Raw genomic sequence first — 144179 nt, 5'->3', positions numbered from 1 at the left:
GTGCTCAAGTACTCTGTAAATAAATGCGGCCATACGGTGATTTGGTTTACATCAAGAACAGCTGACCTGAACGGAATAGGACTATAACAGGCAACTTTTCATTAAAGCATCAGAGCATTACAAGGACAGTGGGGTTTGTCACAGTCCTTAGAACTCAACAGAGCCCACTGTGCGTGAGCTTTTCTCAAGGATAGGGGAAATGGATTGGATCTAAGTCTGGCTCCCTAAGGTCTCCTCTTGGCTCTGTTGTCATCCTTGGTAGCTGCTGCTCACTCAGATCAATGTTTCTGTGAAGTAAAGTATTCTTGCCATTGAAAGAAGTCTAATTTAGATGCAGCCTAATTTAATTTGCTCTGTTTGGACATGCTGCGTAATCTGGTGCTGAAAACTGTATCTTAGAACAGCTTTTCTTGACTCTACTGACAATTACACACATTAAGTGGTTTTGCCTTTTGGGACAGCGTGTTCACATCTTTGTGGCAGGTTTATATTTGTTTTATTTAGGTGCTATTTCAAGTCAGGGTTTATGTGATAACCACTTGGGCAGACAAATTAGCTGTTTCTCTTCTAATTAATATCTAATAACTTTTATTGGAGGCCTTCAAGAATATTACTAATGAAAATATTTGAGATAGATTACTCATAAACAAATAGTTACGTCTTCATTCCTAAAACATCATTTAAATCTGAAAATATTATCACACAATTTCAGAAAGTTGTGGGTTGCATCCAGTGTAAATGTAATGATTACATTAGCATTGCATTCACAAGCTGTCAGCTGTCAGATTTTACTGGTAAATATATTGAAGTAAATAGCAAAGCAACATTGCAATTTCTTATGTTAATGTGGTTCTGTAGCTATTAAACAGGCTAAATACAAACAGAAAATAAAGCTTGACACTATAAAATTCTGACATAGGAGTGATGTCTCCCAGCCGCTCGTGGCATGAACGGAGATGTGGGGCCAGGGCTGCAGCTACGATCGGCTGTCTCTGGGCATGGCAGGCACTGCCCTAGGGTCTGCCTTGCTGACTTAGAGACATGACATCATGTTTGAATGGGATTTGCCTTATGCTGGGCCGTTGGAGGGTGTGAGTTTCTCTCTTATTGAATTTTTAGGCAGATGGCAGAGAAGAAAAGTTTGCATTGTAGGGATGGCAGAACTTTGAGGCAGTTGGAGATGTGCTCTAAGAGAGAGGTGAAAGGCTATGGAGTGTTCGGATGAACAAAAATTCTGGGCTCCTTCTTTCTGTATGTCAGGAAAATGACTCTTCCTCCCCACCAAAAGCAGACCCTTTCCCTGCTGCAGGCTGAGCGTAACACTGGAGCAAGCAGTAAAATATAAAGTGCACCATCTTACAGCGTGACATATCATTTTTCCTTGACGTCTCATAACTTACCCTTTTCTACAGCTTTTTGTTCTGAGCCAAATGTCACAAGTTAATGCATGAATAAATGAGGACGGTTCTCACCACTTTCATGATATGTTGCAAAATATACACAGGTGGTGCTTTAAAGCTTGCCATTTGCCTCAATAACTAAATACCGTTTGCATTTTACTGGCTTCTATGTGTGTCAGATCCCACACCTGTTCAAGACCTATTTCAGTAGACATTATACCAGATCCTATATTTTACCTCTTTCCAGTGGTAAATAGGTCAGTATTTCATGACAGAAATCTATTAAAGAGAAAGAAAGTGTTCTGTCTGAAAGGAAATACGGCACGTATGAGATTAAATTAAAAATAAATTGAGTAATAATCAGTCAAAAATAATAGAAGTGCTGAAGAAATCCACCCAAACAGGAGGAGTGAAAAGCAAACCAAAGCACACAAAGAAACCCCGAGCTCAAATTCTTGTGGCTTAAATTCATGTTTCCATGAAGCTGTGAAGTATGTATTTAATTTAAAACCATGACTTGCCCAGCTGTAATCAGGTTGAAGCACATATGCTTGAAGTTATACATGTTCTTATGTACCTGGCTGAAGCGGTCCACCTTACTGAGCATCTCTAGACAATGTCTGATTACACATGGTCAGTAAACACTGTTATGTTCACAGTTTTTCTTACACTGGATATTCTTTAAAGCACGGCATATTTGAGCACGCTCACAGGCCGTGTGACACCAGATGTTGTGACTCGTGATGAATGCTACCAAGATTTACATGAGGCTTATTCTGAATGCATACACGATGCAAACGATTGGTGGCTTGGGGAAGAGGTGATTTTTACTGTTTCTGTTAATGCAGATGTTGCATGTAAGAAGAACTCCTTGCACCATTGAGGAGTTAGGGCCTAACTGGAATGGCTGCTGCTGCTGTTCAGCTTGCTGTTCTTTGGTAAGGTGCTCAGAGTAGTTCCAGTGCAAATTTGAGCAGGCCCTGCCTAAAGCCATCCATCATCGTCTGCAGACGTTTCATCTTGTGCCTCTTGGCCCTAGCTAAGGACTTTGACTCGCTCTGAATGAGAGTGTTCGTGATGTTTACAGTTTACATTAAGTGGCTTTTAGAAAGGAAGAAAAGCTTTTACTTCATGAATTAATCGTTCTGTATATATTATTATGATGGTACTAATAGGAGCTAGTATACACAATAAAAGCAGAATCAAAACACATCAGCTCTGGTTGTCAGGAAAATCAGAGTTTTTAAGAGTTGCACGTACGCAAATTAAATTGTGTTAAGAAATTTGTAATGCTATTAGACGGCATTTAAAGGCTTTAGATTTATAAACCAGGCACTAGGTTTTCCCATTTCCCATTGTCAGTTAGTGTGAGCATGCACTGACAGCCAAACTGGAGAAAACCAGAGCCCAAAATGTAGGCAAGCCCATGAACATCTCTTGGTGCAAAGCTAGTGAAATGAGCAGCCACGGGCTCAGATGGAGAGGTGCTTATTGCTCACGTATCCAGAATGAATGCTTAGCACTTCCCATAGTGTTCAGAACCCTAGCTGTCCTGTTCCCAAGGGGGTTCTGCTCCCAAATGGAGCAGTTTGCTGAGGACAGGATGGAGCTGGTCTCAGTGGAGCTGTGGGAGGGCACGGCAGGGCTGCTTAACCTCATCCTCAACAGAATATTTGGCTGATGTGCTAGCATTTGGTATGACTTATTTTGTATCTTCCTCTAGTTATTTTGGGGGTAGAAAACCAGGCTAGGCTGGGTCTCTGTTGATGCAGCTCTTGGGGGGGTCACAAGTGCAAAGAACTCAGGTCCTCGTAGCACAAACCCTAGTGCAGATGTGGTCATTTACCCAAGCTTCAGGGCTTTCCTGAAGTAGCTTGCTCGGTGTTTGCTGGGAGAGTCTGCCTCTGCTGATACCTTTACTGCTACACCATAGTCAGGTTTCCCCAGAGTCTGCTCGCATATGGATGCTGGGATGGCCAGAGGACCCTTAAGGCAGTGTCAGAATACAAATAGCACAGAAAGGAATTGGTCATACTCTGACCATGGAAAAACAGCTATTAACCTTGCAACCGAGATGGACTGCTTTGAGACCAGTCCTCACTGCCACCAATGGCTTCGTAGCAGATGTCCAGGAGAGTCCTCAGGGACATCTGAGCCACGGCACTCTAACCTTCTAATGTATTTGTTCGGATAAAAAGAGAAACGCAATTTTCACTCAGATGTTTCTTGTTTGTTCTTCATCAGTTCCTAACTATGGCATTTACCAGTCCGAACCATGCGCTGCTTCATCTCCTTGCAGTGCTGTGCTGCACTGTGTCTTCTTGGAGCTCTGCAGGAGCTCGGCTCTGGCTTCTGATAGCAGGAGGTGGAAACTGCACAACAGAAGGACCAGACACTGCCAAAAGTTTACCTTACAGTGAGCTATTGATTTTCTTTAGGCTAGCTTTGGATTCCAGAGCTTTAGCCATCATTTTCAAACCTGGTGCTGCAAAGTGTTTCTTGTGTCTGTTGACCATAAAATAGGATATTGCCATTTTTAGCTGCTGGTAAAAGCTGAATGATAGATTTCTCTTTGCAAAGTTTGAATTTCGATGACTTTCCATTATCCAAATAAAACCCTTTTTGACTCTTCCTCCCATGACACAGATTAAGGGGTATTTTTTCCTCGAGTATAACAACTGTTTATGGCACTGTGTGCATCTCTCTGTGTGCAACGCTTGTTTGCACCATCGTGTGCCTAACCCTGCTACTGAGAGTGCTGCCATAGGAACACACCTGTTTTCACAAAGACCCAAATAAATCAATCTGGATGTTTACCTATCCTTGTATGTATGAAAGTTCTACTGGTCTTGCAAGATTTCTTATGCATTTCTTTGCTTTGAACAGCAGCTATTGCTTTACAAACGCTGACTGCCATATTGTAAAGTATCGGCATGATCTCTCTAGGAATTAGGTTGTATTTTTCCAGCTGAGGTTTATTTATCTACATTTCTGCATTGGATTGGGAATAAACCCTTTTAGATTGGCTGTTCCAGACGGAGTGTGGTGGAATGTGGAACGAGCTTTCTACATGCCATCAGCTGAGGACTTCTGCAGAACCTGAGGCGAGTGCATGGCTGGCGGCTCTGCTGCTCGTGCTCAGACAGTGCTCTCCTGCTCCAGCCACGCGCTTGGCTTCTAGACTTGTGTTTGTTTGAGTTGTGTGCTGCAGGAGCACACAGAGACATGGGCATTGTTCTGCTGGCACGGAAGCTAGCTGGACATGTTACTGTTTATTTTTCTGAAGCTATGGGATCAAGTACTTGATATGGTTAATTTATTATGAGACATAAATTGAGTAACATGGTAAAGAACTTACTGCAAAATGATGGACAACTTGCATTAGAATTCCTCTAATAATGCTGTACAATGTTCATTTATTATTATTATACATCCAAAAGTGCTTTTGGCACAGTTTTGACATACTCTACTAACAGACATCCAGACCAAATTTATTGCCCAAGATAGATCCCTGTAGGAATGGCAAACTATCCACGTGTTCCTGGACTGTCAGATACACGCTCTGCCAGCTATCCAAACAACTGCAGGCAGGCAGCCAGAGAAAACATATTATAACTTGTTATAAAACTCTATTTTGACTTGCACCTTTGTTAAGAAAATAGGGGGCTGAATTTTTAAGTAACAATAATAGAAGAGAACCTTTTGAATTTGGGAACCAGTAATCTGAAGGCAATTCAGTGACCCATCAGACTAATCACATATAAAGTCTAGGCACAAGCATTCAGGAAGGTTCTGAAGCCAGTGTGGGGAAGTGAAAAGCCAACTCCTGTGTCTCCCCATTCTTTTTTTTTCTTCTCCTTATGATTTAGTATTGAACAACGATGAAATATGTCATCCATAATGGGAGAATTGGCTGAAGCGATTTTCCATTAATTAAAAAAATGTATGGAATCTGGGTCAGTCTCCCAGCAAAATACCCAATATAAATTGATTCAGAGAGCCTAATCCATGAAATATATGATTTCAGTTCATTATCTGATTTCTGAAACACTGCAGTACCTGAGGATCTTGTTTTCATTATCTGGGCGGATGGTGAGTAATCCAAAGTTCCTCTAAAATCAAAGGGTGCTTTGTAGCTTCCCCAAGATGGAAAGTGTACTGGACATGTCTGAAGTGCATTCAATATGGAGAAAGCATGCCAGGTCTCCTTCCCTTCATCGTGCAGTTGCTGTGCTATGCCTGAGGTCGCTCCAGAAGCAATGGGCCAAATCACGCTTGCTGGAACTGTACGTTTAGTTTGCTTGAAAACAAAAGAATTACAATTCTGAGAAAGGAAAACAGTCTTTAGTTGCATATCCAAAAATCTTCCACTGATTTCAGGGAGCATAGAGCTATATGAATCTATGAATTTGTAGATTATTCCAGTTCCCATTTTTTTGTAATGGTAAACTCCTCTTGGCTTCTGATATGCTCTTCTCTCAGGAAGCCTGCAAGAACATCCAGCCTGCACAGGCAGTAGGATGTTGGTACATTTCTCTGTGCGTGTGTGGCATCAAGAATGATAATCTTGTTTGAGGCCAGACTGTTCCATCTTCAATAACTTCAGCAAAGTAGATTTTGAGATTTTGTTGTTTTAAAATCAGAATCTTTTTATTCCTATTTAATTAGAAGTAGTTCAACAGATTTGTAATAAAGGATTTGAAATCACTCTAATTTAATGGAAGCTCTTTCCTAATATGAATGATAGAACTGGTACATGACTAATCAAATATATTAGTGCACAGAATGGAGATTGCATAGACTCATTTGTCTTTTTGGTCATGTTTTATATTGTCCATTTTTTTACTTTTTTTTTTCCAGTTTCCCTTTACTTTTTCTCTGAGTTTCAACTGGACAAATTCACTTACAGTTGATTGCAGTATGGTCCTGGAGTAGATTACCTAGTTCTTAATGGATTGTATTTCTGCAAGACCATTTATTAGGGAGTTCAGGTTTACAGAAAATTAATACAAGTATCAAAAGATTTGTAATATTAAATATGTTTCTGTGTACCATGATTTTAACTGTTCCATATATTTATATGAAGTTGTATCATTTTTGTAGACCTAGTAAGTGATATCTCAAAGAAACACATTTGCATCTTTCCATAGGGTTTTGGTATTACACTCCATTCACTTAAGATATTTTAAGAATCAAGAAGTCTTATAAAAGTTAATTAGGTCTTTAAAAATGTGAAGAGTAATCAAAGAGTTTTGCTTCATGTCTGAATCTTGGTGCTAGACTATTGGCATCATATTGCATGATTAAGAGTCACTCTCCTAATTTAGCTATTAGACAATCATTAGCCTGATTACTACGTATTGACTACTGTACTTAGCTCACAGATCATACTACAGGAGGGAAAAAATACACCGGGAGTGAGGAATAATTTACCAGTGACAGCTTTGCCTAACAGTTCCCAGAGCTGTTTTGGTTTTTGAAATGTTTCCCCTTTCAAAGTAAATTCTCACCTTGGCATTTAGAGACGTAAAGGCCTGTCAGGTTGGTTTAGCAGTTTGTGGCTGGGGCCAAATTTGTGCTCTGTGTGAGGCCAAGTGCTCCCTATGTGCCTGAAGATCCCTCCAAAGCCAGACTGGATTTTCATAGTCAGAGGTAGAATTTAAATTCAGTGACTTTTTTTTTCCCCTTTTCCCTTGGCCCCAAACACCCTCCATCCCTAGGCTCCAGGCATCCTCCAGGCTGTTCCCACCTTGCTGTAGCCCTCTCTGGTGTGGGACACCTCACCTGGCCCTAAGGCTGTTCTGGGTGTGCATAGCTCTGCCATTCTTCACCCCCCCAAACGCTCATGGAAATGGGCCATAGCTGAGCCTAGGGATGGACGACCAGTCCAGGACCGACATTACTGCTAAAGTGCATTCCGATCTAATCAATGCCTTGATTTCTTCCTTCTGAGCTCCTTTTGTCATAATCAGGCTTTTGGAAGACAAAGTCCTTAAAACATTGCTCTGTATCATCTGCACTCTGCAGCGGGATGAATGCCATCCATAGCAAGTAGATAATTTAGCACCTATCTCAAAATGTAGTAGTGGATAATCAGTGAACACTTAAACGATCAGGAACTTAGCTACGGTTTGAGAGACTAAAAGATGGAACTCAGATCTGCTGTTGCAATGTTCTGTATGCACTATATAACGCTAAGTACCCATACAGACATTTATATTAAAAGATAACGCTAAAGTTGTTGGGCCTTAAACCCATGTAATGCATTTTTATGCTCTCACCAAGTAATCTTAAATTGTTTCCCTTGTCAGTATGATTGACTGATCCTGATTGAAGAATCTTTCATTGTCAGCGAATACCTTTTTGTTTTACAATGTCCCTAGTTAGCTGTAAACCCTGCCACTGCTCGCTGCAAGGAGCTGAGCCTGCCAGCAGTGACTGCCCACAGAAATGCAGGCCCTTTGAATGTCGCCTCACAAAAGTTTATTTTCCATATCAAAAGACGTATGTGCCACACAAAAAGGCTAGATTGTTTTAGCTGGAAAAATGGAGTTAAGCACAGAAATAGAGACCCAGAGGAAATACCTGACCCAGAGCTGCTGGGGAGCCCTGACGTGCCACAGCCAGGCTGCAGGTGGGCACTGGGATGCAGCACCCGGCAGGATGCCAGCCCTGCTGGGCTCTCAGGGCTGTGGAGATGAGGAGCCCTCCTCCCACATCTCTGCAGCGTTCTGCAGCACTCCTGAAGGCCTTTTCCTTTTAGGATCATGGTTCAAGCTCTGCAGAAGGTGCACACAGCCCCCAGAGGCCATGGCCATTGCACGGCCCATGTGTCCCAACTTCCCCGCTCTGGGCTGTTTCCCCAGTTAGGGCAGCTCTCCTGATGGGAGGTGACCGGCCTGGAAAACAGGACCAGGCTCGGTTCTCTGAGGCTTTCAGCTGTATAAAGGGTTTAGATCAGCTTTGGACAAGTTTCTGAGCTGAAGCTTTTGTGGGGCATGAATCTTTTTTCTACTCACGTCAATGTGTTTTGAATCAGGCCCCTTGTTGGGACAGGCTGACTCTTTTGATATATTAGCCTGTTGCTGATTAAATGTATATTTTGCTTTTTAATTTTCGCTTTTTGGGGGTAGCCATTGCTCTAATGGAGACCCATTTAGCCATTGCTATAGATCAAAAAAGCCAAGCTTCCTCTGTGCCACTATGGATTTTCCATGGAGCTGCCCATAAGAGCCTTGAAGTTATTAAATCCTTTTGTTTTGCTGTCAATTAAAGACGGGTAAACATCAGTCAAGGAAATTTTTTTTTTCCTTAGTAATTAATCAGTGAGCCCCTTCTCTCACTCTTCTCTGCTCTCCCTTTTCATTCTGTGCTTCGTTTTATGTCTGTCCTCGTTTCTAATAGTAGCAGGCAGCTGTACAGCGTGGACCTAAGTGCTTTGGTAGCAGAACTCTTCCTAGATCAGCCATAGCCTTATAAATGATGACAAACACTGTTACACATGTCAAAACATGAAAGAGAATGCTCCCTATTTTATTTTATTTTATTTTACTTTACAGGACTGCTTTGCACACAGCACACACAGTGTTCTTTTACATTAAGAAATTAGTTACATTTCCTTGATGGCTCACTTTCTTATTAGGTCACATTTGGCATAACTATTCAGGACTACTTCTAATTATTCATGTAATATCATCTTACACATGAAGATGGCTCATTTTCCACTAATTTCTCAACCCTGTTTTTCTTTCTGTAATGGCATATGACCAGCTCCTAACGTAAAATGAAAGAAAGGAGGGTGAATAAAAGGATAGGAAAAGAAAAAGAGCTCTGCTGTACAACCGAAACGGGTAATTATGCTCCTCTAAGCACATCGCTAGAGCCCAGCTGGCACAATTAAAGAAATAGCTGATCAGTTCCAGTTATTGATTCTGCTAACATGTTTGTTCATGGTTGCTTCTTGTCTAATTAGTTTTTTCTGCTTTCTTAGTCTGAAAGCATACCTTTTCAGTCAAATCTGTTTTCAGGCATCAGATAGCAATGCTTTATTTAGAACACTCACTAGCCAGTTTCTTTAATGCAACAGTACTTCACTTTTTTTTTTAACCCCAACGTGGGTCTGATCCTTTGGAATTGTACCGAACTTTGTAGTGCAGTTGGACACCATTGGAAATGTGAGGGAGTTCATCCTTGCAGGGAGATAACTGCACCTGCTGTGAACGTCAGGGCAGAGCCACCTCTCACATCTTGCAAGAAGTTAGAGGCTGTGCTTGCCAGCTCGGGAAGAGAGAGTGCTGAGGCCCTGTACTGCATGTTGGCTGGGTAGGCAGACGGTTTTAATGCTCACTGGTTCTCCCTGTGCATGTGAATCTGCTCGGATATTTTCCCCCTTTTGACAAAACAGCTCCTATGTAGAAAGCTGCTCTTTAGCAAAATGAGACCTGGCAAAGAAAAGTGAATCGCGACTTTAATGGGAATCCAAGGGTACTCTTTTTTGACGTTTTTGAAGTGCAAATGTGTAACTGTCCATTTTACATAAAAATAAAGGGGACTGACTATCAAAAACAAGAAATAACTTCCCTACCCTAGAATCACACCCTGTGAAAACATTCAGAAATACAGCTTTTCACACTTCTTCAGAACAGCAGCAACAACGGAGAAGAACTCCTGAACTGATCTGCACAACAGAAAATCTCTTTCCCAGCCCGTGCTGGTGCTGGTGTTTGTGTTCCTTTGTGCTGATAAGCAGCTCTTGCACTGCACCTCAAACATGACTGCATTTCAGTGGCAGGTAAAGCTTTATATATTTCAATAAAGAATAAACACAGCATTGCTCTCTGAATAACTTTTATCTCATATTTAAAAAACACCAAAGAGGAAAGAATGTGCTGCAGCCTTCATGACACAATGCGTGTGTCTGCACACACGGATGAGCACAATATGTATAAAATGGATAGCAGTAGTCTGACAGATTTAAAGGTGCAGAACATTGAAAAGACATCATAATTCTGCAACTTAAATACGTTGTTCAGGCAATGATTTCTTCAGAAAAGAGAATTGCTTATTGCTTTGTGCAAAGAGATTTGAGAAGTGCATTATCTGGTCTGAGAGAGTAAAAATGACTTTTATGTCTGCTTGAATCATGCTGTTTTTAAGATTTCTTTTTGGGTTATTAGATCTGTGTAAGTAAAGGTTGCTATTAGCTGCCTTCAGTGCTCAAAGATGTACACATCTCTGAGATACTGCAATATTTTTGTTTGCAGTAGTCACCTTGTCTTTGTGGCTGATGCTGCTGTTTGCTGGTCGTCCATTTTCCACTGATGGCAGCTGTAAGCAGAGGAAAGATCCACCTGCCACTGGCTGTCATTCCAGGAGCATCCAGCACAAACATCCGTGAGGTTCTGGTGCACAGGGCTCTGTCACCTCTGCCCAGCTCAATCCTGGCCCCTCCTGCCCTCCCTCCTTCTGCACTCTGGAACCATGTGCCCAAGTGTCTTTCTGCGGTCTCTCCCCGCAGCCCCGTGGCTCTCCACATGCAGAGGAGCTGTGGGAGCAGAGATAGAGGCAGCCTTCCAAGTGCCTCCCCTGCCCCAGGCCATTGGAGAGGCCATGGGGACATGGCGGCCGCGTGCTGTGGAGGTGAGAAGGCTGGGCACTTGGCTGGGCTCGGTGCCTTGCTGGCCCTTGCGGTGGCTGCTGCTCGTCGTGGGAAGTTTTCCCTCTTCCTGCCATAAAAAAAGATGTAAATTGCAAAAGCACAGCACTCCTAATAAAAACACTGTGCATTTATATTTAAACACTGAAGTCACACCGCTCTCTATTGAAAACCACTCGGCTCTGTTGTTGCACATGACTGGAGCAGAAAGAGGCCATTATACTCGGCAAAAATGTATTTTCCTTGCTCATTTTCCTGGAAACAAAACCTTCGAGCCCGGGTGGCACAAACCTCACCAAATGGTGCTGATGAAGAGGGAGAAATTGCACATGGCACCAAGTCACCATCCCCGTCCGAGGGGATGGAATAAAGCCCCAAACTGGGGCAGCAGATGCCTGCGTGACGCGGCGAGCCCGCCTTTGTGGGGCACGGAGCAGCGTACCAATAAAGCTCTCTCTGGCTGTTATAGTTGTGTTCAATAGCAATGACAGCTGTCAGGGAGCTCAGGGACTCGCTGTGATGCCTTCGACATTTTAATCACTCCAGGAAAGGCACGGGAAAACTGTTTGTGTTTGGAGCACGGTTATTGCCATATGATATTTAAAAGGAGTCGGTAATTGTTATTTACCTCAAAATTAGAAGGAGCTTTTGCTTGTTGTGGTACAGCTCTCATTACTGTAAGCACAAAGGACAGGTCCTCCTGCATTCTAATTCCGTGCGGTTAATTGGTGATCTGCATAGCCCCTTCACCACCACACACTCGGTCCTCAGACGAGGAACTATTTTTCCCTGAGAAGCTCTACTGACAGATTTTAATATTCCATTAACTTTGCAGTTTTGCTGTAACACTGCATCCCGAGACACCGGGGCACTTTGATTCAAACTACAGGAAATTAATTTTCTCTCTTTTATTATACCACCAGTAACTACCTTAAAAAAGAAAAAAAAGGAAGAAACTTTAAAACTACTGAAGACATGAGTATAATATGTAAAAATGACAGGAAGAATTATGAATTTTATTTCCAGAAGAGGAAGAAGAGGGGGGTAATTATAGTGCTGAACCATTGTATTCAATCTGAAATTAAGATACTTTTCTAAGACATGAAATTCTCAGAGTGAAGAAATGATGGGAAGTAAATCTTTGTCATTGAAAGGCATTAACAGTTGTTAACCCCTTTTGCTGCAGCCAAAATGTTTTGACTGAATATTCCTGCAAAAATCACAAAAATTGATATTGAGGAGATTGAACTTCATCCTATCTGAAATGACCACTACTGAGAGGAGGCAGAAAATATTGCTCCTTCCCTTTCATTGTCACCTTCATATTTGGATTGGGTTCAGCTTCTTGGTAATAGTCTGTTATGGCAAAGGCTGAGTTATTTGCAAGTTATGAGAGTGTTCTACATGTGGATGTAACACATATAGATGAATTTAGATGACAGACTCATCTATATTATACAGGCAGATATTTTGATTTCTATGAGTAATCTCAGTATTCCCTGAGCAGAAACAGTGGTTTAAGTAAAAACACGTTCAAATTGAAGAACATCTTGCTGTTCACATGCACACACACAGACACAACGGAAAACAAAGAAACACATAGATATGATTATATAATATGTGTTTTCTTTAAGTGCCCAGATGGAGCTGAGAGGTGCGCTGCTCCATCTGCCTGTGAGAGGAGATGTGGAAGAGGGGATGGATGTGGGAAGTCGAGCCCACCACATGGGCAGGGAAGAGGGAATGGCAGGGAATGGTTCGCTTAGTGCTGTGCTGGGGTGATGCACCACTCCCTGAGGGTAGCAGATGTCTGTCAGGAGTGCAGTCCCACTGTGGGACAGGGGTCTCAATTAACCTCTCAAGTTCCTTTTTTCCACTTTACTTTTAGCGATTTAGTGATTAAAGAGGGACAAGAGGATGGATCTGGGGAAACCTCTCTGATCAAGCAGTGAGTAGGAAGATACAGTAGTTTCTGAAAGGTGATTGTGTTGCCCATATTACTGGCATCACGGAGTCACATTTGGGAGGATTTAAACTTCTTTGTTCTATTTGATTTGTAATTTTAAGTCAAACAAAGATTTACAAGCTCCCATGCACGGATTCTCTAATAGATGCCATTACTCGCACAGAGGCTTCTTTTTGTTAATCTTAAACTGTAGAAGAAGGGATTTTCCCACTGAGTATTGTGTTGGGCTGAAAAAGACCTGAGATGTCTGCACATCTTCAAAATAGTGGGTGATATAATTGCCACACAAATTGCAGCTTAGGATGAGGAGGCATGGCAATAGCAAGGGGAGAGATCCTGCAGGCAGAGAGGCGGTTGCAAAGTGCTCACCAGATCTGCTTCAAAGCAGATGAGAATAGCCTGGAAGCTCTCAGCCTCAGCAAGAAAGGGAGATTTCTGAGGCATGTTTGGGTCGCGAGGGAAATGGGAGTCCTGCTTCTGAGGACAGGATGGGTTCCAGCACAAAGCAAACATGCTCTCTCTGTGCTGCTGGAACTGAGGCAGTCAGACAGAGACAGAAATTACTCAAAGCTTCTGCCTTCTGTCTTTCAAAATAGTAATATTCTCATAGTAGTGCTATCTTCAGTCTATCCTTATGGATTTTTGTACTCCATCTTTACCTGTTAACGAAGATCTATCCTTCTTTTTCTTTTTTTTTTTCTTCTTTTTTTTCTGTTTAAACATATGTAAAAAGCTGAAAAGCAGATTTTTGCTCGTATTTCTGTGCCACCTGTGTCAGATTAGGGCTGACCTGGGAGCTGCACTCGCTGCCTGCTGTTTTCACAGGGCTTCTGACAACCAAGACCTGCACTTCTATAGCATGGGTGAAGGATTAGTCACATGGAGAAGAACCTGCACACAGTAAGTGATGTGACACTATTTCCCGCTGAGATAATAACTCCACTTTCCTGACAGGACAAGTACAGAGGTAATTGAGATCTCAGAGAGATTAATTACATGTACATGGCAGGGACTATGGCACTAGTAGCTTTGTTACCATAGCTTTATGCTGTGTGCTCCGAGGGAAACCAAGCAGGGATTTATGAGCTTTTCAGTAACAGAGCATGCAATGGACACATGTGACTGCTGGAGAACTGTACTAAGATCTGGTAGTTAAACTCCAGAATTCAGAAACTTTTTCAATGAACTCTTTTGCCCCTCAGCCACATAATTTCTGTAGCCTGAAAAATTCTAGCTCAGAAGTGTTGATTAATCTATATAAAATCCCACATGGAAACTGACATCCATCCTTAACCAGCCCTGTAGATTCGTGAGACAAATCTGTATTTATTATTGATATAAGATTTTGTCTGTGAGGTGATAAAGGAGAGTGGAGCATACCTGTCATGTTTCTGTCACTTAGATTGGGTCTGTCAGGCCTCTGTGGTTTTAGCCCTGCCAACACAGTGGAGAGGAATGATAAATGCCAACTGTTTTGCAGTAAAGAAGTGAGTTTTGACTGAATTTGGGGTTAGAGACACTTGTCTTAGGTAGCTTTTGCTTATCCATACTTGTTTTCCTCACAACTGAAGATCCATGTGGTTTTTCAGCTTAATTCCATGAAACGCTATAATAAATTTAGGTCATCTTACTATAGTGATTTCTGAGCCTTGGAAATTTTACTTCTCTGTTCTGCTTTGATGCCTTGTGGAGAACCAGCTATAGCAAAACAGTATTACATTTTTATCTCAATCATAAATCCGTATCCCCTTGGCTTCAAGTGCTGGAGCTGGCACATGCTGTGCTCTGGAGCCAGTGCCGCGTGGGCTGGCAGCGGCCAGGCACAGCAGCTGTCTTGCTGTTGGTGTTCATCATACCAGCACTGAGCAGTCACAAAGATTTCCTCCTTCTTCCAATTTATTCGTAAATGCTTGCTGTGGGACAAATCTACTGAAAGGGCACTTTGGAGGCTGAGGCTTTCCATCACTGGCACAGCTACAAAGCCTGGCTGGGAAGCTGGGCTCCCTGCAGCGGGTGCTGCCTGGGCTGGGAGCTGCCTGTACTGAGTGATGCCTGCAGTGGTTGCTGCGTGTGCAAGGGAGCTTCCTGCCTGCCTGCAACGGGAGCTGCCTGCAACGGGAGATGCTTGCAGTGAGCGCTGCCTGCAGTGGCTGCCACTTGCAATGGGAGCTGTTTGTGGTGGGTGCTGCCTGCAATGGGAGCTGCCTGCAGTCTCTCCCCCCCCCCTCCCCTCCTGTTGCCATGGAGAGCAGATTTTGTCATGCACACTAGTGGGTCCCATGTCTCCTCTCTTCCAGGGTAATCTGCTGTCACTGCAGTCATCACAATAACTGGGCTTTTTTTTATTTTTTCAATATACTCTTCTCAGTACCACGTATCACTTTCAGCTGCCTGGGTGCATTCCTGACATTAGCACTGTGATGTGCTGTGCTCATTTGAACTGGGAGACAAAAGCCAGATGAACTGCGCTCAAAAAATTGCTCAGTACTACTGTATGCTGCGAGGTTACTTGGGATACATGCACTAGTGTTTCACCTTTTGTCTTTAAAGTGATGTAGGATGAATGTCTTTCAAATGAAAAGACAGGCAACTGAAAAAAAAGGGGGGGGGGAACAAGTAACAAGATCAAAGACGTAAATAGAACAAAATATGCACAAGAGATCTCATCTGAGATCAAAGATGTGAGCATAATTACCATGAATAAGACGTGCAGAGCTCACCAGAACAGAATGTTTTGTGTGCCTGGAGAATTCTGCAGAAATGAACCATTCTGTGGGAAATCGAATGCTCCACAAAGTGAGGAAGGGACATTTGTTCTGCAATGAAGGGGGAAAAGTGGAAAGCCCACTGTTACTGCAGTGCTGCGCGGAGTTGGCTGACCCAGGGCAGGGTGACAGCCAGCGAAGTAGCTCAGAAAAAAACTCCTAATGTTTGATCATAAAAAGGCTCTGATTTGGGTGGGGAAGAAGCCACAGATGCAGTTCTTAATCCTTGGGAGATGCACATCTCTCAGGCAGGCATTTCCAAGATTAAATGCAGTGATTGTCTTACAGGTGCAGCTGGAAAAAAACAATCGTTCTGTTAAAGTAACAATGCAGAGAGGAGTTGTACAGAACAAGAAGGATTTCTTTTCCCTAACGCTGTTCTGTCAGAGATTGTGAGTGCATCTGTGATTCTTAGGGCTGTTACACACATATGCCCAGAGAAATCGCCTATAAATTCAATAAATAAATAAGTTGCCTAGGAGAGTACATAAAGACATTTACAGTGACTGAACTGAGATTGAAAAATGCTGGTTGTTCCCAGGAAAAGATCTCATGAGCTTTATCCTGGTCCTGTATAACAGAATGCTGACTGATTCCCAGTGGAACCAGTGTAGATTTGTTCTTTTCTTGAGAACACACTCTGGCTGCTGCTCAGTCCTCGCTGTGTTCCAGGTGTACCTTCTCCATGACTATCTCAGGCATGGGGGAAGCGTGGAAACCTGTGGAGCTTTGAGAGTATTTATTATTAATTTTCATACCTCTCTTTCTATTGTTGTGAACCAGAGATTCAGACTCAGGTCCACATGTCAGTCTTGTTTGCACTTGGAAGAGAGGAAAAAGTGGAAAGTGTGTATGCTGAGCCTGCTGCCAGTGCTTATTTTCTCAGAAACATTACTGGAACTGTTTAGCATAGAGATTTGTATGGTTTTTGTGTTGTTGTTGCTGTTTTGTCAGGTGTAGACTGATCCTGCTACATATGAGCATTACCAAATGCTGTAGAATTTTTATGATATAATAATACATTTTAAAAGGTATCATTTTACCAGGCAACAAGTATAGCTTACTTGGGTGAGAAGTTGCACAGCTTCTTCTATTCTTGTTAGCACAACAGACTGAATTCTATCTTCCATCATGTCCCCACGTCGTTCTAAAATAGAGGTATAGAGATTCAATTGAGACAATATTTTGTGCTTTTGCAGGAGATGGAGCACTGTTCAGTCTTTAGTCCAGGATGATTTATGATTTATCATCTTAAGGTCACCAGGTGCTGTCAGATCAGAGACAGGGGACAGTTAATTCTGCAATGTGTACTACTGTTTCTGTTCTCCCGAGAGCTTTGGATTGGGCTTCCATGCTATACCAAGTCAGTAAACTCACTCAGAAAATGAATAATGTATATATGTGTATACGTATATATATATATTAGCTTGATGGTCTCAGTCATATTCACAAATCCTTTTGAAATAACAAGTATACCCATGTTTCTGGGCAGCCCACTTGCGATGTCCTGTGGGAGCTGGAGCATTGCTCAGGATGAGCTCCGCAGGTCTCTTCCAACTTCAGCCCTTCTATGGTTCTATATTTGGAGCTCCTCAGTCTCTTTATTTTGATTCAGATGATATAACAATAGAAACTCCTGTCTCATTTTATTCTATAAATGGGATCCATTCTAGAAAATGGACTCAACAGGAATGGTGATCACAAATTTCGTACTTGTCTAATATATTTAGTTATTTTCATTAGATAATGTTATGGGCTCTGGTTCAACTAAGTACTTAAATGCCAAAGACAGGCACACGAATAATCCTGAGGAAGTCAAGAGAGGTGCTTTTATAGTGAATACTTAAGCTTAAGTGCTTGGCTGAATAACAGCCATACTCTTGATTTTCATTAAAACTGTACTGAGAAGAGCATGTACATAGTTTGTGCGGCAGAGAGAAGAAGGCCATTAATTGCATGTGAGTCTCTACCTTCTACAATAGTTTTTGATGTTGACACTTGGCCTCAAGTAATGCAGAAAGACATAGCCTTGTCTCTGAAAATGTAATTCACAATTGCTGAGCAATGAAGTAAGCTGGACATGGCATTTAAAAAGTATTTTGGTCCACCTTCTTCCTAGGACTAGAGCCTTCCTTGTGATTCCAGCAGTGAAAGAGTTTTAGGGTGGGCATAAAGACCATGCAAAGCCTAGTTTATGTGGGAATCAGGCCCAGAGTGTGTATATCAAGGACTATTTGAATTACATTCAGTGCTGCTCACGACTTCTGCACATTATGGAGTATGTTAGAAATAAAATACTGCTTACAAAAGGGACTTATGTTTTCCATTCCTCTGAAAAAGAAATAAGGAAGAAAACATATCTGTGTCTGTTCAAAGGCTGCCCAAGGACAGCTTTCATTCTCTGTGACCCACTTATATAAACTGTTTCCACGAGAATTCCTCAGACAGTTATATTATAAAAAAAAAAGGAAAGAAAAAGCCTGATCAGTGCGTCCAATCTTCAGCCTGAGAACAGATCCAGGCTTGTAGCCATTGATAAATATTTTGCATCTCCTGCTACCCTTGCAAAAATTAAACAAGGAGGTGAGCAGTACTGGAAATGAGAAATTAACTCTATCCATGTAAATATCACATAGAGCAGTTAAAGATCCTTTTGTTTTTAAGAACTAGGTCACTGAGTTTTAGTTTCAGCTAGCACAGGTTGACATATTGCTCTCACATTATCTTTCTCCAGCCCCGTTCTTTTTGTGAGTACTTTTTGTGGGTGTTCTGTTGGTAGTGCCAGCCCTCCCAGAGCCCACCTGGAAGCAGTGCTCCCACTGGATTTGATGCCCACACCAGAGGCACCGCCCTGGCACACACATGAGGAAGGTGATGCTCACTGGAGGCTTATCAGATAGGAACCCCATCTCCTTTGATAGCTCACTGTGGGGCAGGTGGGCAGCACCGAGGGGCCTCAGCCTGCTCTGCACTGAAAATCTTCACCAGATCCAATCTCTCTGCCTTTCTCAGAACAGAGAGAAAGGAAACCTGTTAGGTTGTGGTATCATACCCAAGAACCAAATTAGTATGTGCTCTTTAGAAAAATAACAAAGCTTTTTCTTGCAGTTTTTAGTATTGCTTTTCAGCAGCATTCAACACTATTTGAGGAACATGCAGTGGGCAAGATCTGGGGGCTTATAGTATATGTTTACATCTCCCAGAACTTCCAGAAAGGAAAGAGAAAGTGCACAAAGCTCTAGTGAGCTCCAGGCAGTAGCACTGCATATTCGCAGAGAGGTCCTATGCAACAGAATAAGCTTGTTGTGGAAACTGGAGAAATGTGGAGATCCAGAGTTAGGTGTAGTAAAATACAGCAAAATGTAAATCCTTTGGGGCTTCTTGTTCTCAGTGACTAAACTAGCATCAAATATGCTGGGTGGTGTTGTTCCTAAGGAAGAAGAAAATAAAAACTAATAAAGTTTGTTGTTGATCACGATTTGAAGAAGTTAAGATAGTCACCATCTGCTGTACTAATGCCCTGGATACTATGTCATGTTAGGTCTACCAAAATGAAAAATAGATGAAAAAAAAAAAAAGAACAGTTTTATCTTGATACAAGCCCTGAATTCTTGTTGTTCCCATCATATGAATATTGAGTCATTGATATTTCATGTCACAAAGAATGGTTGAGATATCAGAGAAGCGGTTGATTTGCATAAGCATCCCAGAGGCATTTTTGGATGTCTAGCATGCAGAAGATTTAGCCTGTTGCCTTCACCCGGAGTCTGCTGTAATACTGCATGCCAGAGATGATAATTCATTTTGAGAAACATGATCAGAAGAACCCTTATGGAGGTGTGACAGATGCAGCTGTAGCCATCACATAAAGTACTTTCCCATAACCTGAAAAATGTATCTCCTGATTTTCTTTCTTGATGACTTTTTTAGGCATTGTTGAATTGTAGCTGTTGCACACAATGAAATACCTAAAAGAGCAAGGGGATAAAAAGGTTAAAGTGCTCACAGTCATGGTTTCATGACTTAATTGGACACTAGCTACTCAACTAGGAGCATTCCTCCAAAGAATGCTGGAGTTCTTGTAGGCTTCAAACAATGGAGATGCGTGGGCTGATGCCATCTGCAGCCTAGGGCTCGTGGAACAAAAAGATGTTTGAAGAAGAAGGAAATTCTCAGAGATATGGTAGAATGGGAATGATCTGAAAGTAATCAATCATTACGGTGACATAAATCACAACACACAACAGCCCACAGCCAGAAGATGTCAAATACCGCCTGCGGCGCGTCAGTCTCTCTGGCATCATCACTTTTGTGTGCCGTGCCACTGCTTTTTTGTGGGCCATCAATTTTGTTGGGTGATGAAATGCGAGAATGCTGCTAGTCCTCCTTCCTCACTAATGCAAGCTTTATGATTGCGCACCCTAACGTGCACTTAAGGCGCATTCATCCTTTGACCCGAACTAACAATCAATTGTGAACTGGGTGCCAAATCCACCAGATGTTGCTTGATCTCATAATTACGTTAGTGCCATTGCTCCAGCGCAACAGCATCAAAACAATACCAGCCAATCTGGGGCACAAAGAGACTCTGCAACTCTCATGTGGTCATCTGGTTCACGCCTGACGTTTTTGCCTAAAGCTCTCAGATGTTAAACTTAATTTTCCTTCCTTGATTATAAGCAAAATGATCTGTGCACAATATTAAAAAAACATTTATCAGCTGGAAAACAGTAAAAGGCATGGCATAAACTCATATAAATGTTAATGAAAGGCAGGCAAAATTAAGCAATATTATTGTGTTCTTCAAGCTCTTACACTCTTTAACTTAAAAGAAGATCTGGTAGGGGAAATTAGAACAGTTTGAGGATAAGCACAGAAAGCACTGTTTTGAAATTTACTCTCATTCTTGTTGTGGTTCAGAACACCGTCTCAAGTCCTGCTAAATGGAGCAGGCATAGCTCTCCTTTAACTTATTCCGATATTGATGAACGGGTCAACAAATAATCAGGAATCCCTTAATTCTGATAGAGTGGCTCTATCTTCCTGCTGTTGCCTATAAAAAGAAGCTTGACCTAGCAGCTGCATAGCTCCTACCAAGAAACTCTACGGAGTGCTAAAGCAACGACTGTGGCAGTTGTGTAATGGGATTTATTCCTCCAGGTTGAGTGGTGCCCTGCTGAAGGTCTGTAGGGCATTAAGAGTGTAAGGCTCCAAATCTCAGCACAAACGTATTTGAATGCAAATGGCTCAAACTGTTATTCTTTGTCTTGTGAAACTGAGCTGTGTAAGTGAAGCTGAAATATAACAGGGACGTTCTCATCCCATTTTTTTCTAGCTCTCTCACACCCCAAATCACTGGTGGGCCTGGTGCCCCTCTCATTCACTGGCTTCCCATTTTCTGGAGCTCTGACCCCACAGCTCAGCCGTGAGCACTGGGGGCAAATGTGGGTGCAGAACGGCACGTGGGACCAGAAATGCAGGGGCCCTGGCTGCTGCGCTGCCCTCAGGAAATTTCTGCTTTTTTAAAAAGCGTGAGTTCTCATCAGCAGTGATGGTGAAATTGCAGCGTTTTCCTTCTCTCTTGATTGTGGACTATAACGTCTCAAACATGACGCAAGGAAAATTGAAGTACCGGACAGCAACTGTCAGCTAAAAAAAGGATTTCTAAACAATACAATTTGGCTTCGGTGTGTCCTTCTAATGTTCTCCATTTTACACGATTTTCACTTCAAATAGAATATAAAGTCACATATAAGAGAAATTCTACTTCCTGCACTACTACAGTTTTAACCATAATGGCCCATGTAGACCAGTAGGCAAATTTTATACCCTAAAAGTTTCAAATAATTGCAGTTCTTTATGCTTCATATTCTTCATCTTTAATAAATGTTGTTTTACACAGTGCAATTATATTATGGGATGTAAAACTCAGAATAATCCTGAACCTTTTAGCAGAGCTGGGTATTTTCAGGGCGCACACACGTCTTGGCTCCGATCTAACTAACGGCACAAATCTGAAGCAATTTCCTTGAAATCAGTACAATTACATCAGCACAAACCCTATAAAAGTGGGATGAGAGTCAGACCCTTATTTCTTTTCCAGTCAGTTCTAGAGATATAGTATTTTCCATTTGGTCAAATGAAAAGAACTGTAAAGGGATAGAAAGAAATGATAGAACTAGATTTTATTATGTAACATATGGGAAACTTGGTTATTTTTTTACCATAAGCATATGAAGGAAAAGGAGCTGAAGTAAAGTGGAAAAAATTCATCTCAGGTGTTGTGTCATGAAATCCAAGGAAGTGACATCAAAGATTAAGTCTGGTCCATTTATTTTTAAGCTATGGTCTTTAAGTATCAGATTTTATGCCTGGATTTTAATGTGAATTTTAAAAATATCTTTTTTTCTTTTGGTAAACATAAAACCGAATAAGGATCCAAAAACCATAATCTGTCACCTTGGTACCAACGTAAGACCCTCATATCAGGCACTGAAATTCTTTTTTTGTTGGAGAAAGCGCAGAGCAGGGGAGTCAGGGCACGCAGAGCTGTAGGGCTGCTGGCACACGTTTCCCCACGGATGAGCTCGGTATGGATCGGACGTGGATCCGTCGTGCTGAGTTCTGCTCCGAGTCCAACACCAAAAACCTTTCTGTGGGAAGAAGTTAACTGGAACTGCTGAAGTTTCTTCTCATGGGTTATTTAAGCAGTACAAGATGTTGTTAATTCTGAGTTTCTTGCATGTTATTCAGGAAAGTATGTCTGATTATGTAAATTAAAAGTTGCTGCTTAGAAATATTTTGCTTGAGAGATTGCAAAGGCAACACAGTAAATGAATTAAGATCAGAGAGTCTTGCTCAAGTGAGAAGATGCATAAGTAACCACATGTGTTGTTGAAAAATACATATTGTTTACAACATACTCTTACAAGATCCTTAAATATTTCACTTTGAGGTTTGCTTGATATAAAATATTGCATTTGTTCAAGTTTGTCACATGGGCCAGGCTCTAAGCTGACTTGCAGCTACATCCAGAATAAAACCACTATGCCATCCCACTGCAATTTTGGATTTAATTTGGTTACTTTCCATCTCTTTAAGAGAAACAAGAGAGTTTTCAAACCAAAAGGCATTGACTGCTTACCTAATTAAAAATGTATCCATCTGCTGGTTTGGTGGCTGACTTGTTATTCAAAGCATGCGGATCTAAGTAGGTTGATTTATTTATGAAGACCTTATGACACTGAGAGATATGCACTCAAAAACATGTAAAAATGAATGTGGCTGCAGATGGGTAGATGCACGTAGATCTTTATGGGGTTCCAAATAACATAGTGTTTTGGAAATAGGCTTTACAGGGAAGAGCCTTTTGTGAGTTCAGCCTGGAAAGTAATGCCTCCTATGTTATGCTGTCAGCCTGCAACATCAGAGGTGGATGGTGGTGGTGTGGCAGCAGAAGCTGAACCTTCACACCAATATTCTGTTCCATTTTGTTGCTGTGTGACAGCTGGCAGCAGAGGGGCAGTCTGACAACATGGTGTCTGACATGGAAGGGTGCATAAAGCAAAGGTGTGTCACTGAACTCCCCCATGCAGAAAAATGACACCTATTGACACTGTACATGCTTGCTGAACATTCATGGAGACCAACGAGTGCATGTGAGCACAGTGAGGTGGTGGTTGGTGAGTTTCAGCACCAGTGACAGTGAGTCACATCCACTGCTGAACATATTTACAAGAGTGGCATGCAAGCTTTTGTTCATCACTGGCAAAAAAAGCAAATCTTACAGTGGTAGCTGTTGAGAAAAAGCGTTTTGTAGCTGAGAATTTGCTCAATCCAATAGTGTTTTTGTGCTCTTTATATCTGTTGTCCTTTCCGTGGAAATAAATAGGAGGCCTTGCTTTTGCAGCGATCTATGTACAACCGATGTGTATATGTTCCACATATTTAAGCTCCAACAACAAAGCAGCCAGCTAACATGCTGTGTGATAGTTGTACTCTGAATATCCCCTAGTGCCCTTTAAGGTGCAGTGATTGGTTCTGAAAACTTTGTGTGAGAGATTGACTCTTTGGGAGACGCTACATTTTCATCACTGCCTTATTTAGAGAATGTCTTAAAGGGAATTTTAATCAAAGGAGAAAATCATTATCACTCACAAATGTCATACATTGGAATCAGGGTAAATGCTCTCTTCTTCTATTTATCTTCATTGATATATTGGTAGATATTCACCAAATTAAATTTCTCAGTAACTGCACTAAGGCAAACAGAAAGCCAGGTTCTAATGGGTTTGTTCTTGATGCCATAAATATTGTTGCAGTTCTCAGGTAAAGTTTATTCACCGTTTTATTGGCCCTGGGAAGTTCCCGGTGTAATGAAGCCATCATGGGATTTCCACGCGGGGAGTGGAGCTGTTAGTGTTAAGTCTCACATCATTACTGCTGCAATTCCACTGGCATGAGCTGGCTTCTTAAACTAATATAATGGACTAATGCCCACGCTTTGTATACGGTGCTGTAAGCAAAGCTGAATTTGTAGGTGGTCTGCATTGGCCACCTGAGAGGTATAAGGAAAGTGGAGAATTACGTGGCTGGGAACAGTGCTGGAGGAGCTTTATGGCCTCTGTTTCTGTTTACAGCATGGTTTCTAATGGATCCTTCTCAGCTTTTCTTCCCTCCATGGGCCTGGCCACGTTTCTTCAGGTTTTGTGTACGTTTGCATGTGTGTTCACATTCATACGTGACAAAAGAGACAGAAATGATCCCTTTATAGACCACCTGACTGCACGGACACCCTAACAGATTGAAACCATCTTGCATCTAACTATGAAGTTGCTTTCAGCACAAGTGTATTTTGTACTGTACCAAGCACTGACAATTGTGCTCAGCTTCACAAAAATGCATTTCTCTGAGACGAGGTCAGTTTAAACTGGTTCCCCAGTAATGTGCATTTTTAAATTCCCTGGGAATCTCTTTTTATTTTCATGTCAAGACAAGCATGTGGGTTTCTTAGCGCCAACAAAGTGTAGAAATACAGTTTGTATGTAGATTTAGCCAAGGAAGGATATTAGACTGAGTTGGGTTTTGGTAGGAAGCCATTTTTGGGGGGGAAACTCTAGAGATGTTTGAATAATCCTTATACTAACAGATGTCACCACTGGGAATCTGTTTTACTTTTACAGCTCTTTATTTGAGTGTCTTGCTGGTATTTTTGGTTACTTTGGAGCCGTGGGTGAAACTCAAACAAATCATTGTCCTTGTGCTTTGATCTGTCCCAAAGACATATTTTGATGAAAGTTCCTGATAGAAATCAAGGAAGGAAAACCCGTACATCTTACTGCATGTGCTCCGTTAGTGCAGAAGCATTCTTCTCTGCTTCCATAAGGAACGGATACACAATTTTATCGGTGATCCTTTGCTTTTGTTTCCAACACACTGCAAATGGCTGTTTTCCTGGTCCCGTGCAAGCCCTTGAAATAGAGGACGAGGGATCACAACGGGTCAGGGCAAATGGTTAGTCACACTCCTCCTTAGAATCGAGCCCATTGTCTGGGGACGCTAAGCAAGTTTTCCACTGCTCATTTCAGCCACCATTAGGAACCGTGGGCAGCGCGGTCACGCGGGCAAGGATTCGTAATGGTGGTGGGCAGGGGGCTGCTGAGGGAAGGTGGCAGCTCCGGGCCAGGAGCAGCTGCAGCAGCTGTGCATTTCTCCCCGAGCATAACAGTGTTCCTGTTTTCCTCGGGATACTGCAAGAGAAAATATTTAGGGGAAAAATGTTGTTGGAAACACCAGCTGCGTAGGAATTTGGAAAGTTTGACAGCAGAGTGTCGCAGTAAAGCAGTACGGGTGAGACATTTCTAAGGGACACGGAGCCCTCAGGTAGAACTCAGAGGCTGCTGCCGGGCCCAGCAGGATGGCACAGGTTGGGGCTGCCTCCGTCAGCAGAACGAGCTGCTTGCTGCTGGGGAGCGGGGGGAACAGGCTCTGGGAACCTGCACTTCTGTCCAAGGGAAGGCTGTCTGATGGTGCCAGCGGTGTACTGAAATAACAGGAACTAATTTCTACTAAATTAGAAGAATTCTTAAAATTAGGTTTGTGCCTGAGTAGCACGGGGTGCAGGCACAGACCCATGCGGGTCTTTTGTTCTCATGTGCCCACGGTGCTCACATCCCCAAGAGTGGGCTGGGGAGCAGGCTGTGCTAGGGGCTGTGCAAGGATATCTGTGTTTGTGACAAGAGCCAGCAGATGGGAATAAATGAAAAGCAAGGCAGTGCTGTGGCAGCGCTGCCAGCACAGCAAACTTCACCTTATTCTCTGATCAGTGGCAGCACCAGGGAAAACAATAACTGTCACCTTTTTGACTTAAAATCAATCAACTGTTTCTGTTTATTTATTTATTTTTGTATTATTTTTTGTGCCATTACTCCTCTTGCAGGTTTTCATCTCTATGCCTTTTTTGCTTTGTGTGAAATTAATCTAGAATTTGAGATATTTTGCAAGAAAATCAATGCAAATACTGAGTTAGGACACATGCAAATGTATGTACTCACTTTCCCCAGCTAGGGGTTCCCCTGAAACGTGACAAATCATTTCTCAGATAATAAACAGCCATTCTTTGGTGCCTGCAGCTTCTCTGTAGCGAGGACAGAGACATTCAGGGAGCACATCAGTTAGAGATAAGCCCAGCATTGTTATTTTCAGGTTGGCCCCTAGACAGCAGGTATAAAGGGTCCTTTCGTGCCTTGCAGATGCTCCTGAATGAAGCTGTACCTCTCTGCGGGAGTGGAGCAGCAGACAGTGGCTGCCTGCGGTTCTCTCTGAGCTGGTATTTATTCAGCACCTCTGCTTTAGGGCGGGCACGGCAGGCAGTCATCTCCAGCCGACTTGTAAAGTTTTGCTGTGACAGCGACTTAAAGAGTCTGTGAGGAAACCTGCACGGAGCTGAGGACAGCCCCCCCTCCCAGGAGGAGCACTCTTCTGTCCTGGGAAAGTGGCAGTCACTGCTGTGTTCGTGGAAAAAAAGCACAAATGCTTTCCACTTTTTAGGAGAACAAAAACCAGGGTCTTATATTTCATTCTACAGAAAACCAGTCTTTCTGTGTCCTGCTACTAAAAAATGACATGCAGTAATAAAGAAGGAGGGGCTGGTTTCGTTCCTTAGTGTAAGCACAGAAACAATTTCCTTCTGTATGGTTGCTAAAATTTTGTTGGTAAGACTGGGTGGAGTGTCTCAGAGAGCATGGCTCACAGAGCTCATTAGGATTTACTCTCTTGGAAGTGCCAGAAATCTTCAGGGCTCCGTAGGGAACCTGTCCCTGCCACACTTTGATTGGTGCCATCATTGCATAAATAATCTCTGAAAAGATCACCGTCTCCAAACGCACGGAACAACCACGCGTCAGAGCTCCGGCACGCAGTTCTTTAGGTTATTTTATTAAAAAAAAAACAACAATTTGGAGACTTTGTTCTGTAATTGCCTGTGCATCCAAAGGCATTCCTGCAGAACATTTAGTAGTGCAATAATCCTGTATCTTTTTCAATTATTTTTTTTTTTTAGTAATACCTGCAGTAATTAATGGCAGAAGAGCTGAAATTCCCGTAAGAAAACAAATCCAAAACATTTATATTGGTTTTAGATTGATTCTGTTCCACACAGAGGGCCCAGTTCCACCTCTTCACCTTCCCTAGCTAAATTTCTAGGAAAATTCACTCCAATTCACCTTAGGCTAGAATTTAGCTCAGAAATCCCAAACTGCGACCTTACTCTTGAAAGAGGAGAGCAACATCTGTGGGACTCATTCTTTTCCCCACTACAGAGATGGGTGTGTGCTTCTAAAGAAATCTGGATGTAGTTTGCAATTCCCTGCTCTTAGACTTGAGCCTCACCCTTCGCATTCAACAAAGGCTCCTCCAAAACTGCCACAGACAGCTTTCCCTGCCCCTTGGGCTCGCCGCGGTTCCTCCTGGATGGAGCAGCCCTCCCAGCTGCACCCCACAGCCCCACAGCTCATCCCGCCCAGCTGCAAGTGGATCTCCAGTCAGGAGCACAGCTGCTGCAGACCAGCAGCACAATGCCAGCGATGCTCAAAGCATTTTGTACTAATTCAGGTATCCGTTAACCTCCGTCACTTGGCACTGACGACCCGCGACATCTCGCTGACACTCACCCAGCTCTCCTTGGTGGCACTGGTTGGGGAAGGGAAGCATGGCTGCCCCTGTGCTGCCAAGGCCTGGCTAGTGCCCAGTCAGAAGAAGCACGCCGTCAGGCTCCTGGCATTAGCATAAAGGCTGCAATAAATAGGGAACTGTTGTGATGATGGTCACGGTTAAGAGAAGGAAGTGTCAATACGGTGCAGTGCCTAAAGCTTGCTTGTCTTGCAGAGTGGATTTGCAAATGAGCTACTGATCTGATCCCTCTTATTGAGGTCAGCAGCATAGCTCCCCGTGTTCCCGGCTGGAAGAGAACTGCTGGGCTGCCGTGGTGCTCTCCTCGCTGGAATCCTGCAGCTGTTTGTGCTCCAGCAGCACAACCTGGGGAACCGCATCCTGCTCAGACCCAGGAGCAGCTGCTGCTCCCACACAGCTAACAGGGGCTTTGGTCAGGGGACTGATCGGCAGATATACTGTGCTCACAGCTCCACCAAAGGTCGGTGAGCCCAGAGGGGATGGTGGGCAGTGCATCCACTGCGCTGTGTGCCGGGCCTGGAGGGCCGTGCCATGGGCACACGGGCTGCTGTGCCCTCTGTGCAGGGGCTGACCGGGTGCAAGCTGTGTGGGAGAGCTGTAAATTGCTCACATTTTTGTGGGAAAAGGCTTTTCAGAAGAGCCGAGTGCATTTTCCCCTGCAGGCTGTGGAATTGCATACTAAAGGAGGATCTCTGCTTCCTCCCCCTGCTGCTTCTTTTTCCTCCTGTTTTTTCCCCACCTCAGCATGGTGCTGGGCCCCAGGAGGCCCACGAGCACACAGAGCTTCCAACCAAGGCTGTCACTTGACTGACAGCAAAAAGCTTCCGGGAGATGGACGAGTGTGAGTAGGTGGGCAGAAGGAGCAAGGGGAGAAAGGCGCAGTGTGCAGCAGCCCCGCAGCCCGCTGGGGCAGGAAGGCTCCAAGCTGTGTGTGCTGCTGCATCCACAGCCAGGCAGGGTGCAGAGCAGCTCCCTGTGCAGTGCTGTGTGATGCTGCTCAGCCACAGAGCCCTGCTAGGAATGCTGCTCGCTGTCAGACCACGCTCTGAGCACACTGCACCTGCCAGCGGGATGCTAGCTGGGTACCATGCTGTTCCCCACTGCTTCAAAACGAACAGAAAACAGATGGTGAATGAAGGGGCAACAGCGATCTTTCCGTGATCGGCCGCCCCACTGCAGCCAGCAGCGGCCAGGGCTGGATCCCAGCGTGTGCTCAGGGCTGCAGGCAGGCTCAGCCCCAGTGTGGCTGCAGCTGGCACAGCCAGGCAGGTCCGTGTGCACTGAGGGGACGCTGAGTGAGGAACCCGCAGCTGTTTTGGCACCGCTTCTTTCAGAGCCTCCTGACAGCCAAAGTGCAGTGGATTTGGTGTGACTGGGAGCATTTCAGTGGTTACATTTACAGGCCTGTTTTGTACTGTCTATGTTTATTCTATCAAACCAAACTAGAACGGCATCAGCATACCAGGAAGGTTTTACAGGTTTCAAAGTATGCTGTATCTTATGATAACTGACACTGCGATAGAAGCAACCCTGGCACTTGGCACTCCAGCAGCCCCATACTATTTGCTCTAACGTGAAGGGGGAGGCTCACATCACTGGAACCGAGCGCTGCCTGCTTTAGGATGCAATAATAATGGGACAATTCCTTCCCTTCCTCCTCATTAGGCCAGGAATTCACATCGGTAATTAAAGTCAGGAAGCGCAAGGTGTCACAGCGGCACGGCCGTGATGGCCCGGGGCTTGGAGCTGTGCCCCTGCCCTCCAGGTTCCGCTCGGAGCTGCGCTCAGGGCAGGGGGGCGGCCGAGCCCCGGCCCGGAGGAGCCCCGTTGGTAGCGACGGGTTTGAGAGCCGTGCTACGGGCAGGCAGAGAGCGCGCTGCCGGAGCTCACCTACATTAAAGCAGTGAACAGTTCTTCGCTGATGCAAAAGTAGCAATGTTTATGGCGGGGGGGGGGGGGGGGCCGGCCCCTGGCTCCGGCGCGGGCAGCGGTGCCTCCGGGGCGCCCGGCGCTGCCGCCAGGTGGCGCTGTTGCACAGCGGTGTGGCGGCGCGGGGCCGCTCTCCGCCCGGTGCCCGCTGTTCCCGGGCGCCGCGTGGCACCGGGAGAGGGCGGGAGCTCCCGGGACGTTTTGTTATCCATTCACTTATTCATTTATTCTCTCGTCTGTCCGCGTGCTTTTCCTTTTCCCTCCGTTCTCCCCGCTCGGATGCTCCCGGGGCCGCTCGGCTCCCGGCCCCGCAGCCCGCTACCGCCGCCGCGGCGGGGGGGGAGGGGGGCAGAGGGGCGGGGCGGGGCGGGGCCGGCGGCGCGGGGCGGGCGGCGATTGGCGGCGGGGCAGCGCTCGTCCCGCCCCCTTGGCAATGCCTATGCCCGCGCGCCCATGCGGGCGTTATTCCACTGGGATGGCGCGGCCGGGCGGCATGGCCGGGGTCCCCGTCGGCGCGCTCCTCCCGCTCCTCGTCGGCGTCTGCGGGGCCGTCACCGGCTCTCGCGTGTACCCCGCTAACGAAGGTGAGGTGCGGCCGCCCCGCTCTCCCCCGCGCCGCGGGAAAGTTCGGTGCCGACGGCGGTCCCTCCGCTCCGCTGCCCCTCGGGCCGCGCGTTCCCGGCCGGTGCCGCGGGACGGGGCCGTGCAGGTGCGCGGGGCGGTGCGGCGGCCCCCGCCGCTCTCGTGCGGCACTCCCAGAGCGGCTCCGGGTGCTCGGGGAGCCGGCACGGGGCGGTTGCGAGACAGCCCGCGGGTGCCGGGGGTCCTACGGGGCTCTGCCGGGCGTACGAACCGCCGCTCGTTCGCTGTCCGGTGCTCCGCTCGTTGCCGGACCTTCCCCTCCCCTCCTCCCCCCGCTGCCCAGCATCGCCGGAGCGGCTCCGGCGCACGGGGCATCTCGCGGCTCTCCCGGCCCTGCCCCGCACACAGCTCCGCGCTGCTGACCGCGGGCACCCCGCTCCGCTCCGCGCCCCGGCTGCGGCTGCGGCTGCACGGCTCCCCGCGCACGGCAGCGCTCGGGTGCGCGGTGTTCCCCCCCACGGAGCAGCCGGAGCGTAACGCGCTGTGTTTTGCCTCCCCGCAGTGACCCTGCTGGACTCCCGCTCGGTGCAGGGGGAGCTGGGCTGGATAGCGAGCCCGCTGGAAGGAGGGGTAAGTCCGCCGCTATCGGATCGCGAGGGCAAAGGGGGTGATGAGTGCGTTTCGGAGAGCTCTAATGGCGCGATTAGCGCTGATTGTGGCGAGGAGGTCAGGTTTCGGCCCGGGCTCGCGAAGTGAATTACTCTTTGTTGGGGAAACTCAATACTCCCTTCGGATGGCTCTGTCATGGAAGAAGTAAAAACCAAAAGGGCAGAAAAGAGGTTTCGGAATTAAGGGATCGGTTCAGGCGTGGGCTTAGGTGCCTATTTAAAGCCGAAATACCCACGAGAAACGTGATCCGGCGGCTGAACCGGCGGTCCCGGCTGTAATTAGCGCACCCGGGGGCCGCGCTCTGTGGGTACGGGGCGGGCCGGGCCCGCCGTGACGGCGGCCGTCGGGTCGGGGCCGTGCGCCCGGGCTCCGGATGGATGCCCGCAGCCCGAGGCGCTTCGTGCACTTTTCTCGAGGAGCTGACGCTCAGAGAAAGGCGCTCCGGTTCCCCGCGCTGACAGCGGAAGGCTCTCCCGCAGGTGTCCGGGGCTGCAGGCAGGACGGCGGCTGCCACCGCACCGTGCGACGCGGGGCCGCGCAGCCGGGGGCTGGCGGGTCGCCTCGGGGAGCGGTTGGAAGGGGCTTTCTTCCTTAAAGAGAACAACTGAAGAGAAAGACCAGCTGTGAGCACTAATCGTTAATAGTAGGAGAAAAAAGCCCTCCTCTGCGGTCCTTTTAGATGGCTGAAACAGCTTAGTTACGTCTCTTTCAGCGTCCCAAGTCAAACTGGTTAAAAATAGGTGCTACAAGGTCCGGATCCGTGCGCAACAAAGTGTCGGGTTCTTCGGGAAACCTATGTGTTTAGTTTTGTGTGTGTGTGTGTTCCTGCTTGTAACTATTAGAGAGCTAAGGAAACAGCAGCGGGTGGAAGGAATCCGAGGTTGCACTGGCTGGCGATGCATTATGCATAAGCTCTGAATAGCCATAACACGGGAGAAAGGGGGATTGTTTGGCTCTCCCATTGTTGTTCTGCCTGAACTTGACTACAGCCCTGGCTGGGGCTGAGCCTGGGCACAGCGAGCTCCAGCGCACCAGGCTGAGTGGCAGCCCTGCAGGCTGTGCTGCCCGCTGCTTGCAGCCCTCGGCCTGCCCAGCAGCCAGGTGCAGCTCTGCCCTGGGGAGGCACTCCGGGTCGGTGGGCCGTGTGGGCAGGGTCTGTCCTGCAGCTCTGCAAGGGGAACCCACACTGTGGGTGAAAGCAGTACCCAGCGTGTGAGTTTCAATAAGCCGGTGGTGAATTGATGACGGGGGAGAGCTTTAGTTGCTAATAATTGTTGAGTTCTCCCTTTCCCCTCCTGCCTTGCTGGAGAAGGAAATGTGTGCTCTCCTTGTGGATGTGACTGGTTTCGCTAAACCTACATACGTGTGTTCTATTTTGAAGCCAGTAGTGAAAAATTTAAGAGTACATGGTCTGATGTGAGAGACAGTGCTGGGAAAGCGTTTATTTCAGCTTCATATGCCACAGATTGATTTCAAGCGGTAGCAGTGAGCTGTTTTCTTTATCTTCCTGGGAAGACCCTGTCCTTCAGCACCATTTATCTGTGTGCACCTTCTTGCCTATGCCAGGAGACTTTCTCTGCACCTATGCCAGTTCCTGGGATGTTGGGGCTGTGTGAGTAAGGGTTAGAGATAAATGCCATCGTTTAGCAGAGACTGGCTGTAATCAAATGTATAGTAGCCCTGGAGGAATTCGTGAATTGCAGTATAAACATAATTAATGATTTTTCTCTTGCATTTCACAGTTGAGAAGCAGGTTTTGTGTCCAGAATGTTTTACTCTGCATCATTAAACCGTGAGAAGAGTTGAATTCTGAAAGTTAACTTTTTGCTTTCAAGCTGAAATCATGCCTTTGACCACATACTTGGAGTTATGAACCATTTACAGGGGCTGGAAATCTTAGGGCTCTAGTGAGGCAAGGAGCTGTGGTTGTGTTCAGTTTGTGTGTCTGTGAAGGAAGAAATGTTTGTGTGATGGAGATGGGGTGTGCTGAGATGCTGAGCAGGGCTCGCTGAGTTGAGCTGCAGCCCATCCTCTGGCCTTAGAGGGCTCTGCATCCAACTCTGCAGCAGTGTCCTACAATGTGTAAGTGTGTAAAGGAAATCCCGTCAGCAAGTATTGTTTCCCTCTGCTTCTTCCCTTCTCTTACCACACACGTATAGGCGGTGTTGGCGGAAGATAAGCAGAATGGAAACTGATGGATCATAAAGACAATATTGTAACAGTAAACTAGTTCTGTGGCAGCTGTAAATTAAATAACTGTCTTCCTACTAACACTGTGTTACACTTTACATTGATAGATGACTCTTAAGATTTATTTTTTCCTTTTTCCGTGGAAAGTCATGACATGCTGAGTATTGATTTTCCTCCTGCCCCATCCCCTGCTTTCATTTTAATTTGCAGTCATAGCTGGGCAGCAAATAAAATATTCTCCCTGCTCCCAGTGACTCACAGAGCTAACTGCTGCCTTTCTGTAAGCGGATTCAGCTAAGCTGGAGTCTCTTTAAGTGAAAATCGCTCACATATGAGCAATCCCTGTGAGGAGAGTGTGGGATCTTATACCAGAAGCCCCTTAATGTTAAGAAGGCTTTTGTTTATCACAGCCTTGGCATCAGTGTAGCACTTCTGGGAAGTCTCCATAAAGTTTTTCTGATGGATTTTTTTGTTGTTTATTTTTTTTTCTTTCCCAAGGATAATTTTGATATACTTTTTTGTGTAGCCTCCAAACTTGGGCAGCATGCAGGAGTTATCTAATACGTGCTGTCTTTTTGTTGTTGCTCTTGTTTTGCTTTTTAAAGAAGGATTTCTCTTATACCCAAGCACTGTGGGGATTTTACAAGCAGTATCTTGCCGAGGCCCCCTCCAGGAAAGCTCTGTGGTGAACTCTCTTGTATCACAACCTTTAAAACATTGTGGGGTTTTTTTTATTTGTTTCCAAAGCTCTGGCTTATGTTTTCTTTCTCTTTAAGTTCCTTGTCCTGAAATGGTTTACATCAAGATCCCTTCTTTGCATGTCTTCCTTGGATTGCATGCATTCTGCTTCATAATGATGTTGCCTGTTAGTTGGGTACTTCTGCAGGAGGTGCCTGAACTTGACTGCAGAGTGGCAGGGTTCTAAAGCGTGGTGCTAGCCCAGGATGGGGGTTGGAAGCTCTCAGAAACAACCAGGGCTGGTTCAGCAGTTTAAGAGCTGTGGTGGTGCCGGAAACGTGGATGTCACTCCATCTCTGTCATGTGATTTTGCTGCCTGGTGCTCCTGTGTACAAAGTGGGGTCCACATCTCCTGCAGAGGAAACGTCAGACCAGTGCTGTGCTAACAGTCTGTGAAGTGCTACGTGTGCCCTGATCCAAGTTGGGTCCTGGGGGCTGAGCTGTTCAGTCTTACCTGGTTTGGAGCCTGCTTCTCTTCAACAGGTTTCTCTCTGAATGTCCAAGTAGTTGAGGTCCTGGCTGCAGTGTGGGAGGTGTCCTGTTGCAGGAAAACAAACAAATGCATCTCCGTGTTAGCTGTGGAAGGGCAGGTTAATTTTACTGTGAAGATCTGTTGCTGCTTTTGAATACTGATGCATTTCTCTTCTTTCTTCTTGACAGTGGGAGGAAGTAAGCATAATGGATGAGAAAAACACTCCGATCCGCACCTACCAAGTTTGCAATGTCATGGAGCCCAGTCAGAATAATTGGTTACGAACTGATTGGATTCCCCGTGAGGGGGCTCAGAGAGTATATATTGAAATCAAGTTCACACTGAGAGACTGCAACAGCCTGCCAGGTGTCATGGGAACTTGCAAAGAGACTTTCAACCTCTATTACTATGAATCAAACAATGATAAGGAGCGTTTTATTCGAGAGAGCCAGTTTGCCAAGATAGACACCATCGCTGCCGATGAGAGCTTCACTCAGGTGGACATTGGTGACAGGATCATGAAGCTGAATACAGAGGTGCGGGACGTGGGACCTCTCAGCAAGAAAGGGTTTTACTTGGCTTTTCAGGACGTCGGAGCCTGCATTGCTTTGGTGTCTGTTCGTGTCTTCTATAAGAAGTGCCCTCTGACAGTTCGAAACCTGGCACAGTTTCCAGACACCATTACTGGGGCTGATACATCCTCTCTGGTGGAGGTTCGTGGCTCCTGTGTCAACAACTCGGAAGAAAAGGATGTGCCAAAAATGTACTGCGGGGCAGATGGGGAATGGCTGGTACCCATTGGCAACTGTCTGTGCAACGCTGGCTATGAAGAACGCAATGGTGAATGCCAAGGTAAGATGAGCCATATTGTACTTTTCATTAGGGCTTAGTTGAATGCATAATTGAATTGGAGATGAGAGTAAATGGAGTAAAGCCAGTAATTAGCAGCCCCTGTGGGATGCAATGGGACAGAGGGGTTTAATGAAGGAGTCCAATAGCTCCAGGTGGCAAGGCTAAGAATTATGTAATGCGAAACAAATGATACTGCCATAATAGGCAGAAGGCAAAATGCACTTTGCAGCAGGCACCTAAATTTGCATTGATCTATGACAGCCACCAAAATGTGTGCAACTGCAAAGCAGTGCAGCTGAGCTACCGTTGTTTAAAGTGACAATTCTTTTAGGTTTCCCTTGGATAATGCAGTGGGTAAGAACCAGAGTCAGGAGGAGGAAGGGAAAAAAAAAACCAGCAGTTTCAGCTGGATTATTTTCCTCCTTTGAGAAGGGGAAGTCTTTGGTGTTTAACTTGTTGCAAATTTTTAGTCCTAAATAACCTTTTGATATTTGACACTGCTGCCTTTGTTAAATATTTTCATTTCTCAGAGGGTCTCCATTGTCAGCTTAATAATGGAGGTGCTAGGATACTCTTAGAAATGCTGAAAGTCTGCTCCCCCCGCCCTGTCCTGTGCCCTGCTGAATTAGGGATTAAAGTTTATATAAAAGACAGATTATCCTAAAAAGAGGGGGGGGGGAGACCTCAAAACCTATGTTCTCTTCATCTCTCCTTTCTGTGGTAGAAGGTTGAGGAAGGAGAGAAGAGTTTATAAATAGAGCATCTTTGGCCTTGGCTTCTAAACTCTTGCTCGTGTAAGCGTAAATGAAGATCACATTTGAAATGCTTTTGCTCCGCTCAGTGGCCTGAATTCTGTCAGGTGCTGAATTGAAGATGCCAGGTTTCTTAGTGGATTTGAACCCACGTTTGTGGAAAAGGTGATTTGGAGCTACAAGTCTTGGCTTCATGTCCTCTTGGAGCATTTTTCACCAGGTCCTTATTTAGTGGGGACTGAGAACAAGCTAGCAAAGCAAGCATCTGGCTGCCCTTGTCCTGGATTCATGTGAGAATGTTGTTTTTTGAACATCCAACTTGATTTCTTTTAAATCATAATCTGCAGTCAATGTGAAGTTAATTACTGCATACTGAAATCAAACTTTGGCAGGAAAAATATACTAAGTGTAAGCCACTACCTTCATTTGCAGAGTTTTTGCTAGATGGAAACTTAAGTCCTTATTGGCAACAAAACTGCTCTGGGCCGTAGTGAGAATTGGGAGACAGCAGCATTGTGAGGAGGGATCCTGTTTGGAGTAAATGACTGCGTTGGGAGTTCTGTGAGACAGAAGCTTGAAAACCTGGGTGCAATTGAAGATGCAGTCCTGCAGACATGGCACTGAATGAGTGCTGCTTAGGGGAGCCACGGGTGGCTGAGGAGGTGTTGCTGTCTCCAAATGGATCGGTAACTTCTAGGCAAAGCATCTTGACACATTAACAGCCTGGGCTGTGAGAGGAGGAAGTGAATGGGGGGAAAAGCATCCCGGTTTATTGCACGGAAATTATTCCGCCTTCTCCTGAAGGCGTGCTGGGTCAGTCCCGGGTCACACCGACTGACACAGATCTAAGCTCTTCCTCGCCGGACGTGGTATGAGCTCATCGTGTAACAAATGCTGCCTTCTCCAAGGGAAGACACTCGGGCTTTGCTGGTGGGCCGTGGTGGGAGTGGGCTGCTCTTCTCTTTGTTTTCTGTCAGTGGATTAGGCCTTGGGGCTGAGCGTGCAGGGCAGGTACCTGCCGGGCTCAGGAAACCCGGCAGTCTGTCTCTGCTGCTGGAGGAAGGCCAGGCAGCGTCACGTTTGCAGCTGAGAAGGAAACTTTCTGTCTTTTTGGGTTTGCCAGAGTCAGGCTGGCCCGTGCCAGTTCTTCTCAGAGGACTTGAGCCAGCAAGTAATTGAAAGTGCTAAACCCATTTCATCAGTGGTTACTTGTGGTTTCCTCTTTCAACGTTTGCCGTTCCCCAGGCAGAACGGTTCACTGGGAAGCTCCTCTGGCTGCTGGAGCCCGGCAGAGCCCAGAGGCACACTGCTGCCCTGATGCTGTGTCTGTGGCACAGAGCTGGCCCCGTCCTGCCCTCTGCCACCGTGCAGCTGGGCTGGGTCCTGCTCGGATGGACCTCTGGGTGGGGAGGGCAAAGTGAGGAACGCTCCTGTGGATTTGGAGCAAGGATGGGGGGAGGAAGGAGAATGTGAGCTTGTGAAAGGCGATAAAAGGATGCCAGGCTGGGCCTGGAGCTGGTGAGCGGGTTCCACCCCAATTGTTTTTCAATGGGCTGACTGTGGCAGGACAAATACAAGGAGAGGTCAGAGGTTGTCCGTTTCCTCATCCATCTTCCCCTGTGATCCTTGGGTCAGAGTTAGGATTGATTAAGACTTTAGATGTCTGACAAAAGCTTGCTGGGCAGAAGTGACTCAGAGCAGCAGAGCGGGGCCCGCACTTGTCGCAGAGCCACGGGAGAGCTCAGTGCTCCCTGCTGCAGGACCTGCATCCCCCTCCTGGCCCTGGGAGCTGGCTGGGCTTCAAGTTCACTCAGCCCTCTGAGTTTTAAACAAGAGTTTTTTTTTCCTTGAGCTGCTTTTAGTTAATATCTGGTGTGTGTAGGAGAAGCATAATGGAAAGATGCTTCCCCTCTAAAGCACCTCCTGTAGCAGACATTAATGACTCTCTGACCTTGACCAGGGATTTATGGAAAAAAACGGTGTGTGTGGTACTGAGGTGTTGGAAAGCAATTACACAAAGCCTGTCCTTCAGTCAAGCAACTGCTGTCTTTTTTCTGCTGACTTTGAAATTGCCTAGCTGAGGGTTCATATGGAATATGAATGTATGGAAGATGTGTATATGAATATATACACAAGCATATAGACACACAAAAGCCCACAGCAGGAAGGGGAAAGGGCTGAGTATTTAATTCCTTTTTATTTAGCTTCAGAGGTGCCATGGGAGTGCTTCAGGAGTGCTGTCTTGTTCACTAGAAATACGAGATGAGCTCTGATTGCTTTCTTACGGCTGGATGTGTAACTGTGAGCCCAAACTTTTGTGGATCTTTATTTTTATACTTCCTCCCAAAACTTCTGCTAATGGCTGCCCATTAGAAGAGCACAAAGGCGGAACATTGTTGATGGAACTTGAAGCTGTCCCAACTGGTGATGCATCTCACAGCTAAGGTGCTTTAGGGCAATGTTGAGACATAATTTTAAGATCTGCTTGTATGCGTCATTGTTATGCAAATTGTTTTGTTACACAATTAATATATTGTGGTTTGCGTTTAGTTCTGATTTCCTTGTGATAAAACACACATCTTTTATCCTCAGATGGGAGGAAGGGGGAAACAAGCAGGAAGGGAGAGAAGACAGATTAAAGAAGCAATAGACTGCAGCCATCTGTGATGATTTTGATGCTGTGAAATTACAAATCTCAATTTTAGACCTGCCATTTAATATAAATATGTGAGACAGTTGAGATTTTTACTGTGATATCGTAAAGGTTATGAGAGCCAACAGCTTTGTCTTCATCTACACTTGCTTTTTTGAGCTGTGAATCGGCCAATTGGCAGAAAATCCAGTGTCATTTAAAATATGGCTAGCTCCTGTTTTCATGTACTGCTGTTTTTAGAATTTTCCTTCTAACTTTGATAAAAGCATCCCTAAGAAGTAATAATTCGAATGATAAGGTTCTTATCTCAGAGGCTTTGAAGAGTAACTGTGATCATTGAGAGCGGCAGTGTGGTTTATATCAGAAGATTAGTCTAATTATGTTTTCTTTCTGAGATAAGATTTTTGGATGGTGGGTTCTGTCGGGGCAGGGAAGTGAAATAATGTGTGTGTGCTTTCCCATTTTTAGTCAGTCAGTTTTTTTTTTTTTGTCAGAACAACACTGATGAACATGTTAAGCTTTAAAGGAGCTGAGAAGAGGGAAGCTAGCAGGAGGGGCATGGCGGCAGTACCAAAACACAGTCTGTCTGAGCCAAATTTAGCTGGTGCTTCTCTCTGTTCAAGAAGTGACTTGGTTGTATTATGTTCTGGTGGAGCTAACAGATCTTCCAAAGGTTGCTCTCTGCTTTGGTAAAGGGGCAGCTCAGTAGGATACAGTCGTCAATTGGAGAGAGATGAGTTGTTGCAGTATGAATTCCGTGGCAGTCCTCGGCAGTCTTTAGTGAGGCATACAGACCCTGGTTGTTGTTTTTTTTTTTTGTTTTTTGTTTTTTTTTAATAAAGCGAGGTAAACAAAAACTTTCCAGACAACCTGCCTTGTGTGTGATGACTCCAGGATTTAGGGGTTATTATCTGTCTAATAACATGCTCCGCTGAGCTTGGTCTTTATTGCATTTGTGAGGAATGATTAAAGAAATGCTCAGGAGTGAGCTTCAGACTTTGGAGGCTGCATCAAAAGCCCCCCAAACTTGTGAGATGAGGATCTTATCTGGTTTCGTTTCATCATGCCACATCCTTTTGGTATGTTGTGGGGAGCAGGTGAGGTCACCCACTTTTGTGAATCAGAGACAATTAGCACTCCCATGACTAAATGGACATTCATTTTATGAATATTCAGAGCCTGTTTCACCTCCCTGGGAAGCAAACACGTTGGTTCCCTTCTCTTTCCTCTCCTGGAGACTGAGGAAGCTCTCCCTGTGAATGGGGATTGGCAGCTGTTCGGCGACTTGTCTTTTGCATGCAAGCGAACTTCTCATTTACATCTTTTGTATACACCCTCATGCAAAGTAGCACACCCATTTCACAAAGGAGATAAGAGCTTCCTTTGGAAACGCCAGCCAAAATCTCCTTCTGTTTATGCAGGGCTCAAAGATTTGGATTTTATGCAAATGATTCCGTTTTGATTTAAATTCTTTGTTTAAGAGAGCGCAATATTTGCACTGCGTGCTTCTTGTGGCCCAGCTCTCCTTTTGACCGCGGCTGGTTGTCACTTTCCCAGTCTCCGCAGCCCTCTTGCTTGCTCCCAGCTGACGTGGGAAAGCTCTGTGCCGCGCAGCCCAGCTGTCCTCGCAGAAGCGGTTTCTGGAGGTGCTGGCGGGCTGGGGCTCTGCCTGCTGGGGCTGCGGGCTCCAGGCTGCGATCCTCTCGGGGTGTTTGCCAGCGACCTCTGGGCCCAGCTGAGGCTGGAGCTAAGGGCTGAAGTCAGGCGGTGGGATCTGCTCTGACCCATCAGGGCGTGCACGCACGCGTGCCCCCAGCAGCATCACGCCGGGTGGTGTGAGCGGTGCTGGCCAAGCTGTGCCTCGGCCCCGTGCGGTGCCCTTGGCTGCCGGGTGCCCACGGCTGCATCCTGGAGCAGAGGGGCCGGGGCTGCTGGTAGTGCTTGGGTAAACATGCTCAAATGAAACTGCGGTCTGTGTGTACCGAAAGAAAACTATCTGTGAGAAAAGCTCTGCTTTCCTAAGCCTTGTGATTACACAAGGGCCCGTATTTTGTTTTATTTTTGGTTTTAGTGGCTTTCTGTTCTTCTTAACTTTTCTTTATTTCAACTTTACTTAAAATTGCCTTTGGCTTGAAGTAAAGCTGAGGCTCATTAAGTGCTCCCAAAACACGGGCTTGTTCAGAACAGATTTGTTGAAAGGTTTATTGATATAAGCTAGAACACATGCTGCCTGAATGTACCGTATTTCTTTAAAGTACCGTTTTTCATTTTGTGTCTTTATAAATCAGTGGTATGAAATTGGGACCTTGATTGTGTTGGGGCTACATCCTATAACAAACAAAAGGGGAAAAATAAGATTGTGGGGAGGGTTCATTTATTTTCCTTTTTTTTTCTTCTTCTTTTTCTGGATGCCCAATTAGTGTTTAACCTGAAGGTAATTTCACAGGGGTAGTAAAGTGCGCAGTGTGAAACCTCGTGGCATAATTAAAGGGAGGAAAGGCTCTTTAAAACAACAAAGGAACGTGCAAAAACTTTGGTTTTGCCCTAATAGTCACCCAGAAAGAGAGACCATGCTGTTTAAAGTACAATATGGATGGGCCATTAAGGCTTTCAAAAAGGCCATACTGCGGCAGTCGCTGTTTGCTTTAGCTCCATGAGTTGTGGGATCCTAGAGAAAACCCAGCTCCCGGGTCTGTCTGTTTGTGATTTTTGTTTTTTTGGGGGTGGGCTCAACTCTCAGTGGGTTTGTAGGGCTGCAGTCGGTGCCGCAGCACTGCGCAGCAGCAGAGGTGTGCTGAGGGCAGGCAGCCTGGGGCATGCAGTGCTGCGGGCAGCCTGGCACTGCTGGGCAGGACCGTGGCAGGAGGAAGGCCAGGCACGCAGGTGTCTGTGGCAGACGGGGCCAGAGGGAAGCTTGTCTGGCTCTGTGTAGTGTCCCAGCCACAAGACAGCTCCTTTCCCCCCCTCTTCCCTCCCCCTTACTCATCAAAAGGAATTGGTCACCTTCTAATCAGCTGCCCGTCTTGCATGCTGGAACTCCTTAAGATGCCATTTAAATAAGGCAATCAATAACTATCGCTTCTCCTTGTGCATGCAGATACTTTGTACAGCCACAGTTCAAAGCTGCAGTACAGTGTCTTAATTACTCAGATAATCCTGTTTGCTTGTATTTTTAAACTATGAAGCGCTGGGTAATTATTCAATTCTTAATAGAAGGCAAATGGCAATGTAAACAATAATTAGGATGTTAGACTAATGTGCTTCAAAGCAAATTGGATTTTTTTTTTCATAGCATTCAGCATGAAGTCCCATAAAGCTAACAATTTAGTGGGGAGGAAACAAGTTCCATTTTGTTCCTATTTGATGGCGTTATCTCCCCATGCCTGTTTCCCGTGAGCAGCAGCTGACCTGCCATGACATGGCCCTGTGTTGGGCTGCACTCCCAGAGGTGGCTGCCTCCAGTCCAGCTCCTGTTTGACCTTCTCAGGCCTTGGAGGCAGGACTGCGTGCTGTGGTAGAGCTGCAGTGTGGTATCTCCTGCTTGAAGAGCACTCCTGATCTTTGCAGCTCATCTCCGGTTGCACAGTAAACGTAATGCAAGCCATGAGCACTCAATGGGTTACTCTGCTGTCTGTGAATCTCATGGATATAGCATATAGGGGAACTTCCCCAGGCCTTAATTAAACCCTGTCATTGTATCTGTTCATTGAGTCGCATGCTGCCTGTGGTTGAAGCTGCTCTCCTGCACCCTGCCGTAGTGGCTGGCCGTGGCCAGGGCTTTGTTTGGCTGCACCCCCTCAGCGCTGAATGGAGTGAGCAGCCAGCTTTATTTTCCCCATTATCAGCATTCAGAAAGGCCAAAGTGTTCTCCAGTACTGATGCTGAATTACAGGAATTGAATTACAGAAACTCAGTTTTCAGTAGACTTCATTTTTATTGTGAGAAGGGGTAGGAGGTGGGTGGGGTAAGCAGTGGAGCACTTGAAGAGGTTTTGGTGATGTTTTCTGATACTAGTGCTGGCTATCTCTGTATTAAAGTGTGCACTTTTAAGGGTGTGTATTTCTTTATTTTAAATCCCAGAGGCCTCTTGCCAGGCCACATTGTAATGGCATTAATTAGCGAGTCTGTCTTTCCATACATAAAACATCTCTGTCTGGGGAGCCAAGGAACGCTGTCAGCCAGGGCTTCTGTGAACTTGGTGCTTGAATTCATTTGTTTTTGGGCTTAAATGTTTCTGTAGTTGAAAAAGAGGTGGCTGCTTTGAAAACAGTTCCTCTTTGAAGTTCTCGGGCTGGCAGTGCCTGGGGCAGCAGGTGGGCACGGTACCATGTGGGAAGCGCAGATCAATACCTTCCCTGCCCTGCTCCCTGGTGTGCTGCGCTGCCCCAACCGGTTTGGGGAACTGCTGCTTGTGAGGCACATCCAGCTGGGATGGCTGTGGTCCTGGGCCCGGCCTCTTTCAAGGAGGGCCCTTGGAAATTGTGTTCTGAGAACTGATGGCTTTGGAAAGAGTGTTGTCCTTATTTTTTTTATTTTTTTCCTTCTTACAACTCCTGTAATTATGGAGAGGATTAGAGGGATGGAGAGATCAATAGGAGAGCACAAGTTGCCTGAACTTCTCTTCAGATGTTGGAGCGCTGTATTTTGTTGAACTTTGCCAGTGTGTTTAGAAGATTTCTTTGGGCTTTTTCGAGAAACAAGTAAACAGAAATTAAGAAGTGTGTGTGGGCAGTCTGTACTGCTTCACAGAGATGCTCGGGGGCAGTGGCTGCTGGATAATTATAGCAGGAGGTGCTTAGATACAGCCATGTTTGCTGACAAGCTGAAGGAGATGGTTCTGCCTCCAATCCCACACTGGTACTTGCCGGGAGCTGTAGGTTGCTGCCCTGCCCCTGCCCTGGGCTTTCTGCTCACCAAGCCCCTGTGCTCTGATGAAGCCCCTACGAGGTCTGTGCACTGAGTGCCCCTCTGCCAGCAGGCACAGCCCTTCCTTAGGAATCATGGGGTCAGTTGAAGACTCCTGAATCCAATGGTGTTCAGGTGGTGAACAAATGAGTGCAAGCACCCCAACTGTCACCTGAGCCATTCTGAAGTGGAGACAGTTCCCTGGGAGGCTTCCTGTGGTCTTGTGCACCTGAGCTGCCAGGAGATTAGCTCTGTTGCTGTTTCTTTCTAGTGGCTTTGGTATTTGCATTTTGCACACCTGCCAACATCTTCCTAATCTCTGTAGTACTGAAACACAGTTATTAGGTTGACACATTTTGTCCACTCATAATTAGTTCTTGGATTTCCTCATTTATTTTTGCGGTGATCAGAAGTGTCCAGGGTAGAACTAATAAGGCAGCTGAAATTAAGACCAGGTCCCTTTACACGCTCCACCTGCTCATTAATCAAGGACTCTGCAGTTAATGAGTACTTTCCAGGTAATATTTAATCTCAGAGTAGCAATAGTTACACTTAATGCAGAAGAACTTTTTTTTTTTTTTGCAGTTTTACTGTAGCCATTCCCATGACACACTAGCAGCCTTGTCCCCTGCTGATCCCAGACACTTGCCCCTGTCTTGCTGACCCACGTTTGGGTGATTCCTGAAGAGCCATGGTGCTTTCAGTGCTGGTTCAATGCTTTAGGATGCACACAGCAACTTAGTGCTGGGTGTGTGTGGCTGATGGAGTACGTTGTTCAGTAACACTCTGTGGTTTGAAGGCCTGTCTACATAGGGGGAGAGTTGAGAGGAGCCAAGAAAGATGTGGAGGCCATGTGCATCATTAAGGTGCATCATTAATCACCTGTGGAAACATTTCCATTCTTTTGGCTGAGTCTACCCGTGTGCAGATGCTTAATCCATTTAGTTGATTCACCTTAAAAGTTCTCAGTGCCTCTTTTGAAGACAAGCGCTCCGTACTCAGTTTTAACATACCCAAAATTAATGTATCCAGTGACCTTGAATTCCACACACCTAATAGCTTGGGAAAGAGAGCTCAAAGGATTTGGGGCACTGTAAAAGCACCCATTTGGAGCTTCAAGGTACGTGAAGCACTTTGATTTGTGAGAGAAAGAAGAACAAAATCCTGCGTGCAGAGCTGGGGGCAGCAGCAGGGGGACAGTGGAGCAGAGCCACAATATTGCCAAGGTTTGCTGCTGGCCAGCCCTGGCAGGAGGCAGAGCCTGCTGGGAGCAGTGAGCTGTGTGGGCCCTGGGGGAAGTTGAGTGGGTGCACCCAGGGGCTGATCCAGCACTGTGGGGCCATGACCACAGGGGTATGCCCTTGTCTTAGCAGGAGCAGTGCAATCCCAGGAGCAGTGTGTGGCCTTACTGAGGATCCTGTCTCCTTCCTGATAGGCTGCACTGAACAGTGGCTATGCAGGGCTGGACTTCTGAGTTCAGGATGAACCGTAATTGTTATATGAAGGTGTGAGAAAGTCTCCTCTTTGTCTTTCTTCCCATTTTGTTGAGTTTGGTCTGCTCTTCCATGCCAGCAGAGGTGCTCTGTAGCTGTAACTTGGGCTGAGCTTTTAGCAGTTGCCTGCTCACTGAGGGCATGGTTGTGGGAAAGAGCTGCGAGCTCTGCCCACCATGTTGCTTTGCTTCTTCAAAGGTCACTATTAAGTCCTTTCTTGTGGTTGTGCGTTTGGCTAACCTTCTGCAGGGATCATGGTAATGTGACCTCTGTGTACACCTGTATTAAAGTTTGAGTTAAAAATGCACTGTGGCAGAGCAAAGGACAGACATTTTTCCGTGGGATTGTTGAGCTCTTTGCGAATGCCAAATGGCTCAGTTAACTCTTGAGCAAACATTGCCTTTTATTTGACTTTGTAGTTTGCCCTTTGAAATACAAACATATTTGTGTCAATCAGCAAGTCTCCCTTCCGGACTTCTGGTTGACCCTGCACAAAGAAATGTGACTGTGCAATTATTAAAGGTGAGGTCTTCGTTTTAACAAATGCTGAGTAATTGCTATTCAGTTGTCTCTGTGCCTCTGTCATAAACGACAGCAAACTGCCCTTCAGCCTGCTGAATAACGAGGAAGATAGGTGTCTGGAAGGAATAACTTGAATTTGTAATAAGTATTGTGTCACAGCAACTTGTGGGTAGGGCACAGAAGAAACTTACCTGTCTCAGCTTAGATTGCAAGAGCCTTATTTGGGCTTTTAAATGCAATTAGATCAAATATTATAGCTCTGTCTCTTGGGCAGAGTAATTGGGGAGTGTTAGAGTACAACGGAGAGCAGCATTTGCCCATTATAAAACGATCTGGAGTAAGTGAATGTGATGCCTGGCAACTTACCTACTGTTCCCCATGATCAAAAAGACCGAAGACTTGCTGTTCTTGCCCACCACAGCAATGGCAATAATTGGAACAAGGCTTTTGATGTTTCCCAGCAGTTTTTCCACGGCGTGTAGGCATGGTGCTGGCTGGTGCTGCTGCCCTGATGGATTCTGGACAGGGAAGTTGTCAGCTGCAGCAGGGGGGGCATGGACGAGTTGTATGAAAGAAGCACTCAGAGAATCAGACCTCACAACTGTGTTGAGATAATGTCCCCTGTCCTCATCCCCTTGTGTTGTTTTTTGCCTTTTGTGGAAGCTCTCTTGAGAAACGAAAGCCTGGTATAGAATTATATTTGAAGCACGCACGTTACCGACGGTGTGTAGAGTTACTGTGAAGATTGTGCAGCACTGTCTGACTGTCTTTTCTTTCTGCATTAGCTCATAATTCCTGCATCCTTCATCCAGCGTGCATATCATTTCTTGAAGCAAATTGTTTAATGCCCTGAATTCAGCAGACATGAATCTTGCAAGTAGACCTTTGATAACAGATAAGTACATGTGATAAGGGGAAATGAGTTTTCTTTAAAGGAGTGCTTTTCCTTTTTGCTCCTCAAAAAGCTTTTTCAGAAGGTAGTAGATTCTGATTTTCCTGTTCCTATCACCTGGCATGTTTTTGGCTTAATTCCAGAAGGAAATACTTGAAATACTAGGCGGTGTCTTTTTAACTAGTCCAGACCTTAATTCCTGGATACACAGGCCAAAAGGGCACGAGGGCTGTGTTAGCACTCACTGCTCCACTCTCTTCAAGGAGTTTGAATTTTGGACTTGTGAAGAGATCTTGAAATACCACTCTTCTTAAAGCAGAGGTGTGTACAAGTTTGTTATAAAGATGGAGCTGGTAATAAGCAGGAAATAGTGGGCTTAAGTAGCAAAAAGAGCAAGCTGAATGAGACCTGAGGACAAAAACTGCAGTCATGGAGATCTGTACCACCAGTGCAGATTGCCCTGGGACGTGGAATGATCACTCCATCGGGGATTTTCAGAACAAGCTGGTGGACGTTCTTGTAGCGTGGTCCGGGTACAGGTTGTCCTCCTGTGGCACAGGGGAACAGACCAGGGTGCTCATCTGCCTTTTGCAGTAAATGCTCTTGCACAGTTGCTATGGGATCCCTCCATCTGTACGTTGTAGCTACGATGCAGCCCTTTGAGGTCTGACCTAGAAATAGAGACCTGATCTCAATCTCTTGCAGCCCCTTTTCTCCAAGAGGAGCAGTTTCAGTCCGAGCAGGCTCTGGAGCCCTGTCCCTGCATTTCAGAGTCCCAGTTCACTGGGCAGGTGGCTCCCACTGACCAGAGCCAGGGTAGGCAGTTTGGAGCTGGTGATGCCTCTGCCACATCGTTCAGATGCGGTGCTGTGTGCTCTGCTCTGTGAGTCTGAGCTGTGTTTTGACTTAATTTTGCATTCCCACCCACGCAGCTCAGGTATTTGGCGAATTTCTCAGCTTGCAAGATGGCCTCCTGTGTGCAGATGGCAACCTCTTCTGTGCACCTAGGTTGGTCTTAATGTGCAGCATGTGCTCGCTTACAAGCTGAATGAGCAGGTTCCTGCTAAGGAGGAGCTGGCTGCTCAGGTATGGTCCTCCATGAGTTGGGATGTAGAAAAGGGACATTAAAATTGTTTACGAGGTCAGAGCTATAGCAAGCCTTGCACCTCCTCTGAGTTACGATATCATTACCTGAGCTGTGTGAACCAAGAAATAAAAGCTCTTACTATGAAATATGAGGAGTGCTTATGACTTTGAAGTATAGTGAAGAAGAAAAATGTACACTACTTCCTAGTGCTTTTTTTTTTTGTTCTGTTGCTGTGGGGTTGATTTTGTTTACTGGTTACGCACACAGAATAGATATGGCGTTTGTTGAGGGTGTTTTTGTTAGAGAAATACTCCTCTTACTAGTTCATTTCCTTTTGGGTCATGCCAGGAAAAATGTTCCCTTCTAAAATGAATAAATTATTCAAGCTTATTTAAATAAACATGGCATTATTTCTCTACGTAGTACCTGTATTCAAGCAAGTCCGGTTCCTTTTCTTATTATACCACATTCTGCTTCTCATCCTTGAACAGTATTTCTGCCCTGTTGTAAAGGGCGTTGCTATGTTTAACCAGATGAGAAGTTGCATTGAAGTGTTGTTTGGATGGAGCATAGATCACTGAAGCAATATTGATTAAGCTGATCATTCGCAAATAAGCTCTAGAAAATCTTGTCTGTTCTCATCCTGAAAGCCACTAGCAGTTTTTCAGAAACTGAGAGCAGTTGGTATCTGTATGCCCTATAGTTAGGGATCCATCAAAACATTCTGACAATTGTAATGGCATCCTTTATAGGTACTTGCCTCTTAAGTGACATAAATCTTGTGAAATTAGATAACACTATTACAAGGTCAGGTATCTGCAGATGTGAGAAGAGTTTAAAAGTCAGCAACAATGGAGAGAAACATGTAGGTATAAAAACTGGAGTGAACGTGGGGTACCAGGACAGAAAGATGCATTGCAGGCAGCAGGAGATGTAGCAAAGACTGTCCCAGGAGAAACTGGGAGAAAACTGCCATGGCAAAAAGCAGTAAACCAGTGTTTGTCAAAGTTAATATTTGATTTCTTTGGAAAATTGATTTTGTGGTCTTGTTGGCTACTGTTATGTCAATAACTTGCATCAAAACTTCAAGTCAGAACATCTGTTGCGGCCAATGGAAAGACTCCCCTTGACTTTAATGTGCTTTGGACCAGTCCCAAAATGCAAATAGTTTTTCTCTCATCCTTTGAAGTCTTTAACATTTCATGGGCTCCCTTATGTTATTGGTAATTTGCACCAGAGGTATTTTGCATGCAAATGAAATTTTGGAGGTAGCAACGACTGCATTTGTGAATATGCATGGAAGCACACGGATATCAGTGAAGCAAATTTTACTTTTCAGCATACAGAACTAGAAATTTCTTTGTAGTAGTGGGTTGCTCATAGTAACTAGAACTGTAATCTAATGTATTGACGAATACATATAAAAGCCTGCATAAAACTGCCAAAATACTTTTTGATGAGCCTGAGGACCTTTTTTGTAACTTGTGCATGTTAATGAATATTCTCTGTGTGAAGTGGCACTTGTCACTAACTTGCTATGGTCAAACATCTAAACACTGTAACTGAACCTGAATTCACTATGGATTTATTATTTACCAGATCAAAGAGTAACTTCAGTCTGCAGCACTCATTTTGTTGGGTAGTGTGATCTAAGCTCAGTGCAGAACCAGGGAGGCTGTTCTGAGCCATGAAGTGAGTTCTAGCAGCACACAGGGTCTTAGGTTTTCATAAACCAGAAGTGGCAGATTGTACTGACTTTAATACGAACGTTTCTAGGTTTCTTAGCTGATAAAAACTTTCCTAGAGCCTGAACAGGCTGAATGTGTTCTTTCACTGTGCCTCAGTGGGCTGTGCTCATGGGCACCGCTGGCCTGGGGCTGTGGGAGGGGAAAGGGGAAAGTAATCTGTGTTTCTAATTGCCCGAAGACATGGCTAGGAACTCTTCTCTGAAGATAAACGTCAGCTACACAGAGTGATGCAGGAAGCCATTACGTGTCAGGGAATCTCCATGTATGACTTGAAACGTAAAGAATTAGTCATGTTTGGACCCGAGGCTGTTCTGTGGGGCCGCTGCTGAGAGCCTGGAAGCAACGAGGAGATGGCAGCAGGAGAAGGGCTGTGGTCAGCAGGAGTGACCTGAGCAGCGATGGCAGCCCATGGCAGGGCTGCAGGCTGGGCTGAGCACCAGGAGAGCGTGTGGGAGCCGGGTCTGCTTGTTTCTGTGCCAAAGGGACACGGGAATACTGGAGAGCTGAAAGGGGATTGTTGTAAACCAATGTGATTGCTCAACCCTAAAAAAACATAGTCACCAAAAATAATTTCCTGTTGTCAGCAGAAGGCCTTTAAAGGAAAGAAATGTCTTTCTGGTTCTCTGCATTTATTTTGCAGTGGCGTAAGAAAATTTCATGTTGAGGAGAAGGGAAGGCAAGGTATGGTGAATACACTGTGGGACAGTGTTACCAGACATATATAGCTGCTGACTGCTGGGAACCTCCTGCAGCACGGCCAGCAGCTACATAAATGGCAGATTGAGGTGCTTGAACTGTTACGGATAGGCTAGTTTGATCCAAAAATCGTGAAAGGGAAGGAAGGGGAGAGCGGGCCAGGTGTTGGTGGAGGCAGGAGTGGCAGTGCTGCAGGCCCTGCATCAGCCGCCAGCCCGTCCTCTGCCTGCAGCACACGGCTCCCAGGCGGCTGCCGCTGCCCTCAGCAGGATTTCTGCTCCGAGGAGCCAGCGCCGGTGAGCACAGACCAGGAGGAGCCCGAGGCCGCCTCCTTTAATCCCTGGAGCCCGGGGCTCCTTGAGCAGCCCCTGATTTCAGCGGGGCTGGGCTTCCTCCTCAGGGTGGCTCCGCTTCGCCAGCTCGAGGTGCAGCCCCGGGGAGGGTGTGAGGGTGTGGAGGAACGAAGGAGAGATTGCAGCCTCCGCCCTGCCCGCTGCCGGCTGCTCCCTTCAGAGCCAGCTCTGGAAGCTTTCTGATTCATGGGCTGTGCTGTTAGCCTGAACATCCTGCCTGCCTTCTCTGAAGGCACACGGTGTCCCAGATCGCTGTGCAGTGCAGCTCTAATGTTCTGAGTTCCGGGGGGAACTCTGATAGTGTGTGATGAGCAATAGCTCCTTCATCTGTTGCGCAGCTTTGGTCACGGGTATCGCCAGAGCAGCACCTAGTTGGTTTTTGAACTCATCATCCAAAGTTAAAAGCTGCTCTCAAACGGTCAGTGATGTCTGGCAGGTAAAGATTGCTAAATCTCAGCACTTCAGCTTGCCTTGTGGTTCTGGGCCACTGCTCAAATCTTCCTGTGATAACTGAGTGTGCTTGAAGCTCATCCTGTAAGCGACCCGCTGTGTTCCTGATTCACAGGGAGTTACTGAAGGGCCAGGGGTGCAGCACCAGCCATGGCCTTTCCGAAAAGCACGGAGCCCTCAGCGTGGGATAGCACCCAGTTAGTACGTGCCTCGTTACCTAAGGCTGTGAAAGAAATGATACAAAGATGGCTTTAGATATGCATGGCGTGCTTATTGATTACCTTAAACACTGAAAAAGCCTTCCTTGCTGTCTGGGAGACGTGGGCAGCTCTTCATTGTGGTCAGACTTACAGCATGTTTGAAACTTCAAGTCCAGAAGTGGAATTGTTTCCTGAGCCCGTGGTACATACAGCAAGTTGTAAGCAGCGTCATCTGCCAAATGCAGAAAGGGGTCGGAGCAAGGGACAGCTGTCCTCCCTAGTAATGAGGCTGGGCTCCGTACTGAAGCAGGGACTATATGCAGTGCTCTGTCCCTTCTGTGCTTGTTTTCTTTTTTCTTTTTTTTTTTTTTATTATTTTATTTTTAAACCCACTGGAGAATATTTAGGCCATCATTCCAGGCTTTCTTTTTTTCCCCACTGCCAGGAAGGATGTACGTAGATGCTTAAATGAGAGTGACAGTGCCTTCAGACAGATTTTGGTATTGCAGCACATTCCTGGTAGCTGGCCCCCAACCCGCGCAGACATGAGCCCAGCCACCCTCATCACAGTGCATTGCTCAGATCTCATTTCATGTCTGTCTTCTCTTCACGCAGCCCTTGGGTCTGATTCTCCCATCTTCCAGCTTTTACATCAGTGAAACTCCATTAATGATGAGAGTTTCAATTTGCTGCTTAAATTTATGTTGGTGCTGATGTGAGAAGACTTGGCCCGTATGTTATTAAGCTGGTTTTATGAGAGTAGTGATCGGGCTGCTGAGTCATTATATCCATTTTACATTTTAATTGGTTTATGGAGCTTGTTAATTTTTGTTTAGTTTGCTGGTAGCTTATAAATGATTATCTTCTCTGTCAAAATATGCCGCCAGTTCTTTCATCACTGCTTCTGTATGGTTTGACACTTCTTACAAATATTCAGGCTGGACTTTATTCTAGATAACTATTGCACCGCAGCTTTGAAAATACCGGGCAGCTTTGTTATGGCTTGTTTTCCTTTCCCTGTTACCAGGAGCAGATATCGCTCAAACGGCATGAGTAACAAATTGGAACTTCTCAAGAATCAACTAATTTGAGAGATAAAACCGCCCAGGTGATGCATTCATAAGCAGAAGCATATAAAGCCCCATGAGAAGTCATTATGTCCACATTTTTAAGTCGTTTGGTGGGGCTGTATCACCGTTTATTTGAAATACCTTTAGTGGAAAGCTGCTGGAGCACACACTGGCGCGTGGTGTGCAGGTGACTGTGCGTGGGGGTTTCCGTAGGCAGCTGTTCCATGACCTTGCCCTACACAGGGAGTTGGAGACTTTCATTTCTGGATTACTCGCTGCCCCTCTGTATCACACGTTCACCTCAGCTTTCTAAAAATGCAGTGGCAAATCACATTGCACTAATGGAAAGCGCTGTGGCCTAGAAAACAGCTTTTACTGCTGACAGAATGGGCTGACGAAGCCTGGGCTTGGAAGGTATGCTATTTTTGACTGTGAAAAGTGGTGCGTTCTGAAGGTTTGCTGAATGCAGTAATGTGATTTCATGTTCTTCTTTGTTAGTCATCGCGAGCTGCTGGCGATGGTAATGGATGCTGTTCATGTTAAACATTTAATCAGCTAAAGTGTATGCCTGTCTGCTTTTCTTTCCCAGAATTTGAGAGGCTTGTTATCAGTTTCATATATTTTCTAAAAAGTCAAAAGCAGCTTAGAGAAGGTGAGCAGAGATCTGCTAAATCCGTTTTAGAAGCCCATGAGTGCAAATGAGTGATTGTGTGAAAAGAATTTGGTCTTTTCACCAGCTGGGAAGATGTCTGCAGCAACCATTGGCTTGTATTCTTTCTCCAACCTTGCCGTGACCATTTAATGAGGTCTGATTCAGACTAATTCCCACAATCTGTAGGTTTTATTCCCTGCTGAGGCTGGAATATTTGGATGTCAACTCAGACATATATTTTTCTTTTTAATTAGCACATCTAATTTTTTTTTTTTCTCTCCAAGGCCACAACCTCTGTCCCAATCCAGGCAGGTGAAATTTCACAAGCGCTTTATCATTGCTCATACCTCAAGCATCCGGACACACCTTTCTAATTGTCATTTATATCCTGTCATTGCCTCTGGCATTTGCTGAGTTCACATTTCCATGTGATTTACGGCAAAACATTTTGTTTAACAAATCACCGGCGCATATTGACAGGGAAGTCCCCCTCAAGAAGCTGAAATAATGATTGCTTTCTTATTTGGTATCCTGAGATAGATGCTAAAAAATCAATCTGTCAGAATCTACGCTCTGAATTTTGCGTATATGGAGAACTCTTGAGATAGGAAAACTGCGACCCTGAATCTGTGAGTGCTTTGAATTGCAAATGCTTTTTGTCATTTGCTGTGCATGTAGCAGGGTGGATGAGCTCGCAGGCAGCACGGTTAATCCCCAATTGCAGGATTTTGAGTGCAGTTGGTTTCTGAGTCAGCGTCAACTCTGCAAGTGTTCAGGTAACTATTAAAGTATTTGGATGCTGAGACTGCTCCTTAGCAGTTCTGGGAGTGCTTATAGTGGAACAGCCATCTCTTCTGTCTTGTGTAGTCAGCATCTCTGGTCACTGTTCGAGTATCCTGTATGTTGCAGCGACAAGAACTGCTATGGGCCACCCCTGCCCATGGCATCTTACTGGGCATGCCATGGTGGGTAACTGGAGTGGGTCACAGCCTGGGCCAGCAGGCTGCTGCCTCACCTCCATGGCTTGGGAGGACGGGGACATCATGAGCAGGTTTTTAAGCCCAAGGATGAGCCCAGTGTAAATGTTCCTATGTGGAAGCGACCTTTCTTGGTGCTTTAAGACAATCTGGGGGAGGGGACTTCTAATTTAGACCCATAATTTTCTCTCCTTCTGTTGCATGTTCACAGTTCGTACCCTTCTGATGTCCTGAAATGACTGTGCAGGGGAGCAGGCGTGTTTGTGTATTTCTGAGTAATGTCACTAAGTGTTCACAATGTCAAAACCCACTTACTGTTGACAAAGGTGATTCATATGAGTCTTTCGAAAGATTGCTTATGTACCATAATGAGTTGGGCACAACTTAAAAAATAGCTCTATATAAGTGGCACATTCACAAAAGGTAAGCAAATGCATAAAAATAAAATATGGTGAAATATCCATCTTCCCCCTCCCCCTGTTTGTGGCTGATCTCATGCATCCAGAGCTCAGCCTGGCATAGTGCAAATTTACTGGCCCATTAGTGGCTGCTGTTTGACTGCACCTTCACAAAGGAAATATACATCTCAAGAATAAACTTGACATGTCAGACGCACCACAGCCAGCACGTTGCAGCCCTGCTTGTCCTTCACTGTGTTGCCCAGCTGCCCCAAATTTTCACTGTGCACAGAGTACTTTTTTAGGTTGTTAGAAAATTCTTATCTGTGTGTTTGCATGTATATTTCTAAACAACTGAATGCAGGCAAGGAAAAGTTTTTGGAGTGATTGCAAGTACACAGAAAATCAATATGCTGATCTAAGCACCAGTATTCACCAGTATGTTTTCCTGATAGGCTAATATGGATTTTGGTAATGTAGTGATGCTGTGATTGAAGACTGAAGCCAGCAGTGGTCCTGTCTGGTGCACCTAACAGATTGATGGTGACTAGACTTTGGTGGTGGGAGGCAAAGAGCAGGTAGTGCTGCTGTGGGGTGGACACCAGGGGGAAGCCTCTGATGGCCATTAGAAGGCTTCTAGGCTCTTCATCCATCTGTAGTCGCATGGTGCCTTTTACTGTGTGAAGCTTGACAGTCACTGAAACACTGGGAAGGCAGTGGAGCTCCTGAGGATGCAGTTATCTAATTTGAGATGATCTGACAGATAGTAACAAAGGGAGAGAGAGAAGGGGGAACGGTTTCTTCTTGGCTGAGGTTTGGAAGCAGAGGTTACTCTGTACATTTGGGACTTATGGGAAAAGTGAAATGTGTGTGAGGAAAAGAGAAGATGGCCTTGCACACCCGAGTGTCTGTGTCATGCAGGCGTGACGTTACCTAATGGACAATGCCTCAGTCTCCTGGGCTATCCAAGATGCAACTGGGATACCAGTGATAGCATTCTGTTAATTGTTGAGGCAGAATCAAATCTTGATACGATGTAGTGAGACTAGATAAGTTGTGCTTATGAGAGCCAAGAACTGATAGAGCTTATCAGACCAGGAAGAGCACGGCCGATGGGAAGGATGTGAGTCACAGGCCGGCATGGAGCGCCGAGGCCTTGGCCAGACTCAGGGCCAGGTTTCTTTCCCAGAGTGAATTTTTGTGGCCTGGATTGAAGTCAGTGGTGCTTTTGGCCATTTCTAAATAGCTGCTGCTTACCGCAATGACTTTGTTTATTATCTTGCGCTCATTTACGTATCATGTAGATATTTGAATAGCTCAATTGTGTCAGCTATGAGGGCTTCTGAGCCAAAAGTGCGATGTTATTGTTAGGCTTCTTTGCCAGTATTTTTGCAGGAGATGGATGCTTTTCCAGACTACAAGCAAAACTGTGTTTGTTTTGCCACTTTCCCCTAATTAGCAGCCATGTGACATCACACAGCAGCGGGACGGGAGGCCTTTCTGCCAGCATCCCCGTGGTGGGTACAGGCCCTGCAGACTGGCTCTGCCCATCCCCGTGTTGTGTCCTGGGGCCTGGCCACAGCTCTGGCTGGTGCTGGCTCTGGAGTTCCCCCATCCACAGGGGAGAGGACTCTTCTTCAGCAGCACTGGCTGTTAGCTAAGCCCCTGAGGAGCTGTTGCTGCACTGCTGGGGACACTGGGCTCACTGGGGCCCAGCTCTTGGCATGGCAAGCACATCCCACCATTGCACTGTAGTGGAAGTGTCCCTGCTGGGTCCTGCAGTACAACCTGCACCTCTGCTGCTCTCCCTGGGCTGTGCCTGAGCTGGCACTTCCTTCGCACTGCTGTGACAAATGATCCCCAGCCAGGGGTCCTGCTGCCACTTGTGACCTAATGCTGTGCCCCAGTGCTGCCAATGATGTCTTTTTCCACAGGTGCTTCCCTCTCTTGCTTCTATTCATTGGTGGTAAAAGACCGTCGCGGATAAATAAGCATGTTCTCACTTGACTTGATAATTTACATGATATTGCTGAAGGTGATTTATAATTTATACGTGGAAAGGATTTGCTGATCTCATTAATAACTTTCCAAACATCCAGATAAACATGCTATCTCTCTAAATCAAGTGAACTTGGAACAGCCAGGGTATTTACCTGCAAGGGCTTCTGGCACTCTGTTCTTTCCCAGACGAGAGGAGTTTGACAAAAGAATGTAGGAACTGCCAGAATGCATTTCCCCTCACAGCCTCCCAGATCACCCCAAGGTGGGACGTTCCACCTATTCTTGCTAAATTATTCCTCCCTACTGAAGGGCTTGTTGACAGGAACAGTCTCCCTGCTCCTTTGATTTTTAAACAGGGGCAGCTTCACAGATCCAAGCTTTCAGCCTGTGCTGGCATTTCTTTGCCTTCCTCCTGTCCATCCAGCCAAAGCCTGTGGTGCTAGAGAGCAGGTAAGCAGCCTCTGCAGGCTCCCTTTGCACTGCCTGGGGAGGACAGAGGCAGCCCAGCTAATTCCCTGCTGAGTGTGCCAGGCTGCTGCCATGAGTTCATTTCATCAGAAGCAATAGCCTCTTCTCTCACATGGGTGCCTTGTTATGTGGAGATCTCAGGGTGCTCTGTACACACTCATTGCTTAATTAAACCTCACAACAGCTTTTCAGTGTTTCTGTTGTGAATTTTATTGCCGCTTTATAAATGCATAAACTGAGGCGGGGATATTGGTTTACAGTTTGGGTGTCTGTGGAGTTGTACAGGTCAGTGAAGTGGACCTGGAGGAACAGCCCTGATTTCCCTTCACTGCTGCTTTCATACCATTAGCTCCTCTGGGAGGGGACTGTCTGCATCCATGATCCCCAGGGAGATGACCTGAAATTTACTAAGCAGGTGAGGGCAGACCTGCAGGAAAGCAAAAGAACGATGTTTCCTCTTTAAATGGTGGTACACATCATCCCTGTGAATGCAAGAGGAAGGTTAGGAAGCTGTTCTCAGAGTCTGACAGTACCAGGAACTGTTGTATAGAGACCTCACAGAAACCTCGTAGCCGTGAGATTACACCTTGCTGTGAAGCACCAGGCCTTAAGTGACAGCACATGTAAGGATAACTCCAAGATGCCTATCTGTGTATTGTTGGTTTTGTGAACTGGATATGGGTTTGGAACAAATCTGTAACCTCATCTTCAGAATTGGGTAAAAACAGGTATCTGGAGAAGTGGTGAGTGGTTTGAGTTCTTCATTTTCAAAACATCTTTGGTGGAGGATGCCAGGTTCAAATAAGGGGCACTTGCACAGCATCCATGTTGTGCACTTCTTCTGAAAATGTGCGATCTGCATAGAATGGAGAAATGTACAGCTTGGGAATTTAAAGAGAAAAAGACAAACAATTGAGTTGCTGTTTTCCAGTCTTGTTGAAATTAAGCTTCATGATAATCTTTGCATCAGTAATGAACTAAAAGTGGTCGTGCGCTCCAAATAGCAAAGGGCAAAGAAGAGAGAAGTAACTCATCAATGTATGACCCTCTCTAAAATGTCATGGGTAATCAAGTGTGAAGTACTTAATGGATCATGATTTGCGCTGCACCGTTTTGATTGATGTACTACTTAGGAGAGGATTGATAGTTTTTTACAGTGCTGTTGATGGGAGCCTCTCAGAAGTACCTCCTCCATTTCCTCTAGTGCTGGGGAGAGCCAAAGCAGCAGCATCTGCTTGAAGCCATTGTGTTCCAGCGTCTTTGTGAAACGGTCAAAAATAGTGTGGAGTTGTTATCTTGCTTAGACCCTGATCTCATCAGAACTGTCTATATTTAGGCATCTTCCAAAACCTTTGTGTCAAGCAATTCTCCGGGCAAAAATAGCTTTTTTTTTTTTTTTTTAAAGTCATGTTGTACGGCCATTTAGAGAGGATGTGATGATTAAACCATATTAAGGCATCTTGCTGTAGCTCCAGAGCTGTCAGCTTGAACTTTGTTCCGGCTGGTTCACAGTTAACCAAAGGCTAAAAATGAAAAAACTATGTATATGTGTGTGTGTACACACACAGAAGAAGCTGTAGTTTCCAATTGGCTGAAGGACTTGGCTCCTGCAGTCATGATAGGAGTTCAAACAGGAGCAGAAAACATTACAGCTCTGCTGCAGTGAGTGGCATTCCACTTGCACAAAGGAAACAGCATTGAAGGATTTATATGCAGAATGAATCCACAAATTCTTGTCAATAGGAAATTCCTTGGAGGGGATTAATGTAATAATTACTTAAGGCAAATTGCAATGTCTCATTAGCATATATTAAATAATTGAAAATAACTTCTTAGTTATCTTTAATGCTTTAATCAGTACTTTCTTCTGCCTTCGGATGATGGCACTTAGGAGCAAACAGATGTGTTAAATGGTGATGTTGGGGCTATGTGTTGGAAGATTTGGACCTTTCGGTGTCAAGCTGCTACAGTGCTCTGTCTCAGGCTTTATCTAATTTAGGACGTTTAATTGGCTTTTTACAGAGTTGTCAAGATTTAGGAGATGAGAGATAATCCCCGGCTGGCTGGACAGTGCTTTGAGGATCTCTGTTCCCATCAGTGCTTTTACACGGTGGGGGAGAGGAGTTTGTAAGCAGGATTAGGGCTTGTTAATGTGGAGATTCAGGGCAATTAACTGGCTTTCACTGTATATTTTAACACTTCATTCATATTTTTTCTATAAAATCTAGTTGCTTAAACAAACGAACGAAAGCATCATGCTGTCATTTTTCTTTCTCCTTAAAAAAACAAAAAACAAACAAACAAAAACCCTCTGACTTAAAATCTCTTAGTTTAGCGATTCTCCTCTTGCTGCTTCTGTTCAAGGGAAACTGTCAGCTTGTTTTTCTAATTGAGTAATTATTTGAAACTGATTAGTTGACTCATCTCATAAATCTCACAGCTTGCAGAAAGGTAACTAAGCTTTCAAAATTGGATGAGGTCTGTGACAGAGCACAGTGACAGCACGAGCAGCTGGAGCCGGAGAGCACCCGGACACTGAACTCGCTGCTGCGTTAAGGATGCTCTCAGCACTTGTGCAGGTGTGCTGGCAGAACTAGGATTGTCTGCACTAAACAAAGGAGAGCAGCCCAATTTCTGCTTTTGAGAAGGTCTTATCGTACCAGGAGAACATCCTAATTTTAATTCTAACTGGGTTTGTAAATTAATGAAAAGTTAATTATTATTTTTTTAAACCATCGAGGTGCTGTTTCCCCACCTCAGCAGCACATCGCTGTGCATTAAACCCCGTGGGCACGAAGGAGCTGTGTGTGCTTTACTTCTCTGCGGGGCAGGGCAGGGCGTCCTGCAGCCCTGGCAGGACAAGCAGCCCTTCCTATTTCCGCTGCCACAGTGCCGGCCGCTCCGCTTGTCATTGCTGGTCCTAGCAGACTTCTTCCTGCAGAGAGCAGAGCAGCCTGGGATTTTCATAGCTCGTGGAAAGTGCTGACTTTTCACTAAGCAGTTGATCTATCAGCTGTATAGCAAACTTCAGAATAATTCTTAATGGCTTTTAGAATAAAAGCTAACTTTTAATTGTTTGGCTTTTCCTCTTGTCTGCCTTTTGAACTTATTTAATATATGAATCTTGTATGTATTTAGTTGTTCCTTCCATGCTTTTGGCTGACTAATTTCCTTAGAAAACAGTGATTGATGGAAAAAAAGTGAATTTTAGCTTTTACTGTGATTGGGCTACCAGCATAATTGTATTTCACGTGCATGAGATAGAAGTTAAATAAGGAAAGCCAAAGCTTGGCTGCAGTTGGACCCACCAGGGGCTGTGAAGGACACTTGTACGTGCAGGCACTGCAAGGTAGACTGGGAGAAAAGTGGTCCCACTGCTCAGTGACGCAGTGCCCAAGAAGGGCTGAGGTCCTGAATGCCTTCTTTGCCTTGGTTTTTGCTGGTTAGGCTGGCTGCCCGGCCTTTCAGGCCTGGAAGTGTCACAGGAGACTGAGTTAGGGGGCACCTGAATACATTAACACGTGGGTCCAGATGTGATGTCTCTCTGAGCACCAGGAGCTTTGGCTGCTGATGGGGGGAGCAGCCATTCACTGCCACCTTTGAAAGGCTGTGGCAATTGGCAGCGGTCTGTGCCTCATCCCTTTTCTTCCAAGGATGCAGGAGACCTTGGATGGTGCTGGTGGACCAGTCCCACAGTAGAGATCTCCCTGGCTGCCTGCTCCTCTCATCTTTCAGCTTCTGCCAGGTGTAGGCAACTGAGCTTCCTGTCCCTGAGGAGCAAAACCTGAACAATTCAGCCACCAGTCACTGAGACCATCCTCTGTCCCCACCTTGCCATGGGTTCAGTCTAGGCTGAGCCAGCACAAGGAGGGAAACTGCTCCAACGTCCCAGAATCATCTTTAGAGGGACTGCTTGTGCTTCCACTTGCCGTTAATGCTATAGAAATACAGGCGTGGTGTGTGGAAATAATGCTTTGCTTGTTGGAGAGAGGGGTTAAAGATGTGGAACTCAATTTGTAGGAATCATACAGTCAATTTTAAAAGGAGGTGAGATAGGCAGTAAAGATATTGCAGCAGGAACATCAAAGGAATGTGACCTTACTTGAAACATTATTTGGTAGGTTGCATCTAATTCTGCAACCTGACTTGTAAGAAAGACTGAAGAGAAGGCACTTTTTTTTTTCTTTTTTCCCTCTGGCTTCTAAGGATCTTTATTTATCACCCTCAGGGGCATTACAGTGAGTAATTAGATTGGACCCGGAGAACGACTTAATTTTACAAGAAACTCATTAATTCATCCTATTTAAAATCTTCTCATTTCACCCAAAACCAATTATGCTTGTAGTGGCAATGATCTGGAAAGGCATTGTCTCGTAGGCATTAGGGGGGCCGCTGGGGCTCCCCTGGCATTCATGTCGGGGAGACAAGGGTGACTCCCTTTCTTTGACTTTTAGGTCAAAAGAACTAGTCGCTGGGACAGCTTGACAATTAGAAAACCCTGATGAGCATTTGGAACTCAAACAGCTGTACAATAACAGAGGAGTTCATGGTGCGGGGCAGAAAGCTCATCAAAAGAGACTATCCAAACAATTGGGTTCTATAATTAACACACAAAAATCTGCTCAGAAATGGTAATAACAGTAAAAGAGAGCTGAGAAGATGCTGCCTACTTATGTGGCAGATGTGGTTTTGTTACAATCTGAGGGAGAAAATCCATCCTTTTAAAGAGTAGGAGGAACATTAGAGGGGGAAAATAAAAGTAACTTTTTATTCCTAAGGGTGCAATTAAAACACGAGCTTAAAATATTTTCACACAGACAGAAACAGTGGAAAAAATAACTGCTGATGACAAAAGATATAATGTGCTATCAAACTGTTTGATACACAAATTTCTCTTTGGACTGAAATTTATAAGGAAAAATACTGATGTATTTTTTTTTCTGAAATTATCTGCTTTGTCCTTCATTTAACCAAGGATATTATTCTTGGTTTTTTCCTCAAAGTTGTCTCCTCAGACTTTTCACCCGTGGGCTGTCAGCGACATTACTCGTGTGCCCACGATAACATCCACTGCTGACCCCATTGTGGCTGTGTCCAGGTGGACCTCATCCCTCGCAGAACACCTTGATGGGGGCACAGTCAGCGCTGGGGTTTGTAAGGGGCTCTGCAGCCTGGATAGCATTGCTCCATCCTCTTGTCCAGCTTAAAATGCTCAAGTGGACTTCTCTTGTTAAGATTTTCTCCCAGAATCAGAGAGAAAAAAAAAAAATCAAAGCTTATTTAAAAATAGTTAAAACAATATTTAATCCTTTTTAGTCGCTATAAAATAAGTATGTGACTAGAACTCCATCCGTATGAAATTCTGAAATTGCTGGCTGAAATTTTCTAATGGAGAATTCAGCATTTGGCAGGAGCACACAAGCAAACTTCCCAGCCCACACATGCTTCCCCCCCCCACCTCCCTTTAAAAAAAAAAAAAAGAAAGAAACCATAAAAGTCTGAAAATCAGGTTTTAATGAGAAATGAAGTCTGAAAAACAGCTTGAGAAAATTTACATGGAGATTTGACTGAAATTCCATAATTCCTCTGAGCACGTTTTGCAGCTCTGACACATATCCCTTCCATCAGGTTTGTTTCAAAAAAGAAACCACGTAGTGCTGTGTGGCAGCATTGGACAATTCCTGCCTGGCTTTAGGGGAAATATAAACTAAATAGATTTTAACGTGGTAACTCCAAGATATCGTGATTATTTCAAGCCAGTGTTCATTTAGAATCAATGAGATTTGTTCTTAAAAAGAAAAAAAGACACTTGCTGAGCCAGCTGATGAGCAGCAAGGTGGCCCATGTGCTGCCTGGCCTGGCTCTGCTGGGCTGCAGGGCTTTGTCTGGAGCTGCCCTTGCAGGATTAGATGTAACCAAGAAGTGACAGTGACACCGAGCTCTGGAGCAAAGATTGTTGGTGAAATGCAGCGTGTTCTCTAGCGCGGCTTTGTGCCGCGTGCTGAAATGTGGTGAATCTCAGAGCACACCAAATGAAGACAGCTGATGGCTCAGCCTGTGCAGCTGGAGCATAATGGCTGTGTGCGTTTTGGAGCAGCCACTGCGCTGGGAGAGCCTTCTTCAGGTCTTGAAATATTAATGATTGTGGCTTAATACAGTAGAAAGCAAAATACAGTGCTTGAAACAAAGGAGAAAAAATCCTTGTCTGTTGACCTTGCAGTACTCACCGCATCCATCTATTCCCTGTGAAGGGTCTGAGCAGAGGAAGGATTCCCAGAACTGTGCCATTTTTTTAGTCCCACACTGCAGTCAGTGCAGAGCTTGCCACTGTGTACAACACTGCTATCTCAGAGAGCTCTAAGCTGGGAAAATGCGAAACGTAGCTCTTCGTTTAATAACTTCTGTGAACAATCTTGGTCATAGTAAAATAATGTTAGAGTTCATGTGCTTTTTTTTTCAAACCCTTGAATAACAGATGGAAGAAGTTAGCGTGCTCTCCTCTTGGACTCTTATTTCCCACTCCTTGTGCATGGATCCTGTGTTTCTGTGCTGGCAGTGCTGCTGGGCTGAGGCACAAGAGCAGAACCAGGACGGAGACCTCAGCTCAGAACCGGCTGCTGTTCAGTTGGCTGCACAGGACTTGTAGCAATAGCACAGCTCGTTCACCACATATTGCAAATCACAGCAAACAGAGGAAAGTTAATTTTCTTTATTTTTTTCCCTTTTCCTAATCCATTCACTTCACAAGCAGAGGCCGTGGCTGTGCCCGGGGGCTGTGCCTTGCTGGGGGCACGCCGCTGTGCCGTGTGCGGGCTGGCCTGGCCCCGCCGCTCCTCCTGCCAGCGCTGCGGTTTCTGATTGTCCTCGAAACCCCAAGGCCATTTGAAGCAGGGCCAGAAAGCACCTTGCGAGTTGAACCTTATCTAATTGCGCGGTGCGTGTAAACTCCGGAAGCATAAATCTTAGTCATTTGAGCAATGTGTTTTTATAAGATTCTCTGGTCCAGTGGCAGCCAAAGCGGGCCGGTCTCCCAGCGCTTCTGCAGATGGCGCACGGCACGTCGTAAAGTTAGGGCTCGTTAGGGAAATTCCAGAAATGGCTTTGGTTAACGAGGGAAGCAACTTGCTGGTTTATAAATGTGTTCCTAAACCCCTCCCCGCTCTCATTATGGACAGCTTCATTAAGGAAGGAGGGAAAGGAGAGAAGCTGATGGAAGGTGAGCGGGAGAAGGAGCCTGGGCTGGGCAGGGCCGGATGGGAGCAGCGTGCTGTGCTGGGCAGGGAGATGGGACTGTGGGACTGGGGCAGTGATAAATGGCAGTGTGTGAGGGTGCCTGGTGTTAGGGCAGTGATCAGTGGCCAGACACGAGCGGGAGTAGTGCAGCAAATGCCAGGAACTACCTTTCCTTTTTACATGTTTGCATGCTTACGTGTTTTCTCTCTTGTCCATAGTGCTGAAAGCAGGGTGGTGGTTGGCTTTTATCTCGAGCCAAGGGAGAAATTTCTGAGATGGCATGCGCCTTAGCCACCGTTAAAATGTGTTATTAATGATACTAATGAGTTTTTTCCAAGTGATGTAAAAGTACCCATCCGTGTAAGCATTGCACTTACAAAGATGATGTCATGGAAAGCTTGCCAAGCCGCACATGGGACCTCATGCCAGTGGTGCAGTCACTGATGAGTCCTGGCTTCGGGGAGGGGAGAGTGCTGCTGATTTCCTCTGCTGGGGAGCAGGAGCCAAATTAATTCCGCCTTTCCATGAGGGAGATGAGCCATTTCCGGGCATGTCAGGCACATGGCCTCGCTGCCAATCGCAGTGGGTTCCTGTCCCACTCCCTCTTAAAAATTGGCAGGGTCTGGCTGTCAGCTGCCATTCCTTAAGTGGTCATAGAATGAAGCAATTGCACCCTTTTGTTGTGTGCTGTGGTGTATGTGAATGCAGGTGGATGTGGGGTAACAGTGTGCAGCTCCACAGTAAGCACAAAGAGCCAGCTGATTTTCTGGCAGTGTCAACACAAGTCCATAATTTTTTTTTTTGCCATCTCTAAGCCAGCTTTTAAAATGGCTCTTGTTGGAATTAGAAATCGGTATCTCCTGACATAGGAGTACTCATTAAGAGTGTGATGATTGTTAATTCTTCACCTAGGGCTAAGAGGACATCATTAGATCTTTTTGAAATGCCTGCTGCCTTGATTTTGAATAAGTAAGACAGAGATTTATGGTCACAGCCTGAGCAAGTAACACTCTCCCTTCCTGTCCCTCTCTCTAGCTTGCAAAATCGGATACTACAAGGCTCTCTCGACAGATGTTGCGTGTGCCAAATGCCCGCCTCACAGCTACTCCATCTGGGAAGGCTCTACCTCCTGCACCTGTGATCGGGGCTTTTTCCGAGCTGAATATGATGCTGCATCCATGCCCTGCACTCGTAAGTTGCTATTTGAACAGTCTCTTCTCTTTTCATCACCTATTTCTTCTGTCTTTCTTCAAATCTGTGTGGATGACACATTGTTTGGAGAGCCGTGTCTAAGAAGTCCTGCTTCTGATAGCAGTGCTCCTTAGCTCTTGTAGCCCTTTGCAGAGGTGGTTTGCATTTTGAATCACACTTCTGGGAGAGAAAACACCAGTTTTCAGCCCTGAATTCCTAACAGTGACATGGTTGCACTGAGAGATTACAGTCTAAATAAATGAGTAGCTGCAAGAGGAGTGACTTGCAAACTTCAGTAATGGAGTTGGGTGTAATTACAGCTCTAATTTCCAGTCTGAGGACCTGTCTAGTGGATGACATCTCCTTTCATCTTTAAATTATTGATATTTCTAGAAATTGTGGCAACCTTTTTCATAATTGTATGATATGGAGTAAATATGTTATAATTTCATGAAATGTTATAATTTGCACAAGCTATTGCTGATGGCCTTTAGGAACATAGGAGTGTTCCTCCAAAAGGGATGGTAGTAAGAAATCTCAAACCATAATGAAATGAAAAAAAAAAAAGTATGGTTTATTTTATCCTTTGTACATAAATACATCCTTTGTATATAAATACATCATGCACAGCAAATGGAATTATGCTTCAGTTCCACCAGAACATTTTCAGCATGAGAAACAAAAGGCGTAGCACGCTGAGCACACCCGCCGAGTTACTGGAACAGCTCCTTGTCCTGTGTGTTGGTTAATGGGTTAGTCAGCCAAAGACCTGAGACTCTAGACATGCCCTGGTGTTAAATCGTGATCATCTAGTGCTTTGGTTTTCGTTTCTATAGGAGCAGAGCGGTTTGAAACAATAAGTGAAAGGGCTGTATTTTACTGGGGGATATCCATGTGTGACTTTCTCTGAAAGCTATTGAAAATGCTTCCAGATTTTTGGAGTTCAGCTGTGTATTTATGTAGTGTGTGTGTCTGTGAGAGAGAAGGCTGAGATACTTCTTTTGCAACATTTTAATATATTCCAAATTCATTTTGGAGAGATGACTCACATTTGTTTCAGTCTTAATTTCTCCCTTACAAGGCAGAAATAAAGTATGTCCGTAACTCAGCAGCACTCATCCCTTTCCCACACCCTGTGATTCCAGCTCTTCCTCAGTGATCTTCCTTTCAGCTGGGAGTTTTGCTGGGGGGTGGTTAAGCAGGTCTGGGTATAGTCAGGAGCAGCTGCTTTAGCTTAGTAGGAAAGCAGAGAGGTCCCCATATCCCTTGCCAAATGCTGATTGGGGATAGAAGTCTAGCTGTGCTATGAAACCTCGCTGAAGTCTGGTAGGATTGTGCTTTCTGTGACACCATTCACACTAGAAGATTTGAAATGACCATTTTGACAGGGAAAACGTCTTCAGCGACAATAAAACTATTGTTTGAAAGATGCACTCTAAATAGCATTATACCAGCAAAAATTTCTTGTAAAGCCTTGGTTGTAGAGACTGATACACTGACCAAATAGAAATCGAATTAGGAATCAGCTGGCTGAATTTAAATAGGCATGTGCAGGAGTGAAGTACGAGGAGAGAGCAAAATAATTCCAGATGGGGGAATTGTGAGCAAGTGATACGTATGTTTGCTTACATTGCAAAATGTACTCCTGCAAGCTTAGCCCTTTTTTCTCAAGTCTTGGACCCGCTCCTGGCACCCTTCCCCACTTTGGTATTTGGAGGTCAGTCAAAGTTGAGGTCCCCTGTCTTGGTCTTCTACACTGAAAATATAAAGAGTGTAAAATTGAGAGCAAGGGCCATGGTGCTTGCCACGGTCTTCATCTCTGCAGCACTCTCAGAGGACGTGATGCACAGAGGCAAGCCAACAGCACAATCCCATGGCCGCCTGGCCCTGGGAAACAGGCCTCTCTCTGGGTGTCCCATTACATAGCCCTGAATTTTCACCAGTACTTAAGAGCTGCTTTTTCTGTGATCCAACATGAAGAAAGACTCAAAAGTTATTCTGGTGCTGGCTGGTGGGGCTGCTTCGCTCATACCTTCTCTTCACTGCTAGAGTATGGCTGTGGTGGTGGCCCCTGTGCAGGCCCTAGGTGCAGTCCCCATGGGGCCTGGCACAAGAATGGGGTCAGGAGGCTCTTGGAGGAGCGTCCTTTGCCACACCAAGTTGCCTTATTCCTACATGTTTGAGGCAAGTGCCAGGAGCCATTTGAAGGGCCTGTGCTGGAGGGAGGCCCTCCAGAAGAAACTCCTCGTTTGTCTGCCTCTCCTGCCGAGATGTGGAGACAGAAGGGAGCATAGACATCAGAAGTTCTTTCAGACGGATTCACACTCTAATCAGTTCTTAGCAGTTGGTTAAACCAGGTGACAAACCCGATTCCCTTGTGCTGACAGCCATAATAATCAGGCACCTTCTTTGTTCATTATGCTCTCTTTAACCCTGGTATTCTCATTCGGCCCTGCATTTAGTAATCGCTCAGTGTGACGGCACACTAATGAAGAAATAAAACACAGTATCAGAGATCCATTCTTCTAGCAGAAAGATAGACTGTGCTCCACTGGCTTGTAAAATCAGCTTTCTGTTCACTTGGAGAACTATTAGACCAGGTGAATAAAAGTAACATTAGGTAATTTGGGGAGAACACCTGGAATGGACAGAGGATTGATCCTTTCTTTGTTATTTCTAAACAGTTTTTAAGATGAAGAACTTCAGGCTTCTTAGGATGTGTTTTTGTAAAGCTTTGACCCTTGGCTATTGATTTCCTTTGCTAATAGGCTGTCTGGCCTCATCGCTTATCTTGCCTTCTAGGTTGGGAGGGGAGGACTGTTATGACTTCCATCCCAGTGGATGAAGAGGAATCAGTGAATTCCCTTTCCTTTCTCACTGAAGAGACACTCCAGAGTTTTCTGATTCCAGAGCACCACTGTCTGACATTTCTGTCCGTTGTTGAGTTGTAAAAACTGTGCCTAACGTTCAGTTCAGTCAGGCATCCAATCTAAACAAATAGCTCAGGCTCTGTGTTTAGCATTCTGCTCTGTTTAGCTCTGCTGAAGTGAACGGTTATGTCTGCCCTAAATCTACAGGAAAGGGCAGAATGTGGCTGGACATGAGTGTAGGAGACAGCGGGTGGTGTCAGAAAGCCAGGCATAGACACCCTGACTTGCACATACTTAACTGATGCCTCTTCTCCTTTGTGCTTGCCTCATGGGAATAATAATCATTGAGTCTGTCACCGCCAAGCTGCAGAGCCGCCCTGGATCTGCCTCATTGACCTGTGCCGGGATTTTAGACTTGGAATTCTGAAGCACAGCGGACTTGTCAGCTGTGTGTTTGGGTGTGGAGCTGGTATGATTGACCTCAGGTTCATTTGAGCACAAACTGAGGCAAACACAAATATTTTCCCTTCTGGAAGCATTGCAAAAGTTGCATTAAGGCAACTTTTCAAACCTGCTTTATATTTTAGTACTTGCTGAAGAGATGGGCCTTTCATACAGTTAGTAGTCCAATGGGGAATAAATTGCCTTACCAGCACACAAATCCATACGGCTGATTAATAGTCAGTCTCAACCACGATCCTCATTCTGGAGTTTCCTTCTCTGTGAGAATGTGGTAGGGAGCCTGATGCAGGCAGGTGCACTTGCCACCCAGACTAATGGGTGTTGGTCCCATGTCCCCACTGTTAATGAGTCAGGTTCTCAAACTGCTTCTTAACAAACAATACTCACATTATGAGCAAATATGGGACGGTTTTGTATTGTTTATGTTGTCCGTTCGATTCAGATTATTAATGATTTTTAATTGGGAGCCTTCTACAAAATAGAGATTACCAGGCTGTCCGGCTTGAAATTTGTCTCAGTAAGTGACCCTGAAAAATTTAGTCTGTTGTTCCACCCAAACAGTGACTGGTTGATTGGTATTTTGGCGTGGCCTGAAATATTTCTGAAACAGTTGCATTTAAGACAGTTTATACCCGAGAAGCTTAGAGATAATGAGGGTAAATTCAGTGAAATGCAAGAGAAAAGTGTCTGCTTTGAGAGGGCTTTCTCCAGTTCAAGTTATCAAGAAATCGAAGAACCTGACTTGATACAGCAAATGTCACTTAGTTGTCTTTACATTCACCTCTTCTAATTGAATTTAGCGCACTGCTGTATTTCCTCCAGAAAGTATATTGTTTTTAAATTACCATTTCAGTGCTATTACTCAAGGCCCCTGCTACTAATGCTTTCTGACAGTTATCAGCATAATGAACCATAATGAAATGATGAGCAATCTACAGTGGAAACTCGATGTGGATTCCACTAGAGCTGTGTGGCTGCTGTTAAAATTTGAATGCACGTTAAAATAACACTGTCCTTATCTGTTTCCAAGGTCGAGGTTTTAAAAAAGGTTGGAAAGGTCTCAACACTTTGATTTCATAAGTGTTACGGTCTACTATACGCCCTTAGCTCAGTCTGCTGTTGCACATTATTTATCTAAGAGAGGAATATTTGACCTGCATTTTCAGAAAAGAATGAATTTACCTACTTAATAACTGTGCTTGTGAAGGAGTAATTACATAGGAGCTGATTATTTGAGCATATGTTTATTATGATTGTTTATACTTCTAAATAAACAAATGTGCTCTTTTTCCTTCAGCTTAGCTTGTGCCTCTTCTAAATTTCCAGATAGACACTGATTATCACTGTTCTGGCTTTTACATAGAAGAAGAGGAAAGTGGGATACATCACATGGTCCTAAGGTGGCTGGTACGCTGTAGGAAGCTGTGCACTGACTGTGCCATGCTTTCTCCCCAGGATATTTGTTTTGGCACTGAGTCAGTCTAAGCTATGATGTAGAAGCCCACTCTCTGTAACATGAAGTATCTGCCAGTGCAGCCTCCGATCTTCAGAAACAAGATTTATGGCATAATAATTCTTCTGCACCTTTCTATATGTTCTCACATTTATCAAATTATTTTGTTCTTAAAGCACCATAAAAGATTGTTCATTATAATAAACAGTACGTCAGAATGTCTTGTACGGTGCAGTATGGCAGCTGCAGTATCAGAGCAGCGGGTAGACAGCATGGAGGCAATGATTTTTCTTCTCCAGGTACACGGGGGAAATAGTTCCTCAATTGCTGCCAGAGGCTTGTGTATGACAGGCATCCCAAAGGAGAAGGCTCTCTTTCTTCGCCTGTGCAGACAGACTGGGGGAATCAAGGGAACGCTGAATAAGAGGGAGTGGTTATAGCTTTAAGAGAGGAGACAGGAGTAATTTGACATGGTGTGCTTATAATCAGTAGACTTAAATTCATCTTTCTTTTAAATACAGCAACTGTTTATTAGTTGTCTTCTGATTTTCTCTCAGAGCCTTAAATTACCTGGGATGTTCATTCAATTAAGTGGGGGCTTTGATTCGGTTAGTCAGGACTCAGTTCTGTAGAGTCAATGGAGTAAATTAGAGGACTACCAGAGTAAGAAATCCAGCAGTTGAGCCAATGACAAAATTACATATTTCTCTGGTCGGATTTCTTCCCTGTCAAACTGTCAGACAACCTTCTGGTATTCACAGTGGAGTTTTTCTTTTTATCTTGAAAGAATGAGTGGACACATGGGATATTGTCTGCACCACAGCATAGGAGAGAAGATGGAATAATGTGTCAGGATACATGGTGCAGCAGAGTTCTTACATGGCAGTTTTTGGAAGAGAAGCCCTGAGCCCATATAGTGGCACCTGCACGCATCAGTTTTCCCACATTCTGCCAGCAGTAACTGGACCTCTTTGCTTAACTCCTTTCTGGAGAGAAGAGGAAATATCCATTGTATTGTTCTCTGTGGTGAGGAAACAAAGCCTATTGTGAAGCTGGTAACCAGGGTTCTTTGGCAGCTAAATAGGAAATCGTACATGCCAGTAAAATGGGCATTTTATCACTGGCACCAGTCCAGGATCCCTAGCTTGGCAGAACTCCCACTAAAGTCAAAGGAGTCTTGCCCGAGTAAATAAATTAAGAATTGTTTACCAAATCAGATGGCTTATTAAAACCCCATTGTAATGCTAAACATGCACAGAAAGGAGAAGAGAGAGAGAAAGGAGCAGATGACGGATATTTCAAGCGGCTGCTGTGTCTTGCGGACTGTTGACTTTTGTCTCACAAGCTATAAAAACACCTGATCTATAATGATAAATGATCAGGAAGAGCTGGGCAGTCAAGAAGTAAGGGTTGTCCTAGGTGCTGGTGCTTGTATAAACTGGCTACAGCAACAGGAGACATGCCCACAACTGCTGAAAGAAGCAATTAGTGGTCACAGCATATACAACTGTCACAGGAAAGTGTGTGCTTTATTTCTGAGCCCAAACTTACACAGCCCAGGAGTTTACTCTGCATTATAACTTGTCTTTCAGATAGGTAAAGATCAACAACAAGAGACTTATCTGAAGGGCTTCACAGCTCACACGCTGGAGCTTTATTGACAGCTCTGCAGTTGTCCATGTTTAATGAGGCCTGATGAAATGGAAAAAGGAGGCCAAGGTGCTCTTTCTTGAAGCTGTGCCTGGCACTGCTTTGCCAGATGTTTTAGTGAGACAAAGAGTTTAAAGACATCGATTGTTTAGTAATTGCTTTCTTTGCATCCACCCTGAAAATAGTAAGCTCTTTATTTCACACTCAGCCTTGCCTACAGGGAGACAAATTTTCAGATGATGATTGAATTATGATATTGATTAGAATCATTAAGGGCTATCTGTACAGTGATGGCGCCGGGGGTCACATGGAGAGCAGCAGTGGTCACGTTTGCTGACAGGAGAGCTGAAAGCCCTCGCACAGCCCTGTGCCCAAGTACCTGAGCTAACCCTTCAGAGGCACTTAATGTACTTCAAGTGGCATTTCATTGCTCTCTGTATGTGTGCTCCAAAGTTCTTTTGGTTTGTTCATTGTTTGGATCTTTTCTTCTCTACACCTCTGTATTTGTTCCCTTTATTCTTGTCGTGTTGTACACAAAAGCTGCCTCTCAGATCTTGTACTGCAGAAGATGTGCTAAACTTCTCACTGCTTCTGATGCCACGTTTCCAGTTAGGTTTTCCTGCCATTAGACAGTTGGAAGCTTACTTCCCGCTTCCTGCTGTTCCTGTAATTCATCAAAGACTTACTTAACTTCTAACAGCTTGTCTGTAGTATAGCTGAGGCCAAGCTGCTGATTCAAATCGGCCCGTTCAGACTAGGCTGCTTTTACGGTGCAGTGAATGGTAGCAGTCTGCCCTGTTGTATGAATCTTGTTTGTTATATAGCAAATTAGCTCAAGGTTTCTGAATATCCGACTTCCCTTTGAAATCGTTGGAGATGAAGAGGGTCAGCATCTCTCTGAAGCAGGCTCGTGAAGAGGATGCTTTTGTCAGCCTTGGTCTGAGGCCATTGAAGCTTACTCCCCTGTCTGACTGATTAACAAACACATCGTTGTCACTCTGCTGCATTTAGCAGTATGTTTAGAGGGTTTTCTCTGTTTTAGGGTAAAGTGAGAAAGATTCCAACTGTAGCAGGCTATCATTTTATTGTTTTTTGGAATAATTTTTAAACCTCATCAAGCCGAGGTCTGCTTTTTCTGCCTCAAAAAGCAGCAATATTTTCCTCAAGGAGAGTATGGGAATGGTTAAAGAAGATTAAAGTCTTTTCTACATGCTTGAGGTTTTCTGATGTCTGGTGGGAATTGCCAATGAAGCTTCCTTCCGATTTCACACTGTCAAGCAAATGCAGACTGAATGCAGGGTGACAGCCCACTTGAAAATAATTATCCATTGCCCTGGCTGCAGAGGCATCCGTTACCCAATAGAGAAATGTGCTTTTACACGCATGCACACACAGACTAAATTATTTTTTTAATCATTTTCTCCTTCCAGGACTGAAAAACCTCATCCTGCTCGTTACCATCCACATACATATCTTTTGAAAGCATCTTCCTTTTTTAAAAGGGTTACATTTTAAATGCACTGATCTGGTGACTGACAGGATGCTCATAATGAAGGCTTGCCTTCTTCAGGGTATATATTTGAAATATCTCCATTAGCACTTCCGTGGAGAGTGTGGGTTTAAGCTTGTGTTTTAAACAGATGTTCTCCCGCAGATATATCTTTCAGTGTAATAAATAATAACCATAATGTAGGCTAATAGTACATAGATGTGGTTACAGTCCAAATACTGATGATATTAGTGTAGCCCTTACTGGGTAATGTTGCTGCCAAAACGATCCACTGTCACCTTCAGTGACTGAGGATGAAGTGGCACACAGAAAGATGCTCCTGGCACAGAGCCTCTGCCAGGGACAGCTGTGATGGTTGTACCTGGCTAGGGAGAACTTTGTTCTCAATGTTGTGTGAGTGGATCAGTCCAAGTCCTGAATTCACTTTCAAGGTAGTAAATGTCAGAGCCCTGTGCTGAGGCGCTTTTTGGTTTGCTCTGTGGTGTTTTTCTATTTCAGCCCAATACTGTAGCTTATCATGGTTACTCAGATCCACTAAAATTGCCCAGACTGAAGCCCACTGCTTTAATCTTCAACACTTTGTTTATGGGGCCTCTGAGAATAGGAGCAACAAACTTTTATTCACCAATAGCTTTAGTGAGCAAAAGCTGTCAGCTCTGCAGCTGTCACAGGGGATGAAACCTCAGTGAGCTGCTCTGAAGGCCAGCCCAGCGTTTGGGGCTGCTGTTGTTGGCAGTGGGCTTCTGGCTTCAGTCAGCCTGGGGCAGTGGGGAGCATGTCTGGTCATTCTGTGGGACCGCAGAGTCTCTCAGGAGCTGTTTCGCCTGGAATCATTTCTTTCTTTTCTCCTTTCACAGCCCTTTAATCCACGCCTTCTAACCATACACTGTTGCTGAACTAAATTAACTGGTTTAGTGAAGTCAGTATTCTCTATGTCAAACAAGTCTGTCTGGTCTGGATGTAGAAAACTGTAATTGAATTTACTGCATACACCCACAGAGGCTTCCAGAGAAGCACTGTGCTGGGCAGATCAGTAATAAAAAATAAAAAAAAAAACCCACGTAAAAGCAATGATATTAAAACCTCTGTCACAGGCATTTGAATGCAGTTGCCCAGCACAGCACACCTGCAGTTCAGCCCTTGGATCACAGGGCAGTTGTTTCGTGGGCTTGTCTGCAGCCAGCAGGGCCGTGGCCGTGTGCCTGCCAGGCTGTGCCTGTCCACGCAGGGGCTCACAGCAGCAGTCCCAGCACGAGTGAGCAGTGCGTGCAGTCTGTCGGGCAGGAGGCTGTGTGCTTCGGCCTCGTGACTTGGAGGGGCTCACTGCATGTGGTACCTTCCCTTTGTGGGTGAGGCTGATCTCTGTTCTGAAGTCTGAACGTGATTCCTGTGCAAATAGTTCACAGAAATGGCCTGTGCTGCGTGGGTGCTCCCTCAGTCCCACAGAGCGGAGCGGGGCTCACTGTGGGACGGGGAAGCTCCTGCGGCCTGCCCAGGGAGACCTGTCATCTGCAGAGATGGCGCGGATAAGGTGGCACGGGGAGGTGTCTTGTGATCTGGCAGGAAGCAGGGAGCCGGTCGGGTGATGATTCCTATCTTTGTCAGGGATTTCGACAGCCTTGTATCAGCCTTGCAGGGGCTTGCAGAGCGCCTTGTCAGAACGGAGGGAGCGAAACAGTAGTGGGTGAAAAATGCAGCCTGAGGTTGTAGTAAGAGTGCTAAAGTGCATCAGCCCTTTTAGTATACATCAGTGCTTGTGCTGTTAACTCCTTAAAAACTGTACTCTTCCTGAATACTCATTTGACAGGGGGTATGGTACTGCCAGCCAGACAGATCTGTCTGTCCGTTGGTAAAGAGACAGACAGATAGATGCAAAGCCTATAGGTTATTGCAGCAAGAGAAGGCAAAACATGCATTGCACAATGCATTTAAGTAAATCTAATAGGAGGGTTGAGGAAGATAGCGAGATTAGTTTGACAAAGATTTGTTGCTAAACACACTCTGTAGAGTTCCCTGAGCCCAGACGTAGTGAAGTTGCTCCACCCCAGGCCTTCCATTTGCTTCGTGGCTCAGCTGATTTTGATGGCTTTATTGTGAAGCAAGGTTTGTGGAGCTCCAAGAGGGAATAAAATGAAAACCTCCATTCCCTCTGTTCCCCTGTGCCTGCTTATGGTGGTGCTGAATGGGCAGCTGAGGGATCCTGCTCTCAGCCTCGGTGCTCATACCCTCAGGTCCCTCTGTGGTATGTCCCTCGTGCAGGTCCCTCTCAGTGCTGTTTTGCTGATGCCTGCAGCCTCCCACGGCCACGAAAGGGTTTTCCTCTCCTCTGGCAGGGCTCTGTTGTCAGAAACAAAGCAAATCCTGATCACTATTGAAGGAGCAGATACGCCCTGTGTTTCAACATCTGAAACCAGGCCCATCAATCTGAAACTGTTCCCCACTCCCAGTGCCAACAGCTCCATTAACAACTATGCTCCAGAAAGAAAGGAAATTGCTTTTCCCCTCACTGCCATGTCAGCCCACCATTTGGAAACTCCCCCGCATCTTCCTTTTCATGCTGGAGGTGGTGTGCTCATCTCTGTGACCTGCAAGCATCTGCTTCCCTGGTTTTCCGCTTCGCTGCGTCTCTGTTTAGACACTGCTATGCCCTGTCCCACATACTAATTACTGACTTTTTGCTTCTGAGGAGCTTGATTCATTCTGGCACATTTTCCCACGTGAAACTGGACCTAGAGCCTTGGAAAATATCTTAATGGACACTGGAGTAAGTCTGAGATTAACCCCAAGTCGGCTGCTGTGTCTGAGCTAACAGGCATGTCTTTAGGACTATGGGCATGGCAGCTCCCGGGGAGCAGAGCCTGGCCCTAGAGCGATCCCAGCTGTGGGCAGTGCAATGGCAGCAAGGTAACACTGCAAGAAAAAAACTCTTTGCTTTTCCCTGTCTGAGTCTCACTGTGTAGTAGTTGCTTTTTGCATACTGGGGTTTTGTCCCTGGATGTCCTCAGTGTTGCTGATGTTTAGACCAAAATTGAGGCTCACAGCCCGGTGGTACAGCAGCAGGAGTCCTTGTTGCAGTGGCTGGGCTGTGGTCTGTCTGCTTATGCAGTAAATCTGCCTGCCAGCCCTGGTTTGCCTGGAGACGGTACTTCAAAGGTTTGGCAGGGAGGGAGGATTTCTCTCCTCTCAAAATGAATATATTAATTTTGTATTTGTGAAGTTGAGCACAGAGAAGCAATCCTTGTTCAGCTGCTCTTGCAGCAGAGGCTTTCATCTAGGCACTGATGATAAGTAGTAGGTACATTGGACCTCTGTGTCATTTAAGACTTTACTTACCTATGTGCCTCTCTCCAAATCCAAATACTGTGTCCATTTAACACGTGTTACATCCTGGCAGCTTCAAGCACGGGGCCAAGGATGCGATGCAGCCCTCAAGGCCTCCCCCTCTGCGGTGTGCTCAGAGCTCAGCCTTCCCTGTAGCTGCTGCTGCTGAACCCAGGCAGCCACGATTCCTCTTCTTCACCATTACCTTTTGATGGCTTGACCTCTTTGCTGCTACACTGAGTCACTTTATGATTTCAGCAGAATTTCACTGTTATTTATTCAGTTCCCAGTTAAGCCTGATGGGTGCTTTTGTACCTTTGGCATACGAGAGACTGAGATTAATTTATTTACATAGTTAAAATAACTATTGATTCTGGCTAATTTTTTTTTCCAATTTCTTAACATTAGACAAATAATAAGAATGAAAAATCTGGAATTAAACTTGTAAGAACTTCCCTTCCTTTCTGCCAGCAGATCTAGTTGAACATTTTTGAATTCCAACCATCGATAATATTTTGAGAAATTTAAGAAGCTTTCACAAGCTCTCCAGTGTCTTGGATCGAAAATTGAATTTGTGACTTCCTACAAAATTATTTCCGGTATTTTACTGGTAATAGCATCTGTATTTAAAGCCTCAACCACGCGTAATGACTAGGGATTGCCATCTTCACTGCAGTCTGGTTTGGGTGGTTATATTTTGCATGCTTCGTTCTCACCCTGTTCCATTTCTGCTAGGTACTGTATTTTACCTTGTGTCCTGTCCCGCAGTATTGAGTGTGTAGTTCAGAGAGCCATTGTGCTCAGTGCCAGAAGGGGCTGCGGAGCTTTAAGTGTTGTATAAAATCCTTCATCTGTTTCACGGGGTTAGCAGGAATCATTCTTGTTAAATTTAAGGATAGAAAAATGTGTCTCACCTCAACTGTATTGAAGTTAGATTAAGGATCACAGGATTAGCTCCTCTGCATTTTTAATGTACTTATTGGTTCAGGACCTGCGGGGATTGAAGCATATAGATGAGGTCTGTGCCTGTGCCTGGGCTGTGGAGCAGTCGGCAGTGCTGGGCTGGGCAGAGCAGCCATTTCCAACACAGCAGGCCTCTGCCCCACACCTGGCTCACGCCCATTGTGTGAGGAGCGTGGGGGACCTTGCTTGGTGCCTGACTGCTCCCCACACCCTGTGCTGGAGCCAGCCAGGCAGCACACCTGCAAGACGTGGGTCTTTGTCTCCTGCCCTGTGCTGCAAGAGCGCTGGTACCGTGGGATTCAGCGTTTGCTGAGTGCCGTCTGACATCAATTTGTGTGGAAAATGTTGCAATTCTGTTCCTAAGGAAAAGAATAAATACTGGATGATCAACAATTTCAGTGGATGTCTGCCTGTGTGTAATGGGGAACTCTGGAAATCTCAAAGTGGTGGTTTGTGCATTTGATGGTTTGCTCAGGAGATCTTGAAAAATGAATGTAAACTACACCAAATGGTTACGATTTCAAAACAAGTCTAAGCAGCGCAAGTGAAAAATGCAGCTCATGTTTGGTTGTGGTATGGGGCTTTTAGGTTAATTCAGAGCTGGAAAATACTGTTACTTCATCAGATGAGGAGATTAAAAGTTGTCCTACTAGTTAATTTTCCATCTTCATTAAGAAACAGAGAAGTAAAATTTGCATGGTCTCTGCTATCACTGGCTTCTTTGGGATTGCCCACGCAGGGCCATAAGTCTGAATATGTGACGTCCTTGCAGTTACTAAAAGCTAAAACTTTTCCTTACTAGGCCCTCCGTCCGCACCCCAGAACCTGATTTCTAACGTCAACGAGACGTCAGTGAACTTGGAGTGGAGCGCCCCACAGAACAAGGGAGGACGGGAGGACATCTCCTACAACGTGGTGTGCAAGCGCTGCGGGGCAGGGGAGCCCAGCCGCTGCCGCTCCTGTGGCAGTGGTGTGCATTTCAGCCCCCAGCAGAACGGGCTGAAAAACACTAAGGTTTCCATCACTGACCTCCTGGCACACACCAACTACACCTTTGAAGTCTGGGCAGTGAATGGAGTGTCCAAGCACAACCCCAGCCAGGACCAAGCTGTGTCGGTCACTGTGACAACTAACCAAGCAGGTAGGAACCTAAATACACTTTTGATCACTGTCTCTTTTGCCTGGTTTTAGTAAACCTGTGGTTTCCATTACCTTTTGCACGAAATAATGAACCCAGGGTACCTTAAGATGCAAAACTGGATCAAACCCTTATTTTCTGGGTTATTTATATGGATAGTTTAAATTCTTTAGAGCTGTAAGAGCTCTGAAGGGGGTTTGACTGGTGTAGCTGGTTGCAGAACTGTGCTGCAGCACGCTGCAAGGACACTGGGAGGCATTCTGTGGAAGCAGAACAGCACAGCTGCTGTGGAGGATGCAGAGGGGACAGAGGCAGGGCTGCTCAGCAGCTCAGCCCCTCCTCAGTAGACCCAGCACATGGGCACGGATGCGTGCGTGGTGTTTGCAGAAAGCAGAGCACACGCTGGGGAGCACAGCACTGCACTTGTGCCTCCTCCTAGAAGGGCTGGGTGAGATTCAGAAAGAGTGAGTAGGTGCTCACTTGCCTGCATGTTAGCTTTCCTCTCCCTGCAAAGTCAATTAGCTTCTGCCCCACTATTAAATAAATACCTCCTTAACCTGCTGCTAACAACATTTCAATTGATCAGACCTGGCATTACTTGAGAAAGCCTATATGAGCTTTCATCTTCCTGCTGGCTGACTTTTGCATTTCACTCATCTGGAAGAGTAAAATGCTCTTTCTGTTTATACCTGGTTATTTCAGATACCCTAAGTGCTTCCAGTTTTTTCTGTTCCTGTGCTTGACCTAACAGAGGTTGCAGCAGAACAGGGCTTAGCTTTGATGATCATTTACATGATTTTTTCCTTTCATTACTTGAGAATATTTCTTGTTTGCAGATAACTAGGGTTTCAAGCACAGGATCCCAGTTCAGTTTTTAATTTAATGAACAGAATTATATACATTTGAATGTGACACTCTTCTATATGCAAATTAAATGTACAGACTGTGAGACAGGCTACAAGACTGTCAAACCTGTTATCTAATTGCTAGCAGCACTGATTGCCTTCAAGTCCCACAAACGTTGCAAGCATTCAGCACCTTGGAGCGCAGCTTACGGGGCTGTCATTTATCTGTAGAGTTATGGTGTAAGAGACAATCTGAATATTGTATATTCTGGGGATGCTGGACTATGGGTACTGTGAATTTTGTTTCCGAGTAGAGGCACATATAAAGTAGGTGTGTGTGATCAAAACTTGCAAATCCAAGCCATAGTCCAGCATGCTTCAATATTAACAGGGAGAGGTGTGTTTAATTTTGCAGTCTCAGTTGCAAGCAAAATTGTCAAGTCCCAATTGAAGCTCCTTTGAGGATCTGGTCCGCTGATTTTGTTCTTTACGTGCGCAGTTGACAGTACAATGGTACAGTATCCCCTTTAAATTATAACTCAAAAATCAAAACTGTCTTGACTGCTGAAATGACAGAGTCCTAGGAGAGAGCTTTGGGAGAACGCTGTCATATGCTGTGCGAGAAGAAAGGGTTGAGAATGGCAGCAGGGGCAGTGTTTTTGTGCTGTGAATGCCTAGCGAGGAGTACTTCTGACTGATTCTGGCATGTGTAAGGATTAGTGGATGCATATATGCATAAATGAGTGGCATCCATCTACCGTGTGAAAATTCCACCATCTTATGCTTTAATATGCAAACCGAGATCTGATTGAATATGCAAATAAGAATTGATTTTGTTTATTATCCATGAGTAGCAGTTTTCACATCAGGAAATTTGTATTTTTGCCAACATTTCCAATTATAAAACAGGCCCAGTCTATCAAATGCTTCAGAGGGCTGGAGAAAACTACTGGTATATGTGAAAATTAACTCCAGGGTGCTCATTTTCTCCTGTTCTTTGCACAACTTTGTGTATTTTTCTGCATAGAGGATCTAAGTAGAAATCTGTGTCCTAAACCTATAGATCTCAGCCAAAATAAATAGTACCTGCATATGCAAATAATCCCATTGATTTCAGTGAAACTACTTGCCTGAGTAAAGATTTGTAAAGTTGGGCCCTTGGGTTTTACGAGTACTTATCTGTTTAATCATTGTAAATGTGTGTCTGGGGTGCAGTAAAATTCCAGTGCCACTCATTTTCTTTCACTATATTTCATTATAAAGAAATCATGTCATGATAGAGCTCTGCCATAGGCACGTTTTTGATTTTACACCTTTCTCATACTAATGTAAAGCAACTTTGGTTTCATTGCAGGAATTTCTTTTTTTAAGAAAGATGAGAATCAAACTCCTCTTTTCACAAAACTCTTTCCTCGTTTTGCTGATCAAAACAAAGCTACCAAAACAGAACATCTGTAAAGTACTCTGTCATTTTTGGTATCTGTGTGCTTTCCAACATTTGATAGAAAAAAAAGAAATATGTTAGCGTGGTTCTTTAGTGATGTGAGCAGTGCTTTCAGGTCAGATCCTGGGGAATTTGCTGTCGTTGTTTGCAGGAAGCACATCTTAAATTCTGTAGAGATGATGAGTATGCAATAGACGAGGAGATGCTTCACCAGCCTCAAACTGACCTCCCAGATATGCAGCCATATAATCTGCAAAAAATATATATTGAAATTTTGGAGCACGGTTTTTAATGTTAGAATCAGAAATCCCGTTCCGTGTGTGTTTGCTTGCACTGGTGCCAGCCCATAAAGAAGGTGTGCATTTGGAGGCACAGAGAAAGCAACGAGAAATCAGTTACTGGTGGATCCAGCACAAAACTGAGGAAATGTGCTGCAGTGACACAAAAGGTGCAGTTGAAAGGCACAGGTGTTTTTTTGTTTGCTTTTGCCGTTTTACTCCTGGAGATAATGAAATGAGGCTGTTTACTTTCTACCTTTGTTTAGAAACTCTATTCGGTTTCCAGTACTGTAGAAAAATGTTTAAATGAAAATAAGCTTTTGCCATTCAAAGTGGGATCAAATAGCGTTTGAAAAAGTATTTTTCCTGTGCTTCCTTCGAAAAGATTCTGGGATTTATGGCATTTAAAAAAATTAAAAAAAAAAAGAGAGAATATAAATTTTGGGCTTAGAACCAAGTAAACATTTCTATCTCTAGGAGATAGATGACATTGTAAGAATTTTTTAACAGTGAATTCAGCTTGCTATTATGCATGTTAGATATAATAATTTTTTTGAGGTTTTTGAGATTGGAGCTGCCACTCTTTTCCTGCATTAGATGAAAAAGAAATTAAAAAAAGCAAAGGGTGGAGCTCTGAGCTGTTGGAACTGGCAGCCAGCACCTCACACCAGTGAGTACTGGGATATATTGGGGAATTCTGGTACTGAGGGTCCCTCCCAGCAGCAGTGACTTTTGTGTGTGGCTGTTTTTGCTCAAATGAAGTCAGCATTTCATCCAACCCTAACAAATGTGAAACAATGCGTGGAGGAGATGCAGCGGCACCTCCATCCTCCATCCGGTGCTGCTCAGAGGCTGATTGCAGTGAGGAGCCCTACCAGGCAGCTGACTGAACAGCTCAGAGATCTCCAGGCTCCCTTTCTATTTTTTTCTTTCCTTTTCACTAAGGATAATGCCCTGAAGCTGTTCAAAATTAAAAGTAAATCTCTCAATAGAGAGACCTTGTTCACAGCAAGCAGGAAGCTTTTGTTTTTTCAGAGGGGCACCGAACACTTTGAGTGTTACTGAGCAGCTGAGTGCCCAGCAGCCGTGCTGGCTGTCCTGTTTGGCTGTGTGCGTGGCCGAGGGCTCGGGATTCAGGTCCAGGTTTGCTAAGGGATGGGCTTCGTTGTTGCTCCTTTGCTTTCAGGTGTTAAATGCTTGATATTTCTGAGTAAACAGACTGCCTGGTGATTTGTTACCTTGTTAGGTATCTCGGGGCTCAGTGCATCCTTAAGTGGACCGTCTCAGCTAGGTGGAGAAGGATATGCCAATTAGGATGAAAAAAGCAGGCTAAGTAAATTAACTTACTCTTTTCCCACTGCATCAGGCCAGCTATTTTCATGCCTCCTGTACTGAGGATCAAGAACCGATCTTACGAATGTCTCAGGCTCCCTGTCCCATTTCTCCCCTTCTGTGCTCACCTCCCTTCTGCCTCCTTTGTCTCCGATCCCCACGTATGCTTGTCTAGCTGTCTGTTGCCTGTCTCCTCTCCATCTCACAGCAGAGCAGTGTGGCTAGCGTGCTGCCATCCTTCTATGCCTCTGGGGTACTCCTGAGTCCCTCGATACCACCCAGAGCCCAGCCCCATTCCCAGTCACAAGAAAGTGGGTCACGGTGCCACTGGGAGCACTGCTGGGCGTGCCCATGTGGATGGAGGATTCTCCTGGGATGACCAAACTGTGGTGAACCCAAAATACTGATATTCAGCACAGGGAAGGAAAATGTCAACTGCTACTCAGGTTTATTTAGCCTTTAGGTCGGGATGTTTGTTTGTGTTCTTAATTCCATTAGTATAAAACAAAAAAATCTGAAGGATACCTGGAGGCTGCTGATGTTGTAGGTTAGAAGGGAAGGTGGAAGAAGTAGGAGCTGCTTGCTTTCCAATGACTCGCAGGTTCTAATGCACTTGTTAATAGAGGATATATTCCCATTTTGTGTTTCAATGGATCTCCTTTGAAAGCCCACGTTTCTTTTCAAATGTTGATTAGCATTCCTCACATGTTGTGCTGAACAGCGTGCAAAACACATATAGGGTCTCACATTCTGCCAGTGTGGTTTAGCATGTGCAGAACTGAATCTGCAGTCAGTAAAAATTCATGGCCGTGCATTGCCCTTGGTCAGTGTGCACTGCATATATCGACAGAGTAATAGTTGCTCAGGCAGATCAAAAGCAAAACATGCCAAAGCCAGTAAACCTCAGCTTTCAGTATGTTCTTTTTAACGTGCTCCTTTCCTGGATATTTATAACTATCTATAAAGAATCGCTCTATAGTGAAACATCAAAAGACATTGTTAATTAGATTTCAATTGCAGAATTTTCTTTATGTGACAGCATGAATACCCTTAAACTACTTCTTGCAAATAAAATTAACAGATGCTCTGAGGATTGACACTGCCCTTCCCAGGGCCTTCAGAGGCTCCGGGCGGGTGGACTGCCCAGCTCCTGCTTCCCTCCATTGCCAGTTACTGGTTCCCTGTGGCTGAAGGATACACAGAGCCCGTTCCTGGGGCTCCAACCAGGAGGAAGCTCATGCTGGTACCTGGGCACACACGAGTTCACGCAGCACCCTGCCCACCACAGCCCGTTCCCCAATAAGGCTGATTTAAAAATAATCCCTCAGCAAACAGCTGGGTGCAGGCCAGATGTCCAGAGCACGGGATGTGCTTCGTACTTCTGGCTGCTGTGGGTTTATTTATGCAAAATGCCCGTCTAATGGAAAAGGGGAGTTGCGAAGGGGTGTTGTTATGTTGCCTTAAAGATGTTTGTACTGGGGGTGATGGATCAGCAGTCTCCTTGTTCCTCAAATGGAGCTGTGTCAGGCGTGAATTCAATGGGGAAAGAGATTCAGAACTGGTAAGCAGGGGTGATATGAGAGCGTGACACTCCGAGTGATTTGTTGCAGCATCTTGCCGAATTCCAGGCTAATTGTATGCAACTTTCTCGTTTTGAATCTAAACCAGTGTGGTTTCTAAGGCTTTGCACTTATCTGCTAGACATAATTAGCAACCCCTCCCCTCGTTTTTCAAGCAGAAGGGCTGGGACAAGTTGTCAGCTGCTGTGGGGTTCCACCTGCCCCGTCCGTCCTCGCCTGGCTTCTCCAGGGAATTTGGCTCCCGCTGTGGAGATTTGCATCAGAGGGAGTTACCACAGGACTTCTGAAGCAAACCAAATAATGTCTTCTGGGAAACCACAGGCCTTTCAAATAGAAATGTGATGGGAGATCCATGGAGATAAGTGATCCCAGCAGAAGAAATTTGGGAATTGTGTGGAAGCGAGCAGTCAGGAATGCTTTTGGATTGGCAAATTTCAGTGTTAAGCGTGAGATTCCTTCGTGTCCCTGGGATATCAACTGCTGGCCGCTTCACGTTTCTTCCCCTGCACATTTAATTATGTGTGTAAGGTAATGTGTGTGCGTAAGGGGCTTCTCCAAGCTGACAGATGCAAGTGGGAGTTTCGTATTAACAGCTCTGTTCTTGCACAGGCTCCAACTGATGGCCTGTAATAAATGTGCAGTTGTAGGTATACGTGCTGCCGCCTTCAAAACAAAACTGGGAAAACTATTGTTGGGAGGGATTAAATTATTGTTTTAAGGTAACTGCAGCTTTCCACTAAGGAATAATAATTTAAAAAACAATTGCCTGCTTGCTGGCAAAGCCGTCTGCACCACCCATTTCCATGAATTTGTATTCAAGGTGGGGGATACGAGTCTTGGTCGGAAGGGAAAAAAAAGAGCGCTTTCTAAAGATCCTTAGTAAATAACCAGCTTCAGGGTTCAGTGAGCAGCTCAGACAAGTTGTGTGTCAGGTAGTGCCAAGGAGTAATTGCAGCATTTAAATAAAGGTTTGGTCACACTGTTGAAAGGATCTCATGTTTGCTTTGGAAAATGGAGGTTGCTACATATCCACCTTTGGAAAAAGGTGTTTAATTTCAGGACTGGTTGGTATTGACCATATTTATAGTTAGAGAAATTTACTTTCAAAAGGCATCCAGTGTGTTCAAATTCAGCACTCAGCTATGGAGGTATGGATGAACAGTTGCTAAACCAGCAGGGATCGAGGTGCGGTCCTGGAGCTCTCATTTGCTTTGGAGCATTTAACTGCTTGTTTCCTTCCACCGGCAGTGCGCTGCCGCTGCTCGCTTGCTAACCTTGCATCCAGTCTGAGCACATCCCTACAGCAATTTGCAAGGAAATATTTCCATGTGGAAGGAGTCCTGGCCCAAGAGTATCTGTGGCTACCAAATGTTTAGCTGGGCTTCTAAATCTTCTAGGTGTTTTTGCAGCTGACTAAATTCATGGGAAAGCAGCCAGAAAGACAGCAGAGTCCGGTCTGTAGTTGAGCAACAAGAAAAAGCTCGGGAGAACTTTATCAAAGCTTCCATTAACCCCCCGCTGATGTCCTCAAACAGGATTTTTTTGAGAGAGTGGAAACACAAAAGCTGGGCTGCACAACTGCCCCTGTGTGTCCATTCAAAGGCTTTAAATCCGCACAGTTACTAATTAAAATGCCATGCAGGGCAGTGCAAATAAACACAGTCAGTGCCTGAGTCCCAAAGTTTCTGCCCCGGCTTGGTTTGAAGGGCAGGACACTGAGCTGACCTGGCAGGGATGGGCAGTGCGGCCCCGCGTGGTGCAGATATTCTGTCCTTGTGTGAGGAAGTGCAAAAAGTGTCGAGCCCATCCATATGCATGAAGTGCTATTCCCAGAATGCCTAACCGAGACAGCCTGCTATTTTTTATTTATTTTTTGCATAGCATTGCGTTGAGCCATGAGAGAGGACTAAATAGAGCTGTGGCATGTCTGCAGGATCTCTATAATCATGTTTGCCAGGTTTTGGAGGACATCAGAATGCTGAGCACACGAGTGAATACTTCTCCTTTCATAGAGAAACGTCACTTCAGATTTAGCCCCACGTGTGAACTGGCATGCAGGGAGCACTTTATTATCGTGGCAAGGCTCCAGTGGGCTTCCCCTCCCAAACAAAGCAGGCAAATGCAGAGCCTCTCTCTGCCACTACTTGAAGGATTTCATGGCGTCGTCTTAGATTAACGTAATCTGCCTTCATTACTAAATTCGGGAACTGGGATCCCAGAAGCCTAAGCAGTGTGCTTGGACAACAGGTTGAGGGTCTGTGAAAGCTGTGATCTGTAATCGGATGGTGACAAAAAATGACAATGTTTAAATTTTTTTAGTACAGTCCGGAGTGGCGTAGGAAGCTGTGGCATCTGTATTTTATGCCCTTGGTCGTTGATGTTTTAAGCTTTCCTGTATGGAAAAGTCCTACTGAACTCAAAAGGAAATTATAACATTTGTCTCAGCTCTCTGAGCTCTTCCTGTAGGATTTATTAGGATTTTTATCCCTGCTATTGAATTCTATTACTCGTCTTAAAAAGAAGATTGACTGATTCTGATTTTTTATTAAATACTTTTACAGTTCAATAAAATCTTTGGTTTTGTCTACATTAAAATCCATTGAAAGTATCCTTAAAACTGTAATGGGCTTTGGATATAAATGTCTCTCAGTTTTTTAGATTTTTGAGGACTAAAAGGAAAGCGCTGAAGCTTTTAATTAGCTTTTTATTATTTTTAATTTTCTGTGTGCCGCTAAATGGCCCCATCAATAAATAATAGAACAAGACAATTTCAGCTAAGTGAAATCAGAAGGAAGAGCAGGCTGGAAAGGGTACCTCTATATGAATTGAGTTCTGTGCGTTGTCCATTTATTTTAGCAAACAAATAAAGGCATGATCTCAAGACAGCCCACTCCAACGGCTCCCGAGGAAGATTGCACTTGTCTAGATAACATAGTGCGTTCTTTAAATCTGTCCTCTGAATCAGCCTCAATTTATCTTTCTTAGCATAAAGGAGAGTGCGGATGGAATGGCTGCACCCTTCCCTCTCGTTTATCAGGGTACTCTGTGCACATCAATAAGGCAGGAGGAGGAGAGGGAAGCGCGGGCGGCTCAGAGCTCCGTGCCAGGGGCTGATCTGCCCTGTGTGGGCATGGGGGGCTGTGGAGAGGTGTGGGCTCCGCCGTGCTGCTGCCTGGTGTGCAGCACAGTCTGGTGTGCAGCCCTGCGGTGCTCCCAGCTTTGCACTTCTGCTTGCACACCAGCACTGCTGGAAGGTGCAGCTGCAGTCAGGCGCCTGCAGGAAGTACTGTTGGAGCAGAGTGGGCTGAGTGCAGAGGGACAGTTGTTTGGCACTGCTTGCAAGCAGTTTGGTTTGTCTTGAAGCAGAGAATATTTCTGTGCACTAACAAGCTGCAGCCATCACCAGTCAGAGGGGCTCTGCAGCACAGAGATGTCCTACCTTGGGCCAGAATGATCCTTAAGTAGAGGCTACCAGCTTCATCTGAATCAAATAGGAAGATAATCAAATTCGTGGACCTGGTGATGAGAAAACAGAACTAGAAAGCTCTTTGCATGCTGTCAGAAGAAGGAGTGACTTTGAATTGAAAATTTTGAATCAAAGTTGTGTTTTTCATTGCAATCCCCATCAGCTGCAGCCCATGAGCACCCTAGGAGGGCTGCTACAGGAGTGCCACAGCTCCTATTGATGGGAACCGGGTGCTCCTGGGGTCCTCCTGCTGTGCTGTGATATTGATGATGAGCAAAGGAGTCAGCATGTGTCTTTCTGTGCGATGGCTGAGCTGATTTGGGACTGTTGCTTTCCCAGGATTTGGTTTGCCCAGCACTGTAGGTCAGTACTCCTCCAGGAGTCAAACAGAGCGGCATTCTCTGTACAGCCCCAATCTTCAGAACCCTCAGAGGTTGTTTTTTTTTTAATTATTTTTTTTTCCAGGATTTATACTGGCACTTGCATTGCACAATAAGTTTTAACAACTGTCCTTCCCACCAAGGCAGCCACTCATCGTATCTAGTTGTTACTCCATTTAGGACTTTTCTAACTGCCACACTTTCTGAACAAATAATGCACTGGTTTTCAGTGTCTAGCATAAAACTAAAATAATGAAACCCCTATGTGAGTTTAAGTACGTACCACCTATGATGTAATTAGTTACTGACATGATGAGCTAAGATTTTAATTTCGAGGTCTGTGTTTCGAGAAGCTTAAGGCTCTTCCCCAGTTTGTCCCTCGCCAATTTTTTTTTTTTTTCTGAACAACAAACTTGGTGTGGCTTTGGTTTTCCAGCAGCACTGTGTGCAGAATATGGTTCTCTTTTTCTTCAGCTCTGCTTATGGTTTTTAATTTCCTGAGAAATCTGCATGTTGCAGTGAAGGAAAATGGCTCTGAGAGGAACAGTGAGTGTGATGGCCCAGCAGATCTTGATGTGCTGCTCTCTAATTCTCCTTGCTTTTCCAGAATCACAAAGCATCTTTTCTTCCAGTCAGGAAGAAGATCTTTGATGGGGTGCCCTAGAACCATGAATGTCCAGGTGCTGTCAGAGCAGCATCCTCCACAGAGGACATCGGGATCACTTTCTGTGTGCCCAGAAGACCTGAACTGCAGGCTCAGGAAGGCACATTTGGGACAGAGCCCGCAGGTGCTGCTGGAGCCCAGCACTTGGGTGTATCAGAGCAGGAGCAAAGTGCTCCTGCCTCTCTCTCCACATTCTTGGCATTTTTTGGTGGTGGATGATAGATCTGAGAAACCCGAATGGAACATTCTAACTCTCTGCTATTACTGTAGCACTTCAGAAGCTGAGACAATGTGGCCAAATCTATCTATTAAAATAGCAAATACCACTTTGGGAAAATGAGTCATAACATTTATTTATTTTGTTTAAAGATGCTTCAGTATTTCTAAAGCACATAAGTGGTGGGGCAGAGGCTTTTATTTGTCAGAATTTCAGAAAAGCTTTTAAGCAGTTCTTTACAGAATCTGATATTCGTAATGCTGAGAATGAGTGATGGAAGATATTATGTAATACATATGTATCATCTAGATATCCCTGTTTAAAGTAAGTAAAAAGTAACCGTGTGAGAATGGAAGAGAACAGCATTACCATGTGTTGCCTTGGGTAGTGAGTCCCACATTTGCCCCTTCGTGGCTCATGCCTGGTGGTTTGGTGTGAGTGTAGAAAGGGGCAGCGAGCAGGAGCGGGTTCTGTCAACAGGTATAGGCATGAAGTGTCAGATGACTGCTGTCCTCTGTGTGAGAGGAAGGGTTGCCCCTTTGGGATATTGATAGGAGCAGAGCCAATATGTTTGGTGTCGTTTCATTGATTGTTGATGCATTATCACATGAGGATGGGCAGCTGCACAAGCCAAGAGGTTCGCAGGGCAAAGAAGCAGAAAGTAAATTCATTGATCCTGTAGACTTTACGAACAGCATTAGCTCCCACGTCAATTAGCTCCTAAAGCATTTGCAGCCATGTCCCAGGTTCTCAGTGGGCTGAAGGGTGGGAGAGAGAGAAGGTTGGTTGCTTGCTTGCTTGACTTGAGGAATGGCTTAGGGAACAGGACATGGGCATTACCTGGGGGCTTTCCATGCCTCCTTGCTTCGATTTGGTAGCTTTGATTTCCCTGTGGAAAGAGTTGGAGAGGGAGTTTGGTTTGCTCTGGCAGCTCGGTGCGTCCCCATCCCACCCAGCAGCACGGGGTGAGCACAGGCTGCTTGCTGCTGGAGTGGGGGATTCACTCCTTGGGCTGCTGCTCTTCTAGGGGATGCAGCAAGTGGTGTGGGTGGGTTGGAACTGCTCTGGGGATGGAAAGTGGTTGGATTGCTTGAGACCAGGTGTTTGCAGAGGCTGGGAAATACCCTACTTCCAACATCATGGTCTGTTTTAATGACTTGAGCTTACGGGCTCCTGTTTCTTGTTCTGGTCCCCCCAGAGCTGTGCTGTGTCCCAGCATCAGTGGTTTCTGCAGGTGCTGGCTGACCAGTGCCTGGGAAGTAACAGAGTAATTCCCAGAAGTTTTCAGCCCTGACTGGAGTCACAGGACCTTGCTTCCAAGTGTGTGCCTGCTTCAGGTCCTAAAGGAGGGCTCTGAGAGCTCCAGTGAACTCTAATGGGGCTGTGTGGCCCCTTCTCTCTACTGCTTTCAATCCACTATAAGGCAGTGGAGCATCCCTGTTAACTTCTCGAGGCTACAGAATTTATATTTGTTTATCCCGGGTCAGATTGTAACCTCAGCTGGGGGGAAGAGTAACGGCAGCGTGACCTGCTTTGTGACCAGAGGCTCTAAACCTGCTGAGGTCAGAAAGCTGCTGACTAATTCCAACTCTTAACAAATTGTTTATAGCAGTAGAATTTCTTAGAGCAATCTACAGCGCAAAGTACGTTCACCCTCCTTGTGTTAATCGTTATTGTTTAAGCATTTAGAAATGTTACTGACTTTTAAGTGATTGTAATGTTCAGACATTTTTACAAATTGCTTTCCACTGAAAGCCTTGTTTTCCTGTTTGTTCTAAACTGGCATTCATACATACAGGAAATGCACGCACTGTATTCTGCCATGTTACTGTTGGCAACTATTAAGTTATCCTTGTCAGAACATGCCAACAGGATTTCTTAGCAAGCTAGTGGGAAGAAAACAAGCAGTTCTCAGACTAAACAGACCCCGTGCTTGAGCTGCAATACAGATCTCTTGCTAAATGTTATGTAGATTTTCTAGTCTTCTGGTTGAAAGCAATCATTGGGATTGTGGGTTGCAGATTCAGATCTCTGGAGTTACTCCAGACCTGCATTGCATTAACAGACGTCATGATTTGGCCTTCACAGTTGGAGGGCCAGCAGCTGAAAACGTATCGGTGCCAAGAGCTGGTCCCCAGGAGGGAGTAGCCAGGGAAAGCCATCTCCTGGTTGTGCAAAGTCTTCATCACCCTCGTTTCATTGTAGTTGCCGATGTGATCCATAGGGAACTGTGGTCAGCCCTCAGCTCCTATAATGGGTTTGATCAAAATGAGAGCAGTCCTGATGCTAAAACAGACACACGCAGTCCAGAAAATCGCCAGGCTCATTATGGATCCTCAGCAGTTACTGCCTGCCTCCAAGAACTGAAGCTGGAGTAGGATGGTAAATATACTGCACTGTAATAATTCTCAACTACTACTATTTGTTGCTGCTAACAGCCTGGGTTTTTCTGCAGGCTTTTGATTTGATGCAAGTCAGAGCCAGCTTTTGTGGTTTGGCAAGATTTACAGTGCAGGTTCTTTTGGGAGAGGCAAGAAATGAAAACTTTAAAACAGAGGAAATATTTAAAACGTAATAATGCAGCGTTAACGGTCTTTAAAATCTCATTTTCCAGCCCCCTCCTTTATGAACACATCATTATAAACGTAAGTGATGTGGGCTGGTCCCTAAGTCTGAGTGCTTGTCGCTTGTTTTTCTTAGCGCTCAAATGTTCTGTGTGGTGGAGCCTGGAAGAAAGGAAAGACATGTTTTGGGTTGAAGATGTTGTAGGAGAAAGTCCTGTGGCTGAGCTGGTTCTTTTCCTGAGCAGCGTCATGTCTAGTACCAAGGAAGCCTTGGTTGGTTGCAGAAGTACTACAGGTGGATGGAGGGACTGAGGAAAGAGGCCAGGCTCAGCTGTCACATCACTTCATGTTCTGGCAGCCACGGCTGTCAGATGTAGGTGAATAACCTTGGGCGTCTTTCTCCAGTGGTGCAGACTTAAAGTCTGTTCTCTCAGTGCCAAGGCTTGGAAGGGCTGGGCCGACTCCTGGCCTGTCCTGTCTGCAGGCTGCGAGCAGTTCCTTGCTGGTCGTAATTCCTTGCAGGAGGGAGAGAGGCTCTGGGAAGACAGAAAGCTAGGGAATGCCCTGGGAGGCTTCCAGTGGCTCAGTTGAGCATTCTGGGTCCTTATCCAAGTCCTGTCCTGGCCCAGTTATCACTTGTACAAATGTTTGCTTCACGTATACACAGCGATTAATGAGCAAAACTGCAATATGTACATGGTTCATTTTGAAAGTGCTCATCCAGCCCGCAGTGGTGCTGGACCCCAGAGAGATGTGTAGCTGTCATCCCCGCAGTGAGGAGCCGTGCCAGGTTCCTGCTCAGTTCCTCAGATGTGCAGAGACATCTAAACTTGGTGTGTGCAAACAGCTCACGAGTGTGAAAACCTTTCCAGTGCTCATCCTTATGTGTGTATATGGTTTGCACATATGCTGTACATACGTTTGGAAATTTGGGCATGGTAGAATGCGTTCTCCTTTGTTTGCAGGTGGATTGGCGGGAGCACCACCACCCCTGTGCTCTGGTGAGGGGTGCAGTGGTGATCATAGTGACCTGTCTGGGCAGGAGGTGGGGTGAGCAGCCTGGGCACTGGTAGGAAGCAGGATTTGGGCAGGAGCAGGGCTGGTTTTTTTGTCATTTAGGCTGGTATGTGTAGCTGAGAGGGGCTGGATGCTTTTGCCTGCACTTGATTTGAAGCCACTGGGGCAGATAGGAGAATAAGTGGCTCTCTACATTAAAAAAGGATCAGAATCTGGCCTGGAGAACACGGCCTTTAGAAGTAATTAAAAACATATTTGATTCTCTGTGCTCTATATATCCTTTTCCTGCTGTGAGATTATTTGGTAATATAATTTACAAAATGCCATGCAGAAAACCCACAATATTGCAAGGTAAATATTTAAAGAGAAAACATAGAATGTGCCAGGTTTCCTGAAACGTTTTGTTCCAATTAGTACAAGATCTTTTATTTTCTTCTTTTGATTTCTAAGACAGCTTTCCTTCAGTGTTAGAGATCTTTTTATTTTTATTTTTAAGTAATTAATAATGGAGCAGGCTTTTAGTATCTACCCTGGAAGGTAAAAACCCTTAATCACAGTAACATCATTAGTGCTTTCAAGCATTTAATTTTGATGCTTGACAAAGCACATGGCCATTGATAAGAACAAATAAGTGTTGTTGTGTGCAATTGAGGGAAAAAAGAAAAGCATGAAAACCCCTAAGCTTCAAGTAATTAAATTTAAATATGTTATTTGAATTTAGCTGAGATAATGTGCAAACTGTGGGTATATTTTTCAATCAGTGAAAGACCCCTTGAGTAAACATGATCCATTTAAATTCAAATCATGGGGAGTGGAAAGTAAACCCTGCTGTGGTTAAGAAGGCATCTTCACTAGAAGACTGGGCATTGTGTGTCTGTGATGTGTGAGCACTCATGTTCTGTATGGCTTCATAAAGGGCTGCGCTCACTCATGGATGCCTTCATGCCAGAGTTTTTATTGCATCTATTTATTCATTTATTTATTTAGTTAGTTGTCTTTCCTCCCACCCCCCTGGCCCTTAATTTAAACCGGTAATGAAAAACTGACACTCTGCCATTGCCATCCTTTAAAGTGCTTCAAAAACTGTTATAATTCAGCACTTATTAGCCTTGGGATATGACTTTATGGCATTTGGGTGAAGTTTTTGCAGTACATCTGTGCTCTTTCTCTCTCTGTAGGCCACAAGCTCAGAACTGCAGTAATAAAACTACTAGTAGGTGTTTAATGGCAGGTTATTGAGGAAGTAGATAAAAGAAAATTGCAACATTCACATCAGTAGGGAGTGGAGTTTTTTGAGAGAGAGGAACTGCTGAGCTTTGAACTAAGAAAGTTACACTCTTTGCCTTTGTTCAAGGGGACCCCCTTGGAATACCAAGATGCCTCGTCATTCTTCCCTGGGAAATAGGCTGCTCTGGTGGCACTGCTGTGCCGTGTGTGCTGCCTGCATGTGTGAGGAGGAGCAGTTTTATAAGCAGTGATGGTTTAGAAACAAAGTTTTGCTAAGTATTCCTTTCCAAATACCAGGGAGTAGGGAAAAGGAAAGCACAAAAGGTGAAAGACAAAGAGGTCTTCCATCCTGAAAAGAAAAGTGTTATGGGATTTTATTGTGAACATCTGAGTTAGGTACACTGTTCTTTTGGGTCACGCTATCCACATTGTGTTTTATGTAGGAATGTGTGTCTATAATGAACAGTTGTCCATGCACGTATAAGAAGAGGTTCTGCCTTTTCCTGTGCTCGTGATCAAAGAATCATTTTACTAGCCATTATATGTTTATCTTCACATCATCCCTAAGAGGCAGTTTGAAGGCAAAAGGCAGAAGAACAAAGAGTGTAAATGTTTTGCACGAGCTCACCCAGTTCCTGCCGCCTGGATTGCTGCGATGAGCCGCACGGTGGTGTCCTGTTTGTCCAGCATACTGCTGAGGCCTTCTGCCTGTAGAGGACCAAGGAAAAACAGAGCTGATGTTCTCCCAGAAGGCCCATCCTCTGGTGGCCATGAGGTGGATCATGGAAAACACACAAACTTGATTTGCAGGGCTGTTTGGAGAAACTAAAATTGGAAAAGGAGGATTTTATCATGCAGTAAGATAACTGTAGTAACTGTGGTTACTCAGCCCAGTTCCTCAAGACCCTTGAGGATATCCTGTAGGATAGACGGGTAAAAGTCTGTACTGCAGAAATGCTGAAGGCCTCCTCGACAGCCTCTTGTTATCTGGGTCCTTCATCCTGTAGTGGGATATCCTTCAGCAGTGAGGATTTGTATAGAATATGGAGAGTTGGGATATACAGCCAAAACAAAAACTGGGAAGCAAACTGGTCATCAGCAGAGACAGAGAAATAGATTTTAAATAGGATAAAGTTGCATAACGATTACTATTTGATAGGTGCAAAGGACAGGAAGGTAAAAGTAGGGCCGTTCTTACTGTTCTAATAGAGAGAATTAAGAAAGGAATTGATGTTCAAGTCCTATCCCCTCCTAGAGGCCAGGAGCATGTTTATTGCAGTATGGAGTAGTGCCTAAGATCAGCTGCTGATTTTTGAGATACAAGGAAGCACATTTGAAACTGTGTAAAACTGATCATCTTCCACCAAGAGTGGAAGTTACTGTATATTCTTGTGCAGTAAATGGCCATTTTACGACAGAAGAAATGCGCTTTCATAGGGCACTTACCAGCCCAATATTGAGGGACTTGGTAAATTCCAATCTAAAAGCCTGCAGAAATGAAATGGGAAACTGAGGGGTAAAAAAAGAGGATGAAGGCAGGAAAGTGAACTTTCAGTTTGCAAATCTTGAGGTCAGAATGGCATAAGTGAAAGATTCTCAGTAAAAAGAATTGCCTGTCTGCCCTGCATGAGGCGCGGATTAACTAAGCAGATTGCTCTCTGGTTGGTTTATCAGTAATGTCATGTATGGTGTAGGGTAACAAAAACTGATCTGTAATTTATTAGCTGAGCAGCATTTTTACTGCAAGGGGGAAAAAAAATGTCCTCTGCTGAGGAACTGTGAGGTTATTAAGGAGGTTTGCAGTCCTGCCACAGATAGAACTTGATGGAGCACACCTGGATCCTCCCTGTTGGCTGTGTTTATAGTCTCCTCTGTCAGGCAGTATTTGCCTTTGCATGTGAGAGACAGGCAAAAAAAAAAAAAAAAAGAGAAGGGTTCTGGAGGCATTTCTAACAGAGATGCCAAACTGTCAAATAGTAAATCAGGAAGCAGCTCCCTGATGGTTTCACATCAAGAGGAGACACCCTTTTGTGACTTTGTGGTGTCTGCTGGTTATTTTCACTTCCATCAGAACTGTCTGATATGGTCAAGTAAGTCCGAGGCTTTCAACGTTCAATTTTCCTTTCATTTATTGTGACTGTTTTATTTATTTGTCTTTCTTGATAGTTCTCAAGGATATGTGTTTCAAGGATACTTTTTTTCTCTCTTTAACGCTTTCATGGATTGTCATCCCGAAGTTCAGGGTGGAAAAAGAAACAAAAAAGAAAGGAAAAAGGCCAAAAAAAAAAAGAAAAAAGCAATATGTCTCCAGCTTCTGGAGACAAAAGAAGAAATATATTCAATTTAGGAAGACCCCTAATCTCTGGTTATACAGGACAGCTTTGTTAGATAAGATTAAAAATTTCATGAATGTCCTTCCTTATCCCTGGGGACTCTGCCATTTATACCAGCTATTGTTAGCATCAAAAGAGCTTGATAACAGCTGGCCAGAGACGTGACCACACAGCAACACAACAGCAAGAGAGGGGGGCAGCCGGGTTCATAAATCTTCAGAAAAACTGTTCCCCCAGCATAGCCCTGAGCTTGCTTCTGTCACAGTCAAAGGGAGAATGCACTGTCCTCCCACCAGTCAAAAACCTGAACTTCAGCATTAGTGGGGGCTTTATTGCAAGTGCAGGGTGCACAGTGAGATGTTTTCCATTATCATCTTCGTTGCAGCCCTTATTACTGCATGCAGATACAGTTTATAGGATCTTTGAGAATAGCTAGTTGATAAGTAGAAATTTTCCAGAAATCATGCTGCCCTTATCCTCAGCGTGCCATCCTGCTTTTTTTATTCATCGCATTCATAATGTGTCAGATGGGACAGGACCAGGTTGTGCCAGTTTCACGTGTGGGGGACCAATCTCTGGTGTCTTCTGACTGGGAAGGAGTGATCAGAGCCAAAATCTGGCTTTGGTCTGCAGGCGCTGTGCACAGCACCTAGCAAAGGTTACAAAAAAAATAGGCAGAATCTTTTAGCATTTTCCTGTTTTGTGGGGGTTTGTACCTAGGCAACATAAACAGAATCACAGAATTGTAGGTGTTGGAAGGGACATGATGCTGCTTAGGAAACTGTAGCATTAGTGCAAAGCTTACCTGTATAGTATCACTCAGAATCCAAGGACGAGCTTCATTAGAAAGAAAATAAATGTGATTTTGTTGGAGAAAACAAGAAAAATACTTGATACTTCCAATTCCCACACAAGAAGAACAGTTTCTGAAAGTGCTGACGTTGCAATTAAAAAAAAAAAAAGCCTCATTAAAACTAAATTCTTGCTTTCTTTTTTTTTTTTTTTTCTTCTCGACAGCACCATCCCCAATTGCGCTGATCCAGGCTAAAGAGATAACGAGGCACAGCGTGGCCTTGGCGTGGCTGGAACCTGACAGGCCAAATGGAGTCATCCTGGAGTACGAAGTCAAATACTATGAGAAGGTACTGTTAAAAAATAGACAAACCAGGAGTTCTGTTTGGTTTTGGGGAGAACTTTTTACTTTGTTCAGTTTCAGTTTTATTTCCAGATAGAACTCCGCCATTTGAAACCAAATAGATTCAATTTAATAACATTCAATTAAGGATTTCGTGCACTTGAGTGGTTGCTTGACATAATAAGACTCATTGGCAGTTCCAGCTGTATGGCATCATTTTTTTTTTGTTATTTTTTTCTTACCTAGGAACTGAGCTTTTGCAGCAAGCATATTTATAATGAGAATCAATAATGTTGGGCAGAAGTGAGACATTAGTTTTACATCATAGACAGAAGTATAATAATGAAGTATATAAGACAGTAATAATAATGCAATCCGTTTGCCAATAGCTTCTGCTTAGAGTGATGGTGTGGGCTGGATGGCTTTTAATAGAGCATAAGGAAAGAAAATTACATTCTTCATACTTTCCATGTTAGAGGGAGATGTTATTCCTACAAATAACTTCTCAGCTATGGAACTATGAAAAAAGCTATTTTCTTTGAAGGTCCTTTGCAAAAATGAACAATTGCCTCCTCTGGCTCGCGTGCTCTCTCTCATATGCATGCACACTTTTTTTTTATTTTAAATAAAGATAATCACTTACTCGCTTCCCTAACACAAACAAAAAGGCAACTGATTTTCATTGAATCTAGATTAATGCATTTTCTGATGGATTTTCCAGCCAAAAATGAAATCATTTAAAAGATTGGGCTTTCTGGAAGAGATTTTCTGAGCCTTTTATATATATATATATATATATATGTATGTATATATGTATGTATGTATGTATTATCAGTTTTTTATACGGCTTCTGGCTGGTAGGAAATAAAAGAGAGTGCCAATGAGTAAAAAGTTTGCTCATCAGGAGGCTCATATTTGAAGGCTTGGCTGTTTTCCAGAGGATTTCATTGTGTGATTTCTTAAGTAATAGGTGATAAATGAGCATCACACCTACCATCTTATCACTCCTTTTTTGGCTTGCTCAGTGCCGGGGCTATTGAGCAGAGCGGACAGCAGCAGCCCTCGGGACATATTTTGAGAATTCCATGCTTGTTACTCATCTTCTTTCATCATTGTTTTGGCAAGGAAGTGGGATTCCATGGTTCACTGTGCAGTGAGGCATTTTTACTTGATCACCACTGTGTTTTTTTCTTGTTAGGACCAAAACGAGCGCAGCTATCGCATTGTGAAGACAGCCTCCAGGAATACTGACATCAAAGGTTTGAACCCCCTGACTTCATATGTATTTCATGTGCGGGCCAGAACAGCAGCAGGATATGGAGACTTCAGTGGACCGTTTGAGTTCACAACTAACACAGGTAATAACATGCCTGCTGATATCTTTCTTTTCCTTGAGTGAAGAGTGAAAATGTAACTGAGCAGCGTTCTGGGAGTTTCCTGTTGGTTGCCTAGATTATGGTATATTTATTCTGGGAAAGTGTTCCTCTGTGGCTACGTGACTATTAGAGATGTGGTAAATCTGACCTTAGGCATCCGTTTGGATGTATTCTCAACACTAACAATGGCAGTACTTCAGCATGGCAGAAGGAGAAGTGCTCTATAAATATTTAGAAGCCATCGATGCTGGAGAGATTTATGTACCTATTTGGTTAAATGTAAATGTAGATGTTTGCACATGTTTTTGGAGCATCTAGTTTGCAGGGGAATAGAACCCTGTTACTCCCTTTTGCAAGCTATTGACATAGATCAGCTAGATATCCTACATCAGCCCTCATTCTTGCACTTTCCCTTACACAGTCATGTAAAGACAGAATGCTGAAATTATGTTGTCAGTGCAGGTTTTCCCTTTGTTTGAGGGAACATGCAGATTTCCCTCCCAAAATGTTTACTTTTCAGTGGCAGGAAGGTGATGTGACCAAGTATGTATTATTTTGGACATACAGGTTTGTTTTAATCAATTTAAGGTCATGCCAGTCAGTGTCAACATCCTTCATGATGTTAACAGCTGAACATTATCAATCCAGCAGGAAGACAGGAGACATTTTAAGACGACTTACTCTCTTCCTGTCAGCTGGGGAGTGATCATCTGTCCCCACTGAGAGAAAAAGAAAGAGAACAGTGTAAAGCAATTAGGAAGGTGAAAAGAAATAGCCATTATACCCTCTGAGCAACACTGAAGGAAAGAAGGAGAGTGTGTCCTTGTTCCCAGTGAACTGAACTTCCCAAAATCATTATCAAACATCATGTCTTCAGCTAATTAGGGCCCTCTTGGAAAATTGTGTCAAATGACTGTATAATAAAGGTCTGAAAGTAGATTTGAATAGTACTATAAACTGCCTTCACAAGCCAGAAAGCCTCACTGAGTGCTTCCTAGGTTGATTTTTTTGAGGTTGTCTGACACTAATGCTCTCTTTTCTGTTTCCAGTTCCTTCCCCCATCATTGGCGATGGTACCAATCCCACAGTGCTGCTTGTTTCAGTGGCTGGCAGTGTTGTTCTTGTGGTCATTCTCATTGCAGCCTTTGTCATCAGCAGGAGGTAAGAACTTAAGCTTCTCTCTCTCCCTATTTCTTTCATGAGGGAGCTTTTTGTCTCTTCCAAACAAAGCTAAATTCTTTGATTAGCATCATAAACAGTACATTTGCATTACAAGCCTTCTCCCTTGTAGCTTTGATCTTCTCAACATTAGTGCCACAGTGGCATGTGATGTAATGGCAATAGTTCCAGCTCTATTTGCTCTTGAAATGCAAAGCTGATTCCAATAACTGGCATTGAGAATCGAGCCAGCTAGAGATTTGTGGTTAGTGTAATTTGAAGTTAAGTTTAATGGGTATGGGTACAGTAGATTTTTTGGACTGACTCCTGGTGTACAGGGAATAAACATCCACAACTGTTGTGAATGAAGCTATCTGGCTGCTGTTCTTGTGATTTTGTCTCAATCAGTGTGAGTATGTATTAATCTTTGGGTTAGTCTTTCCGGTGTGTATGGAAATGACTGTAAAACAGAAGCTACAGTTACTCAGTATCATATGCAGTAAACAGAATGAGCTGATGGTTACTTGATCAAAGCAGAACCATAATCTTCTACCAAGTACTTGTTGATTCCCCCAAAATCAGATAGTGAACAACTCTGCAAATGGGAAGATAGTACAGCAGAAACAGTGTGTTTCTGTCTTCGAGTTAGTATTCAGTCTCATTTAAGATCAGTGTGATTTTGCCTCAGTGTAATTCAGAGATAAAATTGGACGTACCATTACCACATCTGATGCGTGGGATCTGAGGGACAAAAGTTTTGTCAATCTCTGATGATCAGTTTAATGGCATCAGCTATAAATGTGCACAAATTCCTCTTGATTTACTCTCTTACTCTAAATTGTCTTAAAGAGCAGTTAAGTCACTATGGTTATAATATCTGGAACGTAGTCAAGCATTGTAATAGCTTTCTGTGGGTGTTCACCTCAAAGCCTCCATGCTGGCAATGAGAAAGAAGAGCAGAGCATATGAAAATGTAATGCAGAGAGACAGGTTTATTAAAAGCCATTGCAACAGAAAATAGCATCACTGAGCTTGATGACTTAATCTCCCCTTTGCTTTTATTGATCACTTTATTATTTAAGGCAGGATTGATAGCAGGATACATTGGATTTCTAATTATGAGTCGCCACCTTGGAGAATTGAGCCTGTCGAGTTGCTTTGAGATGATTCCTTTCCCTCCTCCCCCTATAAAAAAATTGTCACTTCTCAAGGCTGATAAACACTGCTTGGTGATTGGCCCTCAATGGATCACTTTTTAGAAAATGAAATGTCAACCCTTTGCCCTCATATTGATTCTCTTTAGTATTGGCCATAAAGCTGTCAAAGGAAAGGCTGCCAGGAGCCAGGTAGCTGACAGGCTTGCTGGTGAGGGTGCCTGCTCAGTCTGATCTTCTCCCCATTCAGTTCAGGCTGTCTGTTCAGTTATCTCTGCCCACAAGTGTTTAACTTGGTCAAAAAAAGACAAAGAAGAAAGAAGAGGAGGAGCAGATGGGCAGTAGGGACGCAGGGTTGGTCCAAGCACTGGGAGGAATGGTGGCAGAAGCAGTCAAGTGGTAATGAATTCAGAGATGCCCCTTAGCTCTTTACTGGAGGTCTCAGGGAGGCTGCGGAGGGCAAAAGACAGCAAGAGGAATCAAATTCTAGGGCAGTGAAATGGCTTTGTGCATACTAATGCATGGAGTCTTGTTAATTAATAGCCTCCCTCAATACACTGCTCTCCAGTAGCTGTAAGTAGTTCTCAATAAACAGAACCTGTTTTAATATTCACTGTTACACAAATGATTTTAACCACTTTACCAATGTCATTTAGAGGTGTGTGCTTTGGGGATATTTCATGATGTTCCTGTACCAGCTGAAGTTAATAGCAAAATAATTATACTTTGTTCCAAAATTACTTCAGCTGATAAAATGTTTCTTTGTCCATAGAGTCCCCGTGAGGAGATTTTGTAATATAGCCACGACCTAGAAGTCATATTTGTACAATCAGGACTGTGCTTTGGCCTGCAGACATGGCCTCTCTGCATCCATGTGCCAAATGTGGGAACTGGGCATATGCTGGCGGTGCCCAGTTTTGAACCTTAGGTTATTATTACTAATTTAACATCGTGTTTTTTCAAGTAATTAGTCAAATCCCAAAATACGTCTTCTCAACTGAATTTGTCAAAGGACTTTGCCTTCAGGCAGCTCAAGCTGCTTTGCTCTGTCCTGCAACCTGTTTGTGCCAGTGTGAGAACTAATCTCCCTAAATGTTTTAAGTTTACTGAGGTTAAAATGGACAGAGTGATGCAGCAGGAGTGAAAGTGTTTCCAAACCCTACCCTACAGGAACAAGGGATAAAATTAGAGCATTCGAAATAGAGTTTTAAAGGATTTGGGGAAGCATAAAACAGTGAGAGCTACTTGCTGGAGGGGGATTGGCTGCAGTATGTTGGCTCTGCAGAGCCCTTTGGTCATCCAGAAGTTTCCATCAGAAATTCTTCTGACAGATTGCTTTACTGTGTGCTCCACGAAGGTAGCTGAACACAAATGCCTGCCTTTTACTCCTGGTTTTGGCTTAGCGTGTTCCACCAGCCAGGTGCTCGAGCACTGCATACCACAGCTCTCTTGTTTTGGGTTGGAAGGTGGAAGTACAGTGCGGTCTGGGGCTCCCTGCTGCCTCTCTCCAGTGTGTGCTAATAGCCTCTGGCTGGGCGCAGACCTTCCCCCTTTGTATCTCCAGGCCCCACCTGTAGGTTTCCTTATGCCTCTGACCCCCGCAGCTTCTGAAAGCTTCTGTGTTCTGTTCCTGAATACCTCTGTTTAATCGCCACAACCCAAATCCCTGTAATTAGGGAATTCAAGCCTGTGACAAAGGCTCCCTTCTGCCATTCAGGTGAGCTGCCCTGAGCAGCCGCCCTGCCTGCCCCGTGGTGTGGGGACCAAGGCTGACAGACGGCTGGGCAGCCTGGGGACAATGGAGGCAGGAGAAGCCTGCCCTGGGCCAGCCGGGAAAGGTCACCAGGTGACAGGGGCAGAAGTGGAAGTAGGTAGTTAGTTTGGAAGGTATTATTTGAAGTTAATAAGCTACAATTATATTGCTTGAACAGTAATCCCTTTGTTTCCCTCTGCTTTTTCACTTTGGATTCCTTGGGTTTTAGTGGGGAAGAGTTATTTTCCTGTATTGTTAGAGTGATCTTAGTTTTTGAAAATAAGATTAAAAGCATCTTCACATCCTTAAAATGCGTTTGCACAAAGCTGTTTGTGTTTTAGTCTTCCCATCTGTATCTGAAGACTAATGCTATGAATTTGAAGGGGTACTACTTAAAATGCAGAATCTTGGGGTTTTCATTTTCTTGCTGCTTTTTTCCTCCGAGAGAAGCTGTGTTGTACTGGAGCCCATCTCTGCTGTCCCCTTAGTGACACGGGGCCTTACGTGGCACTCAGTAAAGTTTGCCCTCCTTACTCTGCTCGTTAGCAGGGAGCAGTCCTGCTTGGCTCAGCTCTGTTACACCAGTGCTGCCAGTCCTCAGGCAAATAATTAGTTTACATTGGTGTTGGGATCCAGAGCGGTTTTTAATGAGACTCTCCTTGAGATTTGGAGCAGTTTGTGTTTAACTGACTTTCATCAAGCTCCCAACCCCTGTTGGTTGGATGTGTTACCTGTGCTGTATGTCTGAACACCAGGCCTGTTGATGTTGTTGGGAGCTGTAAGGCTCGGTTCGAACATCAGGTAGTCTTGGTATGTTGAACCAAATCTTCTTCCTTCTGTTCACGAGTACTTTGTAGTTTTGCTTGAAGTGCCAGCACCAAAAGGTTGCAGAGACAAAAGCTGGGCCATGTTCCATTTGCTGAGAGCAATGGGAAGCTGCCATTCCCACAGGCCAGGCGTAGGGCGGGAAGGAGAAGCTTCTTGCTGATGGGCAGAAGCGTTGTGCTGGCAGGATGGGAACAGTGAAACTTGGAAGATTTGCTGAAACTGAGACCGTCAAAGTTGTGTGTTTTCTCCAAATGTTTACCTCCTCTAACTCCCTCTCTTTCACCCACTCTCATTTTCGTCCTCTATCTATCACTGTGGTCAGGGGCCTAACCAGCACACCCCAGTAGTTGTTGGTTGGCTCCTGCTCCACCCTGGGCATTGTCACACGCAGTGCCAGAATCACTGCCCTTTGTAGCGGCTTGGTTTCTCCATTCTCTTTCCCTCTTCACTCCAGACCAGACACATTCCAGTAGCTAACTGGAGTCTGCTTTGCTGCTGACTTCCAGAAGTACAAGCAAGCTGAGGAGTAAGCAACAAGGCCTTTTCTTTGGGAGTATCTGTTTTTATGCCTGGTTCTCAATTTTCCATGAGTATCAAATCCCTCTACTTACTTACCATTAGAGGCTGGAGAGCTTCAAATTCCAGCACACAACTGGTGGAGCTAACATGTACTGCATTATTGTATCCAGCTCAGGTTTAGCAGAAGAACTCTGCCATTCCGAGTTCTATATCCCCTTCAACTGTGCAGTGATTAAAAGAATAAGCAATTCCTCAGGACCTGCATTTGTGATAATGGGTCTTTTTTTTTCCATCATGCTGATTCCTGTGTTAATAGACTGCTTCCTTCCTTAAATCTGCAGTTGAAGAAGGGTGTTGGTATTGGCATTTGCCTAATGAGGTTTAAAACCATTCTACCAAAACACTTCCCTTGTAACATCTATATCTATATATGGTAGTGCTAAAAAGCAATTAGCACCGTTTTTGCACAGCATTGCAAATGTACATTTGAAGAGAAGGGAGCTGGAACTCAACATTTCTTTGTTTAAATGCTGAGATGCAAATACCGAGGTCTGTGTTTCCCCTTGATGCTTTGTTGATGCCAGTAACACTTAAAGCAGTTTGAGGAGTCTGTTACCCCTCTGGAAAGCTGTGTCATGGGCTGTTGCAGGGGAGCTGCTGAGCACAGGTTGTGGCAGGTGCAAACAGGTCAAGAAGACAGAGCTTGTCTCAAAGTAAGATATTTATTTTGAGCTATAATGCCCTTTTTTTGTTCTGACAGACGCAGCAAATACAGTAAAGCTAAGCAAGAGGCAGATGAGGAGAAACATTTGAACCAAGGTAAAAGGCAGTGGTGCTTGTTTATTCTTGATTTGGTTCAGAAAACATGTCCAACATTCTGATGTTTGGCAAATAAGGCATGGCATTCCTCTTGAGATGAATGTGTTTCTGTTTTCCTTGCTTGCATCCATCCTCTTTCAAAACTAGATGCTTTAGTAACAGGAAAAATAGAAGCATCCACGTGAAACTTTCTGGAGGTGGGAGAAAGGTTCACAAAATTGTTCCATTGTTCATTTCCATTGAAAGATTTCTGTTCCTGCTAGTGCTATCTAGACGTGATTTTTCCCCACAATATTTTGCTAAGACAGGTTTTGGATGGGCAGGAGGCAATCCTGTTCGAAAAGAAATGTGAACTTTGCTGCTTTGTGTTCACGAATCCTACTGTTACTTCCACCTCAGTCATACAGGTACCAAACCTGTGACCTGAGCTTAGAATTACTTGGTTCGCAAAAGAGAAACGTGATATGTTTTATTGTCACAGGTGTATAGCCAGACTGTTAGCCTCTTAAAGATGGTAGTGACTTAGGAAAGTAATTTATTGGCAAAAGCCTGATGAAATCAATATTGGGAAATAATAAAAAAAAATATATATAGTGGGGAAAAATACATTAAGTACTTCCTTTTCTGATCAGTCATTCCTGGCTTACTATACACTTTTATTGTGCAGTCTCTTTGCTGTTGTATATCATTAAGACTTCAGTCTCATATGTTCTGTGTTCAGCAGCATGTAGATCAGTGACTTCAAATAAAACATTTCTGCCTTGCAGGTGTCAGAACATATGTGGATCCTTTTACATATGAGGATCCAAATCAAGCTGTGAGGGAATTTGCCAAAGAAATTGATGCCTCCTGCATAAAGATTGAGAAAGTCATTGGTGTGGGTAAGTGCCAAAACCTTTTGCATTTTTTTCAGTAAATATAGTTTTAAATTTGCTTTTTGGAAATGTGGGGCCCTTTGATCTTTGTATGACAGTTCCCCAGAATGAACTGCTGTAACATCTTGGCAGTCAAAGTGCATGCTTCATGCTCATGACCATGGATTCTTGTGGCTTTTTCCTTAAGGGGAATTTGGTGAAGTATGCAGTGGACGTCTCAAAGTTCCAGGAAAAAGAGAGATCTGCGTGGCTATCAAGACTCTAAAAGCTGGTTACACTGACAAACAGCGGAGAGACTTCCTGAGCGAGGCCAGCATCATGGGACAGTTTGACCACCCCAATATCATCCACTTGGAAGGTGTAGTTACTAAATGTAAGTAGGTCATTTTCATGACAAGGCCAACTTGGAAGTCACCGAGAAATTAGGGTGGTTGGTTTTTTCATTCTTTTTTCTTTTGTTTTACCATCTCTCCAGTGAAGTGACAGATGGAACAGATCCACTGATAGCTAATAGGAGGAAATCAGTGCAGGACAAGTCATTAATCTTGTTGTCAGCTATAAATGGTTTTATGGTTTCAATTGATATTCTATCTGTAGGCAGCTTGTGGAAGATTTGTAGGGGGAATTAAAATGGCAGGGGTTGGCTTTTTTTCCCCTTCTTGCTATGCCAAGCAGGCATCTTTCATATCTTTGCTAGCCTGAGCTGATTGTTACAGGATAGGCAAAAGCAGATGGTGAGCAAAGAATTTAAAATAATTGGGAGAAAAATACCAAAACAAAACTACAAAGTCATATGTTTAAGGTACAAAGCACAGATGTAAGGAGCAAGCCTTTGAAATAAAGTAGTCTGTTTTAGTGTGAAACTTGCTTATTTGTTTTCTCGGATTGTGTTATAATTTCACTCCGTAGGAATTACCTGGCTCATCTTTTTTATTTGGTTGTTTTGTGTTGGATTAGTTTGACTTTTTTTTTCCGTGTGTGTGTGTAAGTCTGTTAGCATTCACTGTGCCACAAACCCTGCCTTAGAAAGAGTATGACAGAGCTTGCTGAATGCTATTTCCGGGGTAGAACTGAAAGTATACCTGTGAGACAGACGCCCTTGGGTCTGACTTCATAAAGTGCCTCTGAGATGGTGTAGTTATTGTCTCTACTCCAGCTGCACTAGGTAGCATGTTGGCAAAACCTGACACAGGCTGCTAGTCCTGAAAGACCCTTTGAATATATAAGGCCTCATTCTCAGGGCAGCAAGGAAAGCAGACAGTGGGCTTGTGAGCTGCTGCTAAAGCAAGATCCGAATGCTCACTCGACCGCTTGTGTTTCTGGACATTTGTGTTCCTTCTCCTCTGTAGAAGAGGCAATGTGAGAATTTTTATGTTTAATACCCCCTAGCTTGAACCCCCCCATAGCCGTTACAGCTCTAGCAGTTATAGATGACTAGATGTATTTGCATAATGCAGTTGTCACTGAATTAAAATGATTGGAAATTTTCACCGAGGAGGTGGCAGCCTGACCCAGGAATGCTTCATTGCCTGGCTCGCAGCGAGCACTGCTCCTGCAGCAAGACAGCTTGCTTACCTCAGAGCTGGTGTGTTTAGTAAACAGGGCTACTTAAGAAGGCATTTATCTCAATTTCTCCATAGGTTTTCTGAATGCTGTGATAAATGAATGCATTTAATAAACTGAAAATTAAAAAGTGAGATAAATAGTGGAGTAGATGGGGGTTGAGGGGAGAGAGGCAGCAAAAAACCATGAATACATTATTGGCTGCTAGTCAAGTACTTTAATAATTGACTCACTGATGGTAACTTCTCCTCTCTCTTTCCCTCTCCACTGCTAAAGAAGTGCCTGAGTAATGAAATTACGTGTTAATGCACTGAAAGAGTCTCCCTTTCTTCCTTTCTGTGTTGACATAGTGCCTTTTGATTGAGGAAGGTTAATTAAAACTCATTTAGCTGTATTTGTTCAGTGGAAGGGTTCTGGTCACAGTTGCAGAGGATAAATGAAACAGCAATGTATGCAGATTTGGTTGGAGTTTTTTCTCTTTTTACCCAAGAATGCTGTCAAAGGTGAATGATGTTATTTTATCACATCTCTTTCCTTAAAGGTCACTAAGTCTTACATGCAGAATAGTTTTCTTTATGTCATATTATCTCTCCTCTGCTTTGTTCATGCAAATCAGAAAGGATTCAGCTACCAGACTGGCATTTCATAGGCAAACATGCCAGGTTGCATGTGACCAAAATATGCTGCTGTAAGAAGTACAAAAGCTAAGTTTCTCTTGTGCACTGTATTTTATGGAGGAAGAAACTCAATAGTTCTGATAGCAGAAGCAAACAGCTGGGCTACCATGTCAGCCCAGAGCTCCCTTGACTTCAGGTGGACTTAACAGTGCTCATGTTGGGACTGAGTGTTTGCCATTTTGCCTTTGACAAATCACTTCTTTATATCTCTCATGACTCAGTTTTAGAATGGAAATGATTCAGGGCCAATTTTTGCAAATGTCCAGATGCTGAGTATGGAGCATAATTAACCAACCCCCTTAAATAATTAGTGTTACTTGTATGTACCTGTTTCCAGTTTCAGCATCACATGACTTTGTAAAGCACTTAAGGCAACATCAAGCATTACTTACGTATCTGGTGCTGTTTTTAGGTAGCAGAATGTCTAGAAAGTCTATTTCTCTTCAGATTGCCCAGGCTTGGTTCTGTGTATTGCAGCATGGGAAGTTGAGTGCTGCTGAAGCATCGTGCCCCACATGTGACACAGTTCATTGAATCGTATATCCTGTGGCTGACTTCATGAGGCAAATGGCACTGGCTCATTTATAAATAACAAGAGATACAGGGTACAAATTTGGGACAGGGGAAGTTGAGAGGGATTGCTTGTATTTTGCTTTCTTGTCTTTGAGTGCCTTGTAGCTGCTGACAGCTAGTAACTTGCCTAAAGCATTGATCTTTCGGAAGAGACGGGTAGACCAAAGCTTTCGTGAATTCCATGCTGGAAAAGGAAGCCTTTCGTGTCTGCAAGCAGTTTAATTACACTAAAGATTTTTGTCAAGTTTGAACAGATCTTTGATTTTTAGCTCTTGATTATCAATTCATGTATTCCTTAGAGTCCAGGAGCCAATCCAGTTGAAGACCTTGTCAGCCAGTCATCTGAAGGGTTAACCTTCCAGAGGGGGCCATTTGAATGCCTGCAGCCTGTAATATTTATTCACTTCCTCCCCACAGCTGAGGCATGAGCTTGGTGCTTTTCAAATTAAATTAGATTGTGCAGGACAGGTGTCTTGGCAGTAAAATCATGCGCAACCCATTTTTATCACATTAATATCAGTGTTCATCAAGGAATTGTGTTTTACTTTCTGCACTCTCTAGGTAAACCGGTAATGATCATAACTGAGTACATGGAGAATGGCTCCTTGGATGCCTTCCTTCGGGTAGGTGATTTCTTCATAATAAGATAAAGAATTTGTATAGTGGGAAGCATCTTCTGTTTTCTTATTCTGGTTCTGTTTGTAGAGGGATACTGAGAAGTCAGTATTTTTGAAGAAATTATGTTTGTACTTGGAAAATTCTGTCTCTTTGCTGATGTCATTCCTATCAAAACACAGAATAAATGTAATATGGATGGATATATAATAAGAGTGATGTTCAAAAATGATTAAAATAGCAAGACCTTAAATAATCCATATTTAATGGGGACAGTTTTGATGTGTTCCATTTCTGAAAGCATTGCAACGTTATAGACTCATTAAAACTGGATGTACTGCAAACCGGATACCGCATCTCTGGGAGCCGTGACCAAACCTCTGATTGTACTTTACTGGTGAATTATGGACACTAGTCAGGAGAGTGAGGAAATAACACTGCATTTTATTTGAGGGAAGATGGGGATCCAGAGATCCGCTCTTTGCCAATTTCAGCAACGGCAATAATGTAGCTTTTAGCTTAATGCTCTGTGATTTTCTTCCTGCCTCATACACAGAAGAATGATGGCAGATTTACAGTAATCCAGTTGGTGGGGATGCTCCGTGGCATCGGCTCAGGAATGAAGTATCTGTCTGACATGAGCTATGTGCATCGGGATCTGGCTGCTCGAAACATACTAGTCAACAGCAACTTGGTCTGCAAAGTGTCCGACTTTGGCATGTCCCGTGTCCTGGAAGATGACCCTGAGGCAGCTTATACCACACGGGTAAGGAGGGGAGGAAAATGTCCTGTGAGTTTTCTTGCCTACTAATATTTTAGTCTTGACTGTGTGGGAGGTGACAGTGGTTTATTTTAAAATAATCTCGGTCATAAATGAAAACCTATATTGGAACATAAAAATAAACATTGGTCCGGACTCTATAGTTAGTATAAATTGATGCTGTGTTATTGCTCCGTCGGTGGCTGCGTTGGTATTTCTTCACTGAGAACATGACCCATGTACTCCTCTGTTTTTTTAGTGTGCTAGGAGTGTGTGACAAGAATCTGGTGCCAGAAATTAGAGCTTGGGCTTCTATTCCTTCTTGTGATATTCATGATATCTACAAACATGCATAATTTCCAAGTGTGTAGTCTCACTGAGATTTGATACAGCAAGTGCAGATATGCTACCCCCCAAAAATTTCCATTTTTGCCTATTACAAAGCTGGTCTTAAATGAGACCCCAAATAATTGGGCTGGAAAAGTATGGAGCCTTCATTCCCAAGATTAGATTTGGTACATGCTTTTTTGCCTCACTTTTTGTTTATCTGTTTGTTTCTTTCCTGTTTCGTCTAAGTATCAGCATCCCACTGTTACTAATTTTGCTAAGCAATCTTAATGTGCTGCATGTGGGATAGTGCTAATGCAAGTACTTGTGACCACAAAACAACATCCTGACCATTACCAGCTTTGTACCAATACCCCTGTAATTAAAATGTGGAAAAGAGAGTCAGAGTTTATAAAGTCTCTTTTTTAAATTGCTTATTTTCTTCATTTGTACATATCTACTATTCTCCATCTGTTCTCCCTAGCACAGTTTGTTTCCAGTGCTCACATTTTGCAGTTCCAGTTCCAGCACTCATCCTGTGATGGTTTCACACTCGTTATGGGGAATGATAGACTCATGTAGTATTAAATGCTGGCCAACCTTGGTATTTCTCACTTATAAGAGTGGCAAGTGGAAAAAGCAGAAGCAGAGGTCTGGAAAGCTGTACTCAGGGAAATAAAAGTTTAGACAAAAGTGCAAAGGCAAGAAAGAAATGATTGAAAAGCCTCCCTTTGAATTCAGTGAGTGCTGATACAGTATTATGTTCTTTCTTGAGTAAACCAGAGGGAATCGATGCAATTTGCATTACAGTGCATTGTCTTCATGTGTTATCAGAAATGAAGGATCAGAAAGCTTTGGATAAACTGCACTGTGCTCAAGCAGCTAAATATAAGGAACTTATTGACAATTTTTAGAATGACAGCCGCGTGTAAACAGTATCTGTGCATCTGTTTCTGAAAGGAGAAATAGAGCTTTTTCATAACCAGAGATAATGCAGCAAAATGCACTTCTTAAAGCATCGTTTCTTAAGAGAATGATATGTTTTTCCCCGCATTAGCAGCATAACTCATTAAAGAGAAAGCATCCCATAGCTCCCTGAGGCACTTACTGTTACAAACTGATTCACAAAGGGCCTGATGAGCCAGAAGGACACCCCAGTGGCCCAGATCAGGTGCCCAAGCATTTTTATTTTTTTACAAGAAGTAATGTAGCAAGAGGCAGCTCTTTCCAGCAGGTGTGGAAAGCGTGGTCTGGTCTGGAGCTCCTCCTAGCCAGACAGGGAGAGCCCAGAGGCTTGCTTGCCTTCACACTGCACTCAGAGGGATTGGGATATTGCCCATGGGAAACACCATGGTATTCATAAATCAGTTTATCCTCTCTTTAACTTTTTGAAAAGCAAAACACTTACAATCCCATTTCTTTCTGAAACAGGACAAACAGGTCAGACAGGCAAGCAAGGAAATAGTAATTAACAGCATATACTTACTTGTTTTGTCAACCAAATCTCTGAAATATACTTTGTGAAACCTCTGGCTTTTTCTCATGCTTCAACAATAGCCCTAAGCAGTTATCTAGTAGAGGACTGATAAAAATACATTTGACAATTTACTGGTTCCCCTCCTTGTGTCTTAAGAAAACAGATGGGCAGCATTGCCTCCTGGTTGTATCTGGTGATTTTATGGCAAAGAAAAAGGAAAGTAAAGGCCTTTTTAAGAAGGGTACTGGAATTGTGTGCAGGAAGCCATTTTAGTTTTGCAATGGCATTGTAGAACAGTGTCAGCCATGCACATTACTGGGTCAGCGACTCACTAGCCTGTGGTTTCTTTTATTTATGACAGGGTGGCAAGATCCCTATCAGGTGGACTGCACCAGAAGCAATCGCATACCGTAAATTTACGTCGGCTAGTGATGTGTGGAGCTATGGCATCGTCATGTGGGAAGTGATGTCCTATGGAGAGAGACCGTACTGGGATATGTCCAATCAAGACGTGAGTCTCCCTCTGGGGCTTCCTCTTCCTTTTCTCTCCCTTTCTTCCCTTTTGCTTTGGTCTTTTTCCTTAGATGTCTGCTGTTGTTTTTCTATGTCAGTTACTGTGAAGCTGTAAGACATGTACTCCTGGTTTTTAAAAGGTTATCTTGAATGGTGGATTCCTGTTTTCCCAGGGAACCACTTCAGTATAAATACTTCATTGAATACTGCAAATGTATTAATCCCTCATCTATGTCCAGGGAATAGGGGATTCTCAAGTTAGGATTGTACCTATAAGTAGGTGAGGGGGAGAGGAATGGACGAAAGGGAAAGGAATATATTTAGACTATTAGATCGCAATACAGCAAAGGAGAGGAAAATTTGAATATTGACTCTAAATCTCAACTTATATTCCAAAAAAGCACTTGAATTTTAATGGGGTTTCCTAATAGTAGTTAATTCTTCAAACCCCAATGTGCTTGTAAATCTTAGAGAGGATTTTAATTCTTGTAGGAGATCTAAAACAACATATATGAAATCCAGCTCTGATTATCAATCAGAGCATCCTTGTGACAATTGCATAGGTGCCCCCTGAGGACATTAAGGAGCAGCTTTCCTAAATGACCATTCTTAAATTATGTATGTCCTGTTTAAACGTACCATCTGGACTACTTCATTGTATTCCAAGAGGGAATATACACAATGGCTTCTATTCCAGAAGAGTATTTAATAATACTATTAATAAGCTTTTGCTAATAGAATTTTTATTAAAATGAAAAAAAAACCAACAACCCAGCAGTGAAAATGAGGCATAGATGATCCACAATAATTTTCCCAGGGGATTTAGAAATATACAAAGCAAGAGGAAAATGTTAATCTGAATATATGGTCATAAGAGCAGTTAAGTGATTTGACAAGTCATTTGCTTTGTTATGCAGAGCTGAACATTTTCAAAGAGTGTCTAGATGATGTGTATGGCGTTTCATCTAAACAGGAGGATATAATTTTAATTTCCTTCTGATGTGAAATGTCTGTTCTGGCACCCAATGTTGCCTTCCATTGCTAACAGGAAGTCATCAAAACTTAGCAAGAAAATAAAACACCAGATGTGTCTGAGTTATATCAAGCATGTCTACACAGCCCAGAAGACCTCAGTGCAACAAATGCAGAGTAAGCATACCAGGCCAGTACACAGTGCTGACGTACAATGCTGGAGGTGTCAAAAAGCTAGTTTGAACAGGACAGTCAAAGCCAATAATACTGTCTTTGCATCCTCTGTTTAGTACTTGGCATAGACATACCGTACTTTCTCACCTTTACAACAGTGGAAGCACTGCTTTTTACACTGGAGCAGGAGTGGGCTCTGGATGTCTGTTGAATCAAGAGGCTGCAGAAGGATCTTCTTACTTCCTGAATTAGTGAGAACCACTTTCTTTGTGGTCACTGATTAGCTACTCATAGTGCAAGCATATCCTGCGTCCTGTTCTCCCACAGCGGATTTTAGCCACTGATGGACAAGACCAGAATGAAGGAATTCAGTTTAGTTCAGTCTCTGTGCACTCCTGGTCTTTGGTCTCTTGGTGAGACCTGCCAGGAGACTCTTATTAATTAATTTAAGTCAGAAGGCTTCTGTCTTGTTCTCCTGAGAGAGCTAATAAGCCATCAGAGTACTGAGCTCTGGAGCTGTCTTTGGTGGGTTTCAAATGGCTTGCAGTTTTTCTGGATCCTATTAAGTCTGAGTTGCATAAGCAAGCTTTCTTGGTAAAGCTGCACGAAAGGATCCCCATCCCTGTTGTTTGGGACATAACAGTGATGAGAGAATGGGTACTCTGTAGGTCTGTATTACTGACAATGATGGACTAGCCCAGGAGGGGAGGGTGGAGGGTGATGATCTGCTGTCCCTTAGAAGTGATGGGGAAATGTTCATCTCAACCTATCTAACCCAAAACTGACAGACTTTAAAGATCTGCCAACCTTCAGAATGTCAAGGATAGTTTTGTCTTTTTTCCTATTTTGTCTTTCCTTTATCCCATCTGCTCCTTTGTGATACATTGCCCTTCCGTATCTGATGTCTGCTTTGGATGCTTTACCCTTTTAGTTTTGAATTGTTGAAAAGAAATGACAGTACTGAGACCACCAACTGCTCGACTCAGAGTGCAATTTTCATATTGTTTCATTTAATTGCGGATTTGTTTCCATACTTCAGATCGCCGTAGGATAAATGATAGTCAGATGGTAGATGAGAGTAGTGTCTGATGTTCTCTAATGTCTTCCTAATTGTGCCATTTATAGGTTATTAAAGCCATTGAGGAAGGGTATCGGTTGCCACCCCCAATGGACTGCCCCATTGCTCTCCATCAGCTGATGTTAGACTGCTGGCAGAAGGAACGCAGCGACAGACCTAAATTTGGACAGATTGTCAACATGCTGGACAAACTCATCCGCAACCCTAACAGCCTGAAGAGGACAGGCAGCGAGAGCTCCAGGTCAGCTGTGCTTTTTTAATGGTGATTTATGAGGGAGCACAGTGGAGGTGGCAGGCAGAGCTTCACATCACCTAAGCTTCTGCGCTGGAATTAAAGCGTGCACTGCAGAGCCAGACTGCTCAGCAGGCACTGCACTGAGCAAGAGAGCAAAAGTCAGCCTGGCACGCTGCCGAACCCAGCTGGGTACCCCAGACTCTGCTGGCACGGTGAGAAGGAAAAGGAATGAGCAGAGCTGCTGTTGTATCACACCAGGGCTGACCAGGTTTATAGCAATCTTATGTCTGATGCAGGCAAGCCCTGTTTGCAGCATCTTTCCCTCTCCCACTCAGCACAAGGGCTTGAAGGGGTTCCCTTAATGCAGTGTAGCTAACAAAAGTGATGTGGTTTTCTGCAGGAAAAGTACATCATCAAGTTTTATAAACCCTAGATTTGTGTAGGATTTGCAAATGAGCGTTACGGCATTACAGCCAACGCCTCGCGGGCACTGGGAAGGTGTGGATTAATTTTTATGTGAATTTGAATTTAATTTTGTGGAAAGCCAGTTTCATGTCTGCACTGATCCCGCGTTACATTTGTGTTTTGTTTGCTGAGCACAGAATATCTGCTACGTGCAAAAGAAGCACGGTAGGAAGGAAACTCCCAGAGTTTTAGAAACAACAAATCTTTGTTGGGACAGCTCAGCAGTTTGTTTAAGCTGGTGAAACCCTGCTGAAGTCACAGGAGCTTTACTAATTTACACTAAGTTTGCTCTTCTATTTTCAAACGGCTTTGCTTCATAAAGTGAATTCTGAAATAAAGCTTAGCAGGAAAGAAAGAAATGAGGAAAATATTTTTCAGCAGAAAGGAAGAAGCAGAGTTAGCCATTGGGAAATACAAAATTAAGTTTCTTAATGGCAGTGAAAGAGTAAGAGTTCTGATTCAGCCTCCAACGGAGCTGCATACTGGAAAAAGGTATTTTCATTCTTAAAAGTCAGGGTCCCTTTGTGGCTCTTACTTACAATTTGCATTATCAGAACAGGGATTATTAATCCTGCGAGGCCGCTGTCACTGCATATCTTCCAGACTGCCCTAATTGCAGAGGTAGCCTGGAAAACATGTATCCACCCTTGAGGCTTAAATAATTCACATGGTGAGAATTGCAATATGGATCTGCTGTGATAATTTGATTTAATAATCACTGATTCACCTACTCCATTTCGCTTTGTTTCCGATTTAGAGGTGCTTTTTGAAAATAAAAGTATCTTTTAAAAGTTCAAGGCCTCTCCAAGGTCATTCCTTATGTATGTATATTAATGGATGTTTAATTCTTCTCTCTGGAATGCGAATATCAAATTTGCATATAGCATTATTAATATATGAGTTTATAAGTGAAGCGTAATTGTGTATAATTAGGTTGCTATCATTGGTCTTGTGTTAGATATTACGGTAAGGGAGTTGCACCAAGAGCTACTGCTGTGAAGCCAGTGCCTTAGGCAATACATAACTATGCTGTTGCACACCTAATCTTTGATGATGTGCATTTTCAAATAAATTGCTAGATGATAATTGTTTTGGTTAGATAGACAGTAGTAATTTTTAATGGTTTAATGAAGCGGTGTGATTTATAATAGACATGAAATAATAAATGAGATACTAATAAGTGGAGTGAATTTTGTGAAAATAATGATCTGCAAATTGTGCAAGAGAAAATGCACATTCCACAGTGCAAAGAAAGATCAAAGCTCACATCAGTCCCACCAGTCCTGGCACACGTGCTGGTCAGGAATGGGTTGATTAAAGAGGGGATTAACTCCCTGCTGTCCCGAGTTGTATTGAGTACAGGAGATTGCCTGTGAACCTGGCTAGAAACAGGGCTTATCTGAACCCGCCCTGAGATCTGCTGTCCAAACCCGTCTGGCAGGTTGTGTGAGCTCACCGCACATACTTCAGTGGTGTTTCTATAGCTGCTGAGCTGAGCTCTGACATATGCAGGATTGGCACGGCTTTTCATTGCTGCCTGTGAGATGCGGACTCAGTAGACCAAACGTGCTGCAGCATTGCCATCTTTGTTTTGTGAAGGAGAAGCATTTTCTGTGAACCTGATTGCCACTGAGGTGGAAACCGTGGACACACACCTGAAAGCAAAAATAAAAGCCTAGGGTCAAGTTCAGTCTTGGCCAGAGTTGGCCTGTTCCCTTGCACTTTGCTGAGATTCTTGCAGTTGAAATACTTTGCTGTGCAGAGAGCCACGAGTTTCTCTAGGCACAACTCGTTGCCCGTGCTTTCCCTAGTCACAGAATAATCATTGCAGAGCCCAGACTTGGGGTTGAAAGTCATGATCAGCTGACATGGTTTGTCTGTCCTTTCACTGTTTGGCATGCAGACCCAGCACAGCCCTGCTGGATCCCAGCTCCCCGGAGTTCTCGGCGGTTGTTTCTGTCAGTGACTGGCTCCAAGCCATTAAAATGGAGCGATACAAGGATAACTTCACAGCTGCTGGCTATACCACCCTAGAGGCTGTGGTGCATATGAACCAGGAGTAAGTACTCAGCGCAATAACAAAAAAACTGGTAAATCTGGATTTAATCAGCCTCCTTTGCTTTGTGCTGCATATCATTACACTCATTAAAGGAATGGAATGCCTTTCATTTGGACGGAGTCTGACTTTAAAATGCCTCCACAATGCCTTATTTAATTAAACATTTCTGTACATCTGCCTTGCTTTTGCTGTGTTGCATGTGGCTGACTTTAATATTTGTCTCTGCATCAGCATCTGACCCACAGTTCTCAGTGTTCTCCTGTTGCTTTCACAGCGACCTGGCCAGGATTGGGATCACTGCCATCGTGCACCAGAACAAGATCTTGAGCAGCGTTCAAGCCATGCGCACCCAAATGCAACAGATGCACGGCAGGATGGTGCCCGTCTGAGCCAGTACTGAATGAACTCAAAACTCTTGAAATTAGTTTACCTCATCCATGCACTTTAATTGAAGAACTGCACTTTTTTTACTTCGTCTCCTCGCCCGTTGAAATAAAGATCTGCAGCATTGCTTGATGTACAGATTGTGGAAACCGAGCGTGTGTTGGGAGGGGGCCTCCAGAAATGACAAGCCGTCATTTTAAACTCGCCCTGGAACAAATTGTTTCTTGGAACATACTTCTCTGTTGATCAACGATATGTAAAATACATGTATCTATATAAATATAATGTCACAGTCAAGTTTTGATGCTATGTTTGCTGCCAGATACTGTGTTTAAGAAACAAAGTTACTTTCCTTCTCCCTGTGACCTGTAGGATTACAACCATAGTGTTTTATTTGTGGGTGAAACCACAGTTGTGCATCTTTCACTGGAATGAAGAATCTGCCCCCGGATATTTTTTGCAGACTTGATGCAACAACCTTGCAGAAACCTCATGGAGAATAGCATTTGGCTAATCAGTGCCTGGAGATTAGCCATCTACCCATTTACGGGCTAGAGGCGTGGAGTGACCCACCTCGTGGATTGCTGGGCAGAACTGGACTTCTGGGGAAGATTGTTGGCTATTGCTGTGCTGAACTCTGCCACTGAGAGAGGTTTTGTGACCATCTTGCCTGCAGCCAGCTGTGGCAGTCGTGGCTGCGGCGCTTTCAGACTTTCCTCTTTCAAGAAGCGGTTCCCTTTGCCACACGGAGAAGGTCAGTGGAAGTACAGTGTCCAACATGTTCGTGGTGCTTCATTTCTTATGTGCTAGGAATTCATCAAAGTAAAAGGTGTGCAAAAGAGCCAGGATCTTATGCTTATGCCACAGTGGGGATGAGTAGGAAATTGGAGGATATGTGCTCTGGAACAGACACAGCTTGTCAGCTATGCCTGATGGTGCTGGTGGGTTCTTTGCTCTGTATTGTTTTGGTCCCACACGGCACCTAACAGGAAAATCAGAAATGATTTAAGGACCTTAGATGTTATATAGTTCTTTCTAATCACTGCCTTCCTTCTAAATCCCAAACAGCTCACTCAGTTGGACAAGTCACACTTAGCGTACCCACAGTGTTGCTCACATCGCGTTTTGTCACTTGTAACAATAACTTGCTGATTTTAACCATCACTCTCCCTCACCCCCAACGTTCTCGCAAAACAACTTGTTCAGAACATGGGATGCTAAATTCAGATCCTGTCATGTCACGACAGCTCAGTAAAAACTGTTCTGCAGTATTACTTATAAAAGCTTTCCCATTTGCAGAACTTTAATATTTCTTTTAAAAAATGTCTTAAACCAGCATGTTTTAATGTCGTGTTGCCAGGAGACGTACAAAGCGTTACTCATTTTAAAGCCCTGTACTTTCAGCAGTAAAAGTACTTTTTCTTAAGTGCAGAGATACTTTTAAGTTTTCCTTTGCAGTAAATCTGTTGCGTTCTGTTGAGATTATTCTTCTACAGAGACAAAAAATACGCTCCATTTGTTGGCCAATTTGCAAAAGTGATTTCTTTGAAGTCTAGTAATGGTAATTCAAACCATTCCAATATTTTCCACACAAAATGAAAAGTTTTCTCTACAGAAAGTGAAAGCTCAGAAGGCAGCTCAGGTGCCAGGTTTTCAGCACTGCCACTGATGCCTTCCTTGTTGTAAAGTATATCCAGTGAGAGGGACATGCACTTGAATGTCTTTTTAGCAGGAGGAAAGTGGATTGAAATGTGGCATATGCTTGTATCTGACATCCCCATTTAGAAGGTGTGTCAAGGAGAGGAGGCTTGGAGGGGTGAAGGGCTCTCGTCTGGGAGGTGTTGGCTTCTCTGTCTCCCTGCCCCAGGCTGCTGAGCACCAGGAGAGCAGAAGCTGCAGCCTGGGGCACGTGCCATCCATCCAGCCCCCTTTCGTGTTGGAACTGCCTCTTTCTTCCTGCTCTCTCCTCTGTCCTTTAGGAAATCTTTCTCTATCCAGGGAGGGGTTTAACTCCACTGCCCGCTCCCATCTCAGCTCTTTTCCATTGATGTGAATTTGCACTTGCACCCTCCAAGGAGATACTGGCTGGCCCAAGATACAGCTGTGCTTCTTTTGGGAGATCTCGAGGAGATGTTGGGGCAGATGTATACCTTTCTTGTTGCACACTGTTTGATATTTATGCTTTATTCTTGTGCAGGGAAATTATACATTGCCATCCCGGCCTCCTAGCCCATCCTGTTGATCTCACTGACCATGGATGAACACAGACTGGACCTTGAAGCCTTCTGGATCCGTGGTTGTGTCTTCCCTGGCACTGATTCTGGAAACCACGCACTGAACAATTGTGTCGGGCCCTGAAAAGAGTGTGACTTTTACTTTCTCTTTTTTTTTCCCTTGCCACACACTGTTTTTTCTTCATTGAAAGGTAGCGAACTCGGTAAGATTCAGCACCCAGTTGTCACCGGAGGAATGTACTGTGTCAAAGCCCCGCAGACTTGCTGATTTTTTATTCCCTTCTGCTTTCTATTCCTGCCTCGGATTTTATTTATATATTCTGTTATTCTCTACCCTCACTCCCCTGCCTGCTGCTGCTGCATCTCGGACAGATGCAGGTGGCAGAACACCACACATGTGAGCGTGGACGCCGGGCCAGGTGCTGCAGCGGAGAACCCAGTTGCTGTGAGCTGCCTATATACATTGCTGACGTGACATTTTACACGGGACGTGCCATTGCAGTGATATAAATATATTTTTTTTCCTTGAATGAATAATGGATTATTATCTCCTCGGAAAGGTGCGTATGTGTGTTCGTGTGCGAGCGAGTCACCTCGTGTGTAGAGCTGCCTGTGAATGTGCTGGAAGCATCCCTGGGAGCCACGTGATGTCCCTGTGCCACGTGAGCACGGCCCAGCAGCTCTGTCTGCAGTGGCAGCGAGAACATGCATTGAAAAACGTTGAAATTTCTGTGTCTGTAGGTGTGTTTTTAACTGCCACGCTACGTGTAATGAGTAGTTCTGCAGCCTAAAATGGGGACAGTTTCAAGTTAGTTTTGAAGTTGTGGATTACAGGATCCATAAGGGTGCTAAAGATTTTCTTAAATGTTGTTTATTCTTACTAATGTTCTGTTCATGATCCACAGCAACCATTTGCTCAGTGACAAGGTGATGGAGGCAGCACCTGCATATCCATCCACTGATAACCCTGAACTGAATTCTTAAGTAGCCTTTTTTATCCGCAGAAGTAGGGTTTTAAAGACTTGCTGAATGCGAACAAATATATGCAGTTCTTCCATTCACAGAAGCACCTTGCTCTGTGTGCAAGCTGTGAAAACTTGTAAGTTAATAATCCAAACACCAGTTTAGCTCCCTGCACACTTAAGGAATGAAATCACAACACTTGCAAGGTTACAGCCGTTAGCCAGAGAGCTGCGGCCTGCCCTGCTGCTTGCGTGTGGGAAGTGCTGCAGGAGGCTCTGAGGGCCCGAGGAGCAGTGCTGCAGCTCATCAGGTGCTGCTGCCACAGCTTTCTGCCTTTGGAGAGCTCTCTGCTCCAGCTCTGAGCGGGGCCGGTGTGCATGCATCCCGCTGGCCTCTGACAGCCCTGAGGTGTCCTGGGGCAGAGATGTGCGTGCTGCTCTGAACAAGAGAGCGGTACAGGTCGGAGCACGGCCTGCCATCCTCACCGACCCCTTTGGGACCATCCCCAGAAGGAGTTGGGTGCAGGGCCCTGGGGCTGCGTTGCAGGACAGAGCCACGATGCTTCCCAGCACAGGGCCTGTTTCCCACCACGAGCCTGTCGGGTGGGAAGCTGTCCCACTCGCACCCTGAGGGTTGGTGCTGGTCCAGGTTTCTTGCTGTACTAATTTTGTGTTGGATCTATGTATTAAAAATATGTATGTATAAAATACAGAAGGCTGGGAGTAACCAGTGAACGGGACTTAAAAAGCAGTATTTTTTTTTATGTGACGTTTTCATAACCAGAAAAAAAAAATCTGAAATACTAACCAGACGAATAAAAAGAGAGTGCATTTATTTTTTTGTATCACTGCAAGTATGTTGGAATATGCAAGGACTGTGGTTAAAATTAGAATGTATGAGGCATATTATAATTTAGTTCATACTGAAAAAAAATCTAACAGCATTTCTTGGTTCGTGCATTTGAACGATCTGTGGGTTAGATATATAGATTTTCTATTTTAATTTGTAATGTTTTTTGTTTTTTTTTCCCCCTCTCCATGAATTTTAGGTACACATAACTTATGTCATTTATTTATGGTCTTTTATACCTAGTTTGTAAAATTGTAAAATAGCAAAACAGTGCAAAAAACATTTGCATTTGAAAATAATAAAGTAGTTGCTGTACAAACCTGAAACGACCCATTCCCATTACTGCATCTTGTCATTACTTAGCGCACGTCGCTTGTGCACTTGCTCACTTTGTCACTTGCTCGCGTTGTGTCGTGGCCGCCCGCACGGAGCACGGGGCAGCTCTGTAAGGCCGCCCAGCATCAGCTCGTGCCGCAGTCGCTCTGACCTCGCTAACAATCGCGACGAGTTTTCCTCGCGAACCTCGCCCTACCTGCGCGTGCAACGCCTGAGAGAAACGCTGCGGGATCACGGCGTTGTCGCATCTGGACTCCTGCGATGTGCTTCTCGCGTTGTCTGCTCCTCGCCGCGCGCGGGAGGAGCGCGTGGCGGAGCCGCGTGCCGCAGGTGCGAGCAGTGCCCGGGGCCACGCGGCGCCCGGCCCTCCCTCACCGCACTGCGGGGCCGGCAGCCGAAGGGGACGCGTCTCTGCTTGGACACCGCCTCCTTTTGGGGTTCCCAGCGAGCTCTGATCCTCAGCAAGGGTAAGCTACTCCTTCTGTGGTGCTAGCGCATCGCCGCTACCCCTCTGGGCGATCCGCTGCCTCCCGCCCTTGGTTTGGTGGCTCCGCGCGAACCCCGCGGCTGTGCTGGGGCTCTGGGGAGGGGGGGAGGGGCGGGGAGGAGCTGAGGGCGGAACGGAGAGGGGAGGCCGAGAGCTGCGTCGTACCCGGGCCGGCACCGCCGCGTCGTGTGCGGGCGCGGCTCACAGCTGCTGAGGGAGGGGTGGTGGCTCTCCTGTGCGTACAGCGGTTACTCTGCACCAGGTTCTCCTTGGGAAGGGTCCCAGCCATGGAGGTGCCCCTCTCGGCCGGGAGGTCCCGCTCGTGCCGTGGCACTGCGTGCTTTGAGGGCCGGTCCCTCGTTTCCTTTTGTGTTGGGCAAGAGAAAGCCAACAGTCTGGGCGATTCTCCGCTGCCTTTATTTGGCCAGGCTGAGTGTTAAGAGAGAAAATGTCTTGGCTGGAGCAACAGATTCCATTTCACACAAAGAAAAGCTTTTACAAATAGTTGGGCTGTATAAGAGAAGCAGAACCTGCACATCTTTTTCAGAAGTAGCTGTCAAAATGCCCAGTGAGGATCAGGCACTCGGCTATTTTTCTCTCTGTGTCTCTGTTTCCCATTCTAGCTTCCAAACCTTGGGAGTCACCTCACCACGATAATGCCATCTTTTTTTCAAATTACATGGATTTTATTGATCTATTCCCGTATGAAAAGTCATTTGCTCTCTCTCCACTCCTCACTTTGTCCGTGTATTTACAGAATAGCACGAGGGCAGAGATTCTAGTCATTACGAAGCGTATTTGCATCTGATGCCTGTGCATGTGGCTGCCCACGGGCTGAGTGAGAGCAGTGAGGAATGGCTCACACAGTGGCACTGGGGCCATTCTGAACGTGTTGAGAAAAATAAAATGGGTTTTGACAATTGGAAGGAAGAAGAAAAAAAAAAAGCAGTCTTGTTATGCTCTAAATCAACAACATGATTAAAACTAGAGCTGCATTTGAGGCCTTGACCTCAGTTATTTTACCCTTTCTCTTCTAAGGAAGTACCCTTGGGCCATTGACTGATTCTCCATAGAATGCATTACAGATCTCTGACGTTTCTTATTTCTGGCTGTGGTCCTGAACATAATCCTTTGTTTACATCAGCCTCTGAGAAAGTTATGTGACTATGCAGAAGCTTTATTTTAAAAAACAAAAACAAATCCCTGAAAACCTAAAGCATTCCTTTCCAATCAGCTTAGTAAAGTGTGTTCTCCATGGGTGGATGGAAAGGGCAGCCCCAGGAACATGCTGTAGTAAATTGCTTCTATACAAACCTATATGTATATATATATACACACATCTATTGGGCAGTTGCTGTCAGTACTCTGCTGTGGATGACTAGCCCATAACCAGACTTACAGGAGACAGCGAAATCCTTGTTTTTTATGATGCTCTTGAACTTCCTCCTGCTTCTATTCTATGAAACCTCATCATGAATTAAATGATCTGTAGCATTCTGCCATCTCAGTGCTGTGCACCAGTAGGATCACCTGAGTGCTCAACGGTTCAGTACTGGAGTCACAAGGGAGAGCAGGGGAGTGCTGGCACAGCCACAGCTTGCAGCATGCCGGTTAGCATTGTGTGACCAGCACTGAAGAGCATTTCATCCTTTTTGAAATTATGGTTAACCTTTTTTTCTAGAAAAAGTGCTCTGGAAAAATAAAATAATAAAATTAAATGACGATGTTGTTGTTCTATGCTTAAAGAGGCTGCTGAGCTGATGGAGGTAGTGTAGTGTGGAAGGCCTGCAAAAGGGGACACTGGCGATAAGAAGTGGAGATAAATGAGCAGATCGTGGTACGAACTGATCTCACTGCAGCTGCCCTGATTTCCATCGTCTTGAAGATCTTAGCGATGTGATTATGTGACCTTTTAAGGTCCCATCTCCCCCAGAAAGTTTCTTTTCAAAAGCGTGTTTTGGCGATAATTAAGTGGTGATAGCACATTCAGGTTGTTCTCTTCATCTGTTGTACTTTTTAAATGGCGATTACTCCCAAACCCCCATGTTTGTGTACATGTTTAACAATACAAAATGATGGTACCAACAGCAGCCCAAAGGCTTCTGTGGAGTCCCACCGCTCCTCTCTGCCGGCTTTGCATTCAGGTTTACACTGTGACTAAATATGGCTTTTGTTTGGCCAAATGCTTAGGACTACAATGTGACATTGTGCCCTCAGAGACATTTCTTGTAACTTCTGAAAACTTGAGTGTGCTGCGTTGGGGTTGTGGAAGAGATGTCTCTGGATATCCGTGCACTACCAACCTCAGATCTCAGCTGTGCACGTATGGAGGGAGGAAATGGAAAGCTCCACAGCCCCCTCCCTCCATTCAGTGAGTGCCAGGTCATAGAGCCAGCACCTTTACTGTACTGGGCTGTGGCCACATGCAGAGGGGCAAACAACCTAAAAAGCTGGGCGCTGCTTCCCGGAGCTGCCAGCAGAGCAGTTGCTGTGTTTGGAGGATTCACCATGGCACCATTTCCCTGTGATACTGTTGAGCAGGAGAGCCGCAGGTTTGTGGGCAGCATCCCTGCTCCTGCCCGGCCCAAGGACGCTGCCTCCCTAAGCCAAGTGCCAATGGCTTCCAAAACCGAGGTCAGGAAACTCCCCATACACAGGTGGTGCTTCACTTCCACCTGCCTGTGCTCGCTGCAGTGCTCGGAGCTCATTAGTGCTGCAGCCAGGTTATCATCCCAGCCAGGTGGAAGAGATCATCAACATTTTTTTTTAAATCAGCTTTAGAAGTGGGTGTAGTTGATCCCAGAACAAAAAACATTCACTGACTGCTAAATCCAATCGGCTGTGGGTGACTGATTACTTTAAGCTTTCTTAATTGATTGACTGTGGGATTTCTGTGAAGGAGTTATTCTGGCATGAAGTCCACATAACTGTTTCAATTCTGGGAATAGCTTGCAAGTGGAGTATTAAACCTGTGGTTGAATTCAATGGTGCTGAGCATTCGAGCAAATTAGAGCTGTGCTGGATTAGAGTGGGTGTTCTTTATTTCTTTCTTAGTGTCAGTGATGAGAGGAGTAAGATTATGAATCCCTAGAGAAGGTTTCCCCAGTGAAAGGCTCCTGTGCTATCTCCTGGTAGCATGTGGTGTTGGCTTTTCAGAAGGAGCCTCCTTCCACCCCAGCAAGGCAGCACACCATTTATCTGCACCTTGCCCTGCATACAAGCCACTGCTGTCTGAATGCTGCGCAGGTGCACTGGCACTGTGCTGAACGCTGCCCTGCTCCTTGTGTCAAGTTTTGCACTGTACGTACAAGAGCTTGCTTCTAAGAATGCAGCCATAAACTCACTGTGTGTGTGGGCTCACCTGCCCCAGGACCGTCCCTGGGACACCCTTAGGATGTACTTTACAACACCACTGCAAGCTCCTGGGAGCAGCTAGTCAAGCACAGACTGCCTGGTTCTGATTACAATAACGAACACCCCAGAAAACTTAGTGATTGTCTTGCAAGCATGTAGCCTTTTTGTAAAATACCCATGTATTTGGGTCATGGTTGAAATCACTGCTTGGTAACAGTTGTTACAAGATTTGGTTGGTGACTTATCAGAGGCTGCTCTTTATTTGTTCTTAGGGATAGTTTGATTAAGGAGAAAATAGAATGCTGCACTGACATGGCATCATTTTTCTACCCTGATTTCAGATTTTTGCTTGCATCTAAGATAAATGCAACCAGTTGCCTTCAGCACTGCCTTTGCAGGGTGAATTGACCGCCAAAGGCCAATCTGTATCCAGGCTTTGCCAGCTGCAGGAATTACCCCAGGTGTAACCCATCTGCTGCATGTCTCATTTAAGTGCCAGCCACAGCTGCAGCCTCTCTGGCTGGAGGAGAGGGATGTGTTGTTTTTTCAGGTTGCACTTTACACGTTATAAAATAATACTGTCTCCATTTTCTCCTCACAGAATTATTTGTTGCTAAACACTGAGCCAACTGAAACAAGTTTTTGTTGTTTGCATTCAAGGAGAAAAAGCTCAACAGAATGGTTTTGTCTTCCAGAAGTACATCTGGTCAGTTCTGGATCCTGTATTCAGATTTGTAGGGCACTGTTCAAAGAAACCAGAGAGAGAAATAAATAAAGCAAGGGCCTCGGCTCAGCTGGCAGCAGAACCACTGGTGTACTCTGCAGGTTTTACTGAAATCCTCTCCCAAGAAATCTGTGGCTGTAGCTGTTAGCTATTCCTCCCTCTGCCAGCAGTGCTGGGCTCGGTTTCTTTGCCTGTGCTTGGGTCATTGGTCCTGCAGCACATTCACTCTTGGAGCTGCAAGCCTCAAACCAAGGCTTGCCCAATGAAGCCCTGGTTTGTTGCTTTTTGATTGCTTCCTTCCTATGCTCATCTCACTTCGTTCATTGTTCCTATTCTCCAGCTCCCATTTGTCAGTCCCTTCCTTTTCCACCATTAAACCTCCCTCATCCCTCTTACATTGCCATTGGTGAGAGTTTCCCATGTCCCAGTTTTGCTTGCACCATGCCCCATTGGTGGTACAGGACAGGGGGGCTCGTGCTTGTCATGATGACACATCTGGAGGGTGTAATAACACCATTTAATGCAGATATGCACATCTCGGAAATAAATGAAAAGCAGCTCTATTTTAAATTACTGAGGAAATAAAGGCAACGTGGTGCTATTGGGTACTGCACATTTCCTCTCTTTGTTCACAATGAAAGCAGTTGTTAAACGTCAGGCACGTTTCGATCTGTGTGCTTTGTGCTCTGAGGAGGGGTTTGCCCCTTGTGTAGGTGAGGAGCTGTGTGCAGTGCTGCCGTGCAGCTCAGAGCTCGTGGCTTCCTAGCACAGCTCGAGTCACTGTCTGATTTCATGGCACTGAGCCTTGTTGTCCTGCTGGTGTACAAACCTTGTGTCCATTCGCCCTTTTCATTAGTGGTTCTAATTTTTATTTGCTGTTGAACAAGCTTATGTCAACACTAAGCCTTTTCTGCTCGTATTAAAAAGGGATTTCCAGGGACTCATGAGCTTACCTTTTTGAATCAGAATGACAAGTTAGTTTATCTCATAATCTTGAAAATCTCATTATTAGCAGGAACAACATATGGAATCTTAAATTGAGCAACTGGAGGTCCTGTTTGTGAACAAATTGTGTCCACAGTGATGTCTGAGTCTGTGCTGAGGCTTGTCTCCTCCATATGTAATGCTGTGAATTAGGATGAGGTGAACTGCAGCTGTGTGTTAACCTGGGGCAGTGCTGGGCTGGGGTGGGCCGAGCTGCAGTGCTTCATCTATTCCATTCAGTGCCTTTTTTTCCTTGTTGGCCTCCGTTGCGTTCTGGGGCTTTAGTTCAAGTGAAATGCAGCTGAAGAAGCCAAGTTTCAGCTGTGTTCATTTGTGGATGGCATATGATATATATGCTGTTGCTCTTTTTGTTTATGTATCATTTCATAAAGCAAACTGGATTGTTTTAATGGATTTGCTGAAGAGTGTAGCCAAGCATTCAGCTCTTGAACTGTCCTCTTTGATGTATTGCTATTTGAAACCCAGTGTGTGACTGGGCAACTGAGTTGTGCAGGATGTTTTTTTATGTTGCCTCAATCAATCAAACCTTCCCAGCAAGAAACCATCACTTATAGAAAAGGCAACATAAAAAGCCATTCATATTCCAAGGGCCAGATTTCTCTAAGTGCAAAGCAGCCTTCAAGATGGTCTAAGAAGTCAGCTGGGGTTTGCTTGGTATTGAATAGCACAAAGCTGGTGCGGTCTGTCTTCCAGTGCTTGGGTTTAGCCCCAGCTTGGCAAGCAGGTGCGGAGCTGCACTGCGCCCTGCACTGCAGCAGCTCTGCCTGGAAGCAAAAGGAGGCAACTGTGCAGAGCAGAGTGCAGCAGGAAAACAGAAGGAGCTGAGGAAGAGGTGAAAAGGAGAGGAGCAACACATAGTAGGAAGCTATGGAAAAGAGAACTTTTTCAAAGAAAACTTGCCCAGTTTTACAATTGTCATAATGAAAAATGAAGTCACATTAACAGTATTTAGTCTGCTCTAACAAATTAAAAGCACATACAACTATATTTACTGCTGTAGGAAAACTGTTCTGTCACAGCTTGAACTGCTGATTGAGCCCCTGGTGGGGGGGGGGGGGGGGGGGGTGGCTGGCCCAGGAAGCACAGGTGCAGCAGTTCACCTGTGCTCTGATGTGACGAGGTGTGCCCAGTGGCCAGCCCTCCCTGGGCTCATTTAAGGGCTGGCCTCTGAAGGGGGAACATGTCCTGGACAAAGGCTGTGTCTGGAAGAGTGCTCTGTAGTTGGAGACCCTCATCACTAGTTGGGTGAGTCAACTTTTTCTTATGTATGATTATTGATTTTCCAAAAGACATGTTGTCTGGTATCTCAAAGAACTTCTCAGAAGCAGTCTTGCTGCCTTTAAGGACTAGCAACTAATTATTGAGGCAAAAAATAAGGTAAGAATGTACAGCCTGTTGTGTGTTAAGGAGTTCAGAACATGGACAGTGGCCCTAAGAAGTCCCTGGATGTGGTCTTAGATGCAGGGCAGATGTTCATAATGTGTTTCATATGATCCTTCATATACATCTGATTTGGGGCTGGCAGTCTGTGTGTTATTTCATTGGATTTGTATATTTAAAAGGACCTAGCTCTTTCCTCACTGAAGATGAAGAGATTACTTTTTATCTTTGTTTTAATTGGATGTGAATAAAGCAGATTCCTTATGAAGCCAACAATCCAAACATTTTTCTTTCTATTACCTCTCAGAGAACAAATATTTTTAAGGCTTCAGAGGGCCCTGTGAGCCAAGGGTCAGAACTGGAAAACTGGAAAAGGTGGAAGATAGAGGGGAAAACTGTGGTGAAGAAGAATGGCAGGATGCTGGCTGGAAAGCACAATAATGGATATTATTGCTTTCTGGGTAGAATGAAGGGGCTCTACCCCTGGCTGGTGTTAATTGGCCTAACTTCACTAAACCTGGTAGAGGATTGATCTGCAGCAGCTGTAATCCTCAAGTTAAATCCCAGCCCCACTGGGAGTTTTATCGTTGCCTTCAAAGAGGAGAGATTTCAACCTGCCTGTTTTGTTATCCAATTGCTTAGAGAAGCTTCTAGCAGCAAGGAGCTCAGCTCAGCCCCATTCCCCTGCAGTAGGCGTGGCTTCAGACTGCTTTATCAACCAGAAATGTGGAGCTTGTTTTCTGGAAAATGGACAAAAGCCTTTTGAATAAGGCTGTCTCTTTTTGGTAATCCATCTTTTTCCAAAGATATTATCCCGAAGTGCAAAACTGCCAGATTTTCTAATCTATGCCAGGTGAAAACTTCAGTTTTCATTCATTATAAGGGCTTTGACTCAATGATGAGCTCTGTTTCATGCAGCTGTGGCAGACCATTGAGCTACTGCTAAGCGAACATAGTGGCAGGTGCATCAATCTCATTTTTACCACATGGCACATGTGGAAAGCAAGCATTGATCCTTGCTTATCACAGGATAGGATCATGGAAGGCAAAGGCTGTAAGTCATGAAATGGGCTAGTTGATTCTTTTGGGGTTGATGAGATGTCCTCATTCCTCCCAGTACAAGTGCAGTCCCCAGCTGGAATAAATCTCCACTGATGGAGTCAATCACATGGTGATTTCAGAACCGAAATCTCAGAGCAACCACAGGGCAGACCATGTGAATTCTAAAGAACAGGAAAATGGTGTAGGAAAGCTACTATTTTTCTTTCCTTTATTTTTTTTTAAGTTCCTAATTGTGGCACCATCAGAAATCTATGTTCAGGTTTGTTTTTGCTGTTTCAAACATTGTCTCCTCTTTTATTTAACTTATATGGAGTTGTAAATTATGTATACAGAATATTGACATACTCCTGATGATCTTTTATGTGTGGTGGATTTAAGATACTGAATTCAACCTCCTTTAGGAATAAACTGGGCTCTCTTCCTCGGGTTATGAATGAAAGTGTAAGAAACATCAAAATCCCACTGTCAACACTGTGTGTACTCACAAAGCCAAGGCAAACTCCCCTCCCTGCACAGCAAACATCTGTGCACCAGGTATGGGAAGCTGAAAAGGAGGGGCAGTGCACAAAGCTCAGAGATGAGGATGTTCACAGTGAGGACCAGTTTCATTGTTTTGAGGATTTTTTCCTGAGAACTTTATTTTTTTGTTTGAGGGAGATTATCTGGGGAGAAAATAGTTCCTCTTTGTCTCTTTATGTGCTGTTGTCAAAATGCCTTCCTTTTGGGGATGGCCTGTTCAGAAGTTGAATAGCGGTTTTTGGGAGGACTTTACTTGTTTTTCTTCTCAGCAACAAGCTGGAAGGCTAACTGCTATGTCAGAATTGTGCTTTAAAGATTTCCATGAGGTGATGTGTTGGTTTTTTTTCTGCTTTCTTCGCATTTTCTCTGTCCTCCTGAAATTGTTGCTTTTTGCAACTGTGGTCTACACAGCTTCACCTTTTAGCTTCTGTTTTATTCCCCTTTTCTCCTGTAGTGGCTCTGTAACTAAATTTTTATTCCCTTCTTCGTCAGGTTTCTGCCAATCACAGGCAGTGGTGGTCTGAGTGCTGTAGTATTTCATTCTGTTTTCTGTAATTGTACACCAAATACAGCCTGCTTTTTTATTTTATGATAAATGTTCAGTAGTTCACAGCTACCGTTATTTAAAAGCTCACTATGGACTCTGTGATACTGACTGTCTTCTTACAGCAGTGCTGCTCACAGAGCTGAGGGAGGGTAGGGCTTGTGATGGGCTGGGGTAGCATCTGGCAGGAAAGCAGGGCAGACATGGGGACTATGGGGAGAGCTTGACTTGGCTTGTGTTCTGGGGATTGACTTTCCTTTTGCCCAGCTTGAAATGAGAGCCTGTTTTATCTGTCAAGATAAATCTCTTCTTAAAATTCTTAAAGATCTCAGATGAGTAAGTGTTTGTGGGGTTTGCTTGGTGGTTGTTTTGTTTTACGTTTGGATATTTAAAAAGAAGAGTTTTTAGAGATACACAAGTGATGTGTTCAGACTCAACATTTTTTTTAGTTTCACATGTTGCCAAAGTCACAGCAAACTTTAGGTTGTGAGTAGGTGGGCTGAACCCCTCCAATTGCAATTAGGAGTTGCTAGTGATGGGCACTGCAGGGAGGTTGGCTGTGTTAACAGAAGTGCCTGTGCATCAGATGAGCTGGAGGGTTGGAGAGTCATTCCTTGTGATACAACACCAGTTCTCTCTCTTTACTGTCATTCCACTGAACTGCCTCTTTTCTTGGGGCTAGCTGCAGTCTAGTAGCTAGTTATCTTCTTGCTGTAATTCAACATATGTTAACGTCATAACTCCTGACAGTAAAGGTAGGCAACTACAGACGTTACAAACAGCTACAAGGCACGATTCAGCTACAGATACAAAGAGTGGAAGCCATCCAATATCAAATTGCTGAAGACTTTCAGAAGGGCAAGTAAAGAGTTGAGAGGCTGTAACAGGAGAATAGCTGGGCTCATCCATGCTTCTCACAGCTCTCCTATTAGCTGGGTCTTGAATAATAGCACAGCAAATGCTGTGAAGGCTGCAGCAGCTATCAATGCCAGTAAATAGCTGAAGCCCACTTAATTTGGGCCAGCTTAAGGGAGCTGAAGAATTCCGTCACATCATGCCACAGCTTTGCACTGCACAGGCACTCCATAAATCCACATGGCTCTCCTTCTTATCTGGATTGCAATGTAGTTATTAAACAAATTGTAAGTCCATTTCATATCCTTTTTAATACTTTGATAACTGCACAATATAAGGCTTAATAAAAGCTGAATGCTCCAAAATTGCTCTTAGAACTGAAAATATGACTACATCAAAAGACTTTACAAGGGCAGGATTTTAATGGCTGAATAATACGCTGAAACGGAGCAGTAATTTCTTCTCGAATGCTGGGATGAATTATTTATGCTTTGACAACATTATACGTCTCTAAAGCAGCTTTTAGTTATTTGCCTATTTGAGGACACAGCTGATCCTGCTGCCCGCTCTTGTAATTACATTAACCTCTTGACACTACATGACAAGCTTTTCCTGTGAACTGCGATCAATAGCCCATAACTGCTACCTATTTAATAGGACCATGGTTACACTTCAGTTCAGATATTATTAGCTCTTTTCCCCCTTCCTCTTTTAACATAGCGCCAAAAAAAAAAAAAAAAAGTTGTTTAAATTAAAAAAAAAAAAGACAACAGAATAAAGGCTGTTAGGGAAAAGAATAAAAGCATTCAGATTACTGAATAGGCAAGTAATATGTTCCCTTAGCCCCTGTTCGGAAGTGTACAGCCCTTCCATTAGTCCACATCTGCATTTAAATGGAGCTGGAAGCCGTAGTGTACGAGGACTTGTAGGAATCAATTACAGAAACGTTGGTACAGGTGGGCAGAGCTGTGACCCGGTGCAGTTGAAGCACACACTCATAAGGAGAAACTAGATTCATTTCCTCCCTGTTTTCACCCATCTTTGCTGTAAGCATAGCACTTTGTTGCATGCTGCTTGAGCTGCTTTGTTTCAGGGGTGTATTTGGATAAATACACAGAGGGCTGGAAATGAAGAGGTTTGACTAATTGTGTTAATGCTTTTAAACGAGCAATGCTTTCTTGCAGCTCATCTCTTTGCCGTTTGGCCTGTGCTGTAGATCACCTGAACACAGTGACAAATATCGTGTGAAAGATAAAGGTTGATCTCAGACAAAAATTATCTGTCCAGTAGCACATAAAACAGTTTTCTAATGCTTAATCTGTAGATGTACAGCCATAATTAGGCCAGTGGTCCAAAGAGCTGTACTGAGTTGTAATTGATATGTTTATATTCACTGCTGCAAATAGCTCTTTGCAATTTCAGGTGTTACTTTCAAAACGGAGATTTGTGAATTGAGGAGGGTGGTGTATTTTTTCTTTTTGCTTGGGGATGGGAAGTAGTTTATGCCACTTCTTATTTTAAAAGGAGAGGAGAAGCACTTGTAATTAAGTTCAATAAAATTTTCTGAATAGGCTCTTTACAAGAAATGGATCTGGAGTGGGGAAAAAAAAATACAAATCAAGTCAGTGATGCTCTTTCCATCTCCTGGGGATCTCCAGTCGGGGCTGCGCTGAGTACAGCAATACTTTGATAGCATTATGGAAGAATATGAACAGTGAAAGAACACAGATGGCTTCTCTCATTAGAAACATGCCTTTATAAATCCATAACTTCAGGGTGATTCCCTGCATGATTTCTAGGAAACTTGAATTTCTGAGTGTATAGGGGCTAGATGCTTAAATTCACTCTTAAGTCATGCTTTCTCTTCACTGAAATTACTGGAAAGTATTCTCCTTGGCTTCAGTTGCAGATAATGTTGTTTTGTGAGAGTATCTGGTGTTGACAACATCTTTGAAGTGCAAAAATTACAGATTCTACTTTCAACTTAAAAATGGTAATCCTCTAAAGAAAATACATTCATTTTTAGTAAAAAATAATAGGTTTTGTTTATGTGTATTTGCACACTTGTGTAGATTGCTCTGAAAATAATGACTCAATTATTTTGGTGGAAACTACAACTATACAAAGAACACAATAGCACTATTTGATAGAGCAAATTCTCAGATACAAAACACTGCTTTTCAACACAGTCACCACCATTAGCTATGCATTGTCACCAGGGATGGACAGGAGCCTGCATGCTACCTTCATAAAAATCTGCACCAGTGATGATGACTGCAGTTACAGTCACCACAGCTGAAACACTGTGCCCACATCTGCTGTTGGGTCTCCAGAAGCATTCATTGAGAGTAGGTGAATGTCATCAGATGATATTTTTATGCTTGGAGATATTCAGTGACGCACCTTTGCTTCACATGCACTTCTGTCAGATGCCACTTTGTCAGGCTGCCTCTGCTGCCATATGTCACATGGCAACAAAATGTAATGGAATACTGGTGGGAAGGCTCAGCCTCTACTGCTGTACCACCAGTATACCTGCCTCTGATGTTGTGGGGCAACGTAATAAAAAAAAGGAGGCATTACTTCTGGAGCGACCCTTGTATATGGTGGTATGAGCTGTAGATGTTGTGGAGGTTATAGAAGGGCTCATGGACCTGACAATGCTCTCATTCAAACAGATATTCAACTGCCTGGTGACATTGATTTTCCAGAGGTAGGGTGAGGCTTGAAGATAAACATGTTATTTCCAGGAAGACTTACCTTTGCTTAGTAAATATTTAGTTTCCCATTTCATGCCTTTAACAAAGCTGCAATTTTATGCTGCCCAAGAATATTAAGACTGGAATGATAGGTATGAAAGCATGTTTCTGTTATGAGCACTTTCTTATCAGTGTGGACATTTAGTATCTGCATACTATTTCTTTTTTCCTCAGGATTGCTGGATTAACAGAATTTCGAATACCATTCTAATTTAGAGTAATAATGCTATTTGAGATGGTAACTAGATGCTCCTGGGGATAAGCACTGAAATAATCAACCATTAGGGATGGGTTCCAAGAAGTACTGAAATGCTTTCCATTTCTCTCAAGAGACAAAAGACAAGAGAGAAGAGCTGAATTAGCAGTTAATAATATAATAATGAGTTAGAAGTTTGAAGTTTATAATGATTCATAATTACTGTAAGAAACCAGTTTGCCAATTCATGAGTCGAAGACAAACTTGTTTCCCTGCATGCTGACTATTGCTGCTTGCTGTAGCTGTGAGGTGTTGCCCTGTCTTTCAGCAGGGCTTAATTTTTTGAGATATTTTCTTCCTTCCTACAGTAAACAGTAAGTTTGGGCTTCCTGTTCTTCTTCCCCCTTAAAAAAGAGGAGGCCAGTTGGACATGTTTGGTAACAACACAGAGTTGTTGATCCCTGTAGCTATACCATGTTAAAGCAAGTTCTTATGGAACTGCAGTCCTAAGAAAAATGAAAAATAATCTGCCTATCTGCAGATGAGAGACAACTTTTTGTGACTACTTGGAGCATCAGAGGGTTCTTCAATGTGAATCTCTTTTAGCCTCGACAATCTTGAGACCAGAGTTGATGAGAGGGGAGGGAAGAGTTGGAGATGAGGGAGCTGAGGGAAGGGCAGGGGATGGAGGAGTAAGAGGGCTGCTTCTCAGAGCAGCACCTGGGCATGGGGCAGGAGTGCACACCAGAGCTGCAGAATGGAGCAGTCTGCCTGAGCGGCTGACATTTGGGAATGCACTGAGCAAAAACAGTCATTTAGCAGCTTACTTGCATCCACATTGTACCCCTTGCTCCCTAGATAAAAACAATTTTCTTTCTATTTTTCTAGGTTAATCATATTAGGATGTCAGGAGATATCAGAATTTCATGTGCTATTTAAGCTCTAAGTGTCAGTTCTTCTGCCAAATGTACACCCACCTATGTATGAAAGGGGTATGTTTTATAATTCCCAGTTTACAAAGTTTTCTTACTGAGAGGTGGATGTTTTATTAAAGGTCACCCAGATGGTATGTGACAAAGCCAGGAACAGAAGTCAGATCCTTAGATTTGTAAACCTGTTCCTTAAATATAAGGATATCTTTCCTTTTTCCTTGTTACTGTTTGAAATAGGCAGAGAAACCCTTTTGAATGTGGATTTGTTTAAGGTATTACAAGATTAACAGTAGTCATCTGGCAGGAATTTTCACTAGGAAGTCATATTACTATGAATTTATTTAATGCAAGATAACCTTTCATTTTCTTGCTGGCACATATTTTATTTCAGAGATACTAAGCTGACTAAACTTGCAACTTGCATGAGTGGTATGGTATCTGAAGTTAAACAGCAGACTGCTTGTTGTATTTATAACTAATAGGAAAAGGGGTTTCAGTTCGTAATTAAAAATGAAAAAATCAACAGCTTGTCATCATGAAAGTAAAAGAAGTCTGCATTGGAAAATGTGTAGCTAAAGAATTTAAGCACCTGCATATTTTCTTGCATAGGCGTGTGATTAATCTATGTTATCAGCTGGGCCCCCGAGCAAGCATTTCCTCTACTCTGTGTTACACAGTGCAAGGCAAGTCCTGAGAAGAGTTGAGAGCTGTTACAGATATTCAAGGCTTTTCTTCTTGCTTTTGTTACTGGCAGGTTCTGGACTGTTACGAACAGGGTGTTTCTCATCCTGCCAGGCCTTTTCCTAAAGACCGTGCCAATTTGACCTTGCAGTAGGGTACACTGATCTTTTAAGGCTGAGAGAGATGAGAATTTGGTTTGGGAGTGAGAATGTGGTTTTGATTACCATCTTCAAGGAGATCTGGCACCTTCATACATCGTGGGGAAGTAGAAATGAAAATCAAACCTGGAATGACCTGAACGACAATGCAAAGCACTCACATGAGGAGAGTGAGGCAGAACTTTGCAGGACACAAGTTGAACAAATGAATAACTCCTTTAAAATTGATATTACCCTAGATCGGGAGCTTTTTTATTTTTCTTTTCCAGTGTGTGCTGGTTCATTCCTTTCTCAGTTGGAGTTTGGGCACTTTCTGAAAGCACCCCAAGTCTCTGAGTGTTTCAGTGGTGTAACTCCAGAAGTCATAGAAAAAAAAATTCCTCCCCTTCTTGTATCACAATGCATCCATTTGCCTATAGATTATTTAACACTGGTCACCTAAGAATGGTAAGAAAGTCTTCTCTCTTATTCCCTCCAAGATATGAGAATAGTATTCTGTTACAGATTATAATATCCATAATGGCTTGAGAGATATGTTTGCCATATCCAGTGTCCGCTTTAAACAGGGAAGGAGAACAATAGTAATATGATCAATCTGTCCATACGCCTGGACTTAGGATACAGCTGGGCTGCTTCTGTTGAAATAAAAGCCTTGAATCTGTACAGCAGTTTTCATCCAAATTTGTTTTTCTATTGCATCATTTCAGAAGAGATTTGTTACTTTAAAACATGATTTCAACTGCAGCAAGCACGTTACAAAGAGCACAGGCATCCTGAGGAGAGGACATTTGGAAGTCGAGGACATTTGGAAGTCTAGGCCATGCATCTAGAAAGAACTTTGAGATGTTTTCACTCAGAGTACAGATTTTCCCTTCTCCAATGTCTGAGGCTAGAAAGGAATTGCAGTGCCAGCAAGGTTTGCTGTGCTTGGCTGGACATCTCCTGTGGTTAGAAAGCTCCTTGCAGATCTGCTGGTCCAGGCTTCTGGTAGGCTTTTCCTCCCATCTGTTTTAACTTGTTGCCTTCATCCAAATTAAGTCAATCAAAGTATTTTTGTCCAACTGTACTCTCATAGGTTGTCTCCCTTGATTGTTATCGATGCTATGTAACCCAGTATAACCATACAGAAGATAGTAAGCAAATCTGCAGAAATATGTATTTCCAACATCTATTTTTTTCCTTTTCACAGTGTTTGGATGTAATCTCTGATTATTTTTAAAGCTCATTCATGGCTCATTCATATTTTAAAATGATTTGACTAAATGTTTTATGAGTTTTACTTGCACTTAACTATTTCCATATTCAGCAGTCCCTATCAGGCTGTTTGTTCACTTTGCATTCAGTCCTGCAGTTAAGGGAATTGACTTCCACACAGCTCTGTGTGGATCTACAGCACAGATTAAATATAATATTGTCCTCTGGTAATTTGTAACTGGGTGAACATAATCAGGTTCCAGTAGGAGTGATCATGTAGAGGGAGTTCAGAGTGCGATTATTCAAAGGAGATCTTATAAAACTTGATTTCAATGGCATGCACAGGAAGTGAAGGTATCACAGATGTAAATGTGACTGGAGCATCTTTGTGTTTAAATTTGAATGAATTTTCCCATGAGATTTATTTCAGTGCTTTTTGCATTACCCATCCCACTCCAGTTCTGCTTATGGATGAATACTGCCATCTGGTTTTCCCCAGGTCAGCTACCCTCAGTCTCTCATGACAGCATCTTGGGTTCTTGGCATCTCTGCATGCAGCCCTTTTTACTTGTGTTTAGGGTAGAGAATTTACCATAAAAGTCTTGGTGACCTGAAAAATATTAATAGTAGATATATCAAGTGGACTGGAAGGACTGCTGTATAGAGGTAAATGTACAGTGTCTCTGTAAATAATGTGTACTTACCTTCCTTATCTGGTATCCTGCTATGAAAGCAAAATAATCTAACTGATAGATACAGAAGGCAAACAAGGATTCACTCCGTAGAAGATATAATTCGGATCAGTGGAATGAAAATAAAAAAACTAATTTGAATTTTCAGGAAAATCTTCTGTACTGGTTTTAAGCTTTCAAATGATATCTTAAGAGAGGGGCTCTTGAAAACCGATTTGATATTTATTGCAGGTTTATTGGTTCTTTACTTGACTACAGTCTTATTTCCTGGAGGGACTGCCCTAGTGATCTCCGCAGTATTTTTTGGCTCTCACCTCTGGCTTATGCAGACTGAAGAAGAAAAGCTCTAGCAACGTCCCCAATGCAACCTGCCATCAGCGAAGTACCAGGTTGACTAGTCCTGTAAGGACTGACAGGAAAAGGACAAGAGGCATCTGTAAGGGAGAAAAAAACCCTAATGTACAAATGTAGTGCTTCTCTACCTTCTGCATCAAGGGATGCAGAGCAGAGGCTGCAAGGTCTGGGGATCCACCTCCAGGTGCTGAGGCAGCATCCCCTAGCAGCTTCCTCCTGCCACAGCAGGGCGGCAACAGGCAGGGATGAGCAGGAGAACTGAAATCCACCTTTGGCAAAAATGAGAGAATTCTTTCTCCAGGGTAGAACAAAAGCTAAGAGGAGAGAGTTTTCTGTCAAAAGCGATGGTAGAAGCCCCAGGCAGGACAGATCTGCAGGCCCTTGCCTGAGGTGTGGGCAAACTGTGTGATGAGAGGCCCAGCTGTTCCTGCAGCATCTGGTGCTCTCCTCCATGCTGGGCTGCAGTGGGCCATGGCTGAAGCTCTTTGGGGTTAACAAGCACAGTGTTCACTTCTTGTTTACAAAAAGAAGAGCAATAGGGAGTGAGGAAGTGCTTCAACTCAAGAATCAGTTGTCCTTTCAGAAGGTGCTGTCCTAGCTGCTGAGAGGATGTGAAATGCAAAGGAAAGGTAAGAGGCAATTTCACTTGCACAGAGCATCCACCTTCCCACGTCTGCCTACTTATTTATTTGGAAAAATTTCATTTTGGTCAATAAGGGCTATTTGGGAGGTCAGGTTAATGCCAAGGAACTGTTTTGACTCTCAGGGAGATCACAGCAGCCCAACAGCAAAACGAACAGCTGGAAATGAGAGCAGGAGGGATTCAGCGCAGTGCTCAGGCCCTATCTCAGCAGAACAGGGTGCTTCCCCTCCTTGATTTAGGGTATTTTTGCTGAGTGCAGGTGCATTTGTCCCTCACGACTCTGGGGTTGTAACATTCACAATGACAAAAATGCACAGAAAGCTTCAGCTGCTGGCTTACTGTTTGATTAGCATTAGTTATCCACTTAAATTTTCTGTGTTCCTTATGCTTTATTTATTGCACCTTTACTAGTGTGCAGGTAACTTGAATACTGCACTGTTTTCTTGTCCTAGACTTTCAGGTAATTAGGTGAATAATACAGAAATGTCTCTGTGAACACTTTTTTTTTTGCTATGCAATTATTTTCTGAGAGGTTGATTCTCACTGATAACACTTTCTCTGCTAATCACATTGGCAAGTGTTTGAAGGTGTGATGGGAAAGCTTTTAAATATGTGAATGTTCCAATTGGTGGTGAATAACTGTAGTGGAAGTGCTTTTGAGATAATTCAATGATAGATCAGCTGTACTACATGGTAACTTTCCTGACCAGGCAGCAACTAATTAATGCTACCTGTACAATGAGAAATGACTTTCCACAGCAACTGATAACAATCAAGCCATAACATGAAATGGAAGAGTTCTGGGAAGCTGCCAAACAAGAGAAGATCACACCCTCTACAGCTATTCTGCAACAGAAAAATTAAATTTCTCAGATGAATGACCTTTGTGAGTTATTCATCTAATCCCCATCAGAGTGTAAACGCTGTAGTTTTCCTCTCTCAATATTCCTCTGAAGAAATTTGCTTTGTTTTTCCCTGCCTGATTGTTATATTCCTTTAGAGGATATTTATTGTTGAGCTACAGCCTCTGTTATTTCCTTTGCTGCCTGAGCTTACCCGGAACTCTGTGTCTCAGCCGTGCAATAAAGCCCAGTAGCAAAGGAAACAATGCTGCAGTTAACCTCCTTAACACTGATAATAAATAAGCACTAATAAGGTATGTATCAGGGTAGCAATTGCTCTGACATAATGATATGCACTGGTTTTAAGTAAGTGGTAGCTGGTGTCATCATGCTTTCAGTAAGGAGCCTATGTAGGTACTATATTTCCTGGGTAATTTATGTGTCAGTTTTTCAAGGAAGCACCGTTGCTGTGAAGACTTTTAGTCCAAATGGCCTGGCTTTCATAAATTCTTGACACCAAGGAGAACCCTTTGTTTTCACAGGTGCTTATCTGAGATTTAGGCTGTTTCTTTAAAAATATTACCCCCCTCCCCAGCTGGGGGTGCTGAGAATTCTTGGAAATCTGGTATCTGTCTGCTCCCCCTGAGTTAGAACTGCTTTTCACTGGATTGAAGCCATCTCAATCAAGAATTTTGCTTTCCAGCAGCCACTGTGACTCCTGATTGAACATGGTAACTGCTGTCAATTTATGCCCCTGCAGACCAAATAGCTCTCTTCATCTCAGACATACTGACAAGCTATCATGACCAACTCCATGGTGAATATACATACTCTGGAACTGAAGAGGAGGTTTTCTTCCTTGTGAAGTGATTTTTTTTTTTTTTTTCAGGGTAGCTAGTAACATGGTAAGAAAGGATACAGGTTCTCTATGCAGCAGACCTGACCCAGGAAAAAGCAATATGTATCCCCCCCACGTATTGAACTTTTTCATAGCTTAAGAATAGCTTGAAACAACTCATGCTGTAACTGAATATTAATACCTACCCCCCAAAAAAGAAATGGTGCTACTGATTTACCAGAAGATGCTTTAAAGTAGCAATAGTAATTAGAGAATATTAGTTTACAGAAAGCACAAGGGTATGATTTGTGAATTGTAACTAAGTCAAAGTGATTGTGCTAGTTTTGGAAACAGAAATGTGGACTCGTAAGCCTTGTGCTTCATTATTACAGTTTTTGTGTTTTCTGCTCCACACTTCACATGATACCTGCTGTGTTATTAACGATGAAAGTAGACAAGAATGGTGATACCAGAAAATGGTTGTTTCATCTCTGTAATGCTGCTGGTAAATTGAGATAGCATGTTTCTAAATTGTAGAGGAAGTTTTCTGTGAAGTGTGTGCTTCTTTGCTTTATGGAACTTGTCATATTTTCGTCATGGTGTGGTTGCAAAAATCTGTTCCTGTTATTGAGAAATATCGCAGCAGTTTTACATCAGGATTTAATTACTGCCAGTGGATAGTGGTTGAGTGCCCGATGGATTTTTATCTGTATCTGTTTATATCTATGAAGTGTAAATGACAAATAGGATCACTACTTAACTGTGACTTTAGTAACGAAGGCTGTTTGTAGAAGAACTATGTGGTGAGAGAGTTCAAATGTTGGGCAATGCTGAAAGGATTTGGTTTCAGAGTTGCTCACAGAGCGATGTGATTTTTTTTCTTCTTGAGCTCTGCATCAGAATGCGGCTCACTAAAAAACTGTAAGCTGTGAGAGAATCTCTAATATGAGCCTTGAGTGAGTCTGAGATGCTGGGAAACCTCTGAATAGCTGCAGTTACTGTTGCTTCTGCTTTTTTTAAAAGTGCTGACCCTGTGAGCTCTGAGTGTTCTGCCTGAGATGGAGTTCTGTTACGATGAACGATTTCAAGTTTTAATTGTCATCTGTTATTTGGGAAGCATCTTCTTAGTTATCTATAATACCATGAAGACAAAATCTGATTTTTATGCTGCCCAAGAAGTAGGCTATGTCACTCACCTAGGAATATCAATGCATAAATATGACTGATGGCACTTAATAGGAAGAACTTCTCTGGTAATTAGAGAGAAACATCTGAGGCTGCAGTAGGGCCAGCTTTGGCTCCCTCTGTTTTCTCTGAAAGCTTATGCTGTTCTGATTTTTTTTTTATCATTATTTTTTCAATATCTGGATTCTTCTGTCCTATGAGAAAAATGAGCCTTTGCCCACATCTGATGCGTCTTCCCTCATTTGCACTGTCTGTGAGTTCTGTCAACTCTTCATCCTTGCCAATTGTGCTTGCTGTGGAGAGATAACCCAAAGCAGACCTGCATTCTTACACACTGCATCTTTGAACAGCAGTGTGTGGGATGTTACAGGCATAAAACTAGGGGTTGTCATAGATGTTAGTGAAGTTCCAGTTTGGCCTGGGGAAGCTTTCTACTGTTTGTCTCTGCTCTATTTACACCCTTTTTTGTGAAGTATTTGCATGAGAGGGAAAGAGCCCAGTTCAGCTGGTAGCAGCAGGCCTGGGAATTTGTGGGGAAACTTTTCAGAGCTTACGTATGGGACATTATATATGGAAATCGTAAGCGCTTTTTATAAGCTATAATACAATTATACTAGGGTGGCACCCACTTGTTCTGCTCTATATTTATGTATGCAAATAAGTGACAGAGCATTTGCAGTTTGCAACTGAGAAACATTATTTCTTCCTTTAATCTGAGTTTGTGTTCATTTCCTGCAATGATCTACCTGTGGCAAAAGTTCAGACTGGTATTTGAATAAGGCACATCTCAATGTTTTTTAGTAATACTGACATGCCTGCACTGGCAAACAGATAGAGTCTGGACTCCCTTTATACTGGCAGAAAAGTGCATTTAACAGTTTCTTTTCTATGGTTCTGGGATAGAAACAGCCCATAGCCCTAGGCATATCTTACCTTGCATTTGTATGAGGCTTTTCTCAGCACAGAAAACTAGAACTTCAGCAGATGCTGTTATGCTGGCAAAAGCTTAATGTGTCAGCCTCTATTTTCTTTAAAAATTCTTGAATTTCAAAAAAATTTGTCCAGTCCTCTCCCTTGCTTTTGGCTGCTAATGCATAGCAGAAGGTTTGGTGATGGATTGGTTTGTCTAGGTGCTTGTTATATTCTGACTTGCAATAGTGTATGCAAGGCTAATGCCACGGGTTTCAGAGAGACTGGGAAATCTTCCTTCAGCTTTCTCTTGAGCTCTAGGAACTCATTTCACATCTCATTCATTAGACAAACTAGCTGATCTGAAAGCAGCATGCAAAACACTCCAGGTTACTCTGATGCAGAAGTTTAGTCAACCGTTCCCCCAAGGAGTGCCGATAACTCAACCTTTAAACCTCAAAGAAAACCTGATTCTGAAGGTCCAATTTATGACTGCTTGAAAACGAATGTATGGTAGTGTTTGTGAAGAACTGTAAGCTAAAGAAAGCAAGCATTTTCTTAGTGTGAGATGGCAGGCCTGCCCCCTCACCTGTAATCTCTGAAGATTACCGGCTCCTACCACACTCCTGGAACTGACAATGTGCTGTTCATAGCATACTGGCCTGAGGGAGATTCATAAGAACTCACATTTCTGCTCAAGGTATATAATTTCATTGCTTTGACACAAGCAGTTTTTCCAATAGCAACTCATGATTTGTTGCCCTGTCTCAAATAAGTGACAACTTGTTTTCTGTCTTGTTCTGCTGGGCCTGTTACTATCACTTCTAAGTTTCGAGTCTCACGTACATGAATGCTGTAAGAAATGAAGGGATGGACTCTTTCACAGTCTTTTGTGGTAGGACAAGGAGAAATGTTTTCAAACTACAATGGGAAATTTAGACAGGATATAAGAAAAAAGTTTATTGCAATAATGGTAGTGAAGCACTGGTACGGGTTGCCCAGAGAAGTGGTGGATGCTCCGTCCACAGAGATGTCCAAGGTCAGGTTGGATCAGACTATGAGCAGTTGCTGGACCTGTAGGTGTCTCTGTTTGTTGCAGGGCAGTTGGACTAAATGGCCTTTAAGGATCCATT

General features: G+C 44.2%; 1 protein-coding gene across 2 annotated transcripts; it reads left to right on the top strand.

Moving 5' to 3' along the window:
* The first annotated feature begins 30373 nt into the window (after positions 1–30373).
* EPHA4 (EPH receptor A4) lies at positions 30374–120971 on the top strand. Of its 2 annotated transcripts, XM_065748237.1 has the most exons (18): positions 30374–30488; positions 31049–31116; positions 34744–35407; positions 64993–65148; positions 78180–78518; positions 96880–97004; positions 98196–98355; positions 99423–99534; positions 104546–104604; positions 105372–105485; positions 105667–105852; positions 108854–108915; positions 109464–109673; positions 111833–111982; positions 114256–114449; positions 116812–116967; positions 117242–118105; positions 119549–120971. In XM_065748237.1, exons 1-17 carry the CDS (start codon positions 30380–30382, stop codon positions 117354–117356), a joined length of 2979 nt encoding a protein of 992 aa, XP_065604309.1. In that variant the 5' UTR covers positions 30374–30379; the 3' UTR covers positions 117357–118105; positions 119549–120971. The 2 variants fall into 2 exon arrangements, with proteins under 2 accessions (XP_065604309.1, XP_065604308.1); XM_065748236.1 differs by lacking the exon at positions 30374–30488 and having other exon boundaries at positions 31050–31116.
* Positions 120972–144179: the final 23208 nt, after the last annotated feature.

The sequence above is a fragment of the Cyrtonyx montezumae genome, unplaced genomic scaffold, assembly GCF_038088225.1.
Source record: "Cyrtonyx montezumae isolate F1298 unplaced genomic scaffold, pur_monq_1.0 scaffold_5, whole genome shotgun sequence".
NCBI lineage: Eukaryota > Metazoa > Chordata > Aves > Galliformes > Odontophoridae > Cyrtonyx > Cyrtonyx montezumae.
This window is presented reverse-complemented; position numbering and strand designations above follow the sequence as displayed.

Excerpts from the sequence above, each read along its gene's own strand:
- EPHA4 (XM_065748237.1), top strand. The coding sequence starts at position 30,380 with ATGGCGCGGCCGGGCGGCATGGCCGGGGTCCCCGTCGGCGCGCTCCTC. Across the intron at positions 108,916-109,463 it reads CCTTGGATGCCTTCCTTCGG|AAGAATGATGGCAGATTTAC; the intron begins GTAGGTGATTTC and ends CCTCATACACAG. Across the intron at positions 111,983-114,255 it reads GGGATATGTCCAATCAAGAC|GTTATTAAAGCCATTGAGGA; the intron begins GTGAGTCTCCCT and ends TGCCATTTATAG.